This window comes from Podarcis liolepis, assembly GCF_965112155.1.
Source record: "Podarcis liolepis genome assembly, chromosome: 7".
Lineage (NCBI taxonomy): Eukaryota > Metazoa > Chordata > Lepidosauria > Squamata > Lacertidae > Podarcis > Podarcis liolepis.
In genome coordinates this window covers 58187451-58309346 of record NC_139561.1, presented here as the reverse complement: position 1 = coordinate 58309346, position 121896 = coordinate 58187451, and the positions used below count along the sequence as shown (strand labels likewise).

Below are 121896 nucleotides of genomic sequence, written 5' to 3'. Positions count from 1 at the left end.
ACTCTGTGAGGCGAGCATGAGGCGAGCTAAGCTAAGCTGAAGAAGCAATGCACCTGCATTGAGGCACCGTGAAAGCTAGTATTTGCAGAATGGCCCAGTACCAGCTGGAGGATGCAGTGATTCATTAATCTGTGCATCTTTGGGGAACCATAGAATTGTAGAGTTGGAAGGTAGTCCCAACCCCCTGCAATGCAGGAATATGCAGGTGGCCCATATGGGGCTTGAACCTGCAACCTTGGCATTATCAGCACCATGCTCTAACCAACTGAGCTAACGAGTTTCTCACTAGTCAGGAGAGTCTCAGGCTCGCCCCCTTCCTGCTTCTCATTATGCAGCAAATGGAAAGGCCATATTCCACTTCTAGAAAGATTTAAACATCTTCTTGATGAGCCTCTTGCAGGACAGCACTCTGGATGGAGGGGCAGCAAGGCATTCATTCCATGAGGCAAAAAGAATCCCTGGCACTGGGGGGGGGGGGGGGAGGCGCTTGCTATTTCCTGTCTTCCCTCCCCACAGTGGTAAAGTGCCATCTGCTGCCCATCTACCAAACTGCAGCCAACAGTAAGATAAGCCTCCACCAGCATCTACTGTCTTTTGTCTAGTGCAGTGGCAAAGTGGGCTGCCTAAGGGGCTTTTAAGAAGAAGGGAACACTGGGGATATTAAAGACTACCAGACTTTGAAAAGCTGATATCACTGGATCAAGTTCATCAACTTCATTGAATTATTTAAACTAAATAGTTTTAATTGGATTTTGAATAAATGTGCAATTAATTGTTACGGCTTTAAACTTTGATCCCATTGTTGATTTCTTCAGTAGGTTGTGCTTGTGCAAACCACTATTCTGAATGCTTTTTATAGGGTAGGGTAACAGGTACTGGGGGAAATTATGGAACCAAGGAAGCAATGGCCTGGAAATGTTTGGGAACCACTAATCCAGTGAACTCTGCTTATCATGTAAACTGAGGTCCAGAACTAGAAGAACAATGGAGTAGGCAGAGGATGTGCAACAGCGCCACCCAGCAGGCATTCATCTGGCAGGGACTCCCTTTTGAGAACAGAACAGAGCCCCACCGCATACAGAATGGCAGTGGTAAGGCCCAGGTTTCCATGGCCACCAGCCTCAAAGAGGGTGGCCAGTGAGAGAGACTTGTGCAGAAGATTCCCACTACAGCAGACCTGTATCACAAGATCTGGCAGATGATGCTCTCTCCAATATCATGCAGGGAAACCAATAGGGTGTGTGCCCCCCAGCAGTCCAACTCCAGCTGGCTTTCCTCCTCTGGCATTTGCAGTTCTTTGCATGCAATGCAAGGCTGCCAGGGCACTCATTCAGCTGAGCCCAAGCACCACACCCAGTAATTCATCCCTGGAAAGACGCAGACTGATACCTTGCTCCTCCTCAGCCCAAGCAATTCATATTTCTTCAGATGATCTCATCACCCCTGGAGTACAGGGAACTCCTCCTTATATGAAGACACTCTCTTCTAGTCTCTTGTAGGGGCCACTAACATGGGGGGGGGGCAACTAGCAGCACTCCTCAGTAATTGAACTGGGATATAAAGGTTCCTGTGGTCCTCAAGTTACTCTAAGCTGAAGAATAACCATGCAAAGAATTGGAACCTATGGGCAGACAGTGTTGATATTTTTGCAGAGGGATCACACCTGCTGTCGGTTGGCTGCCCACCAGCAATCCAGCCACTGCATTCTGCACCAGCTAGAGCTTTGGGACCAGACTCCAGCTGGTGCCAGAAGGAACAGGCAGCGTAGGACCGTATGCCGGCACAACCCAGAGTGTGTGTGCGGGGCGCGCCCCAGAGGGGCGCGGAGGGCACCCTCCACGCGCCACAGTTCAGGATTAGGAGTGGGGCGGGGAGCTGCCAAGGTGGGTGGACGGCAGCATTGTCGCCGACTCTCCTCCCCCAGGTCAGGCCTGGGGGGGCGGAGCTGCACCAGGCACAAGCGCCGCAGCCAAGGCGCAGCTCCTTCTGGCACGGAGCCAGGCTCCAATGAAGGAGCCTGCTGTGGGGGCGACTGTTTGCTTCCCCATTCAAAATTGCGCCTGGGGCCACGGCTCCCACGGCTCCCCCTTCCCCCACGCTACGCCTCTGGAAACAAGAGATTTGCTATCCTGCGGTCTGTCAATGCATTGTCCAAGGCAGAGGAGCTCTCCAGGAGCAGAATTGACTGGCAATCCTGCACTTGTGTTTTGCCCTCTTAGAATCTCTAGTCTTAGGGCTATCATTTCTCCGCTTATTTTTATTTTTTAAGCATGTACCGCCTCCTGTTCTTGAGAAGAGAAGGCTGCACCTCTGTCTCTCTCTCAAGCAGCGCACCCAGGTGAATGCAGAAGGCCCAGGTAGGGATAGGGAGCACCTGTCAGCCAGCACCACCAAGACTGAGCTAGATGGCTCAACGGCAGAAAGAGGCTTGCTGGGCTCCTCTGGCGACTTAGGGCTTGGCACAGCAACCGAATATAGCTTATACAGTTCTAATGGGTACCCTTCCTGGTGCTGGGGAGCTCTCTGTTCAGCATTTCGGTCATCGCTACAACAACTGCCATCAGCCCTTCTTTTCGTGGCTCGCCGCCTGCCCGGTCCTCTCCCTCGGGCTCCCTGCCCATCCTTTCATGAGAAAAGACGCCCGTGCCTGGAATAGGAGCTTCCGTGCCTTGACCCAGGCCCAGCGCAGTCTGGCTGGACAATGAGAGGTTAATGCCGGCCTCTTCCCCCCGCCCCTATGCATGGACCGTACCATCCAACGACCGGGAGCGGGGGAAAGAGTGCGCGTCGCCCAGCCTGCCGCCCGTTGGGCTCTTCCGCCTGGGAGGGCAGGGCGGGAGGCAGACGGGCCCAAGTGCCGCGCCGGCGCCTCGCCTGGGCCGTTAGCGGGGAGGCTGCCCGCCCGGGCCGGCGTCAGCTGGGGCTCGGGGCCGGGATGGTGCGCCTGCGCCGCCGCGCCTGCCTGGCGCTCTTCCTCTGCGCGCTCTTCGTCCTGGGCGCCCTCCTGGCGCTGCGCACCCTCAAGCCCCCACCCGACGACCCCCGGCGCCGCCGCTTCCCGGGGCCCTGGCCCGAGGAGAAAGAGGCCAAGGAGGCCCCCGCCCCAGCCGACTCCCCCGCGCCCCCGGACGGGGCGCAGCACCCACCCGACCGGGACGCCCCGTCCGTCTCCTCCTCGCTGCACGTCTTCTACTACACGTGGTACGGGACGCCGCGCTTCGACAGCCGCTACCTCCACTGGGACCACGTGATGGTGCCCCACTGGGACCCCAAAATCTCGGCCAGCTACCCGAAAGGCCGCCACAGCCCCCCCGAGGACATCGGAGCCAGCTTCTACCCGGCCCTCGGGCCCTACAGCTCCCGCGACCCGGCAGTCCTGGAGGAGCACATGCGCCAGCTCCGCGCCGCCGCCATCGGTCAGTGAGGGCGCGTCCCCAACCCACCGCGGGGTAGGGGTGCGGAGAGGAAGGAGGCCGGGGGAGGGGTGGCAGACTGGCCGCGCTGGCGAGGGCGATCGAGACCCCGACCCCCGCTCAGAAGCTGCCCCATAAAGCCCCTCGTCGCCTCTTGAATCAGCGGCTGCTGAAGTCTCTGGGAGCATCCAAGGCCGCAAAATATCCCTCATATCACAGAGGGGAAGCCCAGAGATGCTGCTCAAAGGATAACAGCCTCCCCTGCCAGCAACTCGTCTAGCTTTGGCGGGTGGGAGGTGGGGGGTTGGAAATGCCACATCTGCGCTAGCGGCATCCAAAGCCAAAGACCTTTCTTTTTTTCCCTCTGGGGTTTCCAGGCAACCCCGAGAGGCTGAAGTCTGAAATTTCAGCATCTGGACCTCAGATGAAATTTCAGCACTGCCTTGTCCTGGACAGCTCCTCCCCCATCACCACTTTTGCTGCAGAGGCCAGACGTCTTGCTATTGGCAGGCACGGAACAAGGGGTCAGGAAAGAGAGCCTACCTAGTCAGAGCCAAACATCCTGTTCTCACAAGAGCCAATCATATGCCTGTGGGAAACTGCAAGCAGGATTCGGGGGCAACTGCTATACAGGACTACAGCTATACACAAGCATTGCTTGCCTCCAGCTGTGATGGCAGAGCATAGTCTCCATGGTTAGCAATCAATAACCTTCTCCCTGAATTTGTCTCAACCTCTTTTAAAGCCTGGTGGCCATCACTGCATCCTGTGGGAGGGAGTTACATAGTTTCTATGCATCAAGTGAAGAAGGGGCAGGTTAGTTCTCTGGGGGGTGGTAGGTGCAATGGTTTTGACTATCTTTTTGGCCTAGCAGGCTTTCAACATCCATATTTAAGGGGGGCATCATCATCTTCAGATTGTAAAGCAGCCAGATGTTGAAGGCAGTCTCTACTCCTGCGGGTGGGCACAATCTTCTCTGTCTCTGCAGGAGTCATGGTTCTGTCCTGGTACCCCCCTGGCCTAGCAGATGACAACGGTGAGCCTTCTGAGAGCCTGGTGCCCTTCATATTGGACGCCGCACACAGATACGCAATCCAGGTGCCTGTTGTTGCCACTGCTTGGGGCTATTAGGCGAGTTTTATGACAGCTGCTTCCAACTATGTGGCAGCCAGGGTTGGTGGGGGTTCCACTCATGAGCAGTCATCCACAGTGCAAAGGGGAACTACAGGGGGTCGCTGTTAACTGGTTAGCTTCTCCCTGCTTGAAGCCTTGTAATGGGGTGGGGTAATCTGGAAGTTCAGGGAATAAAAATAGTATTACAGAGCCATGCCTGCCTGTGACAGTTCAGTCTCTTCTCTCTCCACCCCCAAAACTGATTTTGATACATAAGAAGGAACAAAAATGGAGGGAAAGAATGAATCTTACATGGCACGTGGCTGTCCAACTTCTGTTTAAAAACCTCCAGTGAAGGAGAGTCCACCACCTTCCTTTAACAACTTTTAACTGTTGTGGTGAAGGGATAGGACTAATGTGGGTGGGAGCAGGGGTGGGAGATTACTCCTGCAGTTGCTGCTGTCCACTGACTGTGTGGCTGGGGGTGCTGCACAACTGCTGCTGCCCCATGTTCCTTTTCTGCAGGTCACCTTCCACATACAGCCATATAAAGGGCGCGACGACAACACTCTGCACAGCAATGTGAAATATATCATAGACAAGTAAGTACAGTACTCAGAAAGCAAAGGGTTAAAAAGATAGGAGAGGCCATTCCTACCCTTGAGAGGCTTGCGTAGAACAAAGGGCCACTTTTGCTTGTGTGAAACCCAAGAACTCAGGGCTGAAGATGAGCGTTGCTTATTTAATAAATAAAGAGTGTTTAAACTGTAAGTTTTAAATGCTACTTATTGAATTTGTGGCAATCTGCTCTTTTGGCTGGAGAAAAATGGCCCTCATAAGAAAACCTAAAAACCTTCAGATACTGGTGATGTGGTCAGGCTGCTGGGCTGGCTGGAAGGGGGAGAAGGGGGCTCTTTGCTCAGTCTCCCTGTCAAAGGACCCCAGTGCTGGAGCTCAGCTTTCACTGGGTATCTGTTGGCAGACAGAGAATCAGAGAAACTGGAAGCGAAGAGGGTACTGATGCAACATTCAGAGCGGGGGGAAACCAGGCAACTTGCCTTCTCTGCTAAGAGCAGGACCAAGTTTCTCTAGGCTGCTTGTGGACTTATAAGGCCAAATGTGGGGCATTAAACAGCCTATTATCTTGGCAGGTATGGAACACATGATGCTTTCTACAGATACAAGACCAGCACGGGCCGGAGGCTGCCTTTATTTTATATTTATGACTCGTACCTTACGCCACCCGAAGCATGGGCAAACCTGCTCACCCCTTCCGGCTCCCACTCTCTCCGCAACACCCCCTATGACGCTGTCTTCATCGCCCTGCTGGTGGAGGAGGGGCACAAGCACGACATCCTCTCTGCCGGCTACGATGGGCTCTACACCTACTTTGCCTCCAACGGCTTCTCTTACGGCTCCTCCCACCAGAACTGGAAAGCCATCAAGGCCTTCTGTGACTCCAACAACCTCCTCTTCATCCCCAGCGTGGGCCCTGGTTACATCGACACCAGCATCCGCCCCTGGAACAACCACAACACACGGAACAGGGTAAACGGCAAGTACTACGAGACGGCCCTGCAGGCCGCCCTCATGGTGCGCCCAGAGATAGTCTCCATCACGTCCTTCAATGAATGGCACGAAGGCACCCAGATCGAGAAGGCCACACCCAAGAAGACCCTGACCCGGCTCTACTTGGACTATTTGCCCCACCAGCCGGACATGTACCTGGAACTAACCCGTAGGTGGGCAGAGCACTACAGCAAAGAGAAAGAGCAGTGGCTCATGTGAGCAAGCTGTGAAGGGTTGATTCTCCTGGGCATGAAGAGACCCAGAGAGAAGCTGGTAGCCATTCAGGTGGAAGAAGCTGCTCTCAGAGCTGTAAGTTTCTGGAACCTGGGTGAAGAGGGGTGAGCTGCGTTTCATGTTGAAATACCTCTTGAGAGGTTTGCTGTGCTCCTGCAGGGCAGCACGCCGATATATGACTGTGCAAAACTCCCCAGATATAGTTGGGCTAGTGCTCTTGCAATCCTCCTCACTCCAAGCCCTCAGCTTTCCTTAAAAGAATAAATCTCTTTGCCTGCTGCAAGCCAAGAGGACAATTCATTTCAAATCTGAGTTCTGCAGGAGGTGCTAAACTAAACAGCACATCCCTGTTGCTATTCAGTTCCAGGGATATTTATTCCTTCTCTGCTGCCACTGCTACTTAGACCTCTACCCTGTTGCTGCTCCCAGCAAACATAACCTGATGGAGCCCTACCCTTATTAAAAAAACAAAACCTAGACAATTTGTGTATGCAGGAAAGTTCTCAGAAACCACATGCTGTATTATGTCTTTGGAATTCCAATGATCAGAAATGCACCCAGTCTTGCAATAAAACAAGAACCTCACTGGTGTTGGCATTTATTCCTTCAAGACAGGCAGCAAGAACAGAAAAGGTGATGCCCCAGTGACCTAATGGGACGTGGAGTTTTGCCGTTTGCTTCAAATGGAGACTTCTCCTTAATAGCTTGTTGCAGACTTTGCGGAGTGAGTTGTACTGTACTCCAACCTATGAATAGTTTGGGGGCTGGGCTGGAAAGACGAGCAAGTGTGCTGTTTGGGCCCCATGCCTGCAGTTCAGGCAAAGTTACTAAGTGAACTCTACAGTGGTTGCATGGGGAAAATAAGCTAGATTCTCATTTTACCATTAATCCTACACCACTAGGATTATCAATACTGCATGTCACCCTTCAATAGGTAATTTCCCCCCAGTCTTAGAATTCCCCACCCTCCGCATACTAAAGAACATGGAGGCCAACACGCACTAGGTTTCCATTTTAATGATATTGGTCAAAAACGCAGCCTGTTGCTTGCCCGTCAGTGGCTGGTCTGGTCTCTGTTTTCAGTAGAGCTGGGTTCAAGGCAGTTTGGTCCCCGCTGGTCACAGGCAAGCTCCACCTACCAGGGCCCCTCAAAATGCATCTTCCTGCTTTTCTATACACTCCATGATTGTCAGCTGCACTGTCTTGTTCAAATGCTTCAACCCCTCCAGGCTAAGTGTTCAAGGGATAGAGAGGACAGACTTCCTAAAAGGGAGGGATACTTGGGCACAGAAGTGTGTGCCCCTCCCTAAATCCGAAAGGAAATGCCAGGAAGGAGAAAATACTTCGCCCCCAGCAGGGCCAGATCCTTCTGGAGTCACAGAAGTCAACTGGGAAAGGAGGGGAGGCTCCCTTTGCACCCAAGAAGGGCAGAGTTATACTTTCCAGGACAAGGCTCTTGCAAACAGCTTCCTGATATGTCACACACCATCTACTTGCCCAGAGACTGTGTGAGTTGACCACATATAGGCAGCTCAGCTGTCAGGCCATACTTGACTGCCAGGATCTCAACGGTCTGAATAAGTGCACTGCAGAAAAGAAAATAAGGAGTAAGATGCCAGGGACAAAACCTGCATTGTTTGCAGCTTAATATTCTTGAAGGCTAATTTAGCATCATCCGTGGGTTTGACCCAATTCACAAGGCACTCCACCTGCAGGAGTAAGCAGGTGTGCTTCTGGGAATCATTTGCAGGAGGAGCCTGCCTCCTTTAGGACCACCACCACACACACCCCAAGGACCACTGTCCTGGGGCTAAATAGTTCCATCCTATTCAGAGGAAGACAACTCTGCAGCCTACAAATGCCACTCAGGTGGAGAGGAGGCTGTGTGAGGCTTACCATCCTCCCCGGATAATCTTGAACTTGCCAGGAACAGAAAGGTCAATCACGGTAGAGCCTAGACGGGACTCTGGTCTATGGATGTCCCCAGTGGGGCCCCCATCAATTACAAGTGACAAGTGAGGCCAGAGCTCTTGGAACTCCTGAAATATAAAAGAAGAAGAGCATAAGAGCTCAGCAGGCTCCTGAGCCCGTGTGCACCACAAGATGCTAATAGCCAACAACCACAGAGAAAAGGGTACCATAAGCTCCTGCTTAAACACACAGTGGCTTTACCCTCTGAGAGGAGCAAGCCAATTAAAACAAAATGGAACATAATGCCCTTCCCTGGGGACAAGAGAGCCACCCAGGCTTCCATTATCATCCCGTCCTACAGGTTTCAAGCAGCCCTTACCGTGACTGTGAGGGAGCTCGCCCCCTGACTGATGTTTGCGCTTGTTAAGGCCAGAGGGCCAGCACACTCCCTGGCCAGCTCCCTGATGAACCAGTGACTGGGGATGCGGACACCAACTAACTGTGACAAAAGCGGGGTGGGGGAGAGGAAGAGATGAATGAGTACCACTACTTACTTTTAGCTTTTATGTATATATAGTTTTAAAAGGCAGGATATTTATACATGCATGTATATGAAAGCATGCATACATATACAGTATATGCCCCACTTTCCACTGCACAACAGCATTCAGGATAGCTTACAGTGAAGTCCAACACAAGTTAAATTCAGTAAAAAAAAAACCTGAGGGCAGGTGTAGCAAATAAGTTCATCTACCAAAACACAGGAAACCCCTTAACACACTAAATTAAATGCCTGCTGGAATAAGAATATAAAAAAGCTAGGCAACAGAAAGGGGGACCAACGAATTTCCTAATGCACAGACACAGAGAAAATCCTAAGTAGTCAGGCCTCCACTACTACCACCAGGTCATGAAGAGCATCCCTAGCAGATCTTGTGGGCAGGTTGGTATGGAGATTTCCCCACTCTGCACTGTGAGAACAACCCACATACACCCCTGCTCATTTGAATAGGACAGGAAGTAGGAATCTGTTGCACCTTTATCCCACCCATCTCAGAATGCAGCCACCCCTCCCAGGCCACATAACTAAGTGAAACTAAAACAGGAAAAGAAGTAGCCATGCTTAGCTTGAGACTTGCAGTCCGGCAATAGCTTTTAAAAAATAATCCCGAGGAAAATTAAAATCTCCACTAATATTCCCAATCAATCAGATTTGCCTTTTAGCCTGGAATGGAGGAAGGTCCACTCTGATGTCAACCTAAGAGCACACCCAACACCCAACTGGTAAGCACCCTATTGGGAAAGTGGGAGCTCTCCAAAAGGTAAAAGGGTCTCTATAGAACTTGCTAGCCAAGACTCACTGGGGTGAAGGGGTTCAAGTCTTTGTTGAGGGTATCTGAGCGCTCCAGGACCAGCGTCACTGGCCCAGGAAGGAGTTCCTGCAGCAGCTTGTCAGGCACGCAAACGTTACAGTACCTACAAAAGGGGAAGGAGAAAGTATGCACAAGGTGAGCCCAACCTCTGCCACGCAGCCAAAGGCAAGCAGCAAAACAAAGGGGTGGGCTATCAGACTAATACTTGACTGGAGGCGCTCGTTATTTACTCTGAAGGAAATAAAATCAGCACCTGTGTTTTTTTAACTTCAAACGCCACTGGAAATAAAAGGATTAATCAGCTGATACACCTCAATGCCAAAGGCTTGCTGGGTTTCTGCCTTCCTGGAAGGGGCAGAAGCGGCCGGGGGCCCTATCCACCGACTCCCTGCTTCGCCGAAGGATGAGGAGGAGAGGCGGAGGGAGGGCCACCCCCCCCATTGCAAGACCCCCACCTCCTTCGCCGACCCCGCCGCACCTGTAGACGTGCTCGACGTCGGCGAGGCAGATAGCGAGGGGCTTACTGGCGGCGCGGCCCTTCAGGCGGTAAACGGCCCCCAGCGCCCGCGAGTCCTGCGCCAGGCAGGCCACGCCGTAGACCGTGTCGGTGGGCAGCGCCACCAGGCCGCCCTCGCGCAGCGCGGACGCCGCCGCCAACAGCGCCGACTGACGGTCCGGCCCGGAAGCCGGCAGAGGTACCGGCAGGGGGACCCTCGCCATGGCCGGCAGTCCAGGAGCGGAAGGTGCGCCCTCCTCAGAAGCAGCAGCCCCGCCGCCGCGCCAAGGTCTGACCGGGAAGGACGAGGAGAAGGAGCAACGCCGGAGCCTCAGACCGAGCAGCAGAGGCGCTCTGTACATGCGCAGAAGGAAAGGCGAATGAGCCCCTCTCCGGCCAGCGGCCGGCTCAGCCAGTCAAGCGAACACTACGACGCTCTACGCTTCGCCGATCCCCTACACCCGCGCCTCGCACGGGGACGACACTTCCTGTGCCGCAAGCCGCTGCCATGACGCAACTTCTGCCCGGCGCCGGCTATTGGGGTGGAAGGAGTGGCGGCGCCGCCCAGGACAAAGCCGAGAGAGGCGATAGCCCTAGAGAGTCCCGGGCAAGCACTGCTTCCGCTCCTTACAGGAAGTTTAGGCTCTGCGTGAGCCCCCGGACGCCAATTGCAGACCATAGACATGCGAAGTGGTAGACTGACCTCGCCTTGGCTTTCCCAGGGGGCAGACTCCGCCTATGTGTCTCGTTGCCCGAGGCGTGCTAAGGGGCTCGCCACTCTGCGGCTGCGCAGTTGCTTTCTTCCCCTGCTAGCCGGGGGAGCTCCGAGAACCGGACTGGGTTGGGGGGCGGCGGAGGCAGGACCCCTCCCCACACGCGCCATCCTAGACGGGGGGGGGGGGGAGGAGGAGACGTGGAACCGTCTGAGACACACACGCGCCGCAAGCGGCCGTTGTAATTAGTAACATAATAGTTGCTATGAATAAAAGGTGGAGGATGCTTGGTCGCAGCCTAACACACCAACATTTGCAGTTGTGATTATTAACTATTATTATTAGTAGGTGCTAAGAATATAAGTACTATTATTAATATTATTAATATTAATACAAAGTTATTAATATAATTAGAAGTGTCCAAAGGAGAGAGCAGCCAAGCACCATAAACAAGCAGCAACCGAGGCAGATGCGAGAAGCGTTTGCCCCCTTGGGCTCATCCTAGTGCTTGGGCAAGGCGCCCCCACCCTCCAGGTTCCTCCTCAGCACTAGTCAACCAGGAGGGAGAGGCAGCATTCTCTCAATGGGGCGCCACCACAGAGAAGGCTCCACCCTGTCTCATCGACTGATCAGGTTTTCCCTCGCAGGACACACAGTGAAAATTAAGAGCCCATCTAGTCCAGCATCCTCTTCCCACAATTGTCAGTCAGGTGCCTGTGGGAGAAGCCCTCTACAATGCATTACAGTAGCCCAGTCAGCAGCTTTCCAGGGCATGGGGCATTGTGGATGCACTAACCTTGTCCACAAACTAAAGATGGAATACCTCACTTGGGGCAATGTCACTCTTCTGGGTCTTGGGTCAGCTAATTATTGGATTAAATCTCCAGCTACCACTTCCTCCTAAACTTCAGCTCAGGCAGACTGGAGCACTGCATTCTTGCCTTCTCCAGTACATCGAAACACAAGCAGCTGCATTATCCCAATTCATACTTTTGGTCCATTTAGCTCAATATTGTCTAAGTAGGTCTTCAGAATCTCGGGGAAGCCTTCAGAATCTCGGGGAACACCAGGGACCTTCTGCATACAAAGTATGTGCTCTGTCACTTAGCTAAAACCTGTTGAAAATAATTCCCATCACCTCCAGAAATAATTCCTCCAAAAGCACCAGATTTAAATAAGCATTTAATTAGGATCCCAGTGGTATTAATATTGCTTTCAATTAAAAAATTAATTTCCACTTCCTTGCAGGTATTTCAAAGTACAATATTAATTTTATACAAAATGGAGCAGTTAAGCAAACACGGTTATTTCACATTTTACATTCTTCAAAAATACAAATTCATGTTTATGCTTCTGGGGTTTTGGAGAGGCTCTTCCTTTGGAAGTACTGTACCTGTAACTAACATCTTCACATCACTCAATGCAAGGACATTTGTTCCCATGTTTCAGTTAAATTAAATTTGTTTAAACACAAAACACATACTCCTGAGAGAAACTGGCAACTTCAAATGATCTCCGCTTCACTCCTTGCATAGCTCTGGAATGGAGCCATAGCAATGTCATGTGTTGTTGTGGAGGAAATCCGGGCTAGGAGGGGAGACCCAGAAAGGCACTTTGCAAAAGTTACCCGAGAGCCTTTGGGGGCCTCCAATTACACCACTCTAGGGCACAAGCCCACACACCATGTAGGAAGGTGGCAGTTATGGGAAAGGGGATTGAAATTCCCCCTTGTGCAAGGTTTTTCTCTCCCCCCCCCCACCTCTATCTCACACATGCAGTGTTAGCAGATGGTCACATCTCCCTACCCGCAGTGACTGGGAAAGAGGCAGCCTAAACCCTCTCTCAGGTACCCCAGGAACCTTAACTTCTGTCTCTGCCAGAATGAATGGCAGCTCCTTCCCATTTCCCCACAAAAAAAGAGCATTTGGAAAGACACAACACTGCAGAGCAAAGGAATGAGCCATTTCTATGAACAGATTGCAGAAGAAGAAAAATTAAAATATATCCCTGGGCTTTACCAGTGAAGTTCATATGAGGGGAACAAAAAGCCAAAACACTCATTTGTTAAGGAAAGTAGAAACTGCATTTCCTTGAAAGTGTCCACTGCATAGAAACCATTTTTGGCCAGCATGCATACGACTAAGAAGACAGTGTGGGCTACACACCGTTTCCACAAACAGACACACACACACACACACACACACACACACACACACACACACACCCTAAATATCCAGTTTCCTTGGCATTTCTCAGTGCAGAACCAGAGTCCAAACCTCCAAATGAAACAGTGTAAGATGGAAAAAGCTGAAAGGTCAGCCCTCAACCCAGCTACACGGGATGCTTATTTAAACAACAAAAACCCAAAACTGGAGACACAGTTTCTAAAAGACATAAAGGAGAAATAATACTCTGATAAAAAAAAGAAAAATCCAGAGAGTGTAATGTTAAAAAGAATAAGCTTTTCCTTTTGTGGTTTTGCAGAGGGTAGCTAGTAGGCAATGCAGCTGCCTCCTTCTGTGTCTCTTATTTCTCAAGAGTAGGTTCTCTCGTTGGCACCTTTAGCATTTTGAATAGCTCACTTCTACAGATCAATCACTAGCAATGTGCTTGGAGAAGGTGCCAGAGGAAAATACTACTCCTTTTGGGGAAATGAAGGGTTTTTCCAGTTTTGCAGTAGAGACCCTTGCAGTGCAGTAAGGCAGGAATGTGACATCCACCCTAGAAGGTGCTGCATGCCAATGTAAGGACGGCTTGCATCTGCCTCCCTGCCCTCCACTTCCCTCTCTGGGGCATTCAGAAGACAAGGATGGCAGCTGCGACCCTATGAATGTATCCAACTGTAACCAAAGTCACCTCGGAATGAGTGAGTGACCCAACCTGATTCCATTCAGTTCAGGCTCCTAGTGGAAGTTTTGCATAGACTGGACATTTGCTTAAAACATGCATAAGTCTGAAGAAGGCAGAGCACACAGCTTAGCCAGTTCCCACATCAATTCTGTTAATCTCACACGCACGCACATGGACACGCATTGGACGCACACACAGAGCGTACGAGGACGCCACGCCTAGCTACACATATTGCACAGAGGTTAAGTGCTCTTTTTGCGTAACCACATTTAACTTTTACTCAGAGGGGGTAAAGGAGGGAAAGAACCCTAATAACTTTGTGAAAAGTTATTTACAAAAGAAAATTGCAGCAGTCAGTTTAAAGAGAACTAAAGTGCATTTTAGAGCCCAGCATGTTAGTGTCATTGGAGGAGCCCCAGCAAAATGTTTCCTTCTCTAGACTCCAGCAGCAGCAGCAGCAGCTTCCAGCAAATGCAGCAGACTCCACCCCCAGTAGGGTCTTTATAGGGGTCAGAAATAAGTCCTCAGTTGCTCCCTGGTTCCTTCGCCTGACCAAGCCACCCAACCCTGAGCCTCCCTGCAGGCCTGGAAGTCACAGACGGTCAGCAGCCCAGGGGTTGAACTGTGCAAAGCCCAGTTCTTGACTGCCCAGCCTGGCACCCTCCCCACGCCTGAATATGGGGTACCTTGGGCTCTGCAACCCTCATCAGCACAGGAAGAGGAGGAGAGGGATTCAAAAGGCTCCAGTCTGTATGGTCAATTTAACAACAACGACAACAACAACAACAACAACACAATAAATAAATAAAGGAACAGAACCCCAAGGGCTGTCCTGTTCTCCACCACCGTGTGCAGCCCTCCCAGAGACACCCAAGCAGGGCAGCAGTGCCAGACAAAGTTTGCCTAAAGCGGCCTGCAAGACAGGACAGGCTGCTGTCACAGGCAGCTCTCCAGGCTCTGCTCACCCAAGTCCCCAGCTGTTTGCTAAAGTGAGAAGCCCTGCAAAGAGTACCAAATCCCGCCACACCTAGAGTTCTAGGACAAGCAATCGCCTATGCCCTATGGCCAAGAGGCAGCAGGCCAACCAACTGTTGCAGCCAAAAGATCTCCAGCCCAAGGACAGTCTCTGCCCTGCTACTGCCTAGGGGATGCTTGAGAGCAGATGATCCTTCTGCTACCCATCAACACACCTAAGCCTGCCCTTCAGGCTGGGTGGCCAGGTGGGCTGCTCACACACTTTCAACAGTTGTGGAGAAGAGGGGATTTTAGCAGAGGTAGCTTGTCACTGAAGCTAGACAAACACACACTCAAGTCCCTTCTCCTCCGCAACTCCTGTTGGTGTTCCTGTCCAGCCTGCCATCACCCCACAGCCGCTGTCTGCCAGGCAAATATTCTGCCTACATGATGAATGAAGTCTCCCTTAGAACACAAGGAGGCTGGCTACCAAACAGAACACTATGAATGGCATCTATTTTTTAAAAGTAACAATGGCATATAAATAAAACATTTCCGAGGCGACACTGAAACCTTAGAGGCTTTTGGAGAGGGAGGGGCAGTCTGTGTTAGGATTTTACCCTGAGTAAGTTAGAAGAAAGGATGCCCCTTCCAATGCACAGGCTGAGGGCGGGACTGGGAAGGCTGAACAGCGAAGAGGAAACCTGGGTTGGGGACTGGAGGGTTGGGAGGACTGGCCAGCTTAGCACCAGCACTTTCGTGACATGACGCAGCCATGAGACATTCAGGGAATGGGCTTTGCCAGAACTAGCTGGGTGGGTCCTAAGTGGAAGAAGCAGCCCCTCCTCACTAGCTGAGTCTTCTACAGGCACCTCTGCCAACCCACCTTTTCAAAGGCCTGACAAGCTTCCACAGGGGCGTTTTCAGCCCCAGAAGCTGCTGTGCTGGGTGACTGTTTCTGATCAAGCTGCATCAGTGCAAATCCTCTCAGCCCCTGAACTTGTGCAAACCCCCAAGCAGCCCACCTGGAAAGAGGCAGCAGCACTCGCCCTTCCAAGCAGGTAATCTGTCAAAAGATGTGGGAACCACAGGGCCCCTACTCTGGAGCAAGCCGACTGAGTTACATGTGCAAACTCTGGAGAGATGATGAAGATGATGATGATGTGCCTGGCCTGCATTTCAGCACTCGAGTCTCCCCGTCCACCACTTTGCCAAAGTGCAGCTGCCTCTACAACAAGAGATCGCCTCACAGTCTTGCTCCTCCCTCCCTCACAAACAAACAAACATTTCTTCTCTCTCCCCCTCCCCCCATAATAGTGCACACTTAGTAGTAAAGGCACCCCCAAGGAGCTGTAACTAGAACCTCCCGTGCCCCTGGCAAGGTGCAACCAGAGAGCAGCCGGCCCTCAAAACTCGCTCAGAGTGATGCTTGGGTTCATGTCACAACAAGCCAACGTAATAAAGAGACAGGACTGCCTTCGCCTTTTCACTTGAGGAAGCTGCCACCACGGCCTCCGCCCAGGGCAAGCTCCTCCTCCCCTTGTAGCAGGGCTTCAATTGGAATCAGTGGGGAGGAGGCGGAGGCGGAAGCCTCGGGGCTCTGGAGAGAGAGGAAGTCTGAGACATCCATGGCACTTAGGGAGTGGTTCTGTGAGTCTGAGGGGTTCCCTGCCAGAGTGCTTTGCTCGCAAGGAGGCAACGTGGAAGATAGGGTGGTGGTGGCACCAACAGCAGCAGCAGCAGCAGCAGCAGAGGAGGTGCTGGCAGCCAAGTTGATGGGAAAGGGTTGAGGTGGAGGCGCTGGTGCTGCCGCAGGAGGCTCCCCTGATGCCTTGGAGCCCTGTGAGGAGCAGTTCTGCTTCTTGCTGCTGGCTTTGTCCTTGGCTGAGTCCCGGCAGGCACACTGGCACTGACAGGCTTCCTCCTGCTTGATGATGATCACGGGCACACTCAGGCCAATCTGCTGCACAGAGCTCCCTGGGGACAAACAACAGTCAGTTCAGAGGCACCAGCACTCCCCTGCGCCTGTCCATCTGTACCGCTCAGGGCTTCCCAACAGAAATGCCAATGGGAAGAACTGCACGTTTTGCCACCCACCACTGCTGCCAGCCTGTTCTCACGACATGATTCCCCCACATTCCCTCTCTCCCTCTGCATGCCTGACACCAGGTGCAAAGCTTGGGTGCTGCTGGGATCAAGTATGCCTATTCCTGGCCTGAGGCTGAGGCAACAAGAAGCTCAGGTGATGGAACAAAACTGGAGGAATCAGAAACCAAACAGGGTGACACAGATTCTCTAGCAGCCGACCTGGCTGCAGGGTTGTGTCACCCAGTAACCATTTTCTGCTCAGAGAGGAATGAATCATTCTCTTTGGCTCAACTGTTAGTCCATAACCTGGGGTTAAAGTTCACATGGCCCAGTCACTCATAGCTAAAAGGTGCTCTCACAATTTTTCTTCCAGGTTGACTGACTGCTGTGCCACCTAGCTATTGTACAGTATGGCAAGAGATTGTATCATCTCACTCCTCAGGCCACTGCATAAGCCACTAGGCCCAATTTAAGGGGTTAATATGAATATATAGAACCAAGTAACTTGAAGAGTGGCCTCACCAGTGCCATCCAGTGATCTGGGGAAAGAGGCCCCTCACTAGGAGTAGCAGTGCAAAGGACAGGCACCTGAGACACAGGGAATTTTTGGTGGCACCTCCACAGCTATGGAACTCCCTCCCAAGGGAAATCAGGAAGCCCCCCACCCCTTTACTTGCATTCAGGAAACATAGAACTATTTTATTTATCCAGGCATTTGGCCAACAGTTTTATGAAGCTTGTACATGGCTGGTTTTATTTGCTTTCTGTAATATTTCAACAATGCTAACAATGTTTTTATGTCATTTTATTCTTGTGAGCTGGGCTGGGCTCCCTTTGGAATTTATACAATTTATTCATGAAGAATAAATAAATTTGAAATAATATGACAGAGGGACGCACACAGGTCAAATACATGGGAAGGTGATGTATTTCCTTTGATTTCACTCACTGAGAGAAGCGGAGGGAAGCAAATGCCCTGGGATGAGGATTTATCCCTCACTGAGTGCTAATACACCCCAAAGAAGAAAGCTAATGGCAAGTTCCTCAACGGCCCCCTCCCAGCCCCACTTGCCTGCCTGACATTACACAAGCTCCAACCCATTCAGCATCTGTCCTTGTGTCAGTGATGAAAGGGAAGACTGTCATCCCTGGATGTGTCACTTACCTGCATTACCAGCAACAGGAAGGGCAGTGGTAAAGAAGACCTTCTCCAGCACTGGAGCCTGTGGCTTTGGCATAAGGAAAGAAAAAAGACTTTTGAATGCAAGGGCCAAGTCCAGAAATCAACAAACAGTATATTAGTACCCCAGCCCACTCTGGAAACAGGGCAGTGCCAGCTCTACCCCACCTGCTGGAGCCCTCAATCCCTCTTCATAACCCGTTCTGGGCTAAAGCATGGGATTCAGGTCACTCACCATTTGTTCTTGGTTCTGGGAGGTCCTGCTGGCACCATTCAAAATCCACTGGAGGTTTTGCTCTCCCATGACAATGCTGGACTGCAGAATGGCTGCACTTTGTGATGGGGTGATGGTGATGGTTGGGCTGCCAGCCAGCACAGAGTTCCCTCCAACAGGCACAGTCTGAACCCCACTGGGGAGGACCTCAGCAACACTCGGTGCTGCTGCTGGGACAGGGGGATTCCCAACAGGCTGTGGAGATGCCTGAATGTGCTGTAGGAAGTCCTGGGGGTTGGGTGCAAAGAGTGTGCTATTAGGAGCAGGCACTTCTGGAGACTGGAGGACAGCGGCAGGGGTTCCGTAGGCTGCTTGCTGAGTGCCAGTGGAGGCAGGAAGCAGTGCTGGGGGAGAAGGCTCAGAGATGCCAAGCTGAAGAACAAGTGGCAGAGACAAAGGAGCAGCTTCTCCAAGGGGTGGCTGGGCAGCAGGGGCTGGGTCTGCATCACCACCAAAATCTTTAACCAAGGCGTCTGCCAAAAGAGAAGCATATGGTGAGAAAGCTTTAGTAGGATCCTGAAAAGCACTTCATGCAGGATCCCAGCTGTGGCCATGACACGTCTGGATGGTAGCCCAGGCAGAAACAGCATCAGCTTTTATATCAAGAAGGCCCATGGCATTTGCAAAAGGGAGGCCTCACTGGCCATACACTGCTCTTGCTGTCTGAGCTCTGGTGAGACTCGTGGAAGCCACAGACAGCAAACGTTATATAGTCACTGCATTTTTATTCAATGCAGTCCATCTCAGGCTTCCTCAAACAGGCTGATCCCCTTTGGGCCTTTCTTCTCCCACCCAGGGCTACCAGAGAGTGTTTTTCTTCATTAGCTTTGCTCTCGTGAATTATAGTATGATGCAGCACGTATAATTCCCACCAACCAAACACCCCTGCACACCTGACACCAAAAGCCTACCAAGGCCTCCACTTGTTAAGCTTTTGGGGCAGTTCACTAAATTCTCTGTGCTGTCCAAGATTAATAATGATCTATGGAAAAAATGAAAGAGAAGATGCAGACTTGTACCTGTGTGCTGAGCGTCTTCCTGATTTACAGGAGGCTCCGGACTCTGGAACATGGACTCAAAAATGCTTGCTGGTGAGATTGTACTCAGGTCTTGTCCATGCATCTGGGGAAAGGAGGGAGCAGTGAGGCAAGCAAAGTCAGCTGGTCTGTGGATGAGCCTGGTGGCGAGGCCACCAATACACTCAGGCTGCATTGCTCAGAACAGACATCCCTGAATCATCACCTGGCTCAGGGAGATACAAGAAGCCTGCTTGCTTCCAGCCACACCACAGAAGTCCACCACAGGAATGGCGGAAGGTGAGCTCTTTAAAAAATGGCAGAAGGCTGCTTCTATGACCCACATTGTCCACTGTGCTGTCAGAAGTGATACTTACTGGATTTGAATTATCCCGCAGTTCTGAATCTGTGGACATGAGGCTCAAGTCACTGAGACAGAGTGAGTGGTTTGTATCCTGCAGAGGTGGAGAGGAAGCCTACATTAAGCAATGCAGCAGTTGCAACTATGAGCTTGGTTATAGCCCCACAATGCCAGTCTCTTCAAGTGCACCAGTCCTTGACTTATCAACAGTGAGGGTGATCAGAGACTTAGGCCCAAATACATTTTCTATCTTTTTCTTTAACAATTTTATGTGAAATGTCACAGATCACTAACTGAGAAAGGCAGCTGGTAGCAGAAGGAAACTACAACAAATGCCATTTATCTCCAAGGATTCACAAAGGCTCTCACTATGGCTGTTGGGATGACACAGGAAAAGAGGAAACTGCCTTGTACTGAGCCAGGCCCTTGTTCAATAGCACTGTCTATGTGGCTAACAGTGACTCTCTGGGATCACAGACAGGGGCTTTTCTGACACTGTCCCTACAAGTCTGAGCTACTTATCTGTGCCCATCTTTGACGACCTGCCCCTCCGATTTCTTAGACATGCCTTTTCATTTTTTTTGAACTCCTTACAAAGATTGTTGTGCAGAAGCATTCATTTTCTTAGAGGTTTCCCATTTCTCTGTCTCACTGGGATTTTTTGTGATTCCGCTCCTTTTTCAGGAATTCTAACCCTTCTTGGGCTACTTTCCCCCATCAGTTTCTCTAGTCTGCGTTTATATTCAGTTTCCCTATCTAGCATTTCTCTGAACCTAATAAATCAGCATTCCTGAAATCCATTACACATCTAACTAGGCTCATCTTTAGCCTTCCATAAGAACAAGAACACCAGCATTACGATTATAGCATTAGCATATAAACATATTTTACAGATCTAGACAGTGTTGCTCATATCGAGCCATCAATCTCTTTGAGTGGCAGAGTTCCACAGCACGATGCACTGTGTGAAAAAGCAGATTACCTTTCTGCATGCATGTGTAATTTCACCTGCAAAGGTCCCAAAGGAGATGGATTTCCACAAGAGATCTGGATACTGACAGGCACTCACCAAGGCACACCATGCTATCTAGTGCACCAATAACGACATTTTCTCTGAGAAAAAGGCACCCACCTCAGAGATGCTGTTGTTGGACAGCATAGCATAGGAGGGCCCCTTCTCATGTCCCTTCATGTGACTCTTGAGGCTATATTGTGTGCTGAAAGTCTTCTCGCAGCCATCACTGGGACAGAAGAAAGGTCTTTCACCTACAATGGCAAAAATCTATGGATTTGTACACATCCAACACCCTCTGGGTTCCTTGTTGCTCAGCAGCTCCAGGATCGCTAATACTGAGCCAGAGACTAAATCACACTCCCATGCTCAGTGTGTGTAAGGGGTAAGGGGTGCCCAGGAGCCCATTGTACAAGATCCTGATGTAGCAGGCTTCAACACAAAATAATGTGGCCTGACTGTCACCTCATAAAGTGCGCCCTTCTCCTTCCCAAGATATCCTGGGCTGCTTTCAGCAAGGTTGAGTTTATTAAACTTTTAACTGGCCTTTTATTTTGAGTCAGCATCATCTAACCACTCAGACCTATCAGGCAAGCTGCGCCAAACATCTTCTCCATGAGGCCACATCTAGGCTGCAGCTGCGTAGCATTAAGGAAGCAGGAAAGAGATTCAATAGACCCAGCCTTACCGGTGTGGGTCCTGACATGCGTCTTCAGGTGGTGGCTTGCAGCAAAGGCTTTTCCACAGCCATCATGATCACACCTACAGGAGAGGGATGGAGAAATCAGCAAGGAGATTCATGCAGAAACCAGTTCCAATCACACCTCTTGCTTCCCAGCAGCCTCAGGCCATGCATTAATCTGCACACAGGGTAGTGGAAAGTTCTGCAGAAGGGAAGCCCTGCTCTTGAGCATGGGATTATAACTTAGGGAAGACTTAAAGAGAGCAAGCAGAACATCCGCCAATGCAGTCTCACAATCCCACTGAGATGGAGCTCAGTGGTTGACCAGGGCACCATCAGCATGGGGCAGGGCTCCTGGGCCTTTGAGGACCTGCAATGAGAGAAAACCCTGCACCTGTGACTTCTCCCACTGCTGCAGTACTGGGACTGCTGCTGAAATTCTCCCTCCTAAGCAGCAAAGTCGTGGGGACCCCCAGGTGTTGTTACATTACATTACAATTCTCCTCACCTGACCTTGGCAACACAAGCTGGGACTGGTGGAAGTGGGAGTCCAACAACATCTAGAGGGCCACCAGTTCCCCACATGTGGATTACAACCACAGGGCAACAAAAATACTAGGTGAATGATGATGTATTTGAAAGGCTATATCGGTCCTGCCAGACACACAGGACATTCACTAGAGGTGGACCCAGGGCAAGAAAGCCTCCATACCAACACTTTGCAGGCCAGAGAGGAGTCAAAAGCCATGTGGCTCAAGAGTAAGAGTCCAAACCCCCCATGTAGGGCCAGACAGGAAGCTAGGAGAAACCAGGCCTGTTCTACAGCAGAAGGCTTGACAAAGGACCCAGGATTCATTAGGGCCTTCAGCCAGGTGGCTCACCTGAATGGCTTCTCTCCGGTGTGGGTCCGAATGTGTTTCCGCAGGTCACTGAGTGTGGTGAAGTACTTGCTGCAACCCTCTGATTCACAGTTAAATGTTTTTCCCGTGTGAAGCCTCTGATGGGCTTTTAACCTACAAGGAAAGAAGTGGGCTCCATTACCACAGGCCTCTTTCTTCTGAACTGAGCCTCACCAACAAGAGAGGCACAGGGAAACAGCAGCTTCTATCCGAGAAGCAAAATCGGCTAATAATAATAATAATAATTTATTATTTATGCCCCGCCCATCTGGCTGAGTTTCCCCAGCCACTCTGGGCGGCTCCCAATTGAGTGTTAAAAACAATACAGCATTAAATATTAAAAACTTCCCTAAACAGGGCTGCCTTCAGATATCTTTTAAAAACAGGATAGCTGCTTATTTCCTTGACATCTGATGGGAGGGTGTTCCACAGGGCGGGTGCCACTACCGAGAAGGCCCTCTGCCTGGTTCCCTGTAACCTCACTTCTCGCAATGAGGGAACCACTAGAAGGCCCTCGGCATTGGACCTCAGTGTCTGGGCTGAACGATGGGGGTGAAGACGCTCCTTCAGATATACAGGACTGAAGCCGTTTAGGGCTTTAAAGGTCAGCACCAACACTTTGAATTGTGCTGAGAAACGTACTGGGAGCCAATACAGATCTCTCAGGACCGGTGTTATGTGTTCCTGGCGGCCACTCCCAGTCACCATTCTAGCTGCCACATTCTGGATTAATTGCAGTTTCCAGGTCACCTTCAAAGGTAGCCCCACATAGAGTGCATTGCAGTAGTCCAAGCACCTTCCTAGCAGTCAAGTAGACTCCTCTCCAAAACCCTTGCAGGCAGCTTAGAACAGCAGCCTCTCAATTGGAAACTAGATTTTGAGAAATAAACTTCGGAGGAGCTAACAAGAACTGGTGTGTGTGTGTGAGAGAGAGAGAGAGAGATTTCTGCAAGGAAAATAGTATTTCCCCCATGAAAGATGTTTCACTTAATGCATGGGTGGCTAACTTGTAGGTCCCTCTCTGGATGTTGCTAGGCTACAACTCTCATCATCCCTGAACTTTGGCCATGCTGGGGTTTACTTGGAGTTGGAGGTCCAACAACATTGGGAGAGCCACAACTTAGTTGCCCTTGGGCTTAACATTGTGGTTACATCTTTGACATTTCATTTGTGTGTGTATAATAAGGCACTGTCTTGAGAGACAGAGGAGGAAATGCTCCTGCTCTTACCTGTACAGTGTATTGAAGGCTTTTTCACAACCCTGGACATCACACTCAAAAGGTTTCTCCTTGGTGTGGACTCGAACATGGATTTTGAGACTATAGGATGTTAGGAAGGCCTTTCCACACCCTTCTTGGTTGCACACAAAAGTGTACTCCCCGCGGTGTGTCTTCTGGTGGGTGCGCAGGTTACCTGCGGTGCTGTAGGTCCGAGGGCAGCCCTCAAATGTGCACTGGTAACGCTTCACCTGCCAGAAACATGATGTACTTTAAGTTTCCATTCTTGATCAAAGAATCATAAAGGGTTCCACTGTTAACTTCAAGAGTTGCCATAAAAACAGCTCTGCTAGATCAGGCCAAAGGCCCATCATGAATACTGGCTGCAAAAAAAAAAAAAAAAAGACCCTGTAGGTAGGGGAAGGTTTTAAAGATGTTCCCTCTACAGGTAAAAAAAGAAAGCATGCAAAATGTATCAAAAATAAGAAAGAAAAGGAAAGCTAGTTATAAGAAGAAAACAAATGAACATAAGGGATTATGTAGCCTGTGGGTTTGCACATGCAAAATTTTGGAACCTAAAAAGACTCCTGAAATGGTTGCAGATGGTTAAAATTATTACAAGAGAGACTAGAGATTCCTGCCTAGTTTTGAGAGGCCTAAGGCAGAGAAGTGCATCCCCCAATTCCCTGCAAAGCACTCCCCAACTCCCTCTTCACAGATGTTGCTGCTACTCCTTCTGGTTGAGCTGCTATCACTCCCTTGTGGACTGTGCTGTTTCCAAGGAGAAAAGACCCTGCTGCCGCCACTGTTGTCCCTTTCTCAATGGACCCTGGATTGTCGCCGGTGCTTTAGGCTCAGATATTTTATTCAGCTCTTCAGACTTTGCCCAGTTTGGTGCCACTTACAAACAGGCACAACCGCAGAATGTAATCTTTCTGGATACCTGAAGGGTCAGAGACCTTTTTTGGCAACTGATGCAACATTACTAATTTCAGTGGCTTAACTTAGTTTTTTGCCAAGGTTGCCATGTGCTGCTCCTGTACTCCCATTGCCAGCTGTGGGGTTGATGACCAGACTTTGTAGTTCTGGCCAGGTTCCCAAAGCAGTGAGCAGCACAACTTGCAAAGGAAGCTCCCTTTGGCACAGGGTGTGCTTGTTCTCCATGTGCAGGTCTGAGTTGGTTGGCAACAGAATGTGCAATTAATTGTGCACACCACTCTTCTGTGCCACATGGAAGCACATGGGACTCTGACAAAGGGGCATATGCATCAAATCAAGTTTCCCATTGATACTAATTCATATATTTCCCAAACAGTGACTTCTAAGTTATGTTAATTTACAACTAAACAAAGTATTATTCACACGGGGGTGGGTGGAGAACACCTGTGTGCTGGACTATAATTTCCAGCAGCCAGCCTGCTCAATGGCCAGGGGTGACATGGGAGTTGGGAGTCTACCAGCATGGAGAAGGCCCTGTCATAATCATATGTGAACAGTAGTTTTCCTTCAGAATAAGTTATTAAATGCTGCCCCTTCTGTAATTATCAGACATACACAAATATGTATTCTTCTTCCATCGTTTCCCAAGCAGCTGCTTTCAATAATCATCTGAACATAAGGCAATAGACTAGAAGCTCCTGGCGGATTTTGTCCTCCATAAGAGCAGCAGAAAGAGATAGTTAATCTATTACACCTGAAGTTAAGTCAGTCTCAATATTCCTAATTTTTTTTGAGAAGGCAAAAGGTATATCAAATGAACTTTCAGCCCTTCTCTAAATCTGCAGAAGTACTGGGCTTATATACGGCTGAAGTCGTCAAACCAAACTGTGGCCGTCATATTGAAACCAAAAGAGCAACTTTAAGATCTGCAGGTTTAAAACTGCAACCTACAGAAACAATCTGCTAAGCCCACTTTCTCAGGATTCTGTTTGTGCAAAGTTTCAATCTATTTCCTTATAAGAGAAGTTCTACTTCTCCTTTACATTTGTGGGTACAGCAGTGGATGTGCTGAACCAATGTCTTGCCTTGGTAATGGTCTTGATGAGAGCCAATAAACCGAAGCACAATTCAGATAAGACTGACGCACCATTAATGGGTGGTTCCCTTAACTGGATGTATGATAACTGATTTAAATGTCAGGCAAAAACAATTCTTTTTCGCTAGGACTTTGGCTCTTAATTATCTGTGGCTTTGAGTGGGTGTAACGTTTAAATCCTGCCTTTTAAAAATAGGATTTTTCTGTTTTTTAAATCTTAAGCCAGTTTCAATGTATGTGCTTGCTTGTTTATAAATTGAACAAATAAAAATAAAACACCCTTAAATTCAAGATAGATTAATTCATAAAAAATAAAGCTTGAGGAATTTTGTTCATTATCATCACTCCAAAAACTAAAGGCCCTCTTCATTATTTTGTGAGTGATTCCAAGATTTAAGTCAAGAAGTATCTCTTAGCTGCCTCTCTAAAGCATACACCCTCCTGCTAATCCATAAATCAAAACTCAGACAGTTCGGAGCTTCTCTCCGTTATTGTCTGTTCTGTCTCACCTATGCACAGTGTTGACTATACATTATTACAGGATGTGGCACTCAGCACAAACCTGAATAATGTATATTGGTCATAGATTTTTGTTTTTCTATCCCAGTGCAGAAACGTTTATTTAAAAAATCACACATAGCACACACAGCCCTAGCGATAATGTTCTACTATTGTGAAAATTCCCAAGGCAGGGTGTATAGCATGAAAAAGTAGCAAAAGCTTCCCTTCAACCATGCACTGCTTAGTATGGAAAGTAGGCAAGTCTATATGCCTGCTATATAAGGGAAACCACTACTCTCTCTCACCCCCAAAATCTGAGAAGCTCTGCTCACCCTTTTCCTAAAGATACTTGGATACTTGGAACAGTGCATTTTTGTATTATATAAACCTGACTTGAAAAGCAACATGTGAAAGCATCCAGGATCAGCTTAGGCATGGCCTCTCTTACACAAGTATGGGAAAAGGCCAAACACTACAGAATCAGGAAATTTGTTTTCTTGGGCGTTTTTGGATGATGACTTTTCCAGAACTGACCCCGTGAGTTTTAAATGCAACACAAAAAGCAATACAGGCTTCCATCCAGTCATATGACAGGCCTCCCGATAGAGGAGCAGGATTAGATTAGAGTCTGCTACTTACTTCTTTCAGTTTCGTCTCAGGGCACTCTGACTGCAAAGTAAGGGTGGCTCCTTCAATGTTTCGTGGCATAGGAGTTGAGCCAGGATTGATCGTCAGATGAATCTGATCCGGAGAAATAATGTGCTGAACATAACCCTGGGACATTCCTTCATGGTCAGCTATCAAAGGAAATCTGTCCTCGTGACCATCAGGTAGAAAAGGCAAGTGATCCCCACACTGCCCTTCATCCTCCTCGTCCTCCAATGGCCCTCGGTCTTGTTCAATGAGGACTGTTGTTCTGTCATACACTGTCCTGGATGAGGATGGGACAAGGCCATTCTTGTCCACAAACCACAACAGTTTATCATCCTGGGCCAAGTCATCTTCCTCCACTTTGTAATAGATGACATTCTCAGGACTGTTTTCCCCCATGGTTTAGTGGCATTCCAGAAGGGTCACAGAATGAACATAAGACAGCTCACCTGTGAAAAGATCACGTAGAACAGAGCAGTCAGAACTCATGAACATTCAGTAAGTAGTACTACATTTGACACCCAATTTACTGTCTTAGGATTCCTTTATTGCACATAGTTGCTTCAGTTCTTCGTGCTTTACAAGGTTTTTAAATAAAAAAATTCCTTCCAGTAGCACCTTAAAGACCAACTAAGTTAGTTCTTGGTATGAGCTTCTTGGTATGAGCTTTCGTGTGCATGCACACTTCTTCAGATACACAGGTTTTTAAAGTGCAGTGAAGCCAGCACCCTTATATTTTCTACAGATAACTCCCTGCAGAAGGCTCACTTGAGTCAAAATGTGTCGTGCTAATGTTACAAAAAACATGCATCTTTAAAGTCTTACTTCTCCCTCTTTTCCCGCCCCCCCCCCGCCCTAGCATTGGAGACTTGCTGGGTTTTGCATGGCGCCTTCTGGCTTTTGAAGGAGACAAGCCAACGATATGCGTGTATATACATCGACTGCTTGTAAAATTCTGCAAATGTCCTAGCCGAAAGGCTACATTATGTGGGTCACTCTTTCGGTCACCAGGCTGGCTGACTAATTGCCCCAATACTGAAAGAGTCGCAGCAGCAGGAGGAGGCGGCGGCGGCGGCTGAAAAGAGGCTCAGCCGAAGGAGGGCTCTGTCGCCCCAACAAGCTCCGCTTCGACAATCCCAAGGAGCTGCCGCCGCGCCCGGTGGGGGAAAGGAATTCGCGGCCCCGCTTAGCCGCCACCCCCGACAGTGACCCACGAGTCGCCGCGTGAGGGCGGCTTTCTGACAGGGAGGAGGAGGACAAGGCCAGCCTCGGGGCAGCCCGAGCTCCAGGCTCGCTTCGCTCCAGGGCCGCCTGTCCGCCCCGCGCGCATCTCACCGGCCGCGTCCAGCTCCAGGCCCAGCCCGGCCCGTGTCAGTGCCATGGCGCCTGCCCGGCTGCCACGCGCAGCCCGAGCGCCAGCACTCGCTCGCTCGCTCGCCCGCCCGTCAGTCCGCTCGGCTCGCTCGGTCCGTCCGCCCGAGATTTCCTCAGACATTCGCGCTTCCGCTTCCGAGCAGCGCGGGGCAGGCCGGGAAAGCACCTCTTCCGGCCACGCCCCCTCCTACCACAGATGGAGAGAGGCTAGAGCGGTGCGTCGGCGGTGTCTACTCGGGAGGGACGGATGCCTTCAAACCCGCGAGGAGTTGGAGCGTCGGCGAGGCGCGTCTTCATTGCAGGGCTGTTGTGAATCATCCGAGACCCTGGCAAGGCCGACCTTGCAGCCTCCCTCCCCTTATGGAGAGCGAAAAGCCTCTTCTGGCACCGAGTCCAGGCTGCATCTGTTTTGCGGGAAGTGGACGAGAAGATGCCGGGGCGGGAGGCAGGACGCGGCGCGCAGGTGGAGTTGAAACGATTTTTTTGCCCACCCGAAAAAGGCTCGAGCAGCTTGGATAGCGGGCGAGGGAATGCACTGGAAAAGAGTGGCGTGGATGAATGATTGAGAGGTGCTTTAACAGCCTGAAGAACGCAGGACGATTCGCTCCTTGGCATATCTATTTTATAGACCTCTATTTAATTTGAAAACAATAATAATGCCAAAGCAGTTTATAAAAGCACCCCAGGATGAGCAGGTACTATTGAAGTCAGGGAGAAGGCTCGATAATTTAGAGGCTTGCTAATTAAAACGCTCGTTAATGAGCAGGTTGCCTGGAGGGGCCCCAAGTGAGCACAAGAGGGGGGGGCCCTGCCTGCCTACTCGACTCCCTATCACTCCAGTCTCAGTGTAGGTGGTAACCCAGTCAATCAAGGCTGCTCTTTGCTTGAAAGAACCTGGCAGGTGCCCCATCACCACACCAGAGGAGCAGGGCAGAAACAGGCAGCCAAAATAATCAAGCAGTAGGCTTGCAACAATTGAAGACTTAAGAAAGAGGTAATGAAAGGGACACAATAGCTTAGTGTGTAGGAAATGGAGAGAAATGTTTCTCTCACTTCTTACGGGGCTTGCGCACACATCCTCAGAGCCCCACCACACACTTCCTTTCAATTTATGAAGGGTTGTGTGTTCCATTAACCCTCCACTGTGGTTGTTAGAGGGGCACAGGAAACTTTCTAGGCTAGGAGGGCCAGAGTTACCCACTAAGAGGAGGAAGGCAGGACTGAAAAGGAGGAAGTGAGAACTTCCCCTGCAGTTACAGCATCAAACATTGTTGCTAGTCAGGGCAGCAAATCCTGGCTGTGATGCCTTCATACCTTGTAAGAACACAAAATGTGATCACAGTCCTGGGCCTCCAACCCCATTCAGAGAATCAACAGACTCCCTCCAGTCAAAAAGAGTGAACCAGGCTCCCAGCAAGTGCCATGAACTAGACATGAAGCCAGTGTGGCATTTGAATGGCCAGAGATTTAGCTTTAAGCCAGCTTTGTGCACACTCCTGATCTCTATCCAGCAGAGGGCTATCGAAGCCTACTAGCCATGATGGCTATGCTCATGATGGGCCATTGCCTGATGCAGCAGATTCTGTGCTCTTATGTTAAGATCCCAAAGGCGCCCTTCAGGTGTTGCTGCCGCCAAGCCAGACACCTCCTTGGATTAAAAATGATAGCAAGCAGCATGGACGTTAATAAGTTAAAATGTTTAATTATATTTATGTTACATTCTTTGCTTATAAAAGTAGCTGATTTAGGTTATCAAAGATTAAGCATTAAGGCAATGGCAGATAAAGGAGGACATTGTTTTGTCACAAAACATGACATACCACAGTCAAGATCCAGTGGGCAGACTGGATTTTTAATATAAAAACTCACTGTGCTTTATAGTGCTGCTAACACAGTAGCAGCTGCTTCTTCCCACCTGACCTGTGCTCCAGAATTAAAAAGTATGTACATGTCTTTACATTTTTAAAAAAACACACAATTACTGCAAAATCTAATTTTCTGAATATACAAAACTATTTTTTACACAAGCCCTGCCTATAGTTACTAGTCCTCGGCCTTCACAGTGTGATCTCTTCCCGCAAGAGGAACTGCTGGATGAATTGCTGAGCTTTCCGCTTCTCGGCAATGCCTGGCTTGGTGTGACCAGGAGGGGGACGGAGCAGTAGCCCCCCGAATATGCTACCTGCACAGGAAACATGATAAAAAAAATCCATTAGTGTTTGCATACAAAAGTGGCATCTGAGTTCCATGTAAGGAGCTATCAAGGGGGATGCCTGCCCTTCTCAAGGCCCACTGCACCAGCTGATGGTTTTTTGGCACAGTGTCCCGAATATTTAAATGCACAGGAGTTGAGATGCCAGCTCACCACCTCCACTTGGCTCAACCTATGTTTTGAAACAAGCTGCTCCAGGGCATAGTTAAATGAGCTGCATTCCTGTCAAGTGTGTGACATGCCAAAACATTTAAATCAAATAGGTCACGACCCCATTTATCCCAGTTCAATTATCCTAGGATCATCCACCAAAGCCAGGATCAGTTCTCACCAAGAATATTCACATCCAAGTGGTTTTTCACAGAGTGCTGCAGTAGTTCCCGCAGAAATGCTATCAGATAACTGAAGACGTTTTTATGACACTTGGGCAGCGTGGAAACCACCTGGGAACAACAGAGAAGGAAGCTGTTGCACGCATGCAAACACACTTCCCCCACTAAGGGACCAGGGCATTACATGTCTCCCATTTTGGCAGCCGGCCTCTACTGGCTCACCTGATTGCTCAGCACATGGCTATCAGCAGCCTCCAAGCACTTGTCGTACAGCGTGTAGCAGATGACAGGCTCAGGAAGACTCTCCAAGAAGAGCAGCAAAGCTTCCGCCACCGAGTGGTTGCTGCCATCTGGCCAGTGATGTTTAAGGAACAGGCAATCGCCAAGATGAGGCCAGTGCCAGCTGCAATGCTGAGACACTGGGAAAGCCCACTCACCCATAAGGAGGCACAAGCATAGGGGGCTGCACAACCACAGAGGCAGTAAAAAAATGCAAGATGACAACTAGCTGCAATAAGGTATTCACAGGGAGAGAAATGTTTGCCTCATCTGGCGCAGAAACCCAGCTCATAGGTAGCTGGGATGGGGATTGGGTTGACTGAACTGCTAAGGGAGGGAGGGGGTAAACATGTACTTTGCAGAGAGGATCAGCAGACTCCACGGTAATGAAGTAGAATTGCATCTTATGCAGGGGTTACGTTCCAGAAACACCAGAAGGCTTTCCCAGTGTGGCAAGAGCATTTAAGCCCTCTGCCTTGCTTGCATTTAACTTGTAGAATTTCAACCAGCCTGCCTTCAACCGCATATGGTTGAAATCGTGCATAATATGCAATTGTACTGTACTGAATTACAAGGGGTGGGAGAGAGAAAGATAATGCCAGTCCCTCTTTCAAACACACTTCCTCCAAGGATACTGAGCGTATCCATCATCCCTGTGTCCAGGCAATCACGGATCTGTTCAAACTCGACCCTCAGGCCCGGCTGCTGGAAGAGGTCCTCCTGCAAACGTGAGCAGCCACAGTGAAAGGCAAAGAAGGCAAAAAAAGATCAGTTTCACTTTGCTAGATCTGCTGGAAGTGCCTTCCTGTGGAGCTGCACCCATGAATACAATCACACATCCCAAGGGCACAATGAACCCAATGCAGCCAAACTCCAGGGCACAAACAGTGTAGAAGCCCCCTTGTTAGTTAGCAAGCACCATACTGTTCATTCCCCAGCATTTAATGAGCGCTCCTGCCCCTGCTGGGCTTTGCCAAAGCTAAGCTCCTATCCTTCCCTCTTCCCATAACAAGGCCAAGCACACAAAAGGAAGTTCAGGTCCAGGGGCATCCTTCAAACCTGCTGGCAAGCATTGCGGTACAGGTGGTCAACCATCATCCACAACTCCTTAGGAATGTCCAAGGGCTTCTCGGGCCAGGAGGCATCATTGTCACTTGACCACAATGGCAGCAGAACCTGGAAGGGAGCAACAGGGTTGGCGAAAGGCCATAATCTCAGTGGTAGAGCACCTGCTCTACATGCAGAAGACTCCAAAGCTCAATTCCCTATGGCATCTCCAGGTAGGACAGGGAATGCACACACACCCCGCCGCCGCCTGAAGAGCCATAGCCAGTCAGTGTGAACAGTCCTGGACTGGAAGGACTGTGTAGTCTGAGGCAGCATCCTCTGCAAAGCAGCATTGCACATGAAGCAAGAGTTGGAAGGTCCCCAAAGAGACACCTAGTCTGCAATCCTCCTCCCAAGCCAACTCCCTCCAAATGTCTTTGGGATGAAGGGCAGCAGACTTGGTTCGCCATAAGAACTCACTAGCTTCCTGATGGCCTCTGGCGACATCTCTTGGATGGGCTCCCTCATGTGGCACAGGGTCTGCAGGGGGCACCCGAAGCAGCTGGGCAGGTAGTTCCCTGACACGGGCAAGAAGTAATCTTTGCCCCGGTCAAGGTGCAGCACCAGGATGTCCTCCAGCTGGTCCTCTCCAGAGTTCAAGTGCGTTGCTGTTGACTTGTTCACAAACAGTTCCAACTCGACCGTCACCTCGGCATCTTCAGGGAGAAGGAAGATGGACAGTTTGACAACACCAAGCCTCAAAGCATCTCGCAACCACATGTAGTTTGTGGGGTGGGGAGAAAGAGGAGGAAAGATGGATCCCTACAAGGAAGGTCCCTGATGGAAGATGAGCAAGCTCCTGCTGAAAGAAAGATTCCAGAGCAAACCCACAAAATGCTCACCCAGCCCCACTGTCAACACACACCGGGATCCACAGCGTCAAAGGCCTCAAAGGATAAACTGAGAGCTAGTGTGGTGTAATGGTTAGAACGCTGGACTAGGACTTGGGAGAGACCAAGGTTTGAATCTCCACAGGGTTGTTGCTGTGGGGATTAAATGAGGAAGGGGGGAAAACCATGTACACCACTCTAGAGCTCCTTGGAGAAAAAGGCGGGGTATAAATACAAATAAATAAATACAAACTGAGGGGCCTGGAGCTGCTCACCTGACAACATCTCCAAGAAAAGGGGAGGGGTGGCTGCTTTGTGAGTCCAAAGAGCTGCAGGCAGAAGACTGTCTGGGTCCCTGGATGAGGCATCGACAGAGTCTGCTCATGGATACACAGAGCCCTCCCTGCCCTGACAGCTGGTGAAATGCAAAAGGTACTTCGTGTCGCAATAAATCTGTCTTTAATTTTTTGCTGGACTTTTGCTGTTCTTGCTACAAACACGGCTATTCTCCAGATCAATGAAGTGATATTTCAATTTGTGAGCAACTGTGGCTATTGGGGCTCTGAACCAGATTTGTCTGAAGCTTGAATCAAACTGAGCATATTTGGAGGGCCTTGGATGGATCAGGTGCACACAGCCACAGGATGCTGAATCAGCTTGGGCTGGCCAAGAGCAATCTGTGGCTGTCACCCGGGGGGAGGATCAGGTAGGAAGGGTGGTAAAACACCATGAAAAGACAGAGACCTCCCAGCTCACCAGGTAACAGGAAGCCCTTGTTGGGGTTTGCCATCAGCCATGGCTTGCAGTAGGCCTCTTCGTCCAGCTTGTTGATGAACTCAAACTGGCAAGGAACGGGCCCATTGTGGATGGTGAAGGACGCCATCTGGAGCTGCATGTACTTCACATCCTTGAAGAGGAACTGTGGGTGGGGAAAAGAACCACAAACACGGAGGAGAAGGGTGGGAAAGAAAAGGGGACTTGTGCTTATGTAGCCTGGAGAAGAGACTAAGAGGAGATAGGAAAGCCATCTTCAAATAACTGAAGAGCTGTCTCCATAGAAGATGGAGCAAGCTTGTTTTCTCCTGCTCCAGAGGGGAGGACCTGAACCAATGGAAGTGACAAGGGACAAGGAAGGGGATTCCAATTAAAGGTTAGGAAGAAGTTTCTGAGGGTAAGAGCCATTCGGCAGTGCAACAGAGTCCCTCGGAAGGTGGTGCACTCTCCTTCATTGGAGGGTTTCCAACAGAGGTCAGACAGACAGCTGTCAGGGATTCTGTAGCTGTGATTCCTGCATGCCAGAGGTTGGACCCTAAATTACCCTTGAGGTCCCTTCAAACTCTACAATTCTATGAACTAAGGGCTTGACCTCAAGCTCCACTGAACATCCAGGTCCCCGCGGCAAGCTTGGGAAAGAGGTCCGCTGGGAGGCTCGTTCTGTGGAATGCCATGAATTTGCCGTGCCCCAAACGTGGCCTTGAGCCAGCAGGCCCAGTGGGGCTGTATCTCCAGAAGCAAGCCTCTTGATGCTGCCCACTGGCCAGGTCAGCAGCAGCAACATATCCTACCTCCCTCTTGGAGAGGGTGACTGACGGGATGCTGGCGTTCTCCATCTTGTCCAAGGAGCGCACTATGTCTTCGAAGGATCTGCGGTAGAGCTCCTTGTCCACCACCTTCACCTGAATGGAACACGCAGCAGCAGAAGGGTCACTGGGGGGAGAAGGAGGGAGAGACAGAGAGGAGGAGGTTCCCCCGCCCGGGAGTCCTCAGCATCACCTGCCATATTAACTAAGCACCCAACACCCAAGCTGCAGAGGAAGCTGGCTGTCAAACGCATCCCATGGGGCACCATGTGGTAGGTGCCCAGGAAAGACCTACAGAAAGGAGGCCCAAGATTTGATTTGATTTTTTGAAGGTGGAAGATGCAGCATTTGCTTGTGCAGCACAGTGTCTGGCCAGCTTCAGAGCTAGCCAAGGTTGCTGGGATTCTGGGTTGGACTAGATGACCCTTGGGGTGCCCTTCCAACTCTATGATTCTGTGGAAGAGAAGGAGAGGGTGGCAAAACGGAGGAAGCCAGAGTGATGGGAGCCCTCCCCAGGCTCTCACACCAGCTGGGCTTGCGGGAGGCGGATGCCTACCCCAATGTCAAAGATGGCACTGACTGGCTTGTGGTCGCTGCCCCTCAAGGCCATGTGGCTCCGGTAGCTCAGCTGAGAGATATTCTTCCCTCTCCACAGGATCCGGTCACACCAGGCTGGCGTGCGGCATTTCTCACTGCATGGGAGGCAAAGCAAGGAGAAGAACGGTCATTTCGGCCACCAGACTTGGCTCCGTCCATTCTGCTGTTGCTCTGTCAGGAGGAGAGCACATGAAGACTGTGGAAACAGCAGACAGCGTCTGCAATACCCTGAGAGATGGGAGACCTCAGTCACTCCATACCCAAAATGAAAGGAGTCCCTGCCAGAAGAAAACTAGCATATCAGACATGCTGGTTCCAGCTTAGTCCTCTCCTCAATACGCTAGTTTTCTATGGAGTGGGGATCTATTGTGTGGAGGAACGTTTTGCTCTGGGTGTACCAGCTGTTTTCAACCCAAGAACAAAGCCTTGCCATCTTCTGAGATGTAGGAGTCACTGGCAGCCCACAATTGAAGTCTGCAGGGACGGTTTCTAGAGATGTCCTAGGAATGGGGGTCCGCATTGCCCCATTAGCTTCCCCATACTCCACACGGATGTTGCTGTTCTATTAATTCAGCTGCTCTGGAAAGTGTGAGTGGACTGGCGCCAGGCTTAAGAGCCACATGGGATGAGCCTGGAAAAAGAACAAGTGCACCCCACTGGAAACCTCCCAAAAGGGAATTATGTAACTGCCAAATAAAATTACAAGGCTGCTGTAAACTACATCAGGAGAGGTTAGCTTCCTAAGTCCAGGGACATTGTTGATGTTGTTTAATTTATTACCCACCCTTCACTCCAAGATCTCAGTGCAGACTGCAACAATTTAAAATACAACATTAAAAACTTTTTTTAAAAAAACCCCAACTTAGTTTAAAAATGCAACCACAAAAAATAACATCTCATAAAAATAACAGTAACATGTAATAAAAAGTAACCAAAAGTTCATAGTTGCTTATTTTTAGATCTGCAGTCTTTCTGCACTAGAAATCTCCAAGGCCTCTTTCTAAACAGAGATGACTTTTCCCATGTCGTGGGATACATCCAGTAAAATACACCCTTTCATGCCATTTTAAAGTCCAACTACAGTGGTACCTTGCGTTAAGAACTTAATTCGTTCTGGAGGTCTGTTCTTAACCTGAAACTGTTCTTAACCTGAAGTACAACTTTAGCTAATGAGGCCTCCAGCTGCCGTCACGCCGCCGGAACGCGATTTCTGTTCTCATCCTGAAGCAAAGTTCTTAACCTGAGGTACTATTTCTGGGTTAGCGGAGTCTGTAACCTGAAGCGTCTGTAACCCGAGGTACCACTGTACTGACCAAAAGTGGCAGCTTTCAAAATGGTGGGAAGGGCTGCCACATCCCCTTGCCGGCATTAAGCCAAGGGGAACATTTTGCTTTTGCTTCCCCCAGTTTGTAAGCCCTCTGAGGTGGGGCCATCACTAGCTTGTGTATTTCAGGGGGGTTTTCTCCAAAGCAGCATTCTAAGAGCTATTAACTGGGTTAAAAAAAAACAAAACAGAAGCTCACAGGTTAAAATGGCTTTGCATGCGTGTGGTTTTTTTGGTCTAGTCTTGTGCAGATGCTACAGAGAAGCATCTGCACAAGAGAAGCCTCTGGCTGTTCTGGACCATCACCACTTCCCTGTTAGAGTTGGCGGCATGCAAAGAACAGAGCACCCAAAATGGCTGTGGCGCTCCTGACAAGCCTACCTGGTGTCCCAGTCATCAGACCCAGTGTTGTATTTGTACGTTGGCTGGAAGGAAATCTCTCCCTCCAGGAAGCCTTCAAAGACCGCCTTGGCCTCCATCTGCTTTTTCAGCTGAGAAGGAAAGAGAGCGGAGAGGTGAAACTGAGCAGCAAAGCATCTTTTGAACCCAAGCCTCCCTCGGGATTGTCCACGCCTCCCTTCCCGCTTTCTTGCAGCAAATCCTGCCTCCTGATACAGGCCAACCACGTCCATTAGAACTCCTGACTTAGTAGAGCAAAATAGTTGATTGGTTATGCTACATGTCTTAAGGCTCCTTTGGAACTCACTGGGACTGTTTTCAGTCTTGATGGAATAACAATCCAGTTGTGTTTTGTTAAATTTGCTTACAGATTTCTCAAAAATTGAATGAAAACATTTATTCAAAGGAGAAGTAAAGGGACTCTTGTAGCTGAAAGATTCCCCAGCCATTCCTAGCCACTTTCTGGAACCAGCTGCAGCAACAGAGCAGCATTCCCCAACACCTGCCCTGGCCCCATGAATGCCGCAAGAGCTCTGCACTCTCTCTTTGGAAGGTTGACCCTTGTTGGAAGGCAGATCTCGCCTGCCTACCGAAAGCTCCCTCACATACTTGGTCATGCTGATAAAGGGTGGCGTAATCGTGGGCCTCCACCAGCTTCTTCACCCGCTCCACGTCCTGCTCCTCCAGCCTGTAGTTCAAGTCTCCCAGCCACAAGACCACACTGCAAGGGAGGCGCTGGTGTAAGGAAATGGCTCCAGCACCCTTGAGGCTCTTCATAGCTCCCATTCCCAGCCACGTAGCCCCAAGACGCACAGTGTCAACCCAGCAAATGAAGAGATGTTCCCAGCTCCTTGCCCACCCACAACCTTCCTAGTTCCTCCTACTAACTTGGAAGCAAATCAGTGACCACCAGAAGGTCTGGGAAATAGATGGTCCTTCACACAAGTCCTAGACTTGAAGCCACCTCACATAGCTAGGAGGCGGAAGACAGGCAGCAGACTACAGTGCTGGCAAAGAGAGCTGCTTTGAGACTGGTGGTGATTTCCCCAAATAAATATGCAGTCCTCCAGTTGGATTCCAAATCCCAATAGTACAGCCAAGGCCAGGGATGATGGGAACTGTAGTCCAGAGGACTCCCATCACTGTCTTGGCTGATGAAATAAGCAGCACAACCAAACTATAGATTACACAGCAGATACATGCAACTGTCTCCTGGGAGAGGCTTTTTCCAAAAGCAAATGAAAAGCAACTATAGAAGTCTACGAGCACAAGGAGGGAGAGCTGCTGTTGCTGAATTCCTTTCCTTCCAGCTGTTTCTCCATCCAAAACGCCCTCCTTCATGGGAGAAAGACACCGTGCAAGATGGGGTGGGGTTGTACTTTGAAAGGGAAAACGCCAGGAAGGAATGGGGTTAAGCAGCCACTCCCCAAACTGCTTTTCATTTTTTAAAAAGAAAGAAACGGTAGGTAATAGAATCAAATTTACGTGAAGCCAAACAAATATTAAAAAATTAGGGAAATGGGGTGAGGTGGGGGGTGAAGAGAAACAAGGCCCTGAGGAGACATACCATAAGAAGACAACAAAAAACACAGTTCAGATGGGTGGGGTACAAATAATAAAATTATTATTATTATTCCCCAACCCATAAAGCCAAGTTTCCATATTTGCTCCACAACTTCACAGAAGAGGCTGGATCCTTTCCCACTTGCTTCCCTCCCCCTGCCCCCACTTACTCGTGCTTGCCAATGGTGAGGGGTGGGAGGCCTGGCTCTGGCGGGCAGAACTGCATGCGTCCACAGATATCACGGAAGTCCTGGTTCCGCCGCTCGTACTCCTCGGTGTGGGCTGCCAGGTGGGCGTTCACGAAGCAGACGGTGGTGTTGTGGAACCGGAAGCGGATGGCCACTCCCCCCTTGTTGCCCTTCATTCGCAGCAGAAGAGAAGCCGGGAGAGAGAGTGAAGGTGGCGACTCTATTCCCTGCCTGCTATGGAAGGAGCAGGCAGAACAGACTCCAAAGCAACCAGCCAAGACCTCTCTGAAGCAAGCAGGAAGGTGCAAAGAGAGGGCCTACAAAGCAGGGGGTGGCTAACCTTTTGGGGGCCAAGGGGCTAAAAAAAAAAAAAAACTATGTAGAAGTGGGCATGGCCAAGTATTAATTAAAGGAGAAATTTTGATGACTGACAAAAACTTTTGGGCATCACAGAATCATTGCGGAGGACCCACAGGAGCAGATAGTGCAAAGTCAGAGTGGTTATAGTGTCAGACTAGGATCAGGGAGAAACCAGGGTTTGAATCCCCGCTCAGCCACGAATTCTATTGGATGACTTTGGGCCAGTCACAGCCTCACCTACCTCACAGGGCTGTTGGGAAGATAAAATGCAAAGGAGAAGTGTGCGCACCACACTGAACTCTTTGCAAAAGAATGGTGTATAAATGCAATAATAGTAACAACCTTTTAAAAAAAAGTTTTTAAAAAAGTTTGGCAAATTGTGGGGGTGGGGTTGAGTTGGGACCCCTCAAAACCTTTTGAGGGTCCAGATGCAGCCCACGTTCTGCAGGGGAGCCTGGTACCCAGGCCAAACAAAGCCCAGAGGCCCCCTCATGTCCATCTCCTGCAAGAGTAGATGAGATAGATGAGGGGGCACCACCCTACAAGGCTCTCACAGAGAGAGGTCTGGGTGGCCCCAGAATGGCAACAGCAGACCCTTCCCCTGATGAATACTCACCATCCTCCCCATGATGCCCGTGCCAACCGTCTCGGCCTCCACCTCAGAAACATGCACAGCGAGCTCAGTCCTGACGTAGAATAGCATCAGGATGCCAACAAGCCGGATAAGCTTTACCTGCATGTTAACCAGGGAAACAAAGACACAAAGGCTATAGAATAACAGGTCTGTAGAGAAATGACCTCTTGGGGCCATTTAGTTCACACCCCTGCAATGCAGGAATCACAGCTCAGCAATCCCCAACAGATGGCCATCCAACTTCTGCTTAAAAACCTCCAGTGAAGGAGACTCCACCACCTTACTATCAAAGTCCTTCCTAATGTTTAGTCGAAACCTCCTTTGTTGTCATTTGAGTCCACTGGTTCGTGTCCTGCCCCCTGGAGCAGCAGAAAACAAGTTTTCTCCATGTGACAGCCCTCCAGATATTTGAAGATGGCTCTTATATCACCTCCCAGTCTCCTCTTCTCCAGGTTAAACATCCTCAACTCCCTCAACTGTTCCTCATCAGGCTTGTTTTCCATGCCCTTTATTGGTTGCCCTCTGCTAACGTTCCAGCTTGCCAATATGCCAGGTGTGACCTCACTGGCTGCTGCTCACATTGCCCTGGAAGGAAAATGGAATCCCCCCCCCCCGTCCTTGCAGAAGGCCCCTTTTTGCCTTCCCCATCACCTGTGGACTTGGAAAAGGCATGAGCCTCTTTTACAGTCCTTCACAGGGAAGCACGTCCCCTTGTCCCCAACCCCTGCCATTAACTATGGCAGCCGAGAGGCCAAAAGTGCCATGAGTGCCAAGAAAAACAAACATGGAGTCCAGCATGCTTCCCGTTGCACAGCTTGCAGACTGTTCGTGCCGATCCAAAAGTCCTCTGCCTCCCTGGCCGTTAGCAGAGCGATCGCAGCAGTTAGAAACAATTGCAGCATGTGGGTAATAAATTCAGAACAGACACAAGGCATTCCTTATCTTCTTAGCCTTTAATCAAGTAGAATAACAGCATAAATCAGCCTGGCGAAAGCTCGCCCATTCTCTCCCTCTCGCATAGCGCACCAGAGGCAAACTGAAACACTCAGAGTCAAACCACTCCCATTGAGTGTTTGTAACCAAGCCTCAGGAAAGAGACGTCACCAGAACTCTGTAACCCTGTGAGTTCTGAAACCAATAACATTAACCTCTTCTGCAGAACATCCCGCCCCCAAACACACACACAGAGGGCTGCATGAAGGGGCAGAAGAGCCTCAGGGAGAAAGAGGGGGTCACTGGGTCCTCTCAGCAGCTGAAGCCAGCTCACCTTGGCATACTTGGCCTCCGGGTGAAGGCTCTCGGTCACAGCTTTGAACCATTCCTCTTCTTTTGGCGTGTCATTGAAGAAAAAGGCCTCTTTGCTCAGGTCAAGCTCCTGGAAGCTGCATTCAAGAGAGCAAACCATGAGCTAGGGGCATACCCTCCCTCCATGGAGAAGAACCCAAGAAGAACCTGCTGGATCAGGTCAATGGCCCATAGAGTCCAGCATCCTCTTTGCCCGATAATAAATGTTGGAAATGTAAGGAAACTGAAGGTACATTCTTTCACCTTTGGTAGACGTGCCCAAGGATTAAGGCTTTCTGGGAGATGATTTATAATGAACTGAAAAGGGTATTTAAATATACCTTTCTGAAGAAACCAGAGGCTTTCTCCTGGGCATAGTCGGCCAATTGGTGCTAAAGAAGGATAGAACTTTCTTTATGTATGCCACAACAGCAGCAAGAATACTTATTGCAAAGTATTGGAAGACACAAGATCTACCCACCCTGGAAGAATGGCAGATGAAGGTGATGGACTACATGGAACTGGCGGAAATGACTGGCAGAATCCAAGACCAGGGAGAAGAGTCGGTGGAAGAAGATTGGAAGAAATTTAAAGACTATGTACAGAAATATTGTAAAATTAATGAATGTTAGAATGATGTCAGAATGAAGTTAAGTGGGTCAATTAAACCAGATGGCATCCAAGTGTTAAGTGCTCACACACGTGTATCCAAGTGGGCAATGCTCATCAAGTGGAGGAGGAGGAGGAGGAGGAGGAAGACGACTAGGGCAGGAGGGGATGCCAGGTGCAAAGCCCTCCCACCTAGCTCACCAGGTGACCTGAGAGTGAGTCACTGCCTTTCAGGCTCGCCTACCTCACATGGCTGATGTATAGACAGAATGAGGAGGGGATGACCCATGCATGTTACTTTCGCTCCTGGAGGAGATAAAAGGTGGACGAGAAACATAACAATAAATGGATAAGAAAAGCGTACCCCACACAGTAAATGTCTGGGGGCTCAGCATCGTGGCTCAGCCAGGGCTGGAGAGTCTCCTTGGGCGACTGGCCATTCACGTTGTATGTGCCCACGAAAAACCTGTCAAGAAACACACAAAATCTTGCTCCAAATCTTGCGAACAACCTCTGCCGCACCAGTACAGGAGGAGGAGGAACCCCACTGCCATTTCTACACCCAGGCCCAGCTGCCCTGGCACCCGAGTGAGAGCCAGCGTAGTGCAATGATTCAAGTGTTGGTCTAGGACCTGGGAAACCAGGGTTTGAATCCCCTCTCAGCTATGAAACTGAGCCCTTGGGGGCCAGTCACTGCTTCTCAGCAAACCCTACCTCACAAGGTCGTTGTGGGGGTTAAATGAGGAAGGGGAGAAACACGCACCTATGCCACCTTGAGCTCACCAGAGAAAAAGGTGGAATATGAATGCAATAAATAAATAAAATTAGTAGGCAAATAGCCAAGGGGCTTGTGCATTTGTGGTGTAAAAGGCTCAGGGTCATTCCCCCTGGGGGAAGCGTGAAGCTGCCTTTGCCACACACACACACCCGGCATTGCTCTCTCAGAATCACCCTTACTTGAAGCCCTGGAGGTATGTGTACTCGTCCTCCTTCTGCAGGAGCTGAGACTTGATGATGGTGTCTCTCAGCCCAAAGGTCTGCATGGACAAGCCCCGCATCTCCTCTGACACCAGCACACTGGAGGACCGGACCATCTCGCTAGTGATGTCATTCTTGGGCTTGTTGGGCCTGGAAATGAGAGGAAAGGGCAGAGGGAGGGAGGAAGATTGGGGAGGGGGGCAGGGGTTGGTTTATTTCAGGTGTTGTTGCTATCGGCAGAAAGCAAAGCGGAGCCAGGAGCCCCACGCTGGCACAAGGAGGGCCAAGGTGGGGCTGCAACACTAGCCCACATGCCTCCCCCTCACTGCCTTGAGTCAGTGCCAGGAGGAAAAACCCACTTTGTTCTACACTTACAAGTGTTGCATCCTCAGGACCACTGCCCCCCTTACAGGTCTGCAAGAGGAAAGGTGAGGACTGCCTCCCCTTAGATACAGGGTCTTATCTGGCACTTTGGAGCTGTGGGCCCAATCCAATTTGGGAGCCTTGCACAAGCACACGGTAGGGGTTGTCCTTTGCTTCCAAATTGCTATAGTACACGTCAGGCAGGTTACTCTTTAAAACAGTGGTTCCCAAAGTGGTGCCCTCTGAGGGGCTGTGGGATTCCCTGCATAGGGGGTGCTAAGAGGCGGGGGGGGAGTGCTGCAGGTGCAAATGACTATCAGACTTAGAAAAGTTGGTAACACTAGATAAAAGTTCATTCATTTTGTTGAATTAAACCAATTAGTTCTACAGTGATACCTCGGGTTAAGTACTTAATTCGTTCCGGAGGTCCGTTCTTAAACTGAAACTGTTCTTAACCTGAAGCACCACTTTAGCTAATGGGGCCTCCTGCTGCTGCCGCGCCACCAGAGCACGATTTCTGTTCTCATCCTGAAGCAAAGTTCTTAACCCAAGGTAATATTTCTGGGTCAGCAGAGTCTGTAACTTGAAGCATATGTAACCCGAGGTACCACTCTAATTGGATTATGAATAAATATGCAATTGTTACTGTGTGCTATTATTATGTTATTATCTTCCTTAGTGGGTCATGCAAACCACTATTCTGAATAATGCCTTTTATAGAACCAAGGGGCCAGTGGCCAGATAAGGTTTGGGAACCACTGCTATAAAGAGAGAGGGAAGGGATAGTAAAAGAAATTTCAGGGAGGTTCTGCTCCTGTTAACTTTTGGAAGTCTGCCTGAGAAAAAGACACCCTCTGAACCGCAATCCAAGCCTGCCAACCCCAGAAGCAAAAGGCACAGAGGCACTCTGACCCCATTACGTTACATGTTTCCAAGGCTGGCTGTGGCTGTCATGTTCAACTTACTTGGGAACGGCAGCAGCAGGACTGGCACCACTTGTGCTGCCCATCTGGTTCATAGCTGGTGGCTGTTTCCCTTTCTGCTTTGGGTCCTCATTCCCAGCAACTCCTAGAAGCAAAAGGAAGCCCATGAAAGCTGTCTGTCTCTGACCAGTGCCTGGGAAATCTCAGCCTGCCCAAGGCTGACTCTCAGAGAAGGAGGAGGCTCCTCCTTATCTCGGCTTCACCATTCCTTGGGGTGGGGGGAAGGGCAGGCTGCCAGAATGCTGTGCTCCTCACAGCTGGTCTCAGGGATGGCCAAGCGGGAAAAGATGAACATAGCAAGAGGGAGAACTTGGGAGGAAAGCGAGCAAGCTGCCTTTTAGCACAGATCAGAGCCACAGGCCACAATGAGAGCAGAAGCAGCGAGTCCTGTGGGCTAGGGAAGAGGATTCAGCATAGCCAATGGCAGCCTCCCAGATCCAAATTCCCGCTCCTGCCTTCTCCAAGGGATTAATGTTCTGGTCCTACACAAACACCACCTTTTCTCTGCCACCCCTTACTAGTCTGAAAAGCAGGCACCAGGACAATCACGTGCCCCAAAGAAACAGCAATGTCAGCTGTGCTTCACGTTACTGGTTTTTTAGACTACTTAATTACAAGTGGTCTTTGACTTCACCTGCAAAAGCACACCCCTCCATCAGCTCCTGAGACAGACAGATGCCAATGGTGTTATTAGCAGATTATCCAAATGCCAATGGTGTTATTAGTTTTTCACATTATGTTTCTTCCAGGCCAGAAGTAGAGTATTAAAATCACGGGGTGCAGGCAAAGCTGCCCATTTTGCAACCCTCTCTGCACCAGATAAGCCTGCCTGAGCAAAGCCAGAAACATCTAAAGTGATTCAGCAGCATGGAGCGGGGGAGGTTGAGTCCACAAATAGCACACGGACACACCAATCACTCACAATCTCTTACATTCCTAGATATTGAGCTTTTGATGGTGCTCTATTTTTGTTTTTAAGTCACATTTCAAAGCTCAAGGAACCAATGGATCCACATACTGGGGAGGGGGGTCTTCCAGGGTACTGAAAAAGAAGTGCAACCACAGTCACAATTTACAAACCTTCAAACTTCAGAAGTTTGAATATTTGAAACTGAGTTCTGATTAATGCTTTAGGAACCCTGAACTTTTTTAAACAGCAGGTTAAGCTCCCTCCTAAAGCCCAATATCCCAGTGTCCAAAATGAGGAATACTGTCTGTAAAGAATTTTCTTTCGGTAGACTACGGATCAAGTGTTTGTGAGTAAGCTCCACTTTCAACATCTCTATATTCTTTTGGCTGAAACGGCAACATCCGCTCCTCTTGGTAATCCACTTTCTGCAGGATGACGAAAGGAAGAGGCACTGGGGTGGAGGGAGAGAAACCAGCCGAACTTCTCTGAGGCCAGAAGCAGCCCAACCGCTGCTGCCCTCGCAGGCAAGCCCAGGCCAGGCAAGAGCATCGGATGGGGTGGGGGATTGCACCACCCCCACCCACCAGGAAAGCCTGAAGCCAGCCGTGCCTGGGACTGGGGAAAAGAGCCTTGAAATTGCAACATTACAGAGCTTCCTGCCTCCACATGGAGCATCGCCAGGCAGCAGGTGGGGGCTGCTTGGGCAGAGAAGTAAAGTGTTGGGAGGGGGGATCCCTTAGCCCTGAAGCCCACCGCGCCCAGAGAGCATTTTCCCCGCAGGCAGAATGGGCTCCCAGCCAGGAACCAGCAGGTGCTGCTGCTTCTGCTGCAGGAGCAACCAGGGACCCGAGACGAGCGGGCGGCTGCCTGCCGCCAAAGGATTTCCTGCCGCCGGGCCAACGGATCTCTCCCGACTCCTCCCTGCAGAGGAGCCCGGCTCTCTCCATCCCTCCAGGCAGGGCAAAAGCCGCTTTGGGCGTGTGGAAAATGCAGCCAAAGTACAAGGGTGAAATCCTCCTCCTCCTCCCGAGTAGCTGCCTGCGCGGAAGAAGCGCCAGCCGAGGAAAAGGCGGGTAGCCCGGAGCAGCAGGAAGAGGGCGCGCCTCGGGGCTGCCCCCGCCCAGCCAGCACCTGCAAGGCTGGCCTAGGGCTGCAGCACGCGTCGGGGAAGGGGCCCAGCATCTTCCTTCCCTTAACCGGGCTCTAGTATGGGCGGGACCTGCTGCCGCCTCTCCACGCGATGCAAGTGGCGGCGGCCCTGCTTCCCTCACAACGGCCCTGCGAGGTAGGGCACAGTCTGGAGAACCCCCCGCTCCAAGGAGCTTCCCGCCAGTAGGCTAGCCAGCCGGCCGGCCGGGCACCACAGGCAACGGCGGGTCATCTTTTCCTCCCGAGTCGCGATCAAGCGCCTAGTCCTCAGCGCGCGCCTCTTCCTACCTGCGCGCCGCCGCCAAGAAGCGCACATCGCCCGGTCTGAATCCCAGGAGCAGCTGCCCACCAGGCCACACCCTTCGCTCGGCTCAGCCAATCACAGTGGGGTTCGCCTCCAGAAACGCCCCCGCCCGAGGTTGGAGCGGATCCAGATCAGCCCAGCGGAGCTCAGCAGCGCCCCCACAGGAGGGATGGCAAGATGCGGACTCCCTCGCCGCGCGCTACCGCGGCTAAAAATACCTTGATTCATCGTTGATGGTCATGACCATCACAATGAGCATTTTCTCGCATTGCAGGCGGACCGGGCCCCTCATGCTTTGGGAAGCTCCGTGTGCGCTGACGACCCGCCATACATAATACTGGTCGTGCCAGCAGCTCTACTCCCGCGTCTATCCCGCTGGCGGAACATTAAGGGGCGAGGGGAGAAAGGCTAAAAGAGTCCGATCAAGTGCGCTTGAGCTTCACCGCAGTTGAGAGTGACAAGGCTAAGGTTTTTGGGAAAGTAGGGGTGGGGGAGAGAGATTGATGGATGTGGGAGAGGAAAGTGGCACCCCTTGGACTTCTGGGCAGGAAAGGTGGCAGTCACTTAAGGCATAAGTTCAAGGTTAAGTTCTATGGGTTATTATTAGGATATAAGGCCCTTTACTGTATTTTTGGTTTTTATGGAAGCCGCCCAGAGTGGCTAGGGAGGCCCAGCCAGATGGGCGGGGTATAAATAATAAATTATTTATTATTATTATTATTATTATTATTATTATTATTATTATTATTATTATTAACACATTGGGACCAGTTTACCTATGAGATTGCCTTACCTCCTGTTCACCCACTCAACCACTCCAATCTGCAGAACTGGCACTATTACAGATGCCTCATAATAATACTCATTCCACATTTGTAAGAATTCAACATTTTAGTGTGGCAGCACCTACACTCTGGAACTCGCTGCCTATTGATATCAGGCAGGCGCATTCACCCTACTATTTTCAGCACCTGCTAAAAACATTTCTATTTAGACTAGCCTACCCAGATATTTATGAAGCTGATGTGAGTTTGAATATGTTTTTGTTTATAGTTATTTTTACTTCTATTAAGTCTTAAATTATTGTTGTTAATGCTTCCTATTTATAATATTATCCAGGGTTGGTGTTTTTGTTTTTGTTTTTTGTAAACGGCTTTTAGGTTGTTTGCAATCAAGCAGTGTGTAAATTTTATGAAATTAATAAATTAGGTAGAAGGAGGGCCCCACTAATTGAAGGGGGGTTAGAATGACCCACTGTGCTGCACTGAGATATATTTCGGAGGCTCTCTTTCTGGTTAGTCTTTCCACTCGACTACAAGAGCACATAGGCAGAATTTGGATTCTTCCTTCTTGTTGTCTTAACTGTCTGCTGCTGTCTTGTTGCCATCCTGCCCTAGAATGGCACCGGAGAGGGGGTCTTGCATCTGGTGGAGGCCCCATTGCACTAGCAAGCAAGCACAGGATCTGTCCCACCATGACAAATGCATCTTGCTCACTTGCTCTCTCCAGGTCATCCTCTCACAGGCAGAGAATTTAATTGTTTATTTTATATTCTGACTTATACTCCCAGTGCAGGACCCATGGCAGCTCACAGCATAAATTAAAACATATATGGTATAACTAAGCACAAACAATCAATACAAACATTAAAAACTAATCCTATTACAAACAGCACTGAAACCACTTAAAACCATTTAAAACTGCACAAACACGCACCACCACCTCTCAGAAATCCTACCACAACAGCCAGTTAATGGCCAAAGGCCTGTCAAAACAAAAAAGTTTTTGACTGCTGGCTAAAGGAAAGCTAGCCTCTTGTGGAAGGGAGTTCCACCACCTGTGAGCAACCACGAAGAAGGCCCTCTCTCGTGTCCTCACCAAGCATGCCTGTGAAAGTTGTGAGACTGAGAGAAAGGCCTTCCTAGGAGATCTCAATGCCCAGGCAGGCTAATTTGGGAAGATTCAGTCCTCCAGATAGCCTGGACATATAACGTTTTATGGTTACTGAAACGCATCAGTGACAATCAAGTATATGGTGGTTTGAAGCCTTTTAAAGAATTGGTCACTGTGGCAAGCTCCCATACAAGCCTCAGGACTTCAACACTGACCCCCACTCCAGTCCTTTGCAAAATTAAATGTAGCCCAAACTTCGAGGCCTTCCCATGAGTAACAGAGTATCGTACCTGCTGGGCTGCAGCGCTTCCTGACCTCTGTCAAGAAAGTCTGTGTCTGGGAACCAAAAGGCAGCTGCACTAGCAAGTTGGCATCGCTTGAGATGATCTGGACAGTGACATCAGAGCCTATAGGAGAAGGAGAGAGGAGAGCAGCATGAACAACTTTGTGGGCTGACCTTGGGAGAAGCATTTCTGGAGAATAAGCTTCAGGAGCACTCCTATTGCTGCCCTACCATGCAGCAGCATGGACAAACCTGGGCACAGCTAAAGCTACCCAGAAGCCAATGGCTGCATCATTCTCGTTCCCCATAAGCGACCATGGAAATATCTGTATTGAAGGGCACCATGCACACTTATAAAATGAACAATATACATATGGACGCAGCAGTGGGGATCAGTGGCAGCACCTTCAGGCAAAGCTCCACGTGTGTGCCTAGTACACAAAAACAAGGCAGGTTTTAATCTTTCAAAAAGCAGTATTTCAGCTTTGGCTTTGAAGTGTGTGGTTGGTGAAGTTTCAGAATTCAGAGAGAGTGGGGCTGGGCACCCAAGATTTGCTCTGTGGGCTGCAGGAGCTGCTCTGGGAGGGTGGCAGGAGGCGGGAAGGGAGAGATAAATTAAATAAGAAACAAAGACTTAGTGGAAGCAGAACGAAGCAAGCCGAGGAGCTCATCTCAGTGGGAACTGGCTGGCTTGGGCCTGTGTTTTGCCCAGTCAGTGAATGCTATAGCATTTCCCAGGTACAACAGTTTGGTTATTTGTGTAGTGTGGAGAACAATCCATGGCCCCGTTGGTGCTGCTCACAGCTCTGCTTGCCAGGGAGGGAGTGAAGCAATCCAAGAAGTGAAGGGCAGGCACCATCACACTTCTGGGGAATCATTGTTTACAAGAACCACAGCAGAAGCTTACCTACAATGTGCAGGTCATTCTCCCCAGCAACTGTCAAAGGAGAAATTATTTTTATTATTTTAGTTATTTATTTGTATCCTGCCTTCTTCCTAGCCCAGGACTCAAGGTGGCTTGCACAAATTAAAGCAACACAGATAAAATACAGAAAGCTAAAAACATACAAACAATAGTTTAAAAGCTGCCTGGCTGGTGGCTGGTGCAAATGCCACCAAAGGGGTTACCCTAAGCTCTCCCTACCCACACCGACCATGCTACAAAGGCCTGGTCAATGATCATTATCTGGGGGTGGGGGTGGCCAAGGGACAGAAACACGGGTGACAACGTTCCCCAAAGAGTACCCCCACACCTGATTCTTTTGGGGGTCATTTGTCTTGGATTCCTCCTACTCAAGTGGCTCAACGGGAATCATTTCAAGTGCCCCGAGTCGCGGGGGGGGGGGGAGAGGAGAGGAGGCAGCGGAGCCTTTACTGCAGAGGAATGTGGCAACGAAGTCAATAAGCCAGAAAGGAGAGCTAGCCCTCACCTTCTTCCACGGCAAAGCCTTCCTGCAGGAGCAGGACCTTGTCCAGGCGCACGTCCTCGGCGGTGATGGCCATGCGCCGGTGGCTGTACAGGCAGATCCTGCGGAGACAGAGCCGGGAGACCCCGCGCCCTCCCCATCAGAGACCAGGATCGTGGCCTCAGCACCTCGCCCACCACGTCTCAGCACCCCGGAGATGCTGCTGTCCCAAGCCCGCTCCTCCCTCCGTGCTCTCCGCAGCCCACTTCCCCCGGCCCCCTTCTGGGATCCCCAGCGCCCCCTTCCGCTCGCTCCCGGGAACCTGCTCCTCTCCGGGGCCGCGCGAGACGGAGGAGCTGGGAAAGGAGGAGCAGTAGCCGCACGGAGGGGCGGGGAGGAAGGAAGAGACCCGCCTCCTCCATTCCACGCGAGGCTCCTGCCCTCACCTGTCTCACCTGTCCCACCTGCCGGGCGCGGCGGACTTACATGGCTTTGCCGTGGCTCTCCACCAGGCCCAGCAGCCGGCTCTCCCCACCAGCCAGGAGCCCCTGCACCGCCTGCAGCCGGAGGTCAAGGAAGGGGCCGGAAAGTGCCGGAGTGGCGAGCGACCACCGCCCCACACTGCCCGCCCTCCCGCTGGGTCCTTCCCGGGGCGGCCCCCAAAGGATACGACCAGGCAGGTCTCCCCCGCCGAGAGCGATTCCTGGATGGGCACCGACTGATCCATCCTGCGCGGACTGCGGAGCAGGCAGCACTCCCCGCTGCTGCTGCAGGAGGGAGAGGGTCGCTCGGACCCGGCAGCCCCCGCCGCAACCGAAGAGCGTCAGGAACCGAGCCGAGGAGGAAGCGGCGGCGCTGGAGCCTGCAGGCCTCTTTCCTTGAGCACGGCGGGGCGGGGGGAGAAGACGGGTCCCGCCTCCGGCCTGGCCGCGGCTGCCTTGGCGGCTCCGGCCTCCCGGGCGGGCGCAGGAAGGCGAGAGGAGGAGGCCGCCGACGCATGGGCGCTCCCAGGCCCCGACGAGGCGCAGGAAGGGCGGCTCCGGGCTCCTGCCACCGGCCTTCCCCCCACGGAGCGGCTACTGCCCGGGCTGCAAACCCTTTCCTTGTTCGACGGACTCGCCGAAGCTAGACACCCACCCGCCCCGTCTGCTGCCAGTTGAGCAAGGCAGCGCAGCTTGCCACTTCCCTAAAATGATGCTGCCAGTTCCTCCTGGAAGGTGCAGTGCCCCCCACCCCGCCCCTCAGTACATAGTGTGGCGGCCTGAGAAGGCCCAGGACGGCAGGCGAAATCCGAAAAGCAAGAAGGCGACCAGGGCCAGACCTCATTGATCAGCCGCTGATCTTGGCAGTTACCTGTTGCAGTGATTGCAAAACCTTGGGTGGTTTTTCTGCCTCTGTGGAGGAGACACGGTGCAGGCCCAGGGCAGAGACATGGACTTTAAACACACACACACACACACTGCTCATCTAGTTAAATAGATTTATTTGCAATTTTTAGGCAAGAGAAACATTTCTGATACTAGGAGTGGGGTGGTGGGTGGAGAAGGACAGGCAGCCCAGCGAGAAAGTGGGTCCCTCATTTAAGGCAGCAGCTAAGATCAGCCATGGCAGCAAGGACCTTTAGGGGGGATAAGCAAACTCCCCTCTTCTCCCTTGGCCCATCACCCCTGCAGAGCCAGAAGGGGGTTCACAGAGCCAGCTAGCAGGAAGCCAGGAGAGAGCAGAGTCACTCTAGTTTAAAGAAGAAGGTGGGGGGGCTCTCCCCCTTTCCTTCACCCCCTACCCTGATTAGAGGCTTTCTGTACAGCCCTTGGGACTCTGTCAAATAACAGAAGGCAACCTTCAGCTTTCTGCAAACCTGGAACAGTCTCCAAACAGTTAAATAGCTGCTCCTGGATAGATAGGACACCCTCCCCTATTAAATCCAAAAGAGAATTCCTGTCTCTTCTGTCACTTGCCCCCAGGATCAGGCTTGTGACCTGCTGGCTCCAGCTCAGATCTCCTGCCATCTTTCAGACTAGGGCAGAGGGAAGGAAAGTGGCTCTTGATTATGTAGGTCTGAGCTAAATTATTATTATTATTTATTCAATTTATATATCACCCTTTTATCGCAAGCTCACACAGCCCAAAGGTTCATAAATCACTTGGCCCTGGAAGAAAAAGGAGGGAAGGGGGGAAGGTATTTGCTGGATGCCTCGTGAGAAAGGCCCAAACCAAGTGGATTCCCCAAGGCAGAGAGAGAGAGAGAGAAGGGAGAGTTGCTTTTTTGCCGCCACCTAAGGACCCGAACAGGCCACCTCAGCTTCAATTGTGCCCGGCCTAGAACAGGAGAGCATAGTTCAGGCTGAGGACGGCTGCACACGCCAGCAGCTGGAGCAGGGGGGTGAGGGCTACCACTTGCTTGGCTCCATTGAAGTGCACTTTGCCATCCAGCTTCAGGCAGCTGGTCTTGGGCATCGCCGGGCAGCACTCCTGGTAGCAGGGCACCTTGGACCCCGCGGTGCAGGGCGGGCCAGCCGTTTTGCAGACTTTGCTGCATCCAGCCACAAAGTGGGGGCCAGTTTTCTTCATCTGGAAGGAGAGAAAGAAGCAGGCATTGGCCCACACAAGTAGCAGACACAGGAACCAGTTTGGCTGCTGTTTCAGGCACTGGTACTGTGGGGGGCCCCAGAATCAAGCAGGGTGCCTGCAGAGGGTAGCTGGCACTCAGGGCTGCTGATGGGGATTTGGTGGGCCTCCCACTTTCTTCCTCAGACTTCAGATCTCTCGTCCTAAAAATCAGACTTCCATTGGATGCTCCAGCACCCATTTAGCTAACTATTCTCATTTCAGAATTCTCACGACAGCCATCAGGGTGGCCACTGCCCACCCCTTTCCACATTGCTCTCTTGAGGCACGCAGCTCCTGCTGGTTTGTAAGGAGCTTACAAGGCTCAAGCTGCATTCTAAGGCACTGCAGCAACACTTCAGGCCCCTTCCCTGTGGAAGGGCTTCATTCAGAGGGCAGAACAAGAGCATGGGCGTTTGGAGGGGGGTGTTAACATTACAGGAACGGTACCTCGCAAAAATTAAAGCCCACAATGCAGCTGGCTGCGTGCTTCTGTCCCTTGTAGCATCCTTCTCCGTGGCAGGTGAAGCTTGAGCACACTTTTCCCTACAGAGGGAGGAAAGAGAGGCAGGCCATTGAATTGTGGACACCAGGGCTGTGCACTGGATTCAGCCAAATCCCCAGACAAATCAGGGCTGTTCAGAAGGACGCAGGCATTTGTCAAGTTGGGTTCAGACAGTCACACATCTCTGCAGGTTGGACTGGATGGCCCAGAGCCATCCATGGCTGTCAGGAAGGAAGGGGAGGCAGGCAAGGCAGACAAACCCCACAAAAAAGCCCAGACTCTTCTGGGAGGAAGCGGGCCCAACTTCTTTCATGCCCCCAGGGATCTCCCCCTCTGCTCAACAGCTCTTCAATTAAATGATTGATCCAAGGTGGGGTGGGGTGGGGGGTGCATCCCTGGTGTTGGGCAGGAGGGAGGACATAGGAAAAGAACCAGGATCCCATTTCCCACTCATCCACCCACCCACTCTGAGGATGCCACCTGCCCACTTGCCCCGCCAGCAAACAAGCCATCCGTTCCAGAGCATAAAGTGACACCTACATTTTTGGGGGGTGCTTTGGTGGTGGTAGTGGTGGGCGCCGGCGTGGTGGTGGGCGGCAGATCACCTAGAACAGACACGAGAGATGGAGGAGCTGGCTGAGGCCCCCATGACCTCTTGACCGAAGGGATAAGCTGTCATGCCAGACTGGCAGGTCAGAGAGAGGCTGGCTGTGGGCTGAAATCCTGCCCTTCAGCTGCTCCAGGGACTGAGTCCCCAGAGCCAAGAAAGGCCTCTGAGAAGGCAGCTCTGCCCAGATGCCCCATAGGTCAGCTCAGCCTCCCCAGGGAGAAGTAATCCTGCCAAGCCGAGCATCTTAAGAGGCCTCCCATTGGGGGAGCTTACCATAGGCTGTAGCGTTGAGGAGCAGGCAGTTTGGGGAGCTGCAGCACTCCATTGAACACAAGTTCATTCTGATGGTGCCATTCTGCATGCACATGTCGGTGCCGTTGATTCCCCCACACTCGCTGCTGCACCGGGCTGTGTAGCTGGTAGTGTTGAGGCGGAAGAGCTGCAAGACCCACCAAAGAGTTAGCAGGGCAAGGCTGACAACTGACCATCGCTGCATTATGATCCATGCAGAGAAGCAGGAGTGGCTGGACCCCACAGCCTCACCCTCACCTTAGCTGATCCCCCCCACACTTGTAAGAGCACAGTCCAGGACAGAGGCCAAGGCCACCCACAGTCCTTTGCAGCCTCTTTGGGGGGGGGGGTGGTGGTGGTGGTGGTGGTGGTGGTGGTGGTGGTGGTGGTGGTGGTGGTGGTGGTTGTTGTTGTTGTTGTTGTTGTTGTTGTTGTTGTTGTTGTTGTTGTTGTTGTTATTATTATTATTATTATTATTATTATTATTATTAGTTTATATACTGTACCACTCTTCAAGATCTTATGGTGGTTCACAGGATAAAAATACAAGGTAAAAGCACAAGTCAATAGTTAAAACAAAAACATCAGAAGAATACCTCCCAAACGCATTTTAAAAGGCTGTAGAGTATTAATCAACTTTATAAAACAAAAAAAATACAAATACAAAATACAGATTGACATATAACACTTTAAAACTGTTTAAAACAACCCCACTCAAATAACACCTCCGGGCTCCCTACCTCGCAGTGTGTTGCATTGTGGCAGGTCTCTGTGCTGTTCCCATGAGCTTCATCATGGTAGCATCGCTCCCCGGAACACTGGAAGCTCTGGCATGTGAGCTGCAGAGGGAGATGGAGCTGAACCTTCATGGCAAGAAAACTAGGCAGCTGCCCTGGCCTCCCCAGGCCAAGCATCCTCTACCCTAGTAGCACCTCTCACCTGCGACCTGGACCTGACCTGCCACCTCCACTTGGGCCTCCCAATTGAATCATTTCCTGGTTCATATCTCTCACATACAAACCTACCCAATGAATACTTCCATCTGCAGGACATTCCTTCTCACCAAAGGGCTGCAGCCAGCCAGGAGCAGACAGTCCATGTCTGCCCCACACCCAGACATTTCCATCCCATCACCTCCAACTGGGAAGTGCCCAACACGCGCCCCCCCCCCAACACACAGCAGCGCCATACTGGGTCAGTTTCTTACATTCATCATGCCTGTGCTGTTCACTGAGCTGCTGGGGACGAGGGGTGCTCCTGAAATGGGCCCGGGCTCTGAAAGAGGAAGCAAGAGGTTAGTAAATACCTTGGTGTGCGAGCCAAAGAAGTCTCTGCTCCTGCTAATGGTTTCCTGAGTGGAGCAGAAGCCTTGACTGCAACCGAAGCCATGCTTATGTTTCAGGAGGTGCATAGAGGAAAGTGGCAGGAAGTTCCAAGGATCCGCCTCTTCCTCAGCCTGTGCCCCAGGGGCCTCCCTACACAAAACCTTCCCCTTCCCAGCACATACCAGCCAGCCCTCTCACCTGCCAGTATACAAGAGGTCCAAGTGCTCAAGTGCAGAACAACCCAGAGGAGAAAGATGCCTGCAGATGGAAAAAAGAAAGACCATGTTTGTTTCTTGAAAGGCAGAGAGAAAAGGCACCTCTGTCACCCACAGCTCACTGTAGGGGACCATCAGACAATGTCACATCAAGGCATTGATGGATCCCATTGCAGACCACTGTTCTTTAGGGCAGTGGCGGAGCTTCATGCTCTGGCACCAGGAGCAGAGAGCAGGCGGGGGTGTGGCAGCCAGTGCAGGGGGGGACAGCCACAATGGCACCCCACCAGGATCGTGGTGTTGGGGGTGGTGCACTCCCCCTGCCCCCTCTTCCTCCGTCAGTGCTTTAGGGTGGGGCTCTTGTTCTTTTACCAGATGGTTGGGCAAGCAGAAATCCAACAAACAGCCACTCCCCAATACTACCCCGGTTCCTCTGACTTGCTCAGGAGACACTCTGTGTCTTCCATATATCACCTTCGCCAAGGAGCGAGTCACATGTCAGGCTGTCACCTCTGCCAGAAATTCCACCACAATGAAGCCTCTTACCCTGGGCTGGGAGAATCCGGTGGTTGTTGGGACTTGCCATCTCTAGCCAAGGGGATCTAATCCTGTACGACCCTGCAGAGTGGGCAACAGGGAAGAAACATATGTATGTATTTCTCAGATTTCTCAGCACGCACACCCCGAGCACAAGGAGGCGATGCAAGCAACCCCTAAACTCAAGACAAAGCTGTAGAAAGGATCTTAAACAGGGTCTTGGCAGGACCTATCTCAGTTCACTAGGAGCAATGGGTCGAATGAAGCAGGGCCCTTTGCACATTCCTGTGTTTTGGTCTTCTCATCCAGGTAATGAGGCTGTGCAGTCACTGGCTAGGAATCTGATCAGAGCATCAGGTGTGCCCACAATAGTCAGGACAGTGGGCCCTTGAAAAGTGGCTCACTCAAGGAGAAAAGGCAGGAGGAGATGCTTTGAACCATCAAGCCATTTCTCCACCTGGCCAGTATAATTGGAGCCACCTGAGCATCTGGATCTGGTCACAGTCTGCAAGGACAGAACTTGAGCTGCCCCAAGTACTGTAACATCCACTGGAGGGAGTCAGAACAGAAGACATTACACCTGCCTTCCTGGGGAAAGTCAGCTGGGTCTTTCTCTATGAGAGTGATTATGCACAGGCTGCTGTCCTCCGTCCCCCACAACAGCTTCACTGCCTCAGGCTGTTGCTAGATCCCAGCCCTGCAGCACCTCCCGGAACAGATGCTGCCAATTTTGAGCCATGAAGTGCTAAACAAACCCAGCAAAAGGAGAAGACCTGCAGGGAAGACCATCCCCCTCCCCATTATTTCTGTGTGGTACCGCCTGTGTGCCTGATGCTTTTACAGGAGGGCAGCACCTTCCCTTGATGAGCTTCCAGTCTTAAATATGACGACAGAGAAAGAGGAGAGGAAGCAAGCAAGCAAGCTGGATGTGCCTCCATTTTGGCTGCATGGCCTTGGGCTTCATTGCAGAAAGCCAGGGAGGGGGTTTCGCAGGCAGGCATCCTGGGAGGCAGCTCCAGGCATGCAAGAGGAGCTGCTGGAGGGAGGAGACCTTGGGATGGCTGAAGGCTGTGGAAAGAAGGTCACAGGCAGAGAGAGGCCTTTAGGTATATGAGAGCAGCAAAGAGAGAAGACCAAAAGCCAAGCTCAACCTTAGGAGCTTTCTTGACAAAAGAAAGTGAGTGCCAGTTTGGAGCATCAAGTTGTGCACAGTGAGGTGCATTTTTAGTAACTGCCAAGCTTTCTTTGCTCAGAGACTCAGCAAAACCTAACACTGAGCAAGTCTTAGAGAAAGTCTGGCTGCTTTTGATTGCGAACTGATGGAGGGGGGTGGGGTGAGCAGCTGCAGCTCTGGATCACTTTATCTATTGCAGGGGGTTGGATTAGGTGACCCTTGAAGTCCTTCCAACCCTACAATTATATAGTTCTATGATATGATATGTGTCTCCTACAATTAGCCTCATGCATCTTATTCCATGTGAAACTTATTCTGGATTCCTAGAGGACAGGAAGTGCCATTATGGGTAGTTGCTGATATAGCCTTTCCCTGCAGTGTTGGAAGACACCCCCCCCCCACCTCCTCTTTGGGAAATCTTGCAATGTCTTCTTAATTAAAGCAAGTCATTAAAACAGTTAATATATGCTCATCAGCTTTATAAACTACGCTAAATGGGGTAATGTTTATTGGTAACACTTTCATTAAAGGGTAATCATTTTATGTCTCTATTCAATACTTATTTTGTTTCGAAAACACATAGCATGACTATTCCCAGGGGGCTTAGCAACAAATACAAAGGATTTAACAAGTAAACCCCAAGTAAAATAAGGGGGGGACCAGCAGGACAGAATACATACTTAATGCAGGAACATAGAAAAATCTAACAAGCAGAGTCAGTAAGACAAAGGCAGAATGAGAAAGTCTCTGACTGGTGCAGAAAACACACCAGTCAGCCACGGGCAAACCTCCTCCAGCGAGCACATTCTTGTAACCAGAAGTTGCCCCTGCCTCACCTCTGGGGCACCCCCATTATCTGTGCTGGGCATATTGGCAGGTTTGTGCAGGATAAATTCAAGGAGTCCATACCATCTGAAGCTTCACTGGTCCACTGTGGGACCTTGACTTGTGCCACCAAGAAGAATGACCACCAGTCAACATCCTGCAGAAGATTCCTACATTCCCGCATTGCGGGAGGTTGGATGAGATGACCCTTGAGGTCCCTTCCAACTCTACAATTCTATGATTCTATTATCTGTTCCCACCAGCAACAACGGCTCTCGCACTGAGCATTTGGCTGCTCTGTGTCTCATTCCCTGGTCAAATCTGCTTAGCCTTTAGCCTGATAACCCTCCAAGGCCTTGATCTCTTGTGGTGCTTCGTTAAGGCCATTAAAGCAGCTGCTGGTGAAGCGGTCAAAGGGGTAAGAGCACTTGCAGCAACAAGTACAAAGACCTACGAAGGCTGTGGGCTGAGTTCCAGGAACCCCTGCAGGTCCCCAAGCAGTGGCTGCCATGGAGACTGGAAAATGACACACCCAGAGGCCCAGGGCTCCTCGCTAATGACATGTGCCGTTGGCCCAGCAACCCTGTGTTTGGTTGAGCCCCAGAGGAAAAATGGGAAAGCTGTAGACAGATATCAAGGACAGAAACCCTCAAGAACAGAAGCCTATATCCTACCAGCACCTCTGGCCAGCCAAGCTACACTCAACAGTCAGCAAAAAACCTCATCATCTCAGCCCTGGGTCATCCCCACCACTCTTGACAACCACTTTGGAAGCTTGGGGGACCAGCTGAGCCATTAGTTGAAAAAGCAGGGCCTGGGCTCTTCCCTAAAGGCACTGCATATCTGAGAAAGATACCAGTTTGGATGATGAAGTGCAGCCCATTCACTTTCCCAAAACAGAGATCTGCCAGAAAGGAACTGAACACCAAAGCTCACGCCACGATGCTCTGTTCCTTTGCTTGGTTTCAACCCTCTTAGAACCTCAAGGAAGCGCTGCAAATTCAGAGGAGTCCTCCAGAACCAAAGCATTCAAGTTCTAATCCAGAAAAATGTATAATCCACAGACCATCCTTCCAGCTAAGGAGCTGAAGCTTGGTAGGGTTTGGGGAATGTCTTTTCTTTCAGAGGGCCTCCACCCCACCTGATTGTTCAGGATCCCATCGTACGTTAAGGATGCAAGTTGAGGAGCCAACTCTGCTTCATCCAGGGATGGACTGTCTCACTCAGAAGCCCAACTCAATACATTTAGAGGACCAGTCCCCTCTGTAGCAGGCAGGTCTCTCATACATACACACTCTCAAACATGCACCCCCCTCCCGCCTTCCTTAGCTAGTCCCCCAAAGGAACCCACCAGCTGCGCTCACTTACCTCGCCCTAGAAGCCTGTCTGAGCAATGTCTTCCTCCTGTGCTGGCAGAAGAGGTGCCCCTTGGGGAGCCCTCCTCCCCGCCCAGGTGGAGATGGCACCAACCAGCAGGTAGAGTGGAGTGGTGGGAGAAAGGAGGGGTTTGCTTCCATGATGCTCTGGGCAACCGAGGCTGCTCTCCCCACATGGGGCCCAGAACACATGGCAGGATGAGGCACAATCACCAAGGCTGGCTTCAGGGAGTCTTTGAGTAAAGGCATCAGAGCACTTAAGATAATCCTCATAAAAGATGGGGAAAGGAGTTCCATCCTTCCCCCCAACAAAGACTGTATGCTGTTTACAATAAGGATCTGACAATTCAAGCTTTTCAGGCAGACCTCTGGTATCAGAAAGATCTGCATGTGCCGCTCAACAGCTGGAAGTTCCTCTACACCTACGAAACATCTTTCAATGGGACAAAAGGTTAGGCTGCGGTGGAGAGGGGCACTACTTGGGGGGCAGGTCCACAATACTGATTGCAATAGACTGCTGTAGGTGTACAGAGATAAATTAAGGTGGTGGGTGGGGGGTCTCACCAGTAATGCAACAAAACAAAAAGGATGGGGTGGAGTGAAGGGGCAGGAGACCTGGGGTACTTGGGACCACCCCCCTCATACTACCCCTGGGGAGAGGGGGCTACCCTTTCTTTTTAAAAAAAGCTTGGAAGAGTCAATAGGAGGATTTTATATTGTTCTGAGAGAAATGGCCAGGGAAGGCATCTTTGGGATGGAAGCGGGGAGAAACTGCCAGTTTTGAAGATGGAGCAGCTGCCTTGCTGAAAGCCACAGCTAGGAGGCAAAACCTACATCCCACCCTTTCCTAGAGACCTCCTCACCTGGGTGATGCGTTGCAGAAATGAAGTCCTTGCCAGCCAAAGTGTAGTGGCCACTTTGGGGAGGATCGAGAGGGAGTTTCTCAAAGAGAGTCTGGGTGTGTGTCTAAATGCTGCCAATACATTTTATCAAGAAAGGGAGTCTGTGTGACTGTATATAAATGCTGCTGCTCCATTACAAGTCTAGGGTTGTTCCTCAAGTGAGATGGAATAGGTTCTGAACTTAGCCCCCCCTCCCCGTGGCAGAACACCCCAAATCTCCCCCAACCAGGGCACCCAAGAACACAGCTTAGTCAAATTGCCCTTCTCCCACTTCCAATCAGGCTGCAGCCACCCCCAGGTGCCCATCAGAGCCTCGCCTTCCTCAGGCAATTACAGCAACAAATCCATCCCAATTAGGGTAATTAGCCACGCTCTCTGTTCCCAGCAGGTCTCTGGGGTCCTTGGGTAGCAGCAGAGAAATAACAAGAAAAAGAGGAACTAAACTCAGGGAGAAGAGAAACACAGAAAGCTGCCTTATACTGAATCAAGACCATTAGTCCATCTAGCTCAGTACTGTCTGCACTGACTGGCAGCAGCTCTCCAGGATTTCAGGTGGGAATCTCTCCCAACACAACTGGGAGGTGCTGCAGGAGACCGAACCTGGGATCATCTGCTTGCAAGGGAGATGCTCTAGCACTGAGGTATGGTCCTTCCCCAAACAGAGACTTCAGAAGACACAGGTGTTACATGCGGTGGGTCATGTTATGGTCTTCCCTTGTGGCTTGCCAGAGCAGCGGCCGCCGCCACCACCGCTGCAGCAACCTTGGATTGTTTTACTTCCTTTTCCAACTAGATTGCAACCCCCTTGTCCCATACACATGTGAGACCTGCAAGGGCATGCCTGTCTTTTCCACCCAGCAACTCCCTGCCTCAGAGCCACAATAGCTGTTTTCCAACGCAAATAGCCCTTAAGACAAGTGTAAAGGTGCCTGTAGGCATTAGGACCCAGGAGCTGGAAGCAGTAGCAGGATATTTACCAGCAGCTGCTGAAGAAGCGGGTGGGTTTGGGGAAACCTAGTGAACACAATTGCCTGTCACAGCCAGGCCTTGAGTAGCTGCAAACAAAGGCACTTTCTTCTTTTCCTTCCTGCTCAACTGAAACAGAAACGGGCCTAGTGAACTACAAGGAGGGACAAAGGAACAACCCTAAAATTATAGACCAGTGGAGTTGGAAGGGGCCCCAAAGGCTTGAGTTCAACCCCCGCAATGCAGGAATCGCAGCTAAATAATCCCTGGAAGATGGCCATCCAATCTCTTCTTAAATATATCCAGTGAAAGAGTCCACCAGCTTCTGAGGGAGTATTTTGGGAAGGGAAAGTTCAGCTCTGGCTTAGTTCTCAGTGAGGGACTGAATCTGTGCCTTGTGTCCTACTTCTAGTGAACAAGGATGCATTATGTGTGAAAGAAGCTGGGAGGAAGCCTGAACGTGTCTATCAAATAAAGCTGCAGACCACACCAGGTGCCCATTCCTTCTGCCTTTAAAACTAAGGTTTATTTTTTATGAAAAAATTGTTACAGGAATCATCACCCTGTGAGCTGTAAGTGTCCTTGAAGCACCCGCTCCCATGGAGGAGGGAAGAACAGGCACACACGCAACATGGGAGGTCTGGGGTGGGGTGTGTCGGGCCAACGTCTCCTCTGATCACAGCAGGCCTTGGCGCTTCAGATCTTCGTAGGTCTTCTTGTTGACCACGTTCCCACTGGAATCCTCGTATTCCTCCTAGGTTGACAGAGAAGCCCAGGTGTGGGGAAAACCAGGAAAGCAGTACCAGGGCCCTAAGGCAAAGGTCTCCCCCACCATGGAGACAGCAAAGCGCTGAAACCCAGAAGCTGCTGCCACAGGCAACAGAAGCCTCTGCGGGCACCCTGCCAGCCCGGCCACTGGGGGAGAAGTGGAGTGGCATCCGCCTCAAGCGGCAAAATGGGATGTACTGCCTCTGCTGAGACTCTCTGAGGAGCCAATCTAGTCCAGCCTCCTTTGGCCAATCAGGTGCTTCTGGGAATCCCTGAAGCAAGGCAGGAGAACAACAGAGAGCATTCCAGCACCCCTCTATGCTGCATCTGAATATGGAGGCTCCACTGAGCTGTCATGCCCTGTTTCTGACATTCAGCCCTGAGTGCTATTGCTTATGCGACCGAAACACCCTCACCCAAGCACAAAAGGGAAGAATCAGTAGCCCAAGGAGAAGCCAATGCACGGAAACATGTTTAGACCAATGAAACCCCGCAGCCAGTTAACTACATGCTGGGAGTGGGGCGGGGACACACAACAGATGCTTGTGTAGGAGGGGAAATAGGGTGGACAGTTATGGAGGAAACAGCCAATGTGGACATGGGAGGAGCTCCTCTCCACCCCGGGACATTTCAGGGCAGGCTCCCCTAGTCACGTGACCGGTAACAACCAATAGTTCTTATTCCCCATGACTTCAGTGGGCTTTGCTAGCCAGCGCCAGCCTTTGCATTCCCTTTGCTAAACATTGGGGACCTGGGTAGAATTTGCCATGGGGATCGGAGCTGTAGGCACACACACCACTAACCCCCGGCCTGGTCCTCCCAGTCCCATTCCCAACAGACAACTGCAAGGGATGTCCCAACCCAGCTTACTTCTGTGTCCGGCTGCCACCTCTCCGAAGCCTTCTGTTGCTTCAGCTTTGCCCACACTGTAAACACACATGCACAAACTGTCAGAGGTGACTGTCAACTGCTAGCTCCGAGTCACAACCCAAGATACCCAGGTGGAGGGATAGCTGCTATTCTGCTTGGGGAAGCACCAGAAGCCCTGCACCCCTGCCCAACCAGGGGTAAAGGATCAGGCTCCTGCCACACAAGTTGCCCCTCTGAGAAGCTCCACCCACCCAGTCACTCTGCTGATCCTGGCACATCAGCAAAGAGGTAAATAAATCATACAACAAGCCAGCAGCTGACAGAGCAGGCCCATCACTCTGACAGGATGGCCCCCACCCCCCACAATGTGAAACTGGCAGCCACAGGCAAGCCCAGGGCCAGGAAGGCAACTTGTGGCTACTTACATGAAACAGCATCTTCAATCTGCGTGACGTTGGCAAAGTGAGCTGTGTTGGGGATTCCCAGGCATCGCATTCCATGGGCGTGGCGCCATTCCTATGGAACAGAGGAGCATCAAGGCTTGGCCATGATGGAGCCAAAGTGCTCCGGAGGGAGGGGGGAAGGAGGGCAGAGAAGAGGCTGGCCTGTGCCACTGCTGTCTATGCACAACTGCCACACAACCTGGGTCTCGAAAAGAAGGCTAAGCTAAAAAGCAGCCAGTTGGGAAGGGTCCCCCCACACTGCACGGGAGGGGGGGCTCTGCAAGTGTTAAGATTCAAGGACTACTGCCTAGCAAGAGCCCTGAACCTCATGCAAGCTGATAATTTGTTCAAACACACACCCCCCCCCATAAATATTTTGGCACTTTCCAGTGTCCTACCGCAAAGTGTCGTTGGAAAGCTTTGGGCCCACGGTAGGTGTAGTTCCCACAGATCTCACAATTGTAGTTGATGTTCAGGCCGTGGAGCTTATACAGCCAATAAGGGATGGGCTGGAAGGCAAGGGGGGGGAGGGAGAGAGAGTGAGCACACAAAGCAGTCGCTTCCTCCCATCCCCTGTGCTGTGAGCCCCACAATGAGCTGGGCTTACTTTGCCATCCCACCCAAGGGGCAGGTTCTTGGGGTTGTAGATGATTTCGTTCTCTTCGTCTTCACTCTCACTCTCACTGATCTGTTCCTCCTCCTCCTCCTCGCGTTCCTCACCAGTCCGTGCCTGCTTGCGCTGCACATTTTCATGAGTCAGCTGCCGCTGCTCCTACAAGGATTGGGAAGCAGAGGCAGTGAGTACAGTAGGAGGCCTACTGAACCACAACAGAACCCCAATGGCTAGGGAGGAGAATGGGAGACAGAGCTTACCCCAAGAATCTCCACGTGCTCGTAGATCTGAGCCTCCAGGAAAGCCAAGTCCTTGTTCCTCTCAGTGTCCCTGTCAAGGAAACGGCTCGATGAAGGGATAAGGCTACACACACACCACACCACTTGCAGCACCAGGAGGACCCACATGGGCTGCACAGCTCAGGTTGCTAGTCAAAGCTAAGGCCAAGGACAGCATCTCTCCCACCCAGCCACTGGCAGAGAAGCAAGGAAGCAAGGAACTGCCCCTCTGCCGGAAGGTTATCTGAGCAGGACATGTTCAACTTCACCCCAGCCATACCCCCATGGGCCTCACCGCTTGCTCCCCTTTGTCTTTGGGTTCTTGGCAAAGAGAGAAGGGTCAAGGGCCTCCAGAGACTTGCCCTTGGTGCTGAACAGCCTCTGAGCACGTTCCTCTAGCGTCCTGGAGAGGAGGAAGAGAAGAAACGCATTACGTGCTTGCATCTCCAGATCCGGATAAACCCAGAGCTCTCACAGAGGTCAACCAGATGCCCCAGTATGAAGATCACAGGCAGGAATCGAGTACAAGAGCACTCTCTTTTCCTGTGGTTTCCAGCAAAGGGTACTCAGAAGCATCACTACCTCCAACTGTGGAAACAGAGCATAGCCATCAGGGCTGGTAGCCATCAACAGTCCTCTCCTCCATGAATTTGTCTAACCCTATTTTAAAGCCACCTACGTTGGTGGCCATGACTGCCTCCTATGGGAGCAAGTTCCTTAGTTTAACTCTGTGCTGCATGAAGAAATATTTTCTTTTATCTGCATTCAGCTTCATTGGGTGTCATACACAGGGTCCAGCAGCAGCAGCGACAACAACAACCCACCCCCCACAGCCAGCTCCAAACAAATCCTTTACTTACCCACCACATTTCAGACCCAAAGCCAGCAGTGCAGATTTCAGCCTGTCCAGTCCAAGGGAGGCCAATTCCTGTGGAAGAAGCACAAATGCACAGAGCTGACATGACTTGGCTGTAAGTTAACCATCTCCTTTCCCTTGTTTGGCCGGGCAATGGGTAGCAAGAACCTAGCCAAAGTCCCTGCACACCACAGAAAACAAAGGCGGCGGCGGCAGCAGCAGCAGCAACTGTTCTGGAAAGCTCGGAAGCTGCCTTATACAGAGGCAGATCACTGGTCCATCTAGCTCAGTATCGTCTACACTGACTAGCAGCAATGGTTCCCCAGGGTTTGAGGCAGAGAGTATTTCCCAGCCCTAAACAGAGATGTCACTGGGGATCAAACTTGGCACCTTCTGCATGCAAAGTAGGTGTTCTGCCTCTGAGCTGCAGCCCTTCCCCTCCTGCTCCCTTCCCAGCACCAACAAGACAGGCAAACAAACCTCCCAGGAAGAAAAGGCTGACAGGTCCAGGTGGGCCCCAGCATGGGTGAGGGCGCTGCTGGTCTCTTTCTGCCAAGAGACAACAAGAGGGTTAGTGGCTCAAGATCCCCCCCAAAACACAGTCCAGAGCTTTGGTGGCCAAATACTTAGAGCTCCTAAGGTGGTTCAAGGAGCCTGTCAGCAGAGACCTGCTCCATGGGACCATGATCTTGCCAAACCTCCAGCTCCCACCCCATCCTGGGCACTGCTTACCGGCCAACCAGGGAAAGTGCCGTTCTCCCACTTCTTCTCAAATTCTGCCTGGATTTTGCCAAACAGCTCGTTCTGGTCCAGCAATGGCTTCACTCGGTCTGTATAATCCTGCAGGTATTCCAGGAGCATCTCCAGGTACCTGTAACAATCACCAAGGGAAGAGAGGGAGGAGGTGACAGCCTCATAATCAAACAATGCTCCTCACCCCGTTGCGAGGAGCCAGCCAACAGAGATCCTACACAGAAAGATGCCAAACAAGGTTTATGGTTCTTTCGGCTTGTTACTAAGCCCACGTGGGTGACAGAGAAAATCTGGTCACAATGGATTTTGGGGGGCATAAAACAACTTGAATGGCTTTAAAACTTTTGGAGCAGAACACACAAAATAGCCCAGACTGATAAAGATACATTAGAGGCTTTGGAAGAGTTTAATGTCTGTTCTCTTCCTCCCCCCGGCCCAAAAGTTCTGAGCTCTCACCTCCTGTATTCAGCATTTTTCCTTTCCTTAGGAATGTCAAAAAGCTGGTCAAAAGTGGACAGGTATGTGATATAATCCAATTTCTGCAGAGGACAGGGGAAAAGAGATAATTAACTGTGACTTCATGCAAGATCCCAATGCAGGCACTGAATCGTTTCTTGGATAATCCCTACTCCCTGCTGCTCACCCCCTTAGCTCCATTCCATTAGGCAGAAAAGGGAGACAGAAAGGCAAGCTCTGTTGGTTCAGCTGGGACCATCTGCCTCCATTTTGCTCTTCCCAGAACTGTCTCCCTGGTTATTAAATATTTCTGAAGCTATGAAGAATTAGTGCTTGAACACTTGTTGCTTGTTCCTTCTCCAATCCTCTTTCCTTCTGTTTGCACTCTAATGCATGCTATACTTGGTGAGCAGGGCCATTTGGGTATAGAACAGAGGACAAGAGATGCTTCCAAATCCTAGACCAGTGTTTCCCAACCGGTGTTCCGCGGCACACTAGTGTGCCGCGAGATGTTGCCTGGTGTGCCGCGAGATGTTGCCTGGAGGGAGGCGGGCGAATCCAAAAAAGGTTGGGAAACACTGGTTTCTCTTTCAAAAAGGAAACGTGGGTTAAAGCGGCGATGCCGCCTCCCACTCACTTTCCTGCTCTGGCTTCCCTAACAGTTTTCCGAGTTGCGTCACTGGATCCAGCCCCCTTTTCCACATGTGACACGGGGCTGGAGGGAGGGAAAGAGGGCTTTACGTCGCGCACAAAGGCAGCCTCCTAGAAGCGCTCTGGGCCGGCGCCGTTTCGCCGAAGGCGCCGGAGGACCCCCACCCTCAGCTCCTTCAGAAAGGAAGCCCCGCCCCTCGGCTCCCTACGCCGCCAGGCAGTTCAGCTGACTGAGGAGGACGTTCTGTGGCGGCGGCCGCCGCACAACCACCGCAGTTGCTGGCAGCGTCCGCAGCGCAATAAGTAACAGCGCCTGGTGCTGCCAACTCTTTCTCTCTCTCTCCCGCCCCGCCCCCAAGCTCTTGCGCGCCCCGCGTCAACATCGCCGCGCGCAGCTTCCCGAGCTCGAGGCCAGCCGCTGCACACACGCGCCGGCTCGTCATCGGCTCCGGTTGTTGCCTTTCTCCACCGAGGTCGGTGGACCCCGAGCCTAGGCTTCCTTCCCGCACCCCGCTTTCCGAAGACCGCACACCAGTTGGGCCAGTACATATTCCCCTCCCGTGACTGGAGCGGAATAGCCCTTTCTCTTCTTCCCCAACCCTTGTCGTTGGAGGAGTCCCTCAGTCCCTCGCTTTGCTGCCTCCCCCCCCCCCAAAGCTTGGAGGTTCCCCAGCAAGGGGGAGGGAAAAAATTGAAAGTTACACTTTCGTGCGTCCCTCCCAGCGTGACCCTGCGCGCTGACGTCATGGGGCTGTAATGGTGGTGTGCCTCGAGATTTTTTTCATCAAACAAGTGTGCCTTTGCCCAAAAAAGGTTGGGAAACACTGTCCTAGACAACCTGGTTGGAAATCTCACCTCTGAGGACTTGAGGTTAATGTACTTGAGATAACAGTCATGCAGGTCCAAGTAGCGGCCATATCCTTCTTCATCAGTGAATTCCACAAGGTCTGCAGAAAACAAATAGAGACAGACAACTCAGAACTGGCATAATGAGGAAGAGAACTGACTCCCCAGGCCAAGAACAAAGAGCATTTCCTCTAGCTTGGCTACAGTGCAGATGAAGACAAGCAAGAAGCAATCTTGCAGCAATAGGCCCTCTGCCCATTTGTTCCAACTATCTGGAATGTGTAATGGGCATCAGAATAGGAGGCCAAGTAAGGGGTTATGCCAGACAGGTTAGATTTAAAACTTACTCTGAGCCTCTTCACTGGGATTCTCCCGAGCCTTCAAGAGCTCCTCAAACTCCACCGACATCGGCACACAAATCTACAAGGGACAGATTACTACAGGTGTTTAGGATTAATAGGCCAGGTAATGAACAGGTAATAAATGCAGTGATACCTGATCCAAAATACATTAGACCTTATGCTAGTAGTTAGACAAGACACGAAGGAAAGAAATAAGTTTGCAAGAGACAACAGAAGACAAAGGGAACAGACACATTACAACAGTGGTTCCCTAAGTGAGTATTATCACCTCCTGGGGTGGAGTGGGGTTACTGCAGATGTGCTTCTACAAGCATGTTTTTCGCTTATTTATGATTGACCAGGATAGAGCCTAGAATGAAACACTTCCTTCACTTCTTACTGCTTATTTCTTTTACTCATATCACTTTTGAAGCAATTTCTGATTGATATCCTGCACTATTGACAATGGTTAAAAAACTCCTTGTTGCATTTCCAACATCATATTTGGTGGAATGTGATTTTGGTGTAGTCATCCAACTTCTCTCCAAGCAAAGAAATAAGCTCTTACAAAACATGGAGATTTCAGGCTCCTGCAAAGTGACTTTAAACCAGACATTGGGAAACAGATTTCACTTTATCAAGTCTGTCCATCACATTACAAATTTACTGAATAGTAAAGTAGTTACTAAATGTGGTAATTAATAATCTTGCTAAATAACTATCAGACTTTGAAAAGCAAGTATTACTGGATCAAGTTCATCAATTCTGTTGAATTAATTAAGATAAATAGTTTTAATTGGATTTTGAATAAGCATGCAATTAATTGTTACTGTTTTGCATTTTATTGTGGTATTATCTTCTTTAGTGAGTTGTGCAAACCACTATTCTGAATAATGCTTTTTGTAGGGCAAGGAGGCACTGGAGGTGAATTTATGGAACCAAGGCGGAATTAGCATGAAAAAGTTTGGGAACCACTGCACTACCAAATTTTGGGAGGCAGACAAGGAGAGAAGTTGAACAACTGCCAAAAGGTTTTGGGAAGAAAAGCAGTGTGTATTTGGTGCATAAAAGGTCAGCATGAAAAGAGGTAGTGGAGATTGCTTCCTGTATGCATCTTTCCATACTAGAAGCAAAGTTCAAACTAGAAAATATAGAATATAGGCTACAACACAGGCAGTCAAGTCACTTTCACAATACCAGAAGCAACCGTGAAATCCCAGGGTCTTCAGACCAAGTAGGGCAACTAGTCAGTGGTGCTACTTCTTAAGGATTCATTACACACACACACACAACCTCACCTCATTTGGGTGTTTCCGATGGAACTCTTTAATCTGCTTCAAACGATTGTAGAACTCGGCAAACTCATTGGGCCCTGAAATGGCACTGAGTTCTTCCTTCCGCAACCTATAGAAAACAGGAGGAGGAAGCCTTTTCAGATTGGCTAGCAGGATTGCTTGCAGAAGGAGAAAGAAATAAGGGATCTGGCCTGATTGGTGCTTTCTGGATTTTAAGTGCTCCCCCTCCCTTCCAGTACCCATTCAACTGGAGGCCCCCACCAGGTCCTGCCAGCTCAAAGTCTGCTGCCCCCTCCCCAAAGAAACTGCCAGGGAGGAAGACCCTTCTTACCCGTCTTTGTCGTCGTACAAGTCTCTCAAGTTGCCGCTCACTTCCATGTATCTCTGGAAGGAAAAGAAGGGCAAGGCCCAGGAGTCAGCCATAACAGCTCTGGTGGCAGCAGCAGCCTCCCCAAGCTAGAAGGGGCTGGGCTTCATGGTAAAACGGCAGCCTTGCACCATCAGCTGTCCCTTCTGCCTCTCTGGTTGTCTTGAGGCACTTGCTGCTCCTGCATCTTGTGTCACTGAATTATGCCTCCTACTTGCTTTCCAAGTTTTCTTAGTGCCACCTATGCCAATGTAACATCATTTGCTACAGGGGAGAGTCTGCTGGAACCATCAAGAGGCACCAGCCTTGTCCCCTCCCAGCCCCACCTGGAACCCTTATAAGGCAAAGATGGTGACTTAAGCATTCTTATCTCTTCTTAACGTTTGTTTTAGGGAATGCTCTTTGCCTTTTTGGCAGGAGCGTGGATATGTTCAGTTTTCAATCCTGCTGGAATCCTTCAGATATGTTATCATTTGCATTTGCGTTGTTTTGGACTTGCTTTCTTGCATTTGTATATACCCGTTTGTTCTGGGCAGCCGCCTTGGAAGCCTTCTTAGTTGAAAGGCGGCATATGAATAAACAGTAAGGTAACGCCCCCCCCCCAAGACAAGGCCCGGCCTACTCACATCCTGCATGGCCCGCGTGCGGTGGTCCGAGTTGATCTGGTCTCGAAGCTGCTTAGAGGGAGAGAGAGAGACAAAGAGGGATGAGGGGGTGCGGGTCAATCGCGGGTGTGGGGCGATGCGGGGCCGGCGCCACCAGCCTCCCCTTCCCCCTCCTCACCGTGGACTTCCGCGTGAGCATCTCCTTGACCATGACATCCATCAGCCGCTCGCGCTCCTCGTGGTAGCGGCGCTGCTGCTCCAGGATAGTCTCCATGGCGGTGGCGGCAGCAGTAGCGGAGGAGGAGGCCGGTATTACGACTCGAGTCCCGCTCGGCGGGACCGGAAGTGGCGAACCCTCAAAACCGGAAGCCACCCTTCCAGCGGTCCCTCGCTGTTCCTTCCCCGGTGCAGGAGAGTTCCGGCGGAAACACTATGGCTATAGCTATGGGAGTCGGTGCGGGATGTGCAGAGGCGGATGGGGCTGCTCGGGGTTGGCGAGGGTGGGGGACGAACCGTCGCACCGCCCCTTCATCCGCGAGCGACATTAACCCTTGCAGAGCCGGGGGGTGAGGGGACGAGGATCGTGCCCAGTTTTCTGACCATTCCGACACGCGAATGTCTCGTGAGAATGGAGCAAACTGTATCCCCGCGGGCATGGGGCTGGAGGCTGAGAGTCGCCCATTGTTTTTATTTTTAAAGAGATGGCTGTTTCGGCTCCTGCTGGCCCCGGAAGAAGCCCCCGTTGGGCCAGACGTGATAAAGGAGACACGTGTGTGTGTTTGTGTGTTTTGGGGGCGCCTGATTAAGTGATGAGACAGGAAGCTCTTTGTGGGGGTACCCCACTCCCCTATTTGCTGCGTGGCGATTGCTGGCGCCCAACGGGCCAGGAGCCTTTCAGGGCCACCCTGCCGGAGGACCTTCCCTTGCAGCCGGTGGGGATGGGGTGTGCCCCTCAAATCAAGCTGTGCCCCGTCCTGGGCTGGTTGGAACACGGAGGGAAGTAGCGTCTTGGATTCGGCTATTGCCTTCAGTGGGAGATCCATGACTTTCCCCATCCCCAGCTGTCGGGCGAAGCTACCCTGTCCATCGATGTAGCAACCCCTGGCGGAGGACGGGGATGCGCGCGAGCAATACAGAACTCGTGATCGCTCAAAGTTGCCCTCCAACTTTGTGCCACAGTAGCAGTGCCTTTTCTTCCTGATAACTTGTAAATGTCAGATACTTGCCTTATAGCAGGCACGTCCAACAGGTAGATCGTGATCTAGTGGTAGATCACTAGACGTCTGTGGTAGATCACTGGCTCCCCCCAAAGAAGCTCAACAACTTTGTCTCCCCTAAAAAAAGCTCAATATTACTGCCTTGCGCCCCCCAAAAGGGGGATTTCCTCCTCCCTAAAAAAACTTTGACCTGAACCCCCAAAAAGGGGGTAGATCACTGCAAGTTTTTAATTCTGTGAGTAGATCGCAGTCTCTTGGGAATTGGCCACCCCTGCCTTATAGCAAGGAACATTATTTTATTTTATTTTTAGTCTGAGAGCTGCATATACGTGCCCCATTCCTGGGCACTTATTGCTCACCCATATTTCTTCAATGAGTGTGAAAGCAGCAGGGGGCATTTTGACCGTGAAGCTGAACTGGCTCATTCCCTGTACCCCACAAAATGGCAAATTGGTCCCTTCCCCCTCCTGGTAATGTTCTGACTAGGTTGCTTTTCTGACAAAAAGGGGCTGCAGGGGTGTTTATAGAGAGGGGGCTCAAGGGAGCCAGGGAACATCCCACACTTGTTTGTCCTGGAAGTAATAAATAGGATCGACACATAAATTGTGTCCCATAAATAGGGACACAAAAGCTTGGGGGGGGGACAAAGTTGTTGAGTGAGGGCAGGCTGTAAATTTGTACAATATTAATTATTAAATTCAAAAGGGATCCAAACCCTACAAAATAAACTTTCTGAACATTTCATTATTATGGTGGGGGAATAGCTGGAAGATCACCGTTAGAGGGCTCAGAGGCTCCTGGACTCTCCACTGGAACTCTCTTTGCATAAGCTTTCTTCTCTTCGAAATGAAGGCCAAACCACCCATCACTATAATGATAAAAAGCACAGTCACTCCCAATCGTAACTCTCACCAACTTCCTGCTGAAACAAGGTGCCGTCTGCAGCAAACCAACAACCTACTCTTGTCCCCTCCCTTTGCTACATATGAGTAACAGTGTTAGAAACTGAGATAAGAAAGCTAGGAGCTGAATGGCACCTTAAACCTAGGTTATGGGCACACTTTTTTTAATAACAAGAATACAAAGCTGAAAATGAATAATGCAGTTAAAATATTATGTTCATTTTTCACATGGTGTGGTCCTTCCCTTGCCCATCCCCCTAATATTCTTAAGAGGGTCTCTCCTCCAGTCTTCAGGATGATGCCGCCCAGCCATGAGAGTGACTGGCCAAACACACCTTTCAAGGATCACTCCCCCACCCTGTAAGTTGCAAGAGGACAGGGTGTGTGGGTACACACACAGTCACTGCCGTCTCCCCTCCCCTCCTAACTTGGGGCGGGAGTGGGAGAGGCTAAGTCATGAGCACAGCATTGTACTCAGGTGGCACAATCTCCCTTCTCTCCCACTTTACACACATTTAACAGTATGCTGGCTCAGGAACTGTGTGCTCCGGTTGCAATTCCTCCCTTCTGTGTGTCCAGCAGGGAGGTTCACCCCATTACCTGCAGAAGTGGCTGAGATGCTCCTGCATTGGGTTTAACTCTTTGCTCTGTCTTTGGCAACCCACATGACAGTTAAAGCAACATGTTAAGGCATTCCTAGTATTGTTTGTAGTGGAAACACATTAATCCACTGCCCCAGGCTCAGATGCTCTCCTGGGATTCTTGATTGGGGCTCAGCAGCTTCATTCCTGTGTCTTTGCTGCTCAGAATCACCTCCATCCTGGATGCTGCTAAATAAAGGCTGTGAACTTGCATATTTGTTGATAGGGCATGATAGAGAGGGATTGGAGTCTGAAGGGCTCAGGCACTGTTAGGGGGCAGACGGACGCCCCACCCCATCTCTTGACCTATTCCCCTCTTTTAAAAACTTCATTTAAAAAACCCAAGTTTTCTTCCAGGGTGGCTGGGTGAATTGCAAAACACAATGCAGGTGAAACCACAACCACCCACCTTAATTTGCCCAGAGGCTGTGGCTGCAGAGACCGATGTGGGGGAGACATGTTTTGTTGCAGCTGGGGCAGATGAAGGTGTCCAGTTGTGCTGCTGCAGATGCACCATGGTGATATTCAAAGATGTGGGTGTAACGGGTCTGTACCCCAGTCCTTTAAATACTATGGGTTACTTCCTGCTCTCCCCTCTCAGGTTCCCTGCAGGCTTCTCAAATCACTTATGGGAAGCAATGAAGAGTCATGCTGAGATGCTGCCCAGCAGGGCTGGCCAATAGGACAGAAGAGAAAGTGGTCACGGGGTGAGGGGAGAGTGGTGGGCCAAATATAGGAGCCAGAAGGTTGGTCTATACAGTGCTCCCCTGATGTGCTTAGGTACGTATGAATGAAGGGTGGGTGTCCTGGTGTGGGGTCATATCCTGCATGGGAACCTGTGACCCCTGCATGGCAAACACGAGCTCTTCTACCTCTCCAGGGTGCCAGCCCTTCATAATCAGGAGTTAAGGCAGTGGGGCAAGGGGTGGAGTAGCAAAAGCCTCCTTCAGTGCCTGACTCCTGTGTGCTGCTGTGGCTGTTAGGAACCTGCCCTGTGGAGCTGCTGGTATTGTGGCCTTGGTCTTTCTCTTTTGCCCCTGACTCGAGGTCCCCCCCGCCAAGATATGCCAAAAGTGAGTAGGGGGCAGAGGCTCCATCCCCAGCTCCCCAGACAAGTGCCCAACAGGAGGCATGCTACAGCTGCTGTTGTAGGGTCTCCTGTCCCTCCCATTGGCTCCTTGTCAAAAGACTTTCCTTCCCTGGGTGGGTCTTGAGCCCTTGGCCCAGAAGGACTGTGGGATCCCTGTCCCTTGTTCCCCCTATGTGTGGAGACAGACAGTAGCAGGGTATCAGCTGCAAGGTGGGTCTCTCTGGCAGGTGTGTGTTCCCTATTGTGGTAAGTTCATGTTTGTGTGTTGGCGTCGTCATCATCAGGACCATCCCAGGTTGCCATGCTTTGTTTCTAGGGATGCTGTGAACATTCTTGTCATTTTGTATTGAAAAGAGGACGAGCCCTTTTGGAAAAATGGAAGCGGAGTTTGCAGCGATTCTAGTTCCAACTTGAATCGGAGCAACGAGGATTGGGGGTTGCTAAATCTTTCACGGTTTTTGTTTGTTTGTTTTGTAAAGCAGGAAAGCCCGGCTCGAGGGAATTCAACCCAGAGCAACAAGGAGGGAGGCAGCAGAGGTCTGATGCGACTTATCAGGCTAAGCCCGGGAAGAGCCCGCATTCAGGGTTGACCCAGGAGCATCGGAGCGGGGAATGCTTCTATTTATGTTAGAGTCCACTAGAGTCGTCCCAGTGGATCGGGCGGCCTCAAACGGGACACGGCTGTCCTAAATTGAACTTTACTTTTAGTATAATATGTATAACCACGAGCAATATAAGATCAAAGCCGCAATCCTGTGCATGCTTATTTGGACATGAGCCCCATTTAAATTCGAGGTATAGGGGGGGCTCATTTCCAAAGAAACCCACAGCGGAAGCCTCTTGCGCCTTTGAATTAGCGCACCGGGGCAGTGGAACTGCGGGCTCCGGGACCAGCGATGCCGCCACCCGCCACCGCCTTGGGGCTGCTGTACTCTATGCTGCGTTTGCTGCTGTTCCAGGTCAGGGCAGGCACCGTCGGGCCAGGGGAGCCGCCTTGATCCAGTCCCGGGGCAGGATCAAGAGGACGGACGCCCGGCGATGACTGCTGCTGTTGGCCGGCCGGCCGGGGGCAGCCTGCCCCGCGCCCAGGAAGAAGCCGGGCCAAGCCGCGGAGAGGAGGCCTCTGGGCCGGCGGCAGGGGGCTCCTGCTGGGCGGGCCCTTTGGCGGCGACGGCGGCCCCCTCCCCTCCCTAGTGGGCAGCGGCGGCGGCGGCTCCGGCTCCGCCCCGCGAGGGCAGGCCAGGGAAGCAGGCGCGGCCGCCGCCACTTCGACTCGGGCAGGCGGAGAGAGGGACAAGCCGAGCGCCTCTGGCGAAGCCGCGGCTGGACAGGGCGCAGCAGGTGGGCGCGGCGGCGGCTGGAGGGAGCGAGGCGGGGGGCGAGGGGTGGTGGCACCGCCTCGGCTTTGTTTCCCGGCGCTCTCACCCTGGCCGGCTCCGCGTGGCGAGCGCCTGCCAGCGGGAGCAGCCGGAGTAGGACACGGCGAACCGGCGCGCGACTCATCGGCTGCCTGCGCGACGGAAGAAGGCGTCCTTTTTTTCGGGTGCGCGCGCGCAAAAAGAGCTCAGACCCGTTTCTACCTCCCCCACGCCGGGCGCGGGCTGAGACCCTTTTGACCCCCGGGCAAGCGGGTCCCCTCACCGGTCCCGGGAGGCAGCGAAAGTTTGCCCGCAGAGGAACGCGCCTTGGAACTCCCCCCCCCTCGACGGCAAAGGCGGAGCTGCCGCTGCGTCCGGACGCGGTTGCCGGGGGGCTTGAAAACCGAGCTTGGCGGAGGGAGGCGTCCCCTCCCCGGCTTCGCGGTTAGAAGCGCGCTGTGCAGCCTCGCCCAGGTAGGGCAGAGGGGGTGGGGAGGACCTCCCCGTCCTGTGCAGCTTCCGACGCGCGGAGACAAAGCGCGCCGGCCCAGCAACGCCGGGGAGGGGGGCAACAAAACAGGCCCAGGGGTCTCCACGTCTCCGGAAGCCCTTTTCCCACCTCCACTCTTCACGTCGGAAGCAAATGTGTGAATGAGCGCCGTGTGGGTTAGAGGATGCGGGAGAAATCTCGTGGCAGGAGAATTTGCGGAAAGTTGGAATAATACCTGGGGATTCCATAGCGCTTTGGCAGGGGGTGTCCCCCCGTTTAGTACCTGAGGCAGGAAGCCCAAATGGCGCTGACTCGTCCCTGCCGATGGTTATCACAGAAAACTCCGACGACCACTAAGAGTTTTGTGCTAAACAGCTGGCCTGGGGGTGCCCTGCAAAGGTTCCCCAAAATCTGCCGCTTGGGGCAGCCTGACCCTGTTTAATGGTAGGGTATGCCTGCCTTCAACATTCTCCAAGGTTTTGAGAGTAAGACCAAGTTATAAAGACAAGAAATCCCTTGCTTCCCGCAAGACCCCTTCCATTCTGATCTGTTTTCCACTCCGTGTCTTGTGAGTGGCAAAGACCAGTTGAGAGCTGAGCTTGGGGGTCCGGGTTACACCCCCCCCCCCGCCAGCTGCTGCATGTGGCTGTGTCCATCTTCAACACCAGCCCCATGTTGTTTGGATGTGTTACAGGATTTGCAGGGTGGGGGAGCTCATACCCTCAGGTTCAGGTTGCTGCTTCGTGTGTTATGAATCTCCTCCCCCAAGAGAGGATTTTCTTCATGTGAGTGCTGAACCCTCAACTGGGAGCTCTGGACGCTCGAAAGAATTTTTGGAGAGGGGGTTATATGGGGAAATGAGCACAGCCAGATGTCCCTTCAGTTTTGGATAGGCTGACAGTTTTGGTCAATGAGACAGAATGATTCAGTCAGGTTCTCTTCCATCCCAGTGCAGACCCTGTCCCAAATGGGTGTGCCCTAAATATGACCATGCTCTAATTGGCAATCTTGGGAATGTAGGTGCTCCAATTACAGGGTTCAGAGGAGACAGCACAGCGAATATGGCAAATAAGTTTTGTGCAGGCAGGGGAGCCAGCGGTGGCCACAAGGGTCCCACAGTTGACTTGGCATAAGATATTGAGTTGAAGCATCAGGCTTCTTGATTGTAAATGTCTTAACTAACATTCCCACCCACCCACAACATTTGTAAACGGATTCATTCCAGCTCCTTTGTTTTTATGGCTACTGGCTTAAATGAACTCCCTGTGAACAGATGCTTTGTGCATTGTTTTTTGAAAAAGTGTGCTGGGAATCAAGTTTCCAGGATTTCCAGATTCATTCCACTGCCACCATGCTCTTTTACCCTGCCTTCCATGTTTGCTTTTCCTGCGGAAAGGGGAAGCCTGCCCTCTCTTCCTGCTGCTGCTGCTGCTGCGGGTGTCTCTGGGCTGTCCAGCTGTGGACAGTTCAGGGCTGGAGGAAAGGAAGGATGTGTTGTTGTTGTTCACAAGGAAATCCACTTTTCTGAGTTTGTGTTGTGCCCCAAGGTGACTGGGCTCATCTCTGAAGCACATGGGGACACCTTTTCATCTTGAGTCAGCAGGGTGGCTGAGTAATATATTTCCTACATGGTTTTCTTAAATTAAAATATTTCATCCAAATGGCTTCCAACGTAGTTTAGTGTGTGTGTGTGTGTGTGTGTAGGTGTAGGTATTCATACCAAATGCAATGCAGTAAAAGCAACTGCCTTTGCACAAACAAGAAACTGATAGGAAATATGAAGCCTTGAGCCACCGGGCTGCCTCCTGACTTTAAATGTTCGGAGATTCAGACAAAAGGAAGTCCTTCCTTGCTCAGTGCATAGTTATATTATAGCATTCACTACCACAAGCTCTAGTGATGGTCACCAACTTGGATGGCTTTATAAGGTAATTAGATTAGTTCAGGGAGGATAAAGCTATGTTCTCCCTTTGCCTCTGAAGTTGTTGGGAATTGTAGGTGGGGAGAGTAGATGTTACACTCAAGTCCTGCTTGTAGGCTTCCTATAGGCATCTGGTTAGTTTGCAGTGTTTCTCAAACTTGGGTTTCCAGCTGTTGTTGGACTACAACTCCCATCATTCCTATCTAGCAGGACCAGTGATCAGGGATGATGGGAGTTGTAGTCCTACAACAGCTGGAGACCCAATTTTGAGAAACACTTTGAACCCCACCTTTCCTCCAAGGAGCTCAAGGTGCTGTAGTTCATACTACTCTTTCTCCACATTCTGTCCTCACCACAATCTTGCAAGGTAGGTTTAGGCTGTGAGACCATGACCGGCTGGCCTAAGGTCAACCTGTGAGCTTCATGACCCAGTAGGGATTTGAACCCCTGTCTCCCAGGTCCTAGTCCAACACTTTGCACCACACTGGCTCTCTAGTTGGCTGCTATGAGAACAAGATGCTGGACTAGTTGGGCCTTCAGCCTGATCCAGCTTTAGGGTCTTTCTCACGAGAAGCCACTGCTTTTAGCTTCACACTTGCAAATGCTCCTTGGTGGATTATGACCTCCTTCCATCGAGGGATGCTTTCTATGCCTTTCAAAATCTACTTGAGGATCTCATTCTTGCTCTGCAGCAGAACATGGCAGGAGAAGATCTACTTTAGTAAGGCAGGAAGTTTTCATTTGGGCTGCTTGGCCAAACTCCTCTTGTAGGGCTTCTGATAAGCTTCCAAAGAGCCCAATGTGATTTCACTCTGGTTCAACGCTTGGGTGGCAGGGGAATCTTCCTATGATGTGTGAATACTCTCATCTCTTGTTTGCTTAAAAGCAGCTGAAGCAAACTGTAAAATGGGTGTGCATGCCACCTAAGTTGCCCTCCTCTTGGTCTAGAACTGGAGACCTTGTCCCGGACTCCTCTCTTGTTATGGCAGCACTGAGCATAAGGGACAGGTCTGTTTAGCTAAATGGGCGGCGTTTTAAGGAGCTGACAAACATGGGTGTTGCTGGCTCAAACCTGGCCTGCCCTCACAAGCTTGTGCAACCTGCTGGGTGCTGGGCCTGCAGCTGGAAGCCAACGTGGTCTCTTTGCATAGATGCCTCATCATAGCTAGATTTTGACTCTCCTCTTTCAGTTAGGGGAGGCCGGCTGGGGCTGAACCCTTGGCCATACCCAGCCAGCCTGCGCTTTCTGCGCTGGAGGGCTCCTTGTCATTTTGGGCTAGGCTGGAGGCCGGGCTCCAAGGCTGCTGTTGCATCAGTGTTCTGGGGGCAGCCTTGCCTTACCACGCCAAGAGATCCTCAGACAAAGGAATCCACTGCAGACGATAAGCTGACTAATCTATTTGAGACGGTGCCAGCATCATATTGGAGATGCCAATCTGGCACCTCGTCTGGTGACTCTTCCTCTGCTGCCAAGGCTGTGGTTGCCTTTCCTGGAAGGAGCATCTTTGAGCTTTGGGGCACTCAGAGCCTGCCTTGACCACAGGAGATCCAGCAGGAGATCCACAGGAGATGGTGGTGGCAGTGGCATTTCATGCTCTCTCTCTTTTTTACTAGTATCACTTATCCAAAGACATATAACTGTGAGTTAGATATTTGCACTCTGTAAGGAGAGGCATTTGGAAAAAGGTGAAGCTGCAGATACTGCTATCACCCTGATGCTTAGGGAAATGAGAGATATGAACATATGAAGCTACCTGTTACCAGGTCAGACCATTGGTCCAGCTAGTTCAGTATTGTCTACACTGACTGGCAGCAGTGACTCTCCAAGCTTTCAGGCAGGGGTCTCTCCCAACCTTCCCTGGAGATGACACTGGGGATTGAACCAGAGACCTTCTGCATGCAAAGCAGCTGATCAACCCCAAGCTCTTGAAACTGGTGGCTCTCCAAGGCTGGGAGGCAAGAACTGCTAAGTTTAGGCACCTGGCTCCCAAAGGGGAACCTGATACACAGGGTTTCTGTGCTGAGATGCCCCTTCCCAAGGCAGGGTTTGGATTTTGGCGAGGGTAGCTCCTTCAGTGCTCAACCCTTCTTCATAGGGGGTTGAGTACCAGAACTCCTGGGGGCTTCACGGTTGTGCTTATGCCTCATAGGGACCTCGGGGGCAGGATCCTGGGACTTTCACACATGCTTGTGGGGCAGTCTGGTTGCTGGACAACTACTGAAAGCACAGAAAGAGTAATGTATGTGCAAAAAGGAGGTGCTGTGTGGTATGGAGCACAGCTTAACTATGGGGTTCTCCCAGAACGCCATGTAGGCTTGGTGGTAGGATTGGCACACATTTTGCTGTTTAGCTTTGGAGTGTCAGAATCTGGTGCCTCCGAATCCTATTGAAAACCATTTCTTAGCTGTGTGCTTCATTATTATCACAGTTATGTCCCACCTTTGTTGCAAGGGTCCCAAGGTGGTGTACAAGGTTCTCCCCCTCCTCATGGTATTCCCACGACAACCCTGTGAAGTAGGTGAGGCTGAGAGGGAGTGACTGGCCCAAGGTCACCTAGTGAGCTTCATGGCCAAATGGGGATCCAAACCCTGGTCTCACCCAGCTTGTAGTCTGACACTCTCACCAATACACCATACACTTGGCTGTAGGAACATCTCTTGGCTGTCTAAAGCACCACATTTGATTCCCTGCAGGAGACACTGGACCCTTTCAGTCCAGAATTCAAAAGATTCCTATAAATAGAGGCTGAGAGGCAGTGACTGACCCAAGGGTCACCCAATGACCTTCATTGCCAAGTGGGGAATTGAACTCTAGGCTCCCAGGGCCTAGTCTGACATTCTGACCACAACACCTTGTTTCACGGCATTGCTTAAGTGGGACACAGCGATTCTGCACAAGACGTAGAGAGGGCTGTCCAGTTGAGGGGCAGGGACATGCTTTAGGTGGTTTTGGGGTTCTGCATCCTGTTTCTCCCCACATGGGAAGCCCTCCGCAAGTCTGCTGGAATAAGGCAGTGGATGTGGGGCTTCCTGTTGTGGGAAATGTGTGAGGCGGAAGAAGCAGAGTGCAGACCCAGCCTCTGTTGGCTTCCTCATTTTTACTAATATTTATTTGTTCAGCTCTTAAAGGGACTCATGCTCAGTGACTCATTACAGAGGAGGCTGGAGGTGACTGGGAGGAAGGTCCCAGCTCTGCTGGGCTGCTGCTGCTTGCAGGCATTCAAAGAGCAGCAAAATACCTCTTCACGTAGCGCACTTCAGTGCAATCCACTCCTACTTGTTGTGATGGACACCATTATGGATGGCTTTGGAAGAGGATTAGACAAAGGCTATTGATTCCCAGTTGCCACAATGGCCGTGCTCTGCCTCTGAATGCCAATTGCTGGTAATCACAGGTCTCAGATCCTGCTTGTGGGCTTCCCATTGGGGCATCTGATTGGCTGCTGAGAGAACCTGCTGATCTGTTAGAGGGGCCTTTGCAGCTGCAGGGCTTTTTTGTGTTCTCATGTTAAAGACAAATGAATGACTTGTTTTATTTATTCCTTTATTATTATTTTATTATTGCATTAATATCCCACCTTTTCCCCACTGAGCTTACCTGCTTCTCTTCCCTGTTCTTATTTAATCTCCACAACAGCCCTGTGAGGTAGGCTAGGCTGAGAGCCTGTGACTGGTCCCCAAGGTCACCCAGCGACCTTCATGGCCAGGTGGGGATTTGAACCCTGGTGTCACCCGTCATAGGCCGACACCCTCACCACTGCATCACAGACTTGACTTGGCTGTAGAAACATCTCTCAGCTGTCTATCATCTTTGCAGGCACACTCCTTTTCTACTAAAATGCCATATTTGATTCCCTGCAGCAGGAGACACTGGACCCTTCCAGTCCAGTCCAGAACTCAAAAAATTCTGGTCAGTGGTGTTTCTGCCCAGCAGCACTTGGGCCGGCCAGACAGACTTGCTTCTTCTCGGTGCCCAGTGTTTTCTGAAAACCAGAACCCAGCTTGCACTCAGTTTGCCACAAACAAGCTCTCCCGCCTGCCTGCCACCCTTCTATGGTAAGAGGGGAAATTGCTTGCTCAATCAGCCCCCCAGCAAGAGGTTGTGGCACAGGAAATGCAAGCAGCTTGGAATCCCAGCAGAGGGATCTGCAAAAACCTCCCCTCCCCACCCCAGCATCCTGGCCTCTCTCCCCATGGAGTGCCCTTCATTGCCAAGCTGGGGCCAAGCAGCTGCCTCTGATGACAGATTCAGTGGGGCTTCCATTGTTGCACAGCCAGGATTTTCCTCTCTCTTGGCTTTCATAGCTGCAAATATGTCCAGTTGCAGCAAAGAGGAACCAGTGAAGGTGGAGTGAGTGTTGATGCCTCATAGCTGGAAAGGATGGTAGTTCTCTCATTGCTAACCATCACCCTGCCTGTCTTTACAAGGCCATCTGGCAGCGTGTCCCACCCCAGGAGCTTGGGATGACCATACTGCCCACTCTTTCCATGGGGCTCAGTCTCAGTGCCATCTGTGTTCAGTGCCAGGGCCCAGCCTGCACATGGGTGCTCCTGTGGGCATGCAGGACATCCTTTGTCTGGATCGTGCTCTATAACTTGTAGCGTGAACAATCCCCACATAATCCAGATTTCCAATAGGTAGTGGAATTCCCAGACATAGGCAGGCTGGCTTGAGCCAACAGCATTCCCCACCTCCTTTAAAACTTAAGCAGGACCTCTGGGAAGTGGGCACACTTCAGACTTGTCAGATCTCCTTGTTCTTTTTACTAGAACTCCAAGATCTGCCAACCAGAGCCGGGTGCAAAGACACCGAATTAACACACTGGATTCCTCGGAGAACATTCTGAGCCCAGGAATTTGCTTTCAGTCCTAGAACTAAATTGAGCTCATTGTCCTTTCTCGGGTCTGTCTCTCTCACATACATCCAGCCCTGCCTACTCTAGGTAGTCTTCTCTTCACCAGGCTAAACAGTCCCAACTCCCTCAACTGTTCGTCTTCAAGCTTTATTTCCAAACCCTTGATTATCTTGGTTGCCCTCCTCTGCAAACACTCCACCTTGTCAATATCCTTGTGGTGCCCAGAAGTGGACACAGGCCTCCAGGGGGTGGTCTGACCATGGCAGAAAAGCAGCTCTTTCCTTCTTTATTGGCTGCTCCTCCTGTGGGAAGAAGCTGCCTTCCTTGTGTAACTGATTGGGGAGACATCCGAAAGGGTTAAATGTCTCTGAGCACTAGGAAATCATTAACGAAGGTGGATCCAGGAGAGGGGGGGGTTCCTCTCTGGAGCTACGTGTCTGGCTGGGCTCACCCTGCCTGCACCTGAGTGATGATGGAGCCATAGGAGTCTTGCTGAGGACAGGCTCTGTCTCTGCTTCTGGTGTGTTTCAGTAGAAGCTCTTCTGCTGAGAGCAGCTCCTTCTGGAGGAAAAAGGGCATGTTGGGGCAGCTCAGGATTGTCCAGGTCTGCTGTGCTGCCCCAGCATACTGCTGTCTTTGGGGAACGAGGCTCCGTAAGGTGGCTGGGGCTGGATCTCCCCTGTGCTCGCCTTTCAAAGTGATGGGCAGCTCTGCTGCAATCTGGAGGTCATGTAAGGGGCCATGCTGGCTGGTTTTTCTCTGCACCTGGGAAGGTCAAAGGTGCCTCCTGAAGGGCTGCCTGAATTTATGTTCAGGGTTGAAACAGCCACTTTGGGAAATGACTTCAGTGTTCCTATTTGGCCATTGAATTTCATATGGAGGGTTCACAGTGTCCCTAAGAGGAATAGTGGCCAGGATTTCTTGCAGGGCCTGAAAAGCTTGGAGCGTCTGTGACCCTGGACAGCTCCTCAAGCTGGCCCTAGCCTCAGGCCCATGGCCCTTGGGGAGCCCCTCCTGGCTTCACCCAGTGCATGCCAAGGCCCGCTCTGAGACCCCTAGGTTATCTTTGACTGGCAATTATTCAGGCTAGTGAGGCGGCCACAACATCCACCCCTTTCTCCCCCCGCAGTTTGACTCAGCAGCCTGGAATGTTCCTTCTCCAGCTCTCCTCCAAGGAACCATCACTCCTCCTTCCTCCCAGGAGACATCCTGGGTTCACAGGGATGGGGCATCTTTCATCCAAAGAAAGCTCCTCGTTGGGAGGTCCCCATCTGGCCCCAGAGGGTTTCCTGGTACAGCAAGGCTGTTGCTGCTCTGTTTTTCTCCCGGAAACAGGGGCTGCTTTGGGGTTTTTCCAGCCAAGCCAGGAGCTGCAAGCATTGCCCTCTGCCCTGTTTCTATAGGCCATTCCACCCATCCATCAGTTTTGGAAGCTCCTAAGCCCCTGAGAGAGCCCCTTCATGAGAGATTTGGCGGTGGAAGTCCAAATAGCTCTCTGGGCTGCTCCCAGCCTTTATTGCCTGGTCCCCTGATGGCAATTGGGGCTCGGCCCTGCCTGGAATTTGGACTTGTTCCAGGCATTTTCCATGCTGTGCAACAGAGGGGCCTGCTGGATGCCCTGGGTGAGGCGTGCTCTTTCTCTCTGCGTGTGACATCAGACACACCCTTTGGTGTTTGTGCGCACATGTCTGCAGAACAGAGTTGAATCTCATGAAAACCCTTTTTGACTCTCACAGCAGCCCCTGGGAATCATAGCTGTGTGAGGATGCTGGGAATGTTTTTACTCAATCTCCAGCCTCTCTGCAGAACTGGGTATCCCCAGAAGGAAAGTTTTGAGAGGCTTCAAAGAGATCCAAATCTGTACTTCTGAAAAAGAGAGGAAAAACCTCTGTATAGCTTGGAAAACCTTCATGCTGCACTTGACAAAGTGTTTCTGGATGTTTGGACTGAGAGGTTCAAGGGACCTTTTTTATTGCATTGGTCCCTTGGGCTCCTTCACTCAACCCAGCACCCCTGCCCGGATACCGTTTCGGACCTGTGTCTTCTGCACCCATTTCTCAGCATGTCATGGGAGGGTTTGTAGTGAGAAATGGAGGCTTCTCCACTGCACAGAGGGTGCCTCTATGCAGCTTGAGTGTAATGTGTCGGCAGCTGCTTTTTGGGGACTCCATCCTTCTAAAGCTGCCCAGGAAAGAAAGTTTTCTGGCCTCCCAACTGGGTGGCTTAACCTTCTGGGGCTGCAGCACCTCCTGCAAGCTCCACATTTATCTGGGGCGACTGATCCATCTCAGCACCTTCGCAGCCTGGCAGGTGGGTGTTGGTGGCATTAGCCCTCCCAGGACACCCTCCCTGCCACTCTGCTTTCTAGCTACAGACTTGAGCCAAGAGCAGTTGCTGCCTCCAGGTCTCTAATCTCTCTCCACCACCCCCACCACACACACACACTTTCATTGAATGTTTGGCATCTCCCAGACTAAAAATACAACTCCAGAGGCAGCTCTTGAAGAGGGGTCCCCCTTGTGCCCCGTCACGTGGCCGCACAAAATGTCAGAGGCAGCTGACCCCCTCTGTCTTGGTGCGTTCCCAATTTAAGAGCCTGCCCTTTCCCACCTGCTGCTTTCACCATCCTCGGGAGATGCCTCCCTATTCTTTTTTGAGCCTGGATCGTGCAGGGGCAAAAAATAGACCGGAGGATTTTCACATCTGCCTTCCTTGTCAACCTTCAGGCCCCTCCTGCCAGCCCTGAGGTCTCTGCATGGTGTCTGGAGACACGAGGGGCCAAACTCCAGGAGAAATGGGTGGTGTGTGTGTGGGTGGGTGGGGGAAGACCACCTCTGTTTGGTCTGATGTAGGGCTCAGCCACAGTTAGAGAGGCAAGGGACCCCATTCTGGAGTGGGGGGGGGTCTTTGGCCCCCAGCTTTGTTTGTGATGTGTCACCTGCACCTCTCAGGCGCTGCTTGCTCACCTGCTGAGCTGCTGACATTGTGCACCTGGATGACCATTCTCTGGCGCAGCAACCTCCCCCTTGACAAACCCATCAGGACCCTTTTTCATGGGTTTCTTATAGTGCCTTTTGTTTTCAGATGGCCTGAATCTCATCACTTACTGGATATGAATGCCGTCTGCAGCAAAGGGCACTTGGGCATATTTTTCAGCACTTGGAAAGATACATGAGTGGGACTTGATGCTTCCCCCATTGCCTGCTGCATATAACTTAAAAGCAACAAACCGTGGAAAACAAACATGTTCACACTTGGGACTGTGCGCACATGCAGACATGCACACACACACACACACACACACACACACACACACACACCCTAGCTTGGCTTCCAGGGCACATAGAAGGAAGTCCTTCTTCAAGCAGGGCGTAGTTAAAATTATGGAACTTGCTCCTGCAGGAGGCAATGATGGCCACCAACTTGCAAGGCTTTAAAAGAGGATTCGGCTGATTCATGGAGGAGAAGGCCATCCATGGCTACTAGCCACAATGGCTACTCTCCCTTCACAGTTAGAATAAAAATTTTTTTTCTTCCAGTAGCACCTTAAAGACCAACTCAGTTAGTTCTTGGTATGAGCTTTCGTGTGCATGCACACTTCTTCAGATACCAAGAAGTGGTATCTGAAGAAGTGTGCATGCACACGAAAGCTCATACCAAGAACTAACTTAGTTGGTCTTTAAGGTGCTACTGGAAGAAAAAAAAAATTTATTTTGACTATGGGTATCTGAAGAAGTGTGCATGCACACGAAAGCTCATACCAAGAACTAACTTAGTTGGTCTTTAAGGTGCTACTGGAAGAAAAATTTTTTTTATTTTGACTATGGCAGACCAACACGGCTACCTATCTACTTCACAGTTAGAGGCAGCCATGCTTCCAAATACCATTTGCTGGAAACCAAAGGAGCCCTGTGAGTTCTTGTGCTTACATCCTGCTTGAGGACTTTCCATAAGGGCATCTAGTTGGCTACTGTGAGAGGAGGATGCTGGACTAGATGGGCCATTGGTCTGATCCAGCAGCAGACTCTTCTTACGTTTAGGTGAGAAGGCATTCAGAACGTGCATTTGGAGAGGGTGGGCCATGTTCCTTGTCCCTCCTTGTCTCCCTCCCCCCAAAACAATGGGCTTTGCCTTGTTTGTGTGCCAAAGGGGAAATCCAGGCCCCAGGGAGTCCTCCTGCCCAGCTGCATGGAGAGGAGAGCTTCTGCTTCTTCTGCTTCTGCTTTGGGCTGCTGCCTGCCGCCTCCCGCCTGCTGTGTGTGTGTGTATGTGTGTGTGTCTCACTAGCACCACCCAAACCTCCTGCAGCAATGCTCTTAAGCAATCCTAGCGGAGAGCAGGACCTGGCAGCTGGAGGATGCTTACCTCACCCGACAAAAATGCTCTGTTACTCAGAAAATGAAAACTGTCTGAACTTTCTGGGCTGGGAGGAATTGCTGGTGGTATCTGTTTGAACCGCACCACGGCAGAGGTTACAGAGCCTCCGCAAAGGGGTAATTTCGTAGCTTCTCGAGCGCCGTGGAGACTGTGAGCCAGCGACTCCTTGGCTGGGTGTCCGAAGGGACCTCGGCTCATGCTTCAGCCTTCTGCTCGGAGAGGTGCTAGAGGAAACCCAGAAAATGACTCACCAACTGTCAGGAGTCTGTGCTTGACTCGGGTTGCCTCCCAAATACGGGAGCTCCTTTCCAGTTGGAGAGAAGTTGCTTCTGATAGCTGCGTGGGCCAGAGGAACAGCGAAGGTCAAGGCCTTCCAGTGGAAAGCAGACACCGCTATTATGAGCTTGACTGCCATTTGGATGTTGCCTGTGTCTGGGGTGTCATTGAGTGCTCTTGAGAAAAGGAGGGTTGGGTTGCCCAGGGGAAATACCATCCCCACTGGCAATGGGCCCCAACAGGGAATGCCTCCTTCCACATTGCCCTTGTGACAAGGGCATGTCGAGGGGCTTGTGTGTGCTGTGAAAAGGGCTGGTGCCAGTGCTGTGTCCTCTTAACACCTGGTGCAAAAAGTAGGGCATCCGCTAGGGAGGAAGCAAGGAAGCCCTCTTTGAAGCCAGCGGGCGACATGTCCTTTTCAGTTATTTTCATTTTTACAGGGCCTTCTGATTTGCCTAACCTTGGCAGGCCAGAAAAAGTGCTTGTGTGCGCAGCGAATGGAAATTGTGACCAAACAGCTTAGCATGTAGGAAGACAAACGTCTTCCTTCCAGTGTTGCAAGCTGTGCCTGTGTGGGTGGGTTGGAGATGCCACTGCTCTGAGTGTGTGTTTCCTCTCAGTTGAGCAAACAGTCGCTGGCTTGTCTCTCTGCAGGTGGGTGAGGCAAAGCGACTCACCTCCAGCCTCCTCGACCCACCTGGCCTGTGAGGCCCCTGTTCAGAATGTAGGCCCTTTGGTTCATGGCACTGCAGGGTGGGGGGCCCCTTATAGGCTCTTGGATCATGCCCACCACACCCCTGTAGCTCTTCCTGTGGGTGTGTGGTGGAATTTTTACCTTACCTGCCTGTTGCTAGCAATTGTTTCCATCAGCCCTTTCACAGTATCTGCCTCCATCAATTGCACACCCTACCCAAAATGTCACACATGGAGCTTGGGTGGAAGATTCTATGTTGCATGTGTCAGCCTTCCTTTTCCACCAAGATTAACCTGCCTGTAAGCAAACGTTCCCTTTTCCAGTGGAAGAAGGCCTCCATGAGGTAGTGATGGCCGCCTGCTGCTGACCTGGATGGCTTTAAAAGAGAATTGGACAAGTTCATGGAGGGTGATCAGGCTCACGATGGCTAGGGTCAGGGCCTTCCCGCCATCGCCACCACCAGAGAAGTGAGGAGAAGTGGTGGCGGCTTTCTGTAAGATCTTACAGAGATCATGTGGAATCTCACCAGAAGCTGCCACTACACGATCCCAGTAAGCAGGGCTTTGGTGGAAGGGTTGCACCTTCTTGTTTCCCCTCATGTGGGAAGATGGAACAGGTTGCTCCAGGCCATGGTCTTACCTGCCCTGCCAGAGGTAGGAGGCCTTTGAGTACCATGGGCCGCTTGGACTAGCAGGTGGGGATAGCCCTGCCATTGACCTGCTTGGTGGCTTTCCAGAAGAGAGGCATCTGTCTGGCCCCTGTGAGAACAGAGTGCTGGACTAGACAGGCCCCCTTTGGCCTGATCCAGCAGCCAGGCTCTTTATGTGTTCAGTGGTCCTCAGTTCAAGAAACCCTTGCCCATTTTAGGGGCACAAGATCCCATCCGGCTCTGTAACTTGGCAGAAATCCTCACAGGGTTTTGAAAAAGCCAGGGAGGAAGCCGGGCCTGTTTGACTAATGCAGACGAGAAACCCCAAAGGGGGCCAAGCTGATAAGGTGGATGCTTTGGGGTGTCAGGTGTGCAAAAGTAGCTTTTCCCCTCTCGTGCCTCGGCTGGGGAAGGCAAACTCTGGATCATCTTTTTAAGGCAGTGAGGGCCAGCCACTGGGTGGCTTGTCTTTTCTGGAAGCCTTCCTCACGGAGGGATCTTGTCTTTTCTAGGCTATTTCCACCAGTTTCTGGACTTTCTGATCTCTCCTCCTAAGAAAGCAGAGGGAATTCCCTCAGCCTTGACCTTTCAGGCCGAGAAAAGCCAGACTTTTGCTCTCTGCAGTCTTGTCCAGTTGGTTTTGTGGGCAAGAGCCTGCTGTTTTCCACAGGCAGCAAATGGATGGACTCAAGGCGGCCAGGTGTCCCATAGCACCTCCAGACATCTCCCAAGAGGATGGAATGTTTTGCTTCAAATTGGCATCTCGGAGCAAGCAACGGTTTGTTGTGGCACCAAAAAGTCGAAGTGCCTGTTGTTGAAAGAACACTCTGCTCCCAGCTCCAAGATCCCTTAATACCACCTGGTGCCCTGGCCAGCAGAGCCTGGAGCTGTGAGCCGCTTTCCTTCTGCAGGCTGCTCAGAGGAAGGAGTTGGCAAGGAAGGAGCCCTGGTCCCCATGGGGAGATTTTGCAATGGCAGAGACGGATTTGCAGTTAGCTCCGGCTTGTGCTGGGACTGTAATTGATACCAGATGTGTGTGCGCGCGCCCACTCTCACCAGGTCTGGAAAATCTCAGCTGTGCAGATGGAAATTCAATCCACCTCTGCTCTGATGGGGGAAGAGGAAAAGGTGCTCCGTGTTCCCCTCCTGCCTGCAGCATCACCCGCCCCCCAAGTCACACTCTTAGAGACCCCTATCCCATCCCCAAAGGGCTGCCATTTGCATTCCTGCCCACGGCAGATGGCCTGGATTCCTATGCCTGCATGAGGGATGGTAAACTGAGTGACTTCCTGCTCATTAGGGTCTGGTGCTATTCCAGATTTTGAAGGGCTTGCCTGGGGGGGTGGGGGCAGGGGGAGGACTATGGTTGTCTAATAGCCTGGAAAACGGATCAGGATTGGTCTCGGCTGCACACTCTCTCCCCCTCCCTGCCATGGCTTCCCTTGAACTCTCACTGCTGCGATATCGGGCGCAAGAGGACAAATGTGGGAAAGCTGGCTGTGCTGCAGCCCAAGAGCTGCCACTGTGCCTTCACTTTTGGATACCTGATTTATGTCCCTCCCGCTGGAAATAACTCCCTCCTAAGCTGCAGCTCTCCAAACAAAGAGCCACAGCGAGAGGGACTGTTTTGACCAAATTTGGAGAAAACTTTCCTTGAGTCGTTGAGCAATATCAGCCTGTTGCCTCTGCTGGCCCCCCTCTTCTGCCACCAGGGAAACTCTGCTGCTCCTACAGCAGCAGCAGGACGCCGCCCTGTCCTGGGGGAGATCCTCAAAGATGGAAGCTCAGCGAGGGACAGTTGTGGCACTCAATTCCCCTTTGGGTGCTTAGTAAACGCAGCAGAGCCCTTGCCAGAGAGACCTGCCTACTGGGGGAGCACCCAACCGCTGGTGTCTCCCCCTTTGTGCAAGGCTGAGACAGGGTGGCTCTGTTTCCCTGGGAGGGCTCTGTTGCTTTGTGGGCAGCGGGCTTCAGGACCCTGAGAAGCCCCCGTTTCTGTGTTGTGCCTTCTGTAAAATGGCTTGCAGCCTGTCCTGTTCTTTCCCCTTGTCCTGAAAGGCCACTTCCCACAATGCCTCTTGCTTCTTGGGTGGCCAAACGCAAGTCCTGCAGGAATTCTGAACCCTGGAGCTCAGCTGACCTTCAGGGGTTTCTGAAGCAAAGTTGTCCAGCTGATACAAGCTGGAGTGTGGGCCTTGGTTGCGCAGATCGCCTTGGGGTAGCACTGGCAACCCTCTTAGGTGAGCAAGAGGAGACAGATGGGGCTCTTCTAAAATCAGAAAGGAAGGTAGATCGGTGGTGTTGCCTGGGCTGGGCTTGATGTTGCCTTGGCAGTTACAGAGAGAGAGTTTCAGCTGGCAAAGGGACTGGCCTCCTCTGGCACAGAATTGCTCCTCCTGTATCCTGTATCCAGGAAGTCAATTCTCTTCCTCCTCCCCATTCTTTGAAAATTATGGCTGGCTTTGGGGCAAGGCCCCAGGGAAAGAAGCTTCCTAAAGCAGCATGTCAGAATTTGTGCTCTTTGGCTTTTATGTATGGCCAGGAGTGCATTTGTTTGAAAAAGAAAAGTTACTGTTTTTCATTTTTCATTTTCAGACAGATACCGTAAAGACAGAAAGATAACCAATAACAGAAAAGCATACAAATCTCCCTGCAAAGGGGGTGGGGGTGGGGCTTGGATAAAGAGATATAAATGCATAGGTCTGATAATTTCTCTAAAGGAAAGTTAGTGCAAAATCATATGCTATAAAAAAGCTATTTTGCATTAATTAATACATCTAATAAAAACACTTTAGTAAGCTTGTCTGATTTTGAGAGGCCTTTTAGTACCCTGAGCTTTTGCATTAATTAATTTCTCGATCATTGCTGCTAGAGGCCCTTAATTACAATACCAATAATACTCCAGCGATGATAATACACCCCTTTTGGTCTTCCCTGAGCTTTGCCAGAGCCAGGCGGCTGCCATCAGAAGACAGTTCATGAAAGCTTTGCTCAGATTTTGGTTTGTGAAGAGGTTCACGTGAGTCAATGGCAGGGTCCTGTTTGTGGGGAGGTGTGTAATTTTTCTCCAAAAACCAGGTTCCAAAACGGCCGAGGCTGCGGGCAGAACCACCACCTAAAGCAGTAATTGCCAGGTTCTGTGCAGTCCTTCCGACATAAAGACGTTAGGGCAAATTTGAGACAACCTCCCAGGAGTCATGTCCCATCTATGCACACAAGCTTCAGCGTGGCTTCTCTGACCTGGGTTGATACATGCCAGGTATTATTGCAGGAAGGGAATAGTCACCCAGCTTGCCGTGATCAAAGCCTTGCATTGTTCTCTTGCCCTGTTCTGGGCTGTTTCCACTCTAAGAAGGGAAGCATTTTACTTCTAAGGATATGTGCAGAATCTCTGGCTGGAACCTGCTTTTCCCACCACTGGTCTAGCCATGTCATGAAGAGCTTCACCTGGTGAATTTCTGCATGTCAGGCGGCCGTTAAGAGGCGCAGCTAATAGAACCATTTTTTTTTGTAAACAGCTTTGAGGTTTTTCTACAATCAAGTGGCAGAAGCGGTCTTGAGAAATTTGAGAGCCCAAAGTTCTTCATTGCAAGCAGTATATAATTTTTTTACAAAACAAATAGAATAAAACTGAAAGGAGAAGTTGAGGATCCAAGATTGCAGTCTACTTTTACTGGAGAGCAAATCCTGCTGCATTCATGAGCGTGCAGCATTGGATTGGGCCAGATGTGGTCAAGTAACCCTTTTCCCGAAGATAATACTTGCTGGCTTCTCTACAAGAATGATAGACTGTCACTACGTAGAATCATCTGTTGCGAGTACTAACACAATCATGCGTATTTTACTCAAAAAGTAAACACCACTTACTCTCACATAGGATTGCACCACCAACCATTGTGTGCCCTGCCCTCTACCCCGTCCCACACCCCGAAGGGAGCTCAGGCAGGGACTCCCATTTCAAAGCAGCATTGCAGGGGGGCGGTGAGATTTGCCTCCTCCTCCTCCTCCTCCTCCCCTTTGTCTTTGGTTTGTTTCGAAAGGATTGAAATGTTGGAATTTCCTGGAGGCCAGGACTATGGCTCACCCTCCTCTGGTTCCAGGCCAGCTAGTCCAGGCACGCGGCAGGAGCTCCAGTCTGGAGAGCAGCAGATGCCTGCCTTCCAAAGGTTCCTTGACCTCTTTGCTAGCACAGGGAACAAGCAGGAAGGGGCTGCAGGTTGCAGGGCTGGGGGAATGCAGTGATTCCTCGGAAGGGGACTTTGCTCCTCTTCGCCAGGAGGGTTAGCAGAGCCCCCCCCCCCACTGCAAAAAGCTGGAGAGGCAACCTCGGTCCTCCTAAGCGCCTGATCTGCAGTGTATCAACCCAGGGCTCCTGTAACGTTTGCTGCTTCCAGAAAGGGGCAGCTATAAGCGGGCCCTAAATTACAGATTTTGGGGTGTGTGTGTGTGTGAGAGAGAGAGAGAGAGAGAGAGAGAGAGGGAGAGAGAGAGAGAGAGAGGTGACTGGATCTGTGAAGCCAGAGTGGGACTTGGCACTCTCCTTTTCTACAGGGTTGAGTGGCTTCCCCATCCCTCCCCACCAGCTGAACACATGCTCAGGAACAGCCTTGGCTCAGCTTTCTGTCACTGCCAACTGGGACTTAACCCTTGTCAGGGTTAGGAGCTGCTGAGGGAGGTGTGTGGAGCTGCACTGGAAATTTGGGTGCATGCAATTCAGTACTTTTGGAATTGTCCTTTCTACCAGCACCCCAAAGCAACAAGGGTTTGGAAGAAACGAGTTGAGTCTCTCTCAGTCTTGCCTGCAAGCGTTTGGGTGACCTTGCTAGTCTGCCAGCCAGCAAGGCAGCAGTCCTCTCCTACCCCCCCCTCTTTTCTGCCTGGGCAAGGAGGCTAACAGCCGCTCTCTTCCCTCTTCCCCCAGGACCCTTGTGCAGAGTCCCAGCCCGCAGCAGGATGACTGAAGGCTTTGACTGCGCCAGCTGCAAGGAGTCCCTCTACGGGCGCAAATACATCCAGGTGGACGAGGGGCCCTTCTGCATCCCCTGCTATGATACCCACTTTGCCAACACCTGTGACGAGTGCAAGGAGCCCATCGGGCACGACTGCAGGGTAAGGGGGCAAGGCAGGGGGAGGCCTCTGCTCAACTGACCCTGGGGGGCGGTGGCTGCTCCTTGTCTTGCTAGTGCCTTTGGCCCAGGCATGAGCTGGGATCCTCCAAGCACAGGGGATTTTTGCAGCGCCCCTCCTGCATGTCAGGCACCTTTAGAAGTAACAACCAGTCCCATTGATGAAGCTGATCTTCCTCCCCTTTCCAAGCATGTGCTAAATGGATCCAGCAGGCAGCACCCCTAAGGGGAATGGGGGGGTGTCCCCTCTTGGTAGGCCCTTCTGGCAACTAAAGCAAGTTCTCTAGCTCATGAGTAAGGGGGGGAGGTGTCTGTGCAGCCTCCTGAAAGGGACCAGCTGTGATACAAGGAAAGGACAGGCTAGGAAAGGAGGACCTTTTGCTCAGTGGATAATGAGATGACCTTCCTTCCCCCCACCCCCGCTTGCTAGCCAGCAAGGTGAGCTGAACAAGACCTCTGTGGGGAAGGGAAATGGCTCTCTTTGACTGCCAGGCAGCATGGGAAAGGGGGGGTCACTGCCTCTGCCCTGCTTAGGGCTTCCCATTGGGGCATCTTGAGAAGAGGCTGCTGGGGCAGGTAGACCCACTTTGGCCTGACTGCACCCCCAAAATGGGAGGAAATGGGCCCACGCTTAGGGCTGCTTCTGTATTTGCTCACCGGTGACCTTTGGGGAATCATAGAATCATAGAATTGGGAGGGACCCCAGGGCCCATCTAGTCCAGCCCCCTGTGATGCAGCAGCGCTTTGCTTCTTGGCCCCCTAGAGCCTCTTCCACAGAAAGATAGGTAAGAGAGGGCTCCGAATTCCTCCTCCTCAAAGGTGTGCGTTTGCCTCTTCCCTCCACCCCATGAGTATAGCATAAGGGCATTGTTTTCTCAGACAAGGCCCCTCCCGCTGCCTCTCACTGCGATTGCCCCCTGACCTCTCCTCTCCTCCGTTCCAACTCCAGGAGCTCTACTACGAGGACCGGCATTACCACGAGGGCTGCTTCCGCTGCTTCCGGTGCGACCGCTCCCTAGCCGACGAGCCCTTCACCTGCCAGGGCCAGGAGCTGCTCTGCAACGACTGCTATTGCCGGGAGTTCTCCTCCCAGTGTGTGGCCTGCCAGCAGGTGGTCATGCCAGGTGGGCTGCTTTGCCCCTTCCCCCCATGGCCATGAGGGAGGGGGGCAAGGGGAGCCACCTCTGTAGCCAGGGTCACCACGGCTGGCATGGGTTCCCTAGAATCATAGTGCTGTTGATTTGGGGGTACCCCAGAGGTCATCCATTCCAACCCCCTGCAATGCCCCACCACAGGCTCCCGGAAGCTGGAGTACAACGGCCAGACGTGGCACGAGCACTGCTTTCTCTGCAGCGGCTGCCAGCAGCCCATCGGGGCTCGCTCCTTCATCCCTGAGCAGAAGGACTACTACTGCGTCCCGTGCTACGAGAGCAAGTTCGCCCCCCGCTGCACCCACTGCAAGAAGGTGGGGCCCCGCCTGCTTTTTTAACTGGTGTGCGGGGGGAGGGGGACAGCTGGGCAGGGGGCATCTCAGACCCTGCAGGCTTGGGTTGGGTGGGTGGACAGGGGGCTCTGTGCATATTACTCCTGTTCTTTCGCCTGTGCAGTCAGAGGCAGCAATGCTTCTGGATATCAGTAGCTGGAAGAGAGAGTGCTGCTCTCAGGCTCGAATTCTGCTTGCCGGTTTCCCATTGGAGCAGGGGCAGATCTACTATGAAACTAATTAAGCTGAAGCTTCACGGCCCCTAATCCCAGAGGGACCCCAGAAGCAATTTAGTCCACATTGCTTAACAATTTTGGATCTAGTAGACCCGACTGGAGTAGCACAATGCAAATTGGGGTGAGCTCCCGTTGCTTGGTCCCTGCTCCTGCCAACATAGCAGTTCGAAAGAACATCAAAGTGCAAGTAGATAAATAGGTACTGCTCAGGTGGGAAGGTAGACGGCGTTTCCGTGTGCTGCTCTGGTTCGCCAGGAGCAGCTTAGTCATGCTGGCCACATGACCTGGAAGCAGTCTGCGGACAAAAGCCGGCTCCCTCAGCCAAGAAAGCGAGATGAGTGCCACAACCCCAGAATCAGACATGACAGGACCTATTGGTCAGGGGTCCCTTTACCTTTACCTATATTTCAACAATCCCAAAGTTTGACAATCAGCAGCACAGACATTGTAAAGGTGTTGGGACAACCCTATTGAAGAAGCTAACAGTTGTGACCCAAACTTCATTACTGGTTGCATAGGAGCCCCCATGACAGTTCCAGCTTCAAAATGTAGTTGTTTTCCTGCCATTGCACTGGAGGCATCCGACTGGCCAGTGTGAGGGCAAGATGCTGGACTGGAGGGGCAACCCTTGGCCCCGATCCAGCACCCAGACTCTTCTTCTGTTCTCCTGCTCAGTCGCTGACCAAGGGAGGCGTGACCTACCGGGACGAGCCCTGGCACAAGGAGTGCTTCGTCTGCACGAGCTGCCAGACCCCCCTGGCCGGGCAGCAGTTCACCTCTCAGGAAGACCAGCCCTACTGTGTCAAGTGCTTTGGGAGCCTCTACGCCAAGAAGTGCAGTGCCTGCACCAAGCCCATCACAGGTGAGATTGGGAGGTGGGTGGAGACACGGAGGCCTTTTGCGGTCCCTGAGGATAGGGGCCAGGGAGGGGTGCCCTGTTGCAAGTCCCAGCCGTGCCCACATCCCACTCTCCATCCTCCTCTCTTTCTCCCCCCAGGCTTTGGAGGGGGCAAATATGTCTCCTTTGAGGACCGCCACTGGCACCACAACTGCTTCAGCTGCTCCCGCTGTGCCGCCTCCCTCGTGGGCAAGGGCTTCATCCCGGAGAACGAGGAGATCCTCTGCCGCGACTGCGCTAGCGACCTCTGAGGCCGGGCCTGGTGCCGGTTGTCCTCCAGGCTTCCTGCATCCTGAAGCAGCAGCAACAGTGGGGCAGAGAGGATTCTCCCTCCCTGCTTCCCTTTCCCTGCCTCTCGGGGACTGGATCCACACGCCCCCATAACTTTGTCCCCAGAGGTTGTGCTGCGAAGTGGGAGACCGCTCCCTCCCTCTGTCCCCTGTTTCCTGCTATTGCAGCCCAGCAAAGCCTGTCTATGCAAGGTCATCCCAGCATGGGCTGCAGGGGGGATGTATGTCTGAACTGGTTGCAGCCTCTCCAACCTCCCACAAACCCCTGCCCTGAGCCTCCAGTTTCTGGGCCTAGCAGCTCCAAGCTCTCCCCCCCTGCCAAGAGTCCCCCCTTCTCCCTGCTTTTGAAGTGAGGGAGGTGGAAGCAGAGGCTGGAGGGAGGGCACCGCCCCATCCACCTCTTACGAGCCTCTGAGGGAGGGTGCTGCTCCTCCCTGCCCCCCAGGGGTCCTGCCCCCCCCATCTTTCTCCTCCCCCCAAGTGTTGTCTGCAGTGGTAGGCAGGGAGGGTGAGTGGACCCAGGAGCAAACTTGTCAAAACAGGCAAGGCTTCAGCAGTGGGTCTCCCTTGCAGGGTGGGTGCTGAGGGTGCTCACGACCCTTTGGGTGGGCCTTGGCACTCTCTCCACCCACAGTGACTTTGTGGCCTGCTCAGCGCCAGCTGCTCTGCCTAGCAGGATCTCCAGAACGATACCAAAGTGACCCCCCATCTTCTCCAGCTGCAGGAAGCCACTTCCGGCCCCTATTCTCTATATCCTAAACTTTCTTCCTGGCTCCTTCTCTCTCCCCTCTTCCAGGGAATATTTTGCCCCCATCCTGTTCATGTACTGTGTAGCCAGTTCCTTGGATATTTTGCAGTGGGGGAGTCAGTGTGTGTGTGTGTGTGTTTTTTTCTCTCTCTGCCTGTCGGAGGTGGTGGTGTGGGGGACTCCTCCTAGCCTTGCCCATATCTGGCCAGTGTCCGCCCCCCGCCCCCGCTTTCTGGCTTTATATAATAAACCATGTTACTGGACCATGGATGTCGTTCTTAGCAACTTGTGGGAGGGAGGGGGGGAAATATTGCATTTGTCCCATCAGGAATTTGCACTTGATTTTCTCAATGATTTTCTCACATTGGGGGGGAGGGGAGGCGGCAGGGCAATCGGTGCCTGTCTCTCCTCCCCCCACCTCACCTCCCATTTGTGGCTTTCAGAGCAGGCTGAGAAGATGCAAAACTTTGCCCTGTGGCTGCTTGGAAGGAAAACTGGATAATTCCACCCCTTCTGTGTTTGTCAGAAGGACGGTCACACACACATTTTGAGATCCAAATCTGTCTGCATACAGCCTTCTTTGCAGCAGGGTGGGGGCTCCTTGGACTCTTGTAAACAGAAGACAAAATATTCTTGAAATTGCAACCCTGTCCCGCTCCCTGGACTTGCTGGGACATGGACCCAGGGCAGCTGATCTCTGGGCTGATGCAGTGGAACTGCTCCCGCTCTTGCAAACTTGGGCAATGAACTGTTGTGCATCTCTGGAACAGCCTTTTTTCTTCTGAAAGCAGCTTCCCCCATCGAGCCCTGAGCGCAGGGAGGGGGGGTGCTCAGCCCTCCCCCACAGATCCAGCTACCAGGCTTTTGTTACCTCTGGGCCCCTGGGATCCCCCTCGGCCTGGCGTTCCTCTCCAAAAAAGGAAATGGCCCAGCTGCCTGTGGCCGGCAACATCTGGATCCCATCCCAACATGAATGGGTCACGACTTGCTTTGCCTGCCTGATTTATTTGTGGGGAGGGAGTGGGAGGGTGGTGAGGTAATGGGGCAAGGCTGGAAGGCGACGGTGGGGGTGGAAATGGCCTTGGATGCAGGAGGCTCCTCTGGCTGGGGAACCACAGGGAGGGAAACTGCTGGGCTGGGTGACATGGGAGGGGGGGCGCGTGTTGTGGCTCAGGCAGGGAAGGAGGGTTTGCAAGGAGGTCTGTGAGGCCTGAGACCTTTGCTTTGCTCTTAGATGTGCCTCCCCCCACCCCACCCATTCATTTTTAGGAGTTGCAGCGCACTCCTCAATGCTGACTTCGACATTTCCTTCCCTGGAACCCCAGTGTGGGCCACTGAAGGGTTTAAGTTGCAAAGCAAAAGTGCATGCTCAGCAGTTCTTAAAGCCTTGGAAAAAGTGCCTTGCTGGATCAGGCAAAGGCCTGTGCTGCCAAGCAGAAGCTGCCCCCTGTGGGCCATGCTGGGCTTGCTTCACTGGGCTGGTTAGTTCTAGATGCCCACCACCTGTTCTGTCCAGGGAAGTCTCTCCAGGAGAGATGAGCTGGTCACTTGCTGGCTTATTTGGACCTGTTTTCATCTGTGCGTGCTGGGACGGGGGGCGGGTAGCCACTCCTCCTTGGGCCCCTTCCTTTTGCCAGCTTCACAGTCTTGGAGTGAGAAAATGCTTTTGAACAGTGGGAGGGGGAGAATCTTACACATACCCATGTGCCTTTATCAGCCATGCAATTGCCTGCTCCCTCCCTCCCTCGGCACCTGGCCCTGTTTATCTAAGTCTGCATGCCTTTCCTTTCCAAAAATGCCCCTTTAGTGCTGTCCAGGGCAGAGACTCAAATCAGTTTCCACTGGCACTCTCCCATCTCACAACAGGAAGAGCAGTTTTCCTATGCTCCTGCCTCTGGTTCAGCCACTTGCACCCTGGGCAGGACTATGGCTTGAGGTCCTCCGTCCCCACCAGCAGCAGCCTGGTCTTCCCTGGGACAGTATCTAGTTTCAGAGGGAGGTGGGCTAGGACTCTCCCCAAGGGCTGCTTGCAAAACCCACCCCACTGCCTTCTCCACGAGGGGAAAACTGTCATACTTCCAAGGAGCTCAACTGGGCCCTGGGACTTATAATTTCTGCAGTGTTGGGAAAAGAGCTTCCTGGATCAGGCCAGAGGGGGCCCATCTGGTCCAGCATTCTCACCATGGCTAACCATGTTCCTCTATTGGAAGTCCACAAGCAGGACTTGAGTGCAAATAGCAACTGCCTCCACCCAGGGGTGCCAGCCATGGTCCCGAGTGCCTCTGCAATTGCCTCCCACTGTGAGGAGGCTACTTTGATGTTGGGAAGGGGAAACATGGACAGCTTAAGGGTTGTGCCCCACAGGTGGCTCTGCTGAGACAGGAAGCATGGCAAGATTGTAGAGAGATGTGCAAATCAAGGTGTGCTGAGTTATGGAGACACACATCACATTCTGCCTGTGCTGGGAACCCCCAGCAAGAGGAACGAGGGCTTTGCTTCTTCCCAAAAGGGGCTCGGTTAGCCTGCCCAACCTGAAGGTGAGTGCTGGCCTAAGGTATGTGGCCTAGGCACTGATAAGCTCATGGGTCGACCTGACCCAAGGCTGTGAGTTGAATTCTCTAACCCCTGACATGCCACCTGGTGGACTCAGCCATCCCCTCCCAACCACAACACGGCCTCAGCTCAAAGCCTCCAGGGGAAGGCTCTCTAGAACAGAGCCGGCCTCCCATCACCTTGCTCAATGAGCTACAGGCAAGCGCTTGGGATATGGGCACGCAGGTGGTCAGCAACAGCAAGTCTGCACAAAGGAAGAGCCAGGGAAGGTGGAGCCTAAGTGGCAACTGTGGGGCTGTTGCGGAGACCACAGTGGTTTGGTTCACTAGTTCCAAGAGCAAAGATCCCCAGGCCCATGTTATTATTAATTTTATTTAGAGCATTTGGAAAGAAGGGCTCAGGGCAGCCTAGGTACAATCAAGACAAGACAGTCCCTACTCACAGGCTGACAATCTAAAGAAAACTCAAAACATGACACACAAGGGAAAAGAGACAGGCAGGGAAGAGGAAAACCAAATTCCAAATTCAGGCACCAGTTTCTGAACAGTTCCTATATTGGCCAGCTGGCTCAGTTCAGGGGCAGGAGGTGCCTGGTGGAGCTGGGCAAAGCTGATGAAATGAGCCTTCTGCTTCCCATCTCTGCCACTGATGCAATGGCTGTCCCCAGGATGACATGGAAGGGAAAAGAGACCTGATGGGACTGGCCTGTCCCAGCATAACTGATAATGGAGTGAGCTCTGCTTCCCAGCTCTCCCACTGCTGGAATGGCTGCCCATGGTAAACTAGCAGCTAGCCTTGCCTTTCCCATAGACAGAGCCTCCCCGTCACACACATGTCCCACAGCAGCAGTACAGGCCTCTCTGCTGTCCCAGCACAAGTCGGGGTGGCAGCGGTGGAGGGCATTTCCTAAACAGTGGACTCTATTCCCTGTCCCTACATCCCTGGTCCTCTTCTAGGCAGCTTCCTCATCCAGCCAGTGCCAGAAGCAGCTGTTTCAGGTCAACGGGAGAAGGGATAGATGGGTGAGGAGGGGGGGTCCCCAGCTGCAGTGAGTTCTTCCTCGGCTGAGGGGACGTTCTGCTCCATTGTGGGGCTGCCTCTCCACTGCCATCTTTCTCGCCACCGCCACCCAGAAACGGAGAGCTGATCTACACCTCAAAAGCAAAGTGAAGGTGGCAGAATTCTGGACTGTATCACTGAGAGGCAGTGACCGGCCCAAGGTGAGCTTCATGGCCAAGTAGTGGCCTGACACACTAGCTGCTGTACTACACTGGCTTTCTACAAAGTGCAACTGCTGCTAAAGGTCTTCTTTTTCTTCCCTGCACCACTTTTCTACACTGCACTGCTGTAAGACGCTTCCCTTACGGCAGGGAGCAGCCTAACCCTACCCTAACCCCACATCCAAGGGAAGTATTCAGCACAAACATGGAGTTAAGCTTTCTATTTGCAAAGGCCTAGAATCACTCTGGGAATCACAACCTGGATGTAGGGAGCAGGGAAAAGAGTAAGCATGGCCTTAGCAATAGAATATAATGGTAGAGCTGGAAGGGACTCCAGGGTCATCTAGTCCAACCCCCTGCAATGCAGGAAGCACTGCTCAATAATCCCTGGCAGATGGCCATCCAACCATCCAATCTCTGCTTAAAAACCTCCAGGGAAGGCACTTTGGTCCTCCCAGGCCGAGGTACAAGTACTCAGGGGACACCCATCCCCTCTCCTCCCTCTGCCCATTACAAACCTCTCCTGTACCCTCAGGTCTCTGCTAGGCGCTCCAGGCACTGACCGCTGCTTGCTACTGTGTGCCTGTCTCCTAGAGCGCTTCTCTCCTGAGCCCCTGCATCTACGTTCGGAACATTTAGGTTAAAATCTTGCATTTGAGGGTATTTCAGTAATGCGAATACAACACAACAGAATGTAATTATTATAAAAATTTCTTTTATAGCCGAAATATAAAATAAAGAATAAGAAACTAGGGCAGGGGAGCAACACCCTTCAAATATGCTTTGTTGCACCACAAATGAGAAGAGAATGAGGAACTGGGGGTGGGGGCTCCTCTTACACCCTCCTCCCTCACATCTGAACTCAGTGGCAGCAGGACTTGTGCCACATTTAAACCTCACAGGATCCCCCAGGAGGGCACTGGATGGGTCGGGAGTCAGGACTCACTAATGGGTTCTGATCCAAGGTGGTTTGCGAGAAGAGCACTCCATCATGCAAATATATGATAAAAGAGTAAGAAATGGGTCCCCAAATGCCTGCTTGGGTTTGCACTGTAGGGGGTTGGACTGGACCAGATGACCTATTTAGGGACCCTATATGATCCCTACAGGCATAGCTGTCAACGTTTCCCTTTTTTAAAGGGAATTTCCCTTATTCCGAATAGGATTCCTCGCAAGAAAAGGGAAAAGTTGACAGCTATGCCTCAATGATTCTATTAAAAAGTGGGTCATGGGTCTTGTAAGGTTGGAGATTCCTGATCCAGGGTATGGGGTGAATGGGAGGAGGCAGCTGTATTTCCTCGCCGGGGATCAGGGCGAGCTCGAGTAAGGAATTCCGGCGAAGCCTCCTGAGCTCGCCCCGCGGCTGACGCTTCTCCCTCGTTCCATCCCAACGGGAGGCGTCGCTTCTCCTTCTATCCGTGCACGCGCTCTCCTCTACACGTTCCTAGTTCTTCGGCTCTCCGCCGAGCGGAAGTGGGCCAGGTGGAGACCGGAAGTCGACGGCGCGGAAGTGCCTGGCTCTCGAAAGCATGTCGGCTGCGTTCAAGAAGGCGGGCAAGTCCCGCCAGCGGGAGCACCGCGAGCGGAGCCAGGTGGGTGGACCAGGCAGAGGCACCGCGGGGAGCGGGACGGGCGGACGGTCTCTGGTGGCGGCTTCTCCCTCCCTCCCCTCCCCGCCCGCCTCTGGTGTCGCTTCCAGGTTTGGGCTCTGGCTGAAGCAGAGGGGCCAGTGACCCCCGCAGGGGCCTCGCCTGGCTTAGAGGCCGCTGCCCTGCGCCCTGGCTGGGTGGGGAAGAGGTTAGAGGTCGTGGCCAGGGCTGCCCCTCTAGAGCCGAGGCGTCTCTGGAGCTCCTCTCTCCGCCTTTGGGGGGGGTGTCGCTTCCGACGCCTCCCTGTTGTAAGAGGAGCTGCATTAGGAAAGTACCCGAAGGTTTCCTCCCTCTTCCCCTACGGAAAGGCCCCTTTGCCCTCTGGGTCGTTGCGGACGGTCCAGTTGTTCAGTAGAAATGCCCGGTTGGAAGGGACCCCACCCCAAGGCTTCATCTACTCCAACCCCCTGCAATGCAGGGATCACAGCAAAAGCCTCGCTGAGAGATGGCCTTCCGTCCTCTGCTTAAAAACCTCCAGTGGAGGAGAGTTCGCCACCTTCCGAGGTAGCTGGGTGTCAGACAATCGGGCCCAGTTCGCTCAGTATGGTCTGCACTGACTGGCAGTAGTGGCCAGTCTCCAGGGTCCTTTCCCAGACCTAACTGGAGATGCTAGCAAGGATTGGACCTGGGGCCTGCTGCATGGAAAACAGGCACCCTGCTGCTGAGCTAACAGGCCTTTCCCCTGGTATTAATAAATGTGCTATAAAACAAGCTTAAACTTCAGTAGTCTGTTTGTTTGTTTGTTTGTTTGTTTGTTTGTTTGTTTTAAATAAGGCACCTTGCACAGATATGTTTATTGAGCACTTGTCCCCATGTGTGTTGTTTTTCTCTCTCCCTGCTCCCCATCCCCCAGCCAGCTTCCCGAAAGAATCTTGGAATCCTTGAAAAGAAGAAGGACTACAAGCTCCGTGCCAAGTGAGTAATGTCCCTCACTCTCACAATATGCCTCCTGCAGCTGCTCACTAGGACCTGCCAGTATCTTGCACTGCAGCAATGTGATTATCATCATCATCGTCATCATTAATGTAGTTATATCTCACCTTTTCCTCCAAGGAGCTCCAAGTGGTGTACATGGTTCTTCTCACTCTTCATTTAATACCCACCCCTCCTCATTTTATCCCCACAACAATCCTGTGAGGTAGATTAGGCTTAGAGGCAGTGACTGGCCCAAGGTCACCCAGTGAGTGTCATGGCCAAGTGGGGATTCAACCCCTGGTCTCCGAGGTCCCTAGTCCAGCACTCTAGCCACTGCACCACACTAATGTGGCTGTGTCAAGTTTATCTGACCCTTAAATGTGCTGACCCCAAAATGGTGTGCAGGAGCTCTCTGCTATTGCACTTCCCTGCTCAACAGTTGATGAACAGGAAGGCTTTTCTTGCAGCAGGCAAGGAAATGGGGTCTCCGCCATGGGTGTAGGCAGGTTTTTTTGTTGGGTAGGCTTTTGTTGGGGGAGCAGAACCTCAGTTAAGTATTTTTATTGATTATTATTGATCAATTCAATAAATTTTATTGGGCCCAATTCTTGTGAGCAGCTAGAATTGGGCCCAAGAATGAATTGGCAACCAATGTAGTTGTTTTAAAATATGGGTTGTGTGCCATCTAAATGGAGCTCCAGGCTTCAGTGTGACTGCTGCATCTTGAACGAATTGAGGTTTGAGTTGTCTTCATGAGCAGCACCATGTGGAGTGTGTTACAGTAAACTAATCTGGAACATTTGGAGGGTAAAACATTCCCCTAATCATCTGTAGTACTTTGTGTGTTCATGGCAGAGGCTTGCATTAATTCCTGGTGAAATAGAAAAGCCCTGCCACTGGATCAAACCAAAGGCCTCTTTAGTTCAGCATCCTAGTCTCATAGTGGAAAAACAAATCCCTGTGGGAAGCCTCCAAGCAGGAAGTGAGTGCAACTGCACTTTCCTTATTTGTGATGCCTGGCAGCTGATATTCAGAAGCGTAAAGGAAGGAGCAACTCTTCCCTGTCCCCCTTTTCTAGCTCACTCGTAACCTCTCTGTGGAGGAAAGTCTTTGTGTGAAAAGGCTGTGCTAATGTGGATGTTTTGTTGCCTTTCAGTGACTACCATAAGAAGCGGAATGCGCTCCAGGCGCTTCGCAGGAAGGCCGAGGAGAAGAACCCGGATGAATTCTATTACAAAATGACCCGTGTGCAGCTCCAGGTGAGAGTCTGCCTTGGGAAACAGCCCTGCATAAGGGGAGGGGGGCATGGCTTCCTGCTTTTTTGTCCGAGAAGCAGAGAGCGGATCAAATAGTCTTATTAGCCTGAGTAGAGAATAGGATGGGACTATTTTTGAAGTGTGCCTGTGTCTGTTCTGAATAGCTTTAAAAGAGATTAGACAAATGCATAGAGGATTATGCTCTATTTTACCTCCACTGTCAGAAACAGTCTGATTCTGAATACCAGTTACTGCAGACTAAAAGTGGGGAGAGTGTTGTTGCTTTCAAGTCCTCCTTATTGGCTTGCTGTTGGGCATTTAGTTGGCCACTGTAAGAAGAGAATTAGATAGGTCTTTGGACTCATCCAGATGGATAGGCTCTTCTTATGTGGGGCTGCATTGGGGGAGAGACAGTTGCAGTGTAGATTCTACTGTTGACCTTCATGGCTTGACTGACTGGGTGGTGGTAGGGATAAATGCCCTTGTTTGCATCTGTATATTTGTCCGCTTCATCTTTCCTACATCTTGTGGAGCACAAGAAACCCCATCCTTGCTATTTTTGTCTTTGGAGTATACCTGTTTAATTTTCCTGTTCTGTTTGCTTGTTTGTTTGCCAAAGGGAAAAGGGGGTTTACTGGCTTGTTCTACAGTGCCTAACCAGTCAGATCTGTTGCAGAGACTGTTGTCATTTTACGTTTCTGTTGCCCCAGCCCAATCTAAGATCTTATGGCACCACTGACTGTGTCTGACCAGAAAGTATGTATGTTTTCTTACTGGCAGGATGGAGTTCACATAATTAAAAAGCAGGAAGAAGAAACCACGCTGGAGCAGCGGAAGCTGATGAAGACACAGGACCTGAAATACATTGAGATGAAGCGGGTAGCTGAAGTCAAGGTTAGAGCACATTCCCTTCACCCTCTGGGATTCCCACTGGACTTAAAGGGAATTTACTTCCTGGCACTTATTGAAGGGTTAACAGTCACCCCTGTAAATGCTGCTCCCTGGTCTACTACGTGTGGAGTTGGGAAGGAGTAGTGGTTGTGTTTGGCTGTCCTATATGTGGCTTGGCTTGCTTGCAAGAGCCATGCGTCAAGCTTTCCAAGGTGCTTCTGTTTTGTGTGAGGTACCCTGGTCTGGTTTTTGTGGATGAATGATCATGGAGAGCTGCCTGGCAGCTGGATGGTCATGCCTTGTGCTGGGAGGCTGCCCTAGACAGATGGCCTCAGGGGACCCTCCTTTCTATCAGGCCAGCCTATTGGTCCCACTGGTTCTCTGTTGCTTACTCTGGCTGGTGGTAACTCATCCCAGGCAGAGGAAGGCCTCTGCTTGTCAGGCAGAGGTGTTGGGGACTGTGCTTTTCACAGTCTGCGTGCAAAGCCTGTGCTCTCAAAGATGAAGACTTGAGTCACTTTTCTCCCTCAGAAAATTGAAAGGCTGAAGTCGGAGCTCCACCTGCTGGAAGCTGAGGGCAAGCAGCCGAACAAACACACATTCTTTTTTGACACAAAGAAGGAAGGTAAGGGGGGGCATGTATGGTGGATGTGGGGGGCACTTGGCTGCTCTCCCCCCACCTTCCTCTTTCTTGTTTACTTTTCCTTCAGAAGAACCTTCCTTCTCATCTTTCTCCTTTGACTCTAATGCACTTGTGCTGAAGAATGTTGTGGGATGGAAGTTGGAAGAGGGAAAGGGAGGGAGCTGCCAGAGGCATAAGAGCCTGCTGGATCATGCCAAAGGGGGCCCATCTAGTCCAGCATTTTGCTCTCACAATGGCCAACAATATGCCCATTAGGGGAAACCTGCGAGTGCAGGATTTGAGCACAAGAGGCCTCCCTCCTCCTGTGCCCTCCAGCACCTGGTATTCAGAAGTCCCCAGGCTGCTTCCTGTTCTGCATGACCCTTCCTTAGGGCTCTTGAGTGTCGGATGAGTGGTGTTTCTTGGCTGACTTTGCCAACCCCAGGGTCTCCTCTTTTTTCCAGTGCAACGATTTGACATTGCCACCCATCTGAACACTGCACCGGAGCTGGTGGGCAGAGTGTACAACCGGCCGACCCTTGAAACTCTGCGGAAGGAAGCTGTTCGGGGGGCCACCACCCAGGCCCAGTTGAAGGTCTGTGCAGCTGCTGCTTATCAGCTCCCCAGAGGCTTCTGCTTGGGAGCTAAACTGAGAGTGTCGAAGTGGGAGGACCCACGTTCTCGTCCTGAGCCATGGTTGCATACTTCGGCTTGTAGCCAGCTGAGTTCTGCTCGTGTGGACCCACTTAAATGAATGGATCTCAGCTATTAATTTCAAGGGGTTTACTCTGGGTACTTTGCTAAATATCGCCCCAAGTGCCACGAGGACTAGCGGAGAGGTGCTGGAGTTCTCTCAGCTCCCTGCAGATACAGGGGTGACGTGTTAATCTAGGTAGGCGGATAAGAAGGAAAATATTTCTCAGCCCGGGATTGTCGGCTGCTGATTTTATTTATAGCCCTCAGGATTGCATGATTTGGGAAATGGGCCAGAGGGAGCCAGACGTCTGCTCAGTGTGTTTGAGAGTGGGGGAAGGGGATTTCCCCCTTTCTTCCTCCCCTTTCAGTTTGAGTGGCTCCAGCCTATCAGGAAGCTCTGCAGAAGGTCACATGACTCCTGCCTGGGATACGGAGGAGGAGGAAGCCTAGAGCAGCAGAAACATTGAGCAATACCCGGCAGCCTGAGAGGAATGCAGAGGCCATCCAGAACTGCTGAGGCAGAGACAGCTGTGGCGGGAGATGGGAGATAAGGTCCCCACCCTCCTGTTGGCATATTGCTGAAGTCACTGTGCTAGTTCAGACTGGTGGGCTCTCTCCTCTTCCAGGAGAACTGAGTCACCTTCTGAAGGTGCGACAAGTCTGGATCCGTCGTCCTCAATGGTGCTAATTAGCTCACACCTGCCGTGAGATGGCCTTGCTCGGGAAAGCTGGGTCTGGCAGCCTGGGGCCTGGGTGCCGTGGGGATCGGCAACATGCTCCCTGGAAATGGCATTGAGCCAGGCCCACAGGAGAGGCCCAAGCTCCCTCTGTACCTGCTCTGGTGAAATGTGAGACCTCCAGTGTTCCCAGAGCAGCCTGCCTGCTTTTGTCAACCCACCCCATCCCACTGGCTCAGTATATGTTTATGTCCTTCCATGGCCTGTTGCTGTGAATCGTTAGGAAGGGTTGGGTTGAAAGGAAGATGCTCCTTTGGGAAAGTCCCTTTGAGAGTCCAGGGGAGAAGTTTGACTGCAGGGTGTCTGTGGCTTCTCTTGAGAATCTGGCTGAAGGAGGCTACTTATTATCCTGCTTCTCCACATGTTTAATGTTTAGCTATGAGATGGGCTCTGGTGAACGTGCCCTTCCTCAGTTACAACTCACAGCAGCCAGCATGACTTCTTGTCAAGGATGATGATGGGAATTGTAGTCCAACAACATCTGGATATTATTGGAATAGGGAAGGTTTGCCTTCAGGGTTGAAAGTGGGGCATGCTGGGAACTTTCACTTAACCCACCGAGAAAGAATTGGAGGAAGCCTTGGGCACGGTGTCTTCTCCTTAAGATCGGTTGGAGACACCTGGCGTTTCAGGGAGGACTTGTTTCTGTCCATTGCCAAAAGCAATAAATCTCTCTCTCTCTCTCTCTCTCTCTCTCTCTCTCTCTCTCTCTCTATTTTTGTCTTAAGAAATTAGCCCGCCAGAGGAAGAGTCAGTACAGCCTCCTGAAGCAGCGCATTGAGAGGGAGCGGAAGATGTTTGTCATCGCTCAGAAGCTCCAGACCCGGAAGGACCTTTTGGTGAGGGAGCAGACTGTGTCTCTGCCTTCCACCTACCATTGCTTCCCTTTGCTCTTGGCTGAGGTGGCAGTATCTTGCTAATTCCTTACAGTGGCTTCTCCTGCTTCTTTTCCAGGGAAGATGGGGGGGGTCAATGTGTGTCTCCAGAGAGGATCAGTCAGCCCTTCCTGCTTCCCAAGGGTTATGTGGGCAGTTCAACAACCAGTTTGAGAGACTGAGAGATCTAAGATGGGTTGCTTGACTCCTTGCTGCTTCCCAGCCTCCTACCCTATGCCTCGCTTTTCTCTCTTGAGCCTTATGAGAAGGGTATGTTGCTTTAAGAAGCCCCACTTTCTTCTTCCCCAATTTCAGGACAAAGCCCACAAAGTGAAGCTGAAGAAAGAGACCGTCAACCAGCCAGCTATTTACAAATTCCAGTTCAGGCGGAAGCGCTGACTGCCGTGTGCTGTGGTGGGTATGATGAAGGACATCTTATTCCACGATAACTTAGAGGAAGTCCCCCCCCCCCCCCCCGGCAAGTGGCCTTTCTTGGTGGAGCCGTCTCATTGCACAAATTCATTTTCTCGTTTTCAGAATAAATGTTGTCTTGTATACCTTCTTTTCAAACAAATCCAGTGGGTGCAATTCTGATTTCTATTGCTTGTGTGAAGGGGCTCATTGAACATGCAGAGATGGGGCCCTAAGGTGGCCTTGTCAACCCATCAGAACTGGCAAGAAAATGTCTCTTCCTCTCCAGATTTTGAACTTCTGCACTGGAACACCTGGGTATGTGATGCAAGTGGGTGAATAATAATAAATTCAAACCAAAATGAGCAGTGAGACTTGCATAAAGAAGGTACTTCTTTTCTTCACTCCATGTATTAAGTTATTTGGCAGTTGAGATTACAAGAATATTGACTTTCCCTGTCTGGGACAGGGCCTACTTTGGTTTCCTCTTGTGTAGGCAGAGAGCTAAGGGGAAGGATTGGCTGGGAGTCATGGCAGCCCCAGATTCCCCCACTCGGTGAGCTGTGCTGATTGACTAGCCTGCCGTAGGCTGCTTTGCTTCTGAAGGATTCTGAAGGGGTTTGGCTGAGCCCCACCTGGGATGTGGAGAGGGTAAAATTCTGCCCACCTTCTGCTCTCCGCAGGTACAATATATTGTGCCACTCTGATAGGGCAGCAGGGAGAGCCTTCCAGAGGAGCAGCCAGCTGGCATTGCCCATCTGAGCTTCTTGGACTTTGCGTAGCAGTGGAGGCTTAGTGCGGAATGCCCAGCAGGTGGCAGTGCTGCTCTGTGGCTGCAGAGGACTGTGCTGGTTGGGGGAAACCCAGCCAGAACAGAAAGGGAGCTGCTGGAGTGCTCCTAACCACTCAGCCAGAGGTTGCTTGCCTTGACTCCCGTCTGAGATACCAAAGAACTGAGCCAATGTTGTTTGATGAAGTTGATGCTGATGCTGCTTTCAGCATGCAGACCCCTGTGGTGTGGCTTAGGTCTTTGTCTCCAGCAAGATCAATTGGGGTTTCTGTTTACTTTTGTTCTTAATGTGTGTGGCTGAACTGCATTCTTGAGGTGGACTTTTGCAAATGGGTTTCTGCAGCCAGGAGAGGGAAGCCCAGCTGGGACACCCTCACCACAGGCTGCAGGCTCTCACCTCGATGAGTGCCCCTCTGGTTCCCCCCCCCCATGTTCTCCAACCATATGAGGAGGCAAGAGAGTGAGGGGCCTCCTGTATTCTTTCAAGATGGGCCACTGCTGGTTTCCTCTGGGCTCCTGATGGTTGTATGTTAGGCAGTAGGCTTTGGTGATCCAGGCTGATGATCCCGCAGAGCCCTGTTTACTTGGTATGATGCACACCATCAGAATTTCCTGCATTCTTCCACATATAAGGCAGAAGTGGAAAGGAAGGATCTGAAATGCATTTTGGGGCAGACATCCCAGCAGACTCTGTCCTGGAAGTGTGCCTGCCCACTTGTGGCAGGTGTTCAATCCCACCTACAGCAAGAACGCTGTAGCTCAGCAACCCAGGATTAGGTGCAGGGAGGTTTGCTTCCTAGACAAGGCATGCAAAATCTTTGCTAAGGTTGGCCCCTCCTTTCCTCTTTCGGCCCTCAATCTTGCAGAGAGTCACCCTGCTCATCTCACACCTGGGGCAGTATTGTTTCCTGCAACCTCATCCAATCCCTACAGGGTTTTGTGAGGGTGAAAGGCTGCAGAGGAGCATGAGAAGAGCCTGGAGGCTGGATCTAACCAAAGGCTGCCCGTCTAGTCTTGCACTCTTATTTCACAAGGCCCAAATGAGCCCACAAGCAGGAGCTGAGTGCAAGAGCACTTCCCTTCCCCTTCTGATCCCCCCAATAATTGGCATTCAGAAACATGCTCCCATCTCTGAGCCTGGAGATGATGCAGCCAGTGTGAGCAGTAGCATTTGGTAACGTCCTCCTCCCTGAGTAGGCATTGCAAGAGCCATTTGTAGGAAGGTGATTCTCATGCCTCTGTCTCTAGCAGGTCAACATGGAGCTTCCTGAGCCAAGGGGTTGCAGGAGGCTTGTTGCCAGGTTCTCCTTACCTCGTCAAAAGAGGTGCTCAGCCCCCCCCAACCCAGTTTCTTTGGGGTCATCTTGGCCAGCTCTGGCATCATTCATGCTTGAAATGTGGAAAAGGCTTCCATAAGGTCCTCCAGGCCCTTCCCGCTGCAGATAGAAGCCCGGAAAAGTGCCTAGTTTGGCAACCAGGGCCGCTGTACAGATCTCTCTTCTCTTCCAGTGTCCCTGGGACAATGCTCAGCCCCACTGACTGCTGAGGCACCCATACAGCTCTTTTGCTGCAGGACTTTCCTGTATTTCTCAACCCTGGTGAAGTCTGGAGTGGGAAGCATGGGGTGGGGTCTCTGAGCCCCCAGCGCCTGCCTGGAGGGATCTGTGGGGGAGAGAAGCAGCTGGGGATAATTATAGTAACAGGAACTGAACAGGCAGGTTTCTGGGAGCTGGAAGCTCCTTCCTCCCTCCTCCCCGTCTCCCTGCTGGGTGATGGTGCATCTGGGCTCCAGGTGACTCAGTGTGTGGCAAAGGGTGGTGGAGGCCTCTTGGGAAATAACCTACTTGCTTGTGCCACAGCTGGGCAGAGAGCCAGCTGCCCGCTTGCTGCCCTGAGCCCGGGCTGCTTGGGGGCCACTTGCCTGGGCTTCTGGGTGGCTGATCGGGGGAAGCCAAGAGTGTTTGCCTATCCCTGCTCTCTGAACTTGGCCTCCCTCAGAGGTGTGTGAGGATAGGTGTGTTTGTGGAGAAGAGAGCCCTGCAGGCTTCTTTTTAAATCTCTTTGCAAGCCTGCAGATTGATCAAGAGTTTGTTCCAGAGCAGCAACAGCAGCATTCTCTCTGTCAGATAGGAGGCAACTGAGCACCTTGGCTGCAATCCCACTGGGCTCATTCAGGCTGAAGCTTTCCTCCCTGCCTGCACCCTGCATAGCGTAGGGAGCTGTCCTAGACCACCATGCCAGCCCATCTCACTCAGCCTTGCTTTCACTGGGGCTGGCTGCGAATCTCCATGGTTTCAGGCAGTGTCTTGCTGAAAGCAAGGGGAGAGGTCAGGGTTTGAACTTGGGACTTTTTGCATGTAGTTTGATATATTCCAGAGTGGCTTCTGACAAAGAGCAACCCAATTGCACTTTCGTATCCATTGCCACTGCTAGGAGCAGCTAGCCTACATCTTGGGCACAGCTGTCAACATGAGGCCTCCCATGGCTTGAACATGGGCTGTCACTCCGTCACAGGAAGTCATAGCATTGGCATGGTTGGAGCTCCACGCTGGGTCCTTGGCGAGGGGCCTTTGGTGCCTTGTTGTGCTTGAGGAGTCCTCAGAGAAGGAGGAGGTTCAAGGTAGCCTCTGCTTCTTTCCCAGGCGGGTCAGGGCAGTTAATAACAGCTGCCACAGTGTGCCAGGAACATATTGACAAGGCTTCTCTTGAACCACTGCTGCAGCCCCTTCCAGCCCCAGCTGCTTTGAAAGCCAGTCCCTGGCATGGAGTAGGAGGAGAACATAAGAGCCTGCTGAATCAGGCCAGTGGCCCATCTAGGCCAGCATCCTGTTCTCACGGTTCTTAACCAGATGCCCTAAAGGGAAACCAGCAAACAGGACTCTGAGCACAAGGGCAGTTTCTCCCCTCTTGAGGTTTCCAGCAGCTGGTATTCAGAAGCATTTCTGCCTCTCCTAACTGTGGAGGCAGAGCATAGCCATTGCAGCTAGTAGTCATTGATAACCTCCTCCATGAATTTGTCTATAATCTTTTAAAGCCATTCAGGTTGGTGGCGATCACTGCCTCCTGTGGGAGCGAGTTCCATAGTTTAACTTGTGTGCTGCGAGAAGAAGGACGGGTCAGCCAAATCCAGCCTGGGGGCTTCTGTGGAGTTTCAGGGCAGAATGAATGAGCAGCCCAAAGAAGTGGCATGGGGTCCCCTCTGGGGAAATAATTTTGCTGGTGGAGAGGACGAAGCAGTCAAACCAGTCACACAAACACACACCTGCACTTGAAAGCCCCATGGATGGGCTGCCCTGGACACCCTGCCAGGAGCCCCCCTCCAGCCCCCAGTCAGCCCTCTCCACAGCTCTTCTGGGAGGGGCGAGCAGTTTCCTCATGCATTGTCATGAGCTGGGGGCAGGGGGACAGGCAGGCTTTCTTCTTAGTCAGAGCTGGAGCCGAGGTCTGTTTTGGCTGCTCATCAGCATCAGGGAACTGTGTCCCTGCGAGGTTTGATACAATTTAATTAACCTAATTAAAAGCTCTGATTGCAGAGATGATTGGGGTAGAGCCAGCAGCAACTGCATATTTATAATGAGCTGGAAGGTGTGGGACCTCCGCCAAGCGATATGCATCTCTAATGAGCTGCTGCTGGTGCGATCTGAGCGCGCCTTTGGAACGTGAACATTTATTTTTGGCAACGGCGGGCAGTTTATCGCCAAGACACGGAGGGAGGGAGCCTCCTTCCTTCCCAGCTCCAGGCGTGGCTCTCCCACTCCCAGCCCCCTTGACAGACACAGACGCAGCCTTGCCAAGGTGCAAAGGCAAGCAGGCAAGCAAGCAAACAAACACCCACCCTGCGTGCAAACCTGAGCCCAGAGAGAGAATCAGAGAGATGCACCCAGGCTCCTTCCCTCTCAGTCATTCATAAAACCCAGCACACACTCCATGCTCCTGGCCTCATGCAGCCCACCCTCTGAGCCCTGCTGGTACATGCAATGTCTACACCCATCCACCCCAGCTGCCCAAATATCTCCCTCCTGTCTAAGTAGTCCCTCCATGCCCTTTTGGGGGAGCTCCCACAAGGCCTGGCTCTTTCTCCAGCCTCTGACTGAAAGAGACTCCCAGTCCACCAAGACCAGGATATTCTTAGGAGAGCCACTGTGGTGTAGTGCTTAGAGTGTTAGACTAGGATCTGGGAGACCAGGGTTCAAATCCCCACCGGAGTCGTGAAACTCACTTGGATGACCTTGGCAGCCAGTCAGTGCCTCTCAGCCTAACCTACCTCACAGGGTTGTTGTAGTAATTAGGTGAGAAGGAGGACCAAAGGGAATCTTGCCTGCCCCACTACCTGAGTGAGTTTTAACCTCCATGAATAGCAGGAGCACCTTCCCACCAGTTTGGACCCAGAGCAGTGGCTGATCCATGCCAGGCTGTTGCAGGGAGGCAGAGGAGAAGATGGTCAGTGAAGGAAACCTACACCCCCCTCCTTCCAAACTGCATTGGTTCCTCTGCACAGCAAGGAAGCTTCCTCAGAGACCCCACTGTGAGATCTAGTTCATCTGCAGTGGCACAGGACAGGCCTGGCCTGGTCACAGGGGAGCGGGACAGAAGATAAAATGAGGCAGAGGTGTGTAAAGGTGTGGGAGTCAAGCCGGGAGGTGGGGAGCTGTTTTGATGTTGACCACTATTTGTTGGCAGCTCCACTTCCAGGGATTCATCCTTCTGCAAGCACAGCACCATCTCCAGGCACAGCCTCCAGGGATTTTCTTTCCCTTTCTTTTGGTCCAAATGGGCCCTATGGTGGCTTGCAGTCTTTATAAATGTATCAGCAAAAAATAAAATGCAGAACTTGTTACACATTTTTTTAAATGTTAAATTGGAGCTAACTAAAATAAATGCAGTGGAGGGGAGGAAAACACTCAAGGCTTGGTGAAATAAACATGTTTTTACAGTTTGCCCAAAGGGTCTTAAATGAATGGGCTCCTTTGGTTTCCTGGGTACTGCAACTGCAAAGACGACTCTCGCCTCCTGTATCCCAGCTGAGTGCACCTCTAATGGAAACGTGACCTGGAGCAAGGCAAACACAGTGTGATATCAGCAGGTTCATGTTATATCAGTAAGTTCTTGTAATATGGCCCTTCACAAATCCCGGCCTCAAACTGTTAGGGCGTTGAATCGGGCCCAGAAATGAAATGACAGTCTTTGCAGATTGTACAACTCTGGAAACAGCCTGGGTGAAGTTCTGGCAACTGCCTCTTGATTTCCAGACCTGTTTCAAAGGGAGCCCCACAAAGAGCATCTTTCAGGCATTAATCTTGATAGGATGGTAGCATGCATGACAGTGGCCACCTCTTTTTCCAGGGAAAGGTGGAATTGATGCACTTTGGAAATTGGGCAAAACCACTTGGAGCCACAGCTGCCCCCTGAACATCCAAGAGTGCTCCTAAACTGTGGACCTCAACCTTCCAGGGTATGGAATCTCATTTAGGACAGGGAGGTAAATGAAGGTGCCAGACGGACCTCTCTGGGGAGAGTATTCCATAGACGGGAAACTGTAACTCAAAAGGCCTACCTATGCCCTACTTCCAAGGAGCTTGTAGCACCAATGCCCATAGGGTAGCAATCCTCCCCCCACCTCCTGAATAAGGCCCCTTGCATCAGAAATAACTCTGCACCATCATTTCTCTGGGGGATTGGGGGTTTCCATTGTAAAAGGCCTGGTGGGATAGCAGTGGTGACTGAGCTACCAACTTCAGAAGAAGAAGAAGAAGAAGTCATCACCCAGCCCACCACCTCATGTAAAGAGTATGAATTAGAGCCCCTTGTCCGTCTGCCTGTGAAAGACAGAATACGGTTTTACTGGCCATACAGGGAAATCAGAAGGTTGCCTTGGCTCAAAGAGGACCACCACCACCAGCAGCTGGTCACCAGCTTCAGCTGGCTATCCCACCACAGCAGAACAGAGAGACAGGAGTCCACACAGCTGCACATGGTGGGTGGGTGGCTGGCAGGGGTTCAGTGCATTGAAGAAGCCCAGATTGAGCCCTGCTTGTGTTTATGCCCCCAAGTCTTTCCTAATCGCTCAACTCCTTGGGTGGAGTCCCAAGGAATGTGTTGGGGGTGGGTGGGAGGCATGTGCATGTCCTCAAGTGACCGGCCCCCTCCTCTAAGGTGGCTCTAGCCTCCCACTGCTTGGGGGTGGGAAACACTGTGGTTCCAGGAGTCACATTTTTGGAGTGGTGTCTCTGCTGCCCGAGCAAATAAATGTCCCAGCAGGCGGACAATTGTGTGCTTATGAGGGGCTCTGCCAGAGGCTCAAGTGCCCTTTGTAGGGGACTTGTCAGCAGTGTGTGCTTTTGCTGAGTGTATGCTGAGACCCCTCCTCTCCTCCCCCCAGAAGAAAAGGCTTTGCTGAATGCCCACACTGGGGACTTTGTTCCCCGGGGGCTTGAGGGCTCTGTGGCCTGTGCCAGCCTTGCGAAATGGGCCTTGCAGACCTGCGTGGTGAGAGATAATGTTTCCTTCTTATCTACTGCTGCCCACCTACATGAGGGCCAGGGGGTTGACCTTCCAAAACAAGCCTTGATTCTTCCGAGGATTGTTGGCACCCTCCCAGGCCCGCTCTGCTCACAGGGTGGCCCTTGTGCTCGCTGCATGGAAGGACCCCGATCCGTGGCTCAGCCCACGCAGGCTGAGGCTGCACAAAGGGAGCTCAGGCAGCCGCTCGGCCCCTCCCCGGGCATCTTCTGGGCAAGAATGTTCCCTTCGCTGCATATAATAATATAAATGCACACAAAGGGAGGTGGCTGCCTGCGTCAGGCCTTTTGCTTGCTCTCTTGGGAGCATAGTCTCGGCCCCCAAAGGTGAAAACTCTCATCACAGCTGCCCATGAATCTTGGGCTGGCTCCATTCAGTTCCTATGCAAACTTGATTTTAAAGGGGCCCAATTACCACAAACTCGGGGTACAATCCCATAGAGCAGGTATATCCAGCCTTTTCAGATTCAGGACCCACTTTTAACCCAACCATGCATTTGGGGGACTCGTTTCTTAATCTTTTATTTTGTTGCAACTGCTCTTGGATCAGGCTGCAACCCACCACTCCAAGGCTAAGGAGGAATCACATAGGTTCAGTGGTAGAGCATTTGCCTTGCATACAGAAGGTCCCAGGTTCAATCCCCAGTATCACCAGGTAGGCTTGGGAGAGACTTTCACCTGAAATCACTGAGAGCCACTCAATGTAGACAATACTGAGCAAGATGGATAAGGCAGCTTCCGATGTTCCTATGAGTGGATGAGCTGCTGGGCTGGTGGAGCTCCCCTGGGATGGCTGGCAGAAGGTCCATGAGGGCAGAAGCTCCTGCAGCAGAGCAGGCAACAGTAGGGGAGGGCTGTGGGCCTGGCACTGTTTGGGCCATTTGGGGCTGAAGTAAGAGAAGTCAATGGGAAAGGGAAGATCAAAATAAAAAGTCCACCCTCCCACCCCCGGAAATGACAGAGGGCAGGATGCAGCGCAGCTCAGCAGCCAGGCACAGCAGCACCCCTCAAGCAGTCAATAAGCCCCCCTGCACAAAGTGTCCAGATCAAAGGATGCAGCTCTCCTCTGAAAAGGAAACACCTGCTTCCCAAAAGAGGCTTCTGAGCATGTGCCAAGTACCCTTTCAAAAGGGCTTCAAGGTGTGCCAGAACCCCATCACTCCCATCTCTTGGAAAAGTCACATCCCCACCCCTTTTTCTGCCTAGGTCAGGGGCAGAGTGTTCCGCTTTGGGATCATGGAGGGCCTTGTTAACAGAGTTGCCTGGCCTAGATCCCATCAGGGTGACAGGTGTGGGAATGTTGAGGATAGTAGGAGAGGATATCTTGATTAAATATTATCTTTCCTCACTCTCGCTAGTGAGCTGGTAGCAGAGCACATTCCCCTGTATATCGCAAGAAGCTAGTTGGTAGATTTGTTAGAATCTCTTGAGTTAAGCAATCCAGTCTGGCTTGTCCAGATTGGATTTGTTCCTGGTAAATTCCCCTTTGATTCCCTCTTAAAAAGAATAAAGACACAGCAGTGTTCTCTTAAAAGTAATAAGAAGTTTACTTAACATTCAGTTCACAGTGTGATCCTGAAGGCAGGCTTTAGCTTGCAGTTACAGAAGAGAGTGTGGGTTCATCCCATATGGGGACTAAGCCCATGTGCTGCTGGCTGAGAGCCAGCAGACAGCAAAATAACAACAAGATGGAACAAGGTGAAACAGCGAAAGGAGAAGGGAAGATGGCTGCGTGACCAGCCCTTTTATGGGGTCTCCCAGGGTCATGCCCATCTACCTGGTCACATGCAGGGGGAGGATGCTCCAGACAGGTGTGACAGGAAGTCCTCCTGGCTGGAGTAACATCCCCCTGTGTGTCCACTCTGCACTCTGGGCAAACAGCAAATGGTGTATTTGACTGCTACAGTGATGTCACATCCCACAACAGGTGGTAGGAGCATGAAGGACCAGGCAAGAGGGGTCCCTTCAGTCCAGGCCATCACAGGGTTCATGGCTGCCAAAAGGTTCTCTGGCATTTTGGAACTCCCTGTCTATTGATATCAGGCGGGTGCCTTCACTGTACTCTTTTTGACACCTGCTAAAAGGATCCTTGCTTAGACAAGCCTACTCACAGATTCAGAAAGTGGATGCGAGTTTTAATCTCTTTTTACTCTATTGTTATTTTAACTTTTTGAAAGTCTTAAATTGTTATTAATTTTCCCCCCAAAATTTTTAAATTGGTTTTCACAACATTATAAACAAACAAACACATAAGACAAACAAACATAAATCATAACCTTATTGAAAATTACACTTATTAACATTGTTAAGTGACTTCCTCGCTTCCCCTTGGTTGAATTTCATTGCATATCCTTTTAACGGTTTTCCAAATAAATTGTTATTAATTCTTCTTAGTGGTGATTGTGTAATTTTATCCTTTTTGTAAACCGCTTTGAGATTGTTTGTTTCCCCCCCAATCAAGTGGCGTATAGATTTTATGAAATAAATAAATAGTAGTTAAAGTGGGCTGCTGGAATGTGCCCACTGCCCTTGGCACAGGGACAGCTGTGTTTGCCAGATGCAGACAGGCAAATGCCACCCATCTGGCTAGCCCTGTGCGTGGGATCGCTTTGGGAGCCTCTCTCCTTTCTGGAACAGTCAGGGGGGCATCGCCTGCCTGCTGCACATCTGGGTGAAGTGCAGCGCCCTGCCCAGCCCCAGCTGAATGCACTCCGTGTTCCAGCAGCATTCCAGGACGGGAGAGCTGAACTCTGGCCAGGAGGCCTCGGGTGGACGGAAGCAGCAACCATCCGATCTATGCAGCTGCTTGCCAACTGTCGTCAGAAGGAAGGGATGCCCTGAGCCAGTGACGCGCGCTGGGCTGGCGTGGGGCTGAGGCCCTCCTGCACAGCACTGGCCAGGCTGCCAAGAAGGGGGAGAGGAGCTGCTGTGCGGCCACCGGATCCTGAACCTTCCTCCAGGGTCAGGCTTTAGTCAGGAGAATCGGAAACAGAGCCTACTGCTGGGTTGTTCCTGACCTCTCTGCCTATTTTAGCTGGCACAGAGCTGCCCGGCTGATTTGGGAATGGAATGGAATGTCTTTGCTAATAGGATCTGGGCATTCTGAACACCATTTTTCAGAATGAACTGAGAATCACAGAATTGTAGGGTTGGAAAGGACCTCAAGGGTCTTCTGGTCTAACTCCCTGCGATGCAAGCATCACAGATGACTATCCAATCTCTGCTTAAGGAAGGAGAGTCCACCACCTTCCAACTTACACACTTAGGGCCAGGCTTGTGCAAAGGTAGGGGGCAGGCGCGGGGGGGCAGCCAAGTACACTTGCCCCAATCCTTAGAGGGCTAAGCTGGCCAGTGTGGGGCGGGGAGCTGTCAGGGACCAGCTACTTTTTGATTTGAGTTTATAACTTTATTCTAACAAAACTCCCACCTGGGTCTTAGACAAGCACCGCATGGGCCTTCTTAGAGCACCTCTGTGGAAATGGGTGCATGTTTTGTTGTCTAGAACAGCTCACCTTGAGGTAAATAGTACAGAACTTGTCCATATCATCTAAGAACAATCTGATCCATACACCAAGTTCAGGAGAATGGAGCGAAGCATCCTTAAAACCAGTTGTGGAGAAAAGGGGTGGCGGGGGCCACAGGCAGCACTGGCACCCTCCAGTGGATGGGCCCAGTGCTGCCTGAAAATGCAGCATGGGATGTGTGTGGCGTGCGGCCTGCAGCGCGCTCCAGCTGCCCCTTCCTTCCAGGCTGCAGCCACATTGGTGGAGAAAGGGGGGTGCGGTGGGTGCAGTCTGCCCCGGGTGTCATCCCTGGGGAGGTGACATCGCCATCCCACCCTCTGGGACACTAGCCCCGGCCCACAGGTGGCTAGCCCTACCCCTGGGGGCACAGCATGTGCGTCGCTCCAGGTGCCGGAACAGTTAGCTCCATTTCAGCCGCCCTCCAGCTGAGCGGGAGGCGGACGGCCCCTGCCCCGGCTCTCCCCGGCGGGTGAGTGACTTGCCCCATCCCCATGGATGGCTAGCCCTGCTTCCTGTTCTAGCTATGCCGCTGCATAGAACCTGTGCCCCGCTGCATCAATCGCATAAGCTAATACCCAGAGTTGCTCTGGCCTTTGCCTGATCTCTCTCTCTCTCTCTCTCTCTCTCTCTCTCTCTCTCTCTCTCTGTGTGTGTGTGTGTGTGTGTGAGAGAGAGAGAGAGAGAGAGAGAGAGAGAGAGAGAGAGAGAGAATCTTTGTGGTGTTCCTCTGACTCTGTACTCTCCAGTTCTTTAAGGTGTTAGCCAGAACTGGGCAGAGCACGCTGGCCATGACCTACCACTAGGGCAAACACAGGCACTACCCCCTGCTTGCAATGCTGGAATTATTGGTGCAGCCCCAAATGACAGGTGATGCTTTTGCAAGATCCTTGTTGTCATGCTTCTTTACTTCGGTTGGGCCAGAGATCCCAGCAGCATCTCTGTCATTTTGGCCGAGAAGTGTTCCCTTTACTTTTATCTTTCTTGAACTTGTTCCTTATAGCAGGGGATTTTCAACTGAGGGTCATTCCAGATGGGGGCTTAGTGCTATCAATGGGTCTTCCAGACATTGCAGGTGGCTCACCTACCATTTTGTTTTGCCATAAGATTTCCCCCAGAAAGGATAAATCCAGATTAAAATGTGCGTGCGCGTGTGTACGTGCAAGATGGCATTTTGATGCAATGATGCCATGTGAACCCTGTGAAAAACTCGCACAGATGAGAAGCAACTCCCACCCCCACAATAAACACTCACCTGGAAGCAGCCTGAGGGCATTTTGAATCGTAAGTCCCATCCTCTGATCCCCTCATCTCACCCCCTCCCCATGAGTCTTATGCTCATTGCTGTGAGCAGCTCTTGTGGTTGCTGGGTGGAGAATAGAGGCAAACTTCCACTTTCCCCCTTCTTGCATCAGCAACAAATGTGAAGGGCACGTTCCATCTGCCTCTTCACCCAGTACACTGGTGGAGACATCTCACACGCGGCAGAACCCAAGAGAAAATCCTGCTGCTCTGGAATGGGGTAATGTTGGTGACACCTCGGCATGCAAATCCCCTCCTTAAGGCTGCCTTGTTGCGTGCTTCTGAGAGCCCCTTGCCTTTAGTCCAGTTTGTGAGCCACACAACCTGAGTCACTTGCCTCCGCCCTAGCTGGCTACCACCCCACCAGTTTCTTCTCACTGTCCATCTGAAACACACTGCCCCTTGGTGGCTGATGGACCCAGCAGTTTCTGGTTTGCAGCTTACAGAAGGGAGACCCAGACACTGCAAGGCCTGGCCTGGTGAGAGATCTGGGGCCCACTTTGGCCTCCGTAGCTGGAGCTCCACCACTCCTTCTGTGACAGACAGGCAGGTCACTTGACAGGCCGCTCTGGGGTGCCCTGTGACCCCTGGTTATTTATGTGGCCTTGTGAAATTGATGTGCCTAGAGCCCTGGGACAGATAAGTGGAGGCTCCGTCATTAGTTTAAGCAGAGGTGAAAGGTGGTCAATAAAGAGGATTTCATGTCGCATTGATCATCCCTTGGCATTTC

At 51.5% G+C, this 121896-nt stretch overlaps 8 protein-coding genes and 2 long non-coding RNA genes across 18 annotated transcripts; 4 read left to right on the top strand and 6 right to left on the bottom strand.

Moving 5' to 3' along the window:
* The first annotated feature begins 2824 nt into the window (after window positions 1-2824).
* On the top strand, window positions 2825-6914 carry MANEAL (mannosidase endo-alpha like). The gene is made up of 4 exons (XM_083511496.1): window positions 2825-3416; window positions 4402-4511; window positions 5052-5128; window positions 5678-6914. Exons 1-4 carry the CDS (start codon window positions 2936-2938, stop codon window positions 6312-6314), a joined length of 1305 nt encoding a protein of 434 aa, XP_083367622.1. The 5' UTR covers window positions 2825-2935; the 3' UTR covers window positions 6315-6914.
* A 413-nt stretch (window positions 6915-7327) lies between these two features.
* YRDC (yrdC N6-threonylcarbamoyltransferase domain containing) lies at window positions 7328-10662 on the bottom strand. Its single transcript, XM_083511520.1, has 5 exons — window positions 10092-10662; window positions 9602-9716; window positions 8620-8739; window positions 8226-8368; window positions 7328-7915 (listed from the first exon to the last, which is right to left on the bottom strand). Exons 1-5 carry the CDS (start codon window positions 10469-10471, stop codon window positions 7819-7821), a joined length of 855 nt encoding a protein of 284 aa, XP_083367646.1. The 5' UTR covers window positions 10472-10662; the 3' UTR covers window positions 7328-7818.
* Window positions 10663-11991: 1329 nt separating this feature from the next.
* MTF1 (metal regulatory transcription factor 1) lies at window positions 11992-28067 on the bottom strand. Its single transcript, XM_083511463.1, has 11 exons — window positions 27878-28067; window positions 26531-26991; window positions 23368-23606; window positions 22121-22252; window positions 21246-21319; window positions 20678-20811; window positions 19562-19639; window positions 19188-19290; window positions 18130-18641; window positions 17880-17943; window positions 11992-16603 (listed from the first exon to the last, which is right to left on the bottom strand). Exons 2-11 carry the CDS (start codon window positions 26939-26941, stop codon window positions 16113-16115), a joined length of 2238 nt encoding a protein of 745 aa, XP_083367589.1. The 5' UTR covers window positions 26942-26991; window positions 27878-28067; the 3' UTR covers window positions 11992-16112.
* A 1527-nt stretch (window positions 28068-29594) lies between these two features.
* On the bottom strand, window positions 29595-50740 carry INPP5B (inositol polyphosphate-5-phosphatase B). Of its 5 annotated transcripts, none has more exons than XM_083511453.1 (22): window positions 50154-50740; window positions 49970-50040; window positions 49508-49605; window positions 48985-49014; window positions 48085-48201; window positions 43521-43623; window positions 42172-42342; window positions 41579-41680; window positions 40589-40703; window positions 39304-39420; window positions 38310-38497; window positions 37186-37297; window positions 36559-36668; window positions 34813-34948; window positions 34242-34352; window positions 33433-33595; window positions 32267-32502; window positions 31799-31915; window positions 31375-31459; window positions 30683-30810; window positions 30460-30571; window positions 29595-30098 (listed from the first exon to the last, which is right to left on the bottom strand). In XM_083511453.1, the coding sequence occupies exons 1-22, from the start codon at window positions 50208-50210 to the stop codon at window positions 29974-29976; spliced, it is 2604 nt and encodes an 867-aa protein (XP_083367579.1). In that variant the 5' UTR covers window positions 50211-50740; the 3' UTR covers window positions 29595-29973. The 5 variants fall into 5 exon arrangements, with proteins under 5 accessions (XP_083367579.1, XP_083367578.1, XP_083367580.1 ...); XM_083511452.1 differs by having other exon boundaries at window positions 49939-50040; window positions 50154-50634; XM_083511454.1 differs by lacking the exons at window positions 48985-49014; window positions 49970-50040; window positions 50154-50740 and having other exon boundaries at window positions 49508-49882.
* Window positions 46226-63037, top strand: LOC310710603. Its single transcript, XR_014528149.1, has 2 exons — window positions 46226-46381; window positions 59313-63037. It is a non-coding gene; the product is annotated as an uncharacterized lncRNA (long non-coding RNA).
* LOC310710583 (uncharacterized protein) lies at window positions 50808-59337 on the bottom strand. The gene is made up of 9 exons (XM_083511506.1): window positions 58941-59337; window positions 55583-55654; window positions 55020-55079; window positions 54704-54771; window positions 54237-54335; window positions 53479-53644; window positions 53136-53200; window positions 52541-52636; window positions 50808-52054 (listed from the first exon to the last, which is right to left on the bottom strand). Exons 1-9 carry the CDS (start codon window positions 59122-59124, stop codon window positions 51803-51805), a joined length of 1062 nt encoding a protein of 353 aa, XP_083367632.1. The 5' UTR covers window positions 59125-59337; the 3' UTR covers window positions 50808-51802.
* Window positions 61313-70328, bottom strand: SF3A3 (splicing factor 3a subunit 3). Its single transcript, XM_083511494.1, has 17 exons — window positions 70137-70328; window positions 69980-70027; window positions 69318-69370; window positions 68990-69095; window positions 67698-67770; window positions 67360-67451; window positions 65854-65936; window positions 65377-65515; window positions 65125-65193; window positions 64649-64716; window positions 64084-64191; window positions 63771-63840; window positions 63505-63669; window positions 63296-63406; window positions 62880-62970; window positions 62455-62510; window positions 61313-61570 (listed from the first exon to the last, which is right to left on the bottom strand). Exons 1-17 carry the CDS (start codon window positions 70230-70232, stop codon window positions 61493-61495), a joined length of 1506 nt encoding a protein of 501 aa, XP_083367620.1. The 5' UTR covers window positions 70233-70328; the 3' UTR covers window positions 61313-61492.
* Window positions 70329-74894: 4566 nt separating this feature from the next.
* On the top strand, window positions 74895-97473 carry FHL3 (four and a half LIM domains 3). 3 transcript variants are annotated; one of them, XM_083511521.1, is made up of 6 exons: window positions 74895-75149; window positions 93351-93538; window positions 94505-94679; window positions 94851-95020; window positions 95950-96136; window positions 96272-97473. In XM_083511521.1, the coding sequence occupies exons 2-6, from the start codon at window positions 93383-93385 to the stop codon at window positions 96421-96423; spliced, it is 840 nt and encodes a 279-aa protein (XP_083367647.1). In that variant the 5' UTR covers window positions 74895-75149; window positions 93351-93382; the 3' UTR covers window positions 96424-97473. The 3 variants fall into 3 exon arrangements, with proteins under 3 accessions (XP_083367647.1, XP_083367649.1, XP_083367648.1); XM_083511523.1 differs by having other exon boundaries at window positions 75045-75351; XM_083511522.1 differs by lacking the exon at window positions 74895-75149 and adding an exon at window positions 86298-86344.
* Window positions 97474-102459: 4986 nt separating this feature from the next.
* On the top strand, window positions 102460-109198 carry UTP11 (UTP11 small subunit processome component). 3 transcript variants are annotated; one of them, XM_083511519.1, is made up of 8 exons: window positions 102460-102575; window positions 103486-103547; window positions 104704-104806; window positions 105584-105697; window positions 106226-106319; window positions 106781-106911; window positions 108478-108588; window positions 108940-109198. In XM_083511519.1, exons 1-8 carry the CDS (start codon window positions 102513-102515, stop codon window positions 109021-109023), a joined length of 762 nt encoding a protein of 253 aa, XP_083367645.1. In that variant the 5' UTR covers window positions 102460-102512; the 3' UTR covers window positions 109024-109198. The 3 variants fall into 3 exon arrangements, with proteins under 3 accessions (XP_083367645.1, XP_083367643.1, XP_083367644.1); XM_083511517.1 differs by lacking the exon at window positions 108940-109198 and adding an exon at window positions 108704-108844 and having other exon boundaries at window positions 108478-108651; XM_083511518.1 differs by lacking the exon at window positions 108940-109198 and adding an exon at window positions 108709-108813 and having other exon boundaries at window positions 108478-108657.
* On the bottom strand, window positions 108939-118718 carry LOC310710605. The gene is made up of 2 exons (XR_014528151.1): window positions 117899-118718; window positions 108939-114874 (listed from the first exon to the last, which is right to left on the bottom strand). It is a non-coding gene; the product is annotated as an uncharacterized lncRNA (long non-coding RNA).
* Between the last annotated feature and the right edge of the window lie 3178 nt (window positions 118719-121896).

Bases quoted from the DNA above. Each gene is read 5' to 3' on its own strand.
- MANEAL (XM_083511496.1), top strand. From the start codon at position 2,936: ATGGTGCGCCTGCGCCGCCGCGCCTGCCTGGCGCTCTTCCTCTGCGCG. The intron at 3,417-4,401 runs GTCAGTGAGGGC...CTGTCTCTGCAG, and splicing joins GCTCCGCGCCGCCGCCATCG to GAGTCATGGTTCTGTCCTGG. The intron at 4,512-5,051 runs GTGCCTGTTGTT...CCTTTTCTGCAG, and splicing joins CACACAGATACGCAATCCAG to GTCACCTTCCACATACAGCC.
- YRDC (XM_083511520.1), bottom strand. From the start codon at position 10,471: ATGTACAGAGCGCCTCTGCTGCTCGGTCTGAGGCTCCGGCGTTGCTCC. The intron at 9,717-10,091 runs GTGCGGCGGGGT...CCCCTTTTGTAG, and splicing joins GACGTCGAGCACGTCTACAG to GTACTGTAACGTTTGCGTGC. The intron at 8,369-8,619 runs GTAAGGGCTGCT...TTTATATTTCAG, and splicing joins CGAGCTCCCTCACAGTCACG to GAGTTCCAAGAGCTCTGGCC.
- MTF1 (XM_083511463.1), bottom strand. From the start codon at position 26,941: ATGGGGGAAAACAGTCCTGAGAATGTCATCTATTACAAAGTGGAGGAA. The intron at 19,291-19,561 runs GTAAGTATCACT...TCCTTTCCCCAG, and splicing joins TGCGGGATAATTCAAATCCA to ATGCATGGACAAGACCTGAG. The intron at 18,642-19,187 runs GTACAAGTCTGC...CTCTTTTGGCAG, and splicing joins GGAAGACGCTCAGCACACAG to ACGCCTTGGTTAAAGATTTT.
- INPP5B (XM_083511452.1), bottom strand. From the start codon at position 50,482: ATGCGTCGGCGGCCTCCTCCTCTCGCCTTCCTGCGCCCGCCCGGGAGG. The intron at 43,624-48,084 runs GTACGATACTCT...TTTTGCTTCTAG, and splicing joins GAAGCGCTGCAGCCCAGCAG to GAGTTGCTGGGAATGAGGAC. The intron at 31,916-32,266 runs GTGAGTTCTTAT...GCTCCCTTCCAG, and splicing joins CAGAGGCCATCAGGAAGCTA to GTTCTGCTGCCATTGTGGTC.
- LOC310710583 (XM_083511506.1), bottom strand. From the start codon at position 59,124: ATGTGGGGAGAGCAGCCTCGGTTGCCCAGAGCATCATGGAAGCAAACC. The intron at 54,772-55,019 runs GTGAGAGGGCTG...TTCCTCTTTCAG, and splicing joins GACCTCTTGTATACTGGCAG to AGCCCGGGCCCATTTCAGGA. The intron at 52,055-52,540 runs GTACCGTTCCTG...CTCTCCTTCCAG, and splicing joins TGGGCTTTAATTTTTGCGAG to ATGAAGAAAACTGGCCCCCA.
- SF3A3 (XM_083511494.1), bottom strand. From the start codon at position 70,232: ATGGAGACTATCCTGGAGCAGCAGCGCCGCTACCACGAGGAGCGCGAG. The intron at 69,096-69,317 runs GTAAGAAGGGTC...TGTTTTCTATAG, and splicing joins TTGTACGACGACAAAGACGG to GTTGCGGAAGGAAGAACTCA. The intron at 67,452-67,697 runs GTAAGTTTTAAA...TGTTTTCTGCAG, and splicing joins TCCCAGTGAAGAGGCTCAGA to ACCTTGTGGAATTCACTGAT.
- FHL3 (XM_083511521.1), top strand. From the start codon at position 93,383: ATGACTGAAGGCTTTGACTGCGCCAGCTGCAAGGAGTCCCTCTACGGG. The intron at 94,680-94,850 runs GTGGGCTGCTTT...GCCCCACCACAG, and splicing joins CCAGCAGGTGGTCATGCCAG to GCTCCCGGAAGCTGGAGTAC. The intron at 95,021-95,949 runs GTGGGGCCCCGC...TCTCCTGCTCAG, and splicing joins GCTGCACCCACTGCAAGAAG to TCGCTGACCAAGGGAGGCGT.
- UTP11 (XM_083511517.1), top strand. From the start codon at position 102,513: ATGTCGGCTGCGTTCAAGAAGGCGGGCAAGTCCCGCCAGCGGGAGCAC. The intron at 104,807-105,583 runs GTGAGAGTCTGC...TCTTACTGGCAG, and splicing joins TGACCCGTGTGCAGCTCCAG to GATGGAGTTCACATAATTAA. The intron at 105,698-106,225 runs GTTAGAGCACAT...TTTCTCCCTCAG, and splicing joins AGCGGGTAGCTGAAGTCAAG to AAAATTGAAAGGCTGAAGTC.